General features: G+C 44.0%; 2 protein-coding genes and 2 long non-coding RNA genes across 9 annotated transcripts; 3 read left to right on the top strand and 1 right to left on the bottom strand.

Annotated features, from left to right (window-relative positions):
* The first annotated feature begins 22,201 nt into the window (after positions 1-22,201).
* Positions 22,202-49,029, top strand: PLAC9 (placenta associated 9). 2 transcript variants are annotated; one of them, XM_053307275.1, is made up of 4 exons: positions 22,202-22,407; positions 40,090-40,190; positions 47,681-47,798; positions 48,828-49,029. In XM_053307275.1, exons 1-4 carry the CDS (start codon positions 22,353-22,355, stop codon positions 48,836-48,838), a joined length of 285 nt encoding a protein of 94 aa, XP_053163250.1. In that variant the 5' UTR covers positions 22,202-22,352; the 3' UTR covers positions 48,839-49,029. The 2 variants fall into 2 exon arrangements, with proteins under 2 accessions (XP_053163250.1, XP_053163249.1); XM_053307274.1 differs by having other exon boundaries at positions 22,220-22,407; positions 47,678-47,798.
* A 2,499-nt stretch (positions 49,030-51,528) lies between these two features.
* On the bottom strand, positions 51,529-133,636 carry ANXA11 (annexin A11). 5 transcript variants are annotated; one of them, XM_053307271.1, is made up of 15 exons: positions 133,542-133,636; positions 81,159-81,219; positions 78,665-78,777; positions 75,979-76,350; positions 74,685-74,772; positions 72,801-72,895; positions 70,941-71,054; positions 70,018-70,108; positions 67,311-67,390; positions 66,140-66,196; positions 64,319-64,412; positions 61,960-62,055; positions 55,905-55,963; positions 55,149-55,271; positions 51,529-53,352 (listed from the first exon to the last, which is right to left on the bottom strand). In XM_053307271.1, exons 2-15 carry the CDS (start codon positions 81,208-81,210, stop codon positions 53,293-53,295), a joined length of 1,494 nt encoding a protein of 497 aa, XP_053163246.1. In that variant the 5' UTR covers positions 81,211-81,219; positions 133,542-133,636; the 3' UTR covers positions 51,529-53,292. The 5 variants fall into 5 exon arrangements, 4 of the variants coding, with proteins under 4 accessions (XP_053163246.1, XP_053163245.1, XP_053163247.1 ...); XM_053307270.1 differs by lacking the exon at positions 133,542-133,636 and adding an exon at positions 106,740-106,980; XM_053307272.1 differs by lacking the exon at positions 133,542-133,636 and adding an exon at positions 106,220-106,678.
* LOC128349937 (uncharacterized) lies at positions 63,431-73,321 on the top strand. Its single transcript, XR_008319078.1, has 3 exons — positions 63,431-63,653; positions 65,150-65,318; positions 72,698-73,321. It is a non-coding gene; the product is annotated as an uncharacterized LOC128349937 (long non-coding RNA).
* On the top strand, positions 123,747-126,025 carry LOC128349936 (uncharacterized). The gene is made up of 3 exons (XR_008319077.1): positions 123,747-123,895; positions 125,015-125,162; positions 125,872-126,025. It is a non-coding gene; the product is annotated as an uncharacterized LOC128349936 (long non-coding RNA).
* Positions 133,637-134,891: the final 1,255 nt, after the last annotated feature.

Here is a 134,891-nt window from a genome sequence, read left to right as displayed (position 1 = left end):
AGGCCTTGCATTTCTTTGTTGCAGTGTTTGCATTTTGCATGCATGCCTGCCTTACCGATAGGTAAAGGAACCTCATTAAAATATTGCCAAACTGGGTCTCTTTTACGGCCTGCTGCCATTATAGGTTTTTTCCTCCAAGGAAAGAACGTGATAAACCTCAGGTCATACACACAAAAAGATCCAAAGACTTGTCTGTCTGTGGCTATGCAGTATTGTGCTCAGAAAGTTTCACTTTCATTTTGTACTGCTTGTCTGCTTGCCCCTCCCTCCTCACACTTAGTTCACTTTCTTCTTGTGCAGATCTATTCCACTCCAAACAATCAGAAAAATATTTTTTCTATTCTATTTCACTGAACTTCTTGAAACTTAGCACTGAAGGGGTTGATTCTGTATTCATAGGTTTGTAGAACAATAGGATTAAGGTCTTTTTCTCAACTCTGTTCATGTCATAACATTTTTGCTGTGAAGAAGAGGCATGTGATCTCTGCTGAGTCAAATTCAGTTTTGAGAACTGCAAAAGTAAACCAAGCATCTGTGATAATATCTTGTAGGCAGAGAAACTGCCCAATAATCGTACAAAAACCTCTGGAAGAGCATGACATTGTGAATGGATTAATGGAATTTATTTACCAAAAAAATTAAACATATACAGCCTTATTCTACATAATTAAAAAACTAATCTTTATTTCATGATGGAATAACCTTTGGATGGTAATATATTTTCCTCAAAAAGCATTTTATTTTTAAAAAATCCGATTTAAATAAAAAAAATCTGATTTTAATCAAAAAATCTGATTTTTTTGATTTTTTTAAAAAAATTGTTGATTTTTATCCACCCTGGTTTCAGGCAGGAGTCTTTCCCAGTCCTGGGTGAACCTGGGACCTTCTGCATGCAAGCCTGCAGATGCTCTTCTATTGAGCTGTGGCCCCTTCCCCTAAGGGAAATATTTTCCAGTGATCACATGTAGTCACCCATCCATATGTACACCAAGGCAGACTTTGCTTAGCAGAGGGACAATTCATGCTCACCAGCATATGACCAGCTCTCCACCCCAAGGAGAACAGTTGGGCACAGGAAGCTCATAAAGTAGCTTTCCTTTGCCCAAACAGCAGGCTCCATCTGTTATGCACAAGGGAATTGACAACAAAAATGTTTGTGGAACATTGTAAAAAAAACCCAACATTCCTGGTTTTTAATGTTAGTCCCTAGTCTGCCAGTTCATATTGACCCAAACTGTGTATCTCTCAACATAGTTTCCTGCCCACAATCTTCGCTTTCCCCCTTCCCTACCTTTCTCTTTCTCTTATCTTATTGCTCAAACACAAAGAATAGTATGATAACAAGAGAGAATGAGGAGAAAATCACAGACCCTTTCAAGTGAGGCAAGGCCCCACAACAACTTCTTGAATAGTAGTGTGCATGGAAACACCATTACGCAAGTATTTTGTCCGTCTCAGCCCAATGTTCCTTTACATCACTGTTTTTCTACAACAATGCAATGCTGAGGCCCTCCTGGGAGACAAGACCTTATGATAAAGTTTTTGATTAAACCTTTGACAATAAATGTTAACTCTAGCAACACAAGTTGAGTTCTGTCTGCAAGGAGCTTGAGTCGCCATCCTTGGTTTAAAATTAACTATGGTCATATTCAGAGCTGTTTATCTTCTTAATGGCAGATAAACCGTTAAAGGAGCTATTATTATTCTGGCTTCCCTTTCATTCTTGCCTGTCAAACTACTGTGCATCTGGGAAATCCTCTTATGGAGTTCTCCTTGCCTTTCATTGTCCAGACATAATCTTCATTATTCTTGCAAGAGGTAATGCTCCACCACCACAACCTATCTCTCCCCCACATACGCACACCTTGTTTTCCCCACACATGGGCTCTTTTTGTATTCTTGTGGGCTGATTATTATTATTTATCATTCTACTTTCCTAACGATGACCCTGCTCTCTCCCTACCATAATCCCATTTAAATCCTATCCATTGCAGTCTTAACTCAAGAATTAATCTTGACTTTCCCACTGCCCTCTTCACTATGCCCCTTCTCAGGAAATTCAGCATCCTTTCCTTTTAGCTAATACTCTTATTGGTCTGCATCACATTATCCTGGTGAACTTTCTATTGTGGTCCAAAAACCAATTCCAGATATTTGTGCCATAGTCTAATAATTCAACCAGCTTTTCCACAGATAATACTAATAGATTATATTGATTCACATTGCCAGAGTAGTAGGAAGCAGTGGCATAGCCACCATTGTGTGAATGGGTTCAAAGAACCCGGGCTGCCAATGGTGGGGCCACTGAAGCCCCTGGGGGCATGGCTGGGGCTCTGAAAGAGCTCCGAACAAACTCCCCCCCCCCCACGCCTGGGCTACTAAGAGCCCCGAGCCAGCACTTGACCGTCCTTTTCAGGCAGCGTTTGTTCCCTAAAAGCATCTATTTCCCTTCCTCTCACTCCAGGGAGGGAGAGAAAGGGGAATAGATGCTTTCAGGCAGCAAACGCTGCCTGAAGGACAGGCAAGTGCTCGCTCGTCGGTGGGGAGGGGATTCTCTCGGGGCTCAGGCACGCCCCGTATGCGCATGGGATGTCACCAGAGGGGCTGCCGGGCAGGGCCGGTCCCAGGCCGCCGCTCGGATGGCTCTGTGCCTGGTAGGAAGTTTCAAGAGCATCTTTACTCCTTGTATGGCAAGAGTTCAAGAAATGTATGCTGTTTTTCTTTTTTTCTTTTAATAAGTTGTTTATTTACAAATGGACAAGCGGAACACATGAGAAGCAGGTTTGTACACAAGCTATACTTGTCCCAAACCAACCAGTATCCCTCCAGTTTCCCAAGATGTTGGCAGACTGCTTCTGCTGTCCAGAAGCCACAGCTATAGCTTCCAGCAAGCTCCAAATTTAAATCCCTTTTCTGCACACAAACTACAAACATGGTTTCCTCAGGCTTAGAATAGTCATAGTCATAAAAACTGATGAATGAAACCCATGTTGTGCAAAGAGTGTGCTTACAAGAACAATCTTATATTTCAAACAGACTCAAAATGTGTTCTTGATTGACAGGGTTCCAGTGATAAATGTTGTGTTGTGAGCCCTCCAGAGGACAATTTGTTATAGGGCGGCTAACAAACAAACAATCAAACAAACAAATAAATATGCAAAGAAATAAACAAAACTGTATTATTATTATTATTATTATTATTATTAACAACAACTTTTTGATCATGTTGATGAACTATCTGCTCTCTAAGGCTATATGCTTAGCCTCTATGGAACTAAGTTTTGTATCTTGTTTCATATATTCAACACATGTTGAATATAGAGTGAAAGAGAAAGAACCAAGTGAGCTGGGGGGGGGGGGCTGTTTAAGAGGACATGGATGCCAGAGTGCTTTCCAGACTAGCTACTCAAGAGCAACAAAATGCTTCCATTCAGGCAAGTCGCACTGAAAATGTAAACAGCAGGAGGAGCAGTCTCACAGCAATTAACAACTCGAAAAAACAGCAACTTCCTTACACGGGATATACGACATCCTAGCTCTATATTGCAGCAATTAAATTCAAGACAAGGCACTGGCAATGTGAACGGCACCCTGCTATACACGTAAGGACTGCAATGTCACAATGCAGGAAGTGTGAAAGCACACTTCCGAGATCCGACGTGACCCCGTTGCTGGGTCTAATCTGGAAAGCTTTCAGGAGTTCTCTCAGCTGCCTGTATAACACATGAGTTCTGAAGAGCCCAAACAGCAATTGATTTTTTGAGAACTTTCTCAGTTTCAAGTATATTTATGTCAATATGCATGAACAGAAACATTTCAACAACATCTAATTCAACATACTCTCACACATTTCTTTCCCCAGTCTCCCTTTTGTCTTGAGAGTCCAATTTTAACTGATCCAAACTGCTTTGGAACAAAGAAAAACTGTCCAGGTCTCTTTTTTCACAGAAATAATATGCTCCATCATGAAATGCCTTCCTTTGGCTCTGCAGAGTTAATCCAGATCCTCTGTTCTTTCAAACAATTGCTTCAAAACTCAAATTTTACAATGCCCTGTAATTTAATACATACATAAAATAAACAGCAAAACAAAATAAATCCCCAGGCTGCATTTATAATGAAATGCATAACTGTTTCCCTAATCAAGGTGTTAAGGCTTGTTCAATCTCTGTCTCATCCATAAGACAGACATCTTTCAATTTTCTCCCTCTGGTCTCTTATTCTACCCACAGCAGAATATGCTACCACTTGTTCACACCCACCAGCCTGAACCAACTTTTAGCGGGGGACCTGGGAGAGGGGTTACACTGGTATAATACTATACACACTTGTCTCTCAAACCAAACCTCTTCATAAGATAACAAACCTTGGTACTATAGAGATGGGACTTGTACATTGCACATCAACATTTGTTAACCCATCCACTTCTAGGCAAAGCAGTATCACAAGAAGGGGCAATTTCCAGTGGAGGGTGAGGAAGGTCACATCTCTCAGCTGCTTTTGATACCATCGACTATTTTATCCTTCTGGATCACCTGAGGGATTTGAGGATAGGAGGCACTGTTTCTGCTCCTATGTTTTGGGTAGATTTCAGATGGTGGAGCTTGGACAGTTGCTCTCCAAAATGGGAGCTAATATATGGAGTCCCCCAGGGCTCCATTCTGTCAGCAGTGCTTTTTAACATCTACATGAAACCGCTGGGTGAGGTCATCGGGGATTTGGTGCTGGGTGTTATCAATATGCTGATGACACCCAACTCTATTTCTCCTTATCAACAATATCAGGAAATGGAGTAAACCCCTTAAGCCCCTTAAATGCCTTTCTACAGGCAGTAATGGGCTGGATGGAGGATAATAAACTGAAACTGAATTCAAGGAAGACTGAGGTGCTCATTGTTGGAGGTCGTAATCTGCAAGAGGGAACAGAACATCCTGTTCTGGATGAGGTTACACTCTCCCAGGAAGAATAGGTTCATAGCTTTGGAGTTCTTGTAGACCTGGGTCTCCCTGGTGCCTTGGGCTGAGGCTGTGGCCAGAAGTGCTTTTTGCCAGCTGTGACTGATTTGACAACTCCGCCCATTTCTTGAGGAGAATGACCTGAAAACAATGGTGCATCAGCTGGTATTCTTCAGGTTGGATTACTGCAATACGCTCTGTGAAGGGCTACCTTTGTATGTAGTTTGAACTGAAGTTTGAACTTCAGTTAGTTCAAAATGTAGCACCCAGATTGGTCTCTGTGGTATCCTAGAGAGACCACATTATGCCTATTCATAAACAGTTGTACTGGCTGCCAATATGTTTCCGGGCAAAGTACAAAGTGCTGGTTATTACCTTTAAAGCCATGAATGGCTTAGGTCTGGGTTACCTGAGAGAGCGTTTTCCTCTACAAGATTGCCACCGCTCATTGTGATAATCAGGTGGAGTCCGTCTTTGGGTTCCACCAGTTCATCTGGTGGTGACCTGGGATAGGGCCCTCTCTGTTGTCACCCCTAGGTTGTGGAACACGTTCCCCATGGATATAAGAAGATTGTCTTCCTTGGGGGCCTTCAGGAAAGCCTTAAAGATCTATCTTTTTAGCCTGGCTTTTAATAATATCTAGTTTTAATGTTATCTAGTTTTTAATTGTAGTTTTAATCTATTTTGATTTTTTAAAAATTTTAATTTAACTTTTTATTTTAGTGTAAACTGTCCTGAGCCACTTTAGTAAGGGCAGTATATAAATAAAATAAATAGATAGATAGATCTATTAATTTTTTCTTGAATTTTTGTAAAGCAGGGTATAAATTTAAAAAACAAAACAGGGTTCCAGATAAAATTTTTGCAAAGACCAACACAGAACCCTGCTGATTAGAGTTTAAGAAACTGAACCACGAGTCAGGAAGTCTCTGATTAAAACCTTGCCTCTGCCACTAACTCACTAGGGAGCCTAAGGCAAGCCTCCCTCTCCCTCAGTTCCCCATTTGAATCTGCAGATAATAAAACAACATTTCTTACAAGGTTGCGGTAAGGAATTCAAGAATATACTGAATATAAAGTGCTTTGAACATTTGAAAGCGCTATCTAAAAACTACATAGATGCATGCAGGCTATCCTATTTTATCCTCATACAAAAGTCCTGTGAGAAAGACTGGGTTAAAAGCTGGCAACTCGCTCTGAGTCACCCAGGACATTTTCACACTGAAAAACAGCTTCTGTTTTCAAACACAATTTTAGTGCTTCTCCATGGGCATTCAGATGATGTTGGGCATTGTGCAGTTTGGCCATTTGCTGCCAATCCATGATGAGAATCAAGTTTGAAGCAAATAGCTAACAGATGGCACTGAAAAACTATGGCCAACAACAACAAATTATGGCCAGTAACAACATCTGAACACTCTGTGGAGAAGCAGTAAGAAACACTCCCCCCCCCCGCCCCCAGTAAGCTTCATGGCTAAGGAGAGATTTGAAATGGGGTCTCCCCTGTTCCAGTACAGCATTCCATCTCCTGCACCACACTCAGTCCTCTTATTTGATGTCTAGACCACTATGTACAGCTATCAGTCAGCTCAGGTAGCACGTGAGCCAGCTCTACGTAATCCCCTTAGTATCACTGGTCCCTCTGTTTAGTTCTACATTTTGTTAGGAGGGATGTGTTTACAGACACACAGAGAGAATACCAGCTATTTTAAGCTTGATCCTGATAAGCTTTCACGTGCAACTTTGCTGCCTGTAGCTGAATGTCCAGTCTTACTTAAGCACAGGGGGAAATGTTTTGCGATTTTCAACTTTTGTCACTTCTCAATGAGATAAAGACATATCTACATGTAGAAGTTCATAAGGCCTCAAAACACCACCACCCCTTAAGTGCTGGAGTATAACTTGCAAAAAGCACAGGGTCCCTGGATTGTGAATGTATGCAGACCGTTAAGAATCAGTGCGTAGGTGGCCTTGAAAGGATCAGGGTCAGCAGGATCAAGATTCAGAGAGACTCAACAGGCAATAAAAGGTGAAGCCAAATACAGGTTAGGATCCAATACTAGAGAGGCAAATAAGGCTGAGAGGAGTTCCCAAAAGGAGAAAGGCAGGAGAGTCAAAACAATCCAGGTTTATATTCAGATTCAAAAAGCTGGTCCACAGGAAAAATAGCTGACTTTCAACAGGAGCAGAAAGTGGCATTGCAGAGCCAAAGAGGGTTATCAACTAGCCCGAAAAAAAATCCCAGCCCAGCCTACTCTTTGTTGGAGATGAACTTCCAGTGCATTGACCTTTTGCACCAACTGTCCTAATGACCACTAGGGGCATTGGGAGTAGAGACAGTGAGTCAGGGTCTCCCTATCTGTCCCTGCTCTATGACCCCTGAACTGATTCTGCAGCACTTCCTGTGCTGAGTCACAATCCTTCCTTTCCTCCTAGAGAGCAGATGGAAACATCTCTCTCTCTCTTCTTACCTATCCACTGTGTAGTCCTTTAGATTAGATATAGGTCTTTCCTGTCTAAGTGTATTTAACCAATAAATGTTTAGTGTTTAGTCACACAAGGATCTCCATGTGTTTTCTCTAAATAGCTGCAATATCCGAACCATCCTCTGCTACCTACTCTGTAACTGGAGTGTGTGCTCATTCCTTAGTGCTCTGCTGTTTTACCTATCGTGGGTAAAAATCAACAACCTCTAACACTCTTGTCCTTTTAACAGTCCTTTTAATATTTGCAGAATATCTGTGATGGTATTCAACCTGAAATTTTCACAGCATGAAGCTAAACACCATCACCTGCTCATTCCTGCAGCTCAGACTGCTGTTAAAAGGATCTCTCCTGCATTTCAGGGAACATAATAGAAGAGATCTCTGATCTCCCACCACGGCCTAGGACACATCACAGACACAGTTGTAAAGAGGAAGAATTACAAAAATGACCATAATTACACATGAAAAAGCAAACAATAATATCCCAGTCAACTGCAGATGACAGAGCATCTGCTATGCATATTGAAGGTCCCAGGTTCACTCCCTGGCATCTCAGGTTAGGAAAGACCCCCTGCCTGAAACCTGGGAGAGCCGCTGCCTGTCAGAGCAGACAATACTGAGCTAGTCGGATCAATGGTCTGAATCAGGGTAAGGCAGCTTCCTATGTTTCTGTGTTAGTCACTGAATATGCTATTCTTATGCTATTCTGTATATAACACCTCAGCAACAATGGGTGCAAACCCTTTAATTTCCATAGAGCAACAAAAGGACCAGCTCGTGGCTCTAGAAATCCGCACTGAACTAAGGGCAGTAGGCAGGCAAAGGAGAAGCATGGTCAATGAATATAACTCCCAGAAAGGCTCTGTTGCACACAGTGGTTCCTCAATTTTTTTTTCATCTCTGTGCAGAATGTTTTTTGTTCTGGGCGGCAGTATTAAGGCAGTGTGTGTGTGTGTGTGTGTGTGTGTGTGTGTGTGTGTGTGTGTGCGCCAGAGTGTGGCCTTCCTGATTCAACCTGAGCGGGATCGAAAATGAACTGAGTGGACATCCAAAAACTTGTGAGCACGCACGTGCGCACACCTTAGAGGGAATAGTGTGGTGTAGTGGTTAGAGTGCTGGACCAGGACTGGGGAGACCTGAGTTCAAATCCCCATTCAGCCATGATACTTGCTGGGTGACTCTGGGCCAGTCACTTCTCTCTCAGCCTAACCGACTTCCAGGTTGTTGTGAGGAGAAACTTAAGTATGTAGTACACCGCTCTGGGCTCCTTGGAGGAAGAGCGGGATATAAATCGTCATGACTTTCACAAATACTAAACAAAACAGGCCTCAGATACCAAACATCTAAAACATCAAGTAAAATAAACCATCTGCTGTACATGGACGATCTGAAGTTGTATGGAAAGTCCCAGCCAGAAATCGAATCACTGCTAAACATTGTCCATATATTCAGTAGCGATATAGCAGTGGAGTTTGGACTAGACAAGTGTGCTGCATTAATAATGGAAAAATAAGAAAAACAGAAGGAATAGAACTGCTCAATGGAAGCAACATCAAGAACCTGGAAGAGAAAGAACATTACAAATACTTGGGCAATCTCCAGGCTGATAACATTGCACACACTGAAGTTAAAAGAAAAATTGGAAGTGAATACATCAGGAGAGTTAGAAAAATCCTCAAGTCCAAACTCAATGGCGGGAACACCATACAAGCCATAAACACCTGGGCTATACCTGTTATCAGATACACTGCAGGAATAATAGACTGGACCCAGGCAGTGCTAGAGACGCTAGATCGTAAGATCAGGAAAATCATGACCATCAATCATGCTCTGCACCCCCGCAGTGATATAGATAGGCTATACCTCCCTCGCAGCTCAGGTGGAAGAGGAATGCTGCAAGTCCATCAAACAGTAGAGTAGGAGAAAAGAGGCCTTGAAGAATATATCAAGGACAGTGAAGAAGATGCACTTCAAATGATCAAGAACGAGAAACTATTCAACACCAATCAAACAAAGCAGGCCTACAAGAAAGAACAAGTCAAGAACCGAGCAGAAAAATGGAAAAAGAAGCCCCTGCATGGTCAATATTTGCACAATATAAGTGGAAAATCAGACATCACCAAGACCTGGCAATGGCTTAAGAATGGCAACTTGAAGAAAGAAACAGAGGGTTTAATATTGGCTGCACAAGAACAGGCACTAAGAACAAATGCAATAAGAGCAAAAGTCGAAAAATCCACAACAAACAGCAAGTGCCGCCTTTGTAAAGAAGCAGATGAAACCGTGGACCACCTAATCAGCTGTTGTAAAAAGATCGCATAGACTGACTACAAACAAAGGCATGACAAGGTAGCAGGGATGATACACTGGAACATCTGCAAAAAATACAAGCTACCTGTAGCAAAAAATTGTTGGGACCATAAAATTGAAAAAGTTGAAGAAAATGAAGATGCAAAAATATTATGGGACTTCTGACTACAAACAGACAAACATCTGCCACACAATACACCAGATATAACTGTAGTCGAGAAGAAAGAAAAACAAGTTAAAATAATCGACATAGCAATACCAGGGGATAGCAGAATAGAAGAAAAAGAAATAGAAAAAATCACAAAATACAAAGATCTACAAATTGAAATTGAAAGGCTGTGGCAGAAAAAGACCTAAATAACCCCAGTGGTAATTGGCGCCCTGGGTGCAGTTCCAAAAGACCTTGAAGAGCACCTCAACACCACAGGGGCCACAGAAATCACCATCAGCCAATTACAAAAAGCAACTTTACTGGGAACAGCCTATATTCTGCAACGATATCTATAACAACAGCAACAATGTTGACAATAAAATTCTGGCATCCCAGGTCCTTGGGAAGGACTTGATGTCTGGATAAAAGCCAGCCCTAATAATGACTCAAAGTGCTTTTCAGCAGCTGCACTTTTCTTTACCTATAACACCGTGCTCCTGCCATTACACTGCTCTGGGCTCTTTGGAGGAAGAGCGGGATACAAAACATAATAAACCAACAGAGGTTGCACAGCAAATAAACTCTCTTAGGGTGTTCCATATTTGGAAAGGGGGGAAAACCTATGTGATGACTCCTTATAACAAACTAATTCAAGAAGTGAAACCCCTGCACTGCAGTTTAACGCTACGGCTACACCAGGGGCTCACCAGCTTTGGCCTCCATTTCCAGGACCAAAGCTCAAAGCTCATGTTAACTAAGAATGGATGAAAGTATCTCAGAGCAGGTCCAGAGTACATTCCCCTCACACATGGATAATTGGCAGTCCCCACACATCAGGGATTAGATAGGATGGCTTCCCAACATTGGTATTTCCAAATAGATTTGAGGCTCAGCATCTATTTTTTAAAATAAATTAGGCATTGTGAGCTGCTGTAATCCTGAGCTGCTGTAATCCGAAATAATTTGAAGCAGGTGCGTACTGACCCCTGAGAATGCATCCACCAGCTGAACTGGAAATAATGGAGAGAGAAAACCTTTACTTTTGCACCTTAAGTGGTGCAGCAGGGAAATGCTTGACTAACAAGCAGAAGGTTGCTGGTTCGAATCCCCACTGCTACTATATCGGGCAGTACAGCAGCGATATAGGAAGATGCTGAAAGGCATCATCTCACACTGCACGAGAGGAGGCAATGGTAAACCCCTCTTGTATTCTACCAAAGAAAACCACAGGGCTCTGTGGGCGCCAGGAGTCGAAATCGACTTGACGGCACACTTTACCTTACAAAAAACACCAGAGTTTAAACAGAAAAACATAGAGTGATGTGTCAATTATGTGAATAGTTCATACACATTTAAATGGGCAGACATCCCAGCAATAAACATGGAAGGGTGATCAGCAGATGATCAGGCCTTTGGTTCCATGTCTGTTTCAAAGAAACTCACTCATTTAAACACAATGCACTATTCCTAATTAAGGGAAGCAGCTATATCCAACCTTTAAAACTAAAAGTACAAACTGATGCGACAGAACCTGAACAAGCACATGGTCAGATGTACTATAGTCAGTGAGTGGAACTACAATGCATTGCATGTGAGGCTGCCTTTGAAAACGGTCTGGGAACTGCAGTTGGTACAAAATAGGCCTGCAAGGTTATTAACTGGGACTTGGCATTTTGATCATATCATGCCAGTGCTTCTCCTGCTGCACTGGCTCCCAGTCCATTTCTGGGCCCAATTCAAAGTGCTGTTTATAACTTTTAAGGCCCTAAATGGCTTGGCGCAGGGTGACTTGAGAGAGAGCCTTGCCCCATATGTCCCAACTAGGACCTTAAGATCTTCTTCAGAGGCCCTTCTCCAGGTGCCCTGCCAAATGAGGTGAGGCGGGTGGCTACTAGGGAGAGGGCCTTTTCGGTGGTTGTACCCCATTTATGGAACAGCCTTCCCAGTGAGGTTCACCTGGCATAATCACTTTGTTCTTTGAGATGCTAGGTAAAGACCTTCCTGTTCATTCAGGCCTTTAGAATTTGATTTTTAAAACTGACTTTTAAAAAGCTTCTAAGTGGTTCTGTACTATATTTTGTATTTGTATTTTATTTTTATGTGTTGTGATTTCAAGTGATTTATGTGGTTTTACTAGTGGTTTTAATGCTGTGTTATGAGTTGCCCAGAGAACAGTTTGTTATGGGGTGGCTAACAAATAAAGTTTATTATTGTTGTTGTTATTCCAACTCAGCATGGGCCCCAATCCATTTTCAAAAAAGAGGATATGATAGCTACTGTAGAAGTTTTTCACACTGGGCTTTTAAAGCCCTTTAACTCGCATCTCCTCCGGAATGGAGGGGGTGCTTTCACGTATCGGCCAGATTTACCCTGAAGTCGCAGTGAGTTATCAGGGAGCAGTTCACACACAATTTGGATTTTTCACGACGCATTAGAATGTAACCCAATTTATATCCGGGGTTAAAAAATCCACTATTTGTGTTGTGTTTTGGGGACAACTTCAAGTTCACAGTAAAGCCTCCCCATAAACTCTCAGTAAAACCTGCTGTGCATAAAAGCACATGGTGTATGCACATTTTAAGTCCTCCTGGCTTCCTTCCTCTATTTAACTCCATCTCTATTGCACATACAACTCTTAACCCTTGAAGTGCTATAACACTATCATAACTGGGACTTTTATCTTGGTAAATCTACACGTGTTAACTGTGCCTAAATTTCATATATGTGTCCATGCTTGGGAAGAAATAAGCTCTTACTCACTTCTATTAGCAGTCAAACAAGTTTCTTAATTGTTGGGCAGAATAAACAAAACATATAAACTGAAAGGAACAAGAAAGAAAAATCCAAAGGGGGAGTCTAATGCCAGCCCATCATTTAAGATTTTGAAATTTAACTCATTAATAGTCATGTTACTATACTAACATAATCATATATGACCTTCAGATATAACAAACTACTGGGAAGACTGAAGGACAAACTCCAGATAATTTCTTGTAACCTTAGATACGGGGATGGATTTAGCCCCCAGGAGGAGCAGTGTTCCCTGTAACAGGGATTCCCAGTTGTTGTTGTTGACTATAACACCTGTCATCCCCAACTACCATGGCCTTTGGAGCTGTAGTCAACTGTTGGAAAGTTAAAGGACTTTGCGCTGTCTCTTGCCTCAGACAGTGGAGGATAGACTAGTAAGTCAGAGGGCTAGAGGGTCGAGACATCTGTCATCACTTCTCCACTGCTCTGATGCTATCCCTTTGAAATGTAGATTACTAATCTCAGGGATTCAACTTCCTTCCTCCTTCTCTCTCTTGCTACCTGGCCGTTTACCTTGCAACATGGCAAGTCTCTTGCCCTGCATCATATGTGCAGAGAAGATGGAGAATGCATCTGTATCCACTTAGATAGATAGATTAGAGATCCTAAATACTCACTTTCCTATCTAGAATGGAGTTCCTTAATAAATGCCTTTTATATTGATTTGAAACTATGAATTGGCTCCAAGTTACTTTACTCTCAGCAACCACGCATGCTTAACTCAATCCACTGTGTCGTGCCTCTGTGCACTCTACTATATTGAGAAAGGAATTCTCTCACCACAGAGAATTTCCAACATCAACAACGTTGTAAGCCCTGTTCCAGGGAACACTGCTCAGTCAGGAACCCCTAGACCTGGCACCTCTACACACCCACAACACTCACCCCCCCCACACACACAACCAGGTTGCTGAATCCACCAATCATAAAGCTACTCTGCCTTTCAGTCTGAACATCCACTTTTGAAGAAAATGGATCAGAACACTGACCTCTCTGGTGCCCCCCAGAATATGATGCCCCTCGGCCCAGGCCTGTAAAGCCTAATGCGGGTGGGGGAGGGTACATCTCGCCTTTCTGTCTTCTCCAATAGTCCTCACTGCAAAGTATTACTTATTTTTTCTCAAATAGTCATGACATTTTGTAGCATGGAAGTGCTTAACGTGTTCTCTTCCAGTTTCAGCAAAAGATATCCAGGATAAAATACTGGCAACAAAAAACCATTGTTTTAAAGGGCTGACTCACTCCTTGCTGGCAGGACTTTTCAGCATCATACTAGCGTCCTTGAACAGGCCTAGCTCTCAAAGGAGGCTTGCTCCAGGATACAATCTAATGTTTGTGTCTCCCCCTTTATTTCCCCCTCATGACACATGGTTCCCATCAAGAAGTTATATGCATCGTTATCGTATGCAGGCTATTTGTTCTTAGAGACATGTTACAAACAAGACAACGGGATGCATAGTAAGAAGCATCCAGTGCCACTGCACCACTTGGTTTTGTAAGACAGATGCCACAAATGCCAGGCTTGAGGCTGTGTGCCCCACACCAAGGGGGGGGGGAATACAAAGAAAAGCTACATTCTGTTATCTGCATCTACTATGCAAACAGGCATAGAACTCTGTGAGGAAAATGCTGGGAAGAGTACATTTCCCAGCATTCCTCACACGCCACCCCACATGGCTTCTTTGGCATCCTGTGACTCCATATTCCTTTTTCAGCCCTCTCCAGTGCTGCACACAGGACTGCTCTTGCACAGAGGTAAACACTACAAGTGGTTGCCGCCCCAGGGGACCAGATGGAAATGATTTGGCTTCAAAATTGAATCTTTGTACAGGAGGAGTCAGCAGTTATGCAGGACACTGAAGCCATACCCACCAGCCCTGGAAATCTGGTTTCAAGGGGCCTATGAACTTTCAAGCATCTCTCTGGGTCCTTGATCTCATAGTGCCTGCTCTCATATGAACCTCTCCATGGCTGAGATCAGTTGAGGAGTCCTTGAGCCAAGTTTCATTTTACTTGGCCTCTTCAAGAAGCAGGGTCTTGTTAATTGCTGCCCCAGGACCCAAAGCAGTGGAATACCTTTTTCACAGGTCTTGCCTTTGTCTCCTTCCGTTCTGGTATTCTGAAGGCAGGTTTAAACGTGTTGGTTTCCACATGCTTTCAGTGGTTAGTTTATGTTATATTGTAACTGTTGGGTGTTCTGGTCTTTTGACTGCAGTTTTTGCTTTTTTTGTTCTTGGTTTTTAGAACAGCAATATTTTGTCGAACAGATGTAGGCTTACAACCACTTACAGGCTATTCATATGAGTGTGCAAAACCGGGCCCGGTTTTGCATGCTCATGTGAACAACCAGGATTGTGCCCGATCCCAGTGGCTACACAGCAGCAAAGCTACGTAAGCAGCCTCCTGAGAAAATGAGTTTAAGGGAGCGAGCTCTCCCTTAACTTCATTTTTTTGGTCGTGTGTCAGCCACCGCTGCTTGCAGCAGCAGCTGGCACATCTGGGGGGCGAGGGTGATCCCAGGAGTGCACCGCACATTATTGGGACTCCTGGAGGCGGGGTGACACATGGCAGCACACCCCGATCCCCGGAGCTGTTGGGTGAGCCACAGGCAAACCACCGCTTGTCTGGGTGGGTGATCTGCCCGCCCAGAGAAGAACAGGAGATCGTCTGTGGGGAAGTTGAGCTTAACCCTCCTTCCTCACAGACAGCCCACAAGCATTTCTCACTGATCTTGAGAAGAGCTCTGTACAGGGGCATAACTATAATAGGACAAGGGGAGACAGTTGTCTGAGGGCCCACTGCCTTGGGGGCTCCCCAAGTCTTAACACTCACATCCGAAATTGATGTGAGTGTTAAGACCTGGAGCTACCAATATAGCATGTCTTTCTCTAGTACCATTAAATGACTTGCATCGTCCACAATTTACAAAACCTTTAAAAAAATAATTTAGGATGATGTTCTATTGTGGCACATAGGTGTTCTATCTATCTATCTATCTATCTATCTATCTATCTATCTATCTATCTATCTATAGTTACCACTATTCAGCCTTATTTAAGATTTCATGAGCTGAGCTTTGGGGGGGCGGGGCATTTTAAAATCTTGTCTCTGGGCCCACTCCAACCTTGCTATGCCCCTGGCTCTATACCGCTGCTTAAATTGTGTGACCCAATCTCCAGGTAAATGTCAGGTCCCAGAAGGCAGGGCTTGACTTACTACTACTACTACTACTACTATGAATATTTATATACCACTTTTTGACAAAAGTTCCCAAAGTGGTTTACTTCAAGAAATACATGATAGATAAATAAGAAGGATCCCTTTTCCCAAAGGGCTCGCAATCTAAAAATAAATTTAAGATTGACACGCGTAACAGCCACCTGAGGGATGCTGTGCTGAGATTGGATAGGGCCAGTTGTTCTGCCCCTGCTAAATAAAGAGAATCACCACTTTTAAAAGGTGCGTCTTTGCTCAGTTAACAGGGGACTACTAAGTTAGAGAGAGGCCTACAGGAAGGCTGAAACCAGAGGCCTACTGCCAACATACAAAAAAATACATACAGATACAAAAAAAGTACAGAGCTCTTTTACTTCTAAGAATTGTATAAAAGAGGGAATTTTGGCAACTGCAGCTTTTCTCATATCTGATGCATCTGCCAAAATCCCCTCAAATTATGGTGCAACAGGGCGTGAGAAAATCTGCACCTCTCAAACCTTGCTTTTCACACAGAGGAACCCACCAATTGAATTTAGTTCCCTTATGGCTAACAAGTTTTAGTGCCTTTGTATAAAGCCTGTCAGCTTCTATTTATTATGCCCCTCTTTTGCAACGGAAGGCTAATCTTTTCCAGTTGTGTTATCTTAACTTAAAAAAAAATGTTGTTAACCAGAAGTATTAAATGTGTGGAAGTTTCCTAGCAACCATACATGCGCTCAACATTTCCATGCTTGCAAAATCCACTGGCTATCATGTTAGCATGTTATTTTCCTGTGGCTGTCAGCATCTTGGAAATATGAATAAATACTGGATTTTGCTCTTATTTACATAATCCAAAGGTTTATTAGATAGACCATATTTGGGCTAAATATCCTAAGGAATGCTTTCTCTCCTCTTTCCAGAAGACCACTGTGCCAAAAATACCATCTGTGGTGGTATTTTAAATTATAAATGTCTTTTGATTTCCTCTTTAAGCACACTGGCATGTTTTATTGTTGTTATCATTTGGGATCCTGTGTGGAAAGTGAATGACTATTCAAATAGACAGATTATTTTGGAGATGAAATAAAGACTGAAATAGCTGTTGAGGTGCACTGGGCGCTTTCCAAATTAAACCTTACAACAGTGTCACTACAGATCTGCTAAGTGTGCTTCCATAGTTACTGTGTTGTGACACCGCAGTCCCTGCACTGACAGCAAGGGTGCCGTTCACATTTCCAATGCTTTATTTCAGATTTTATCTTTGCATTAGAGTGCTAAAATGTTGCAGGTCTGTTGCAGAAAAATAGCTGTATTTTCCCATTGTAGATTCTGGGGACCGTTTTCAACACGATCCTGCCAAGTCGAAGCATTTTACCCCTGTTGTAGCCTGTAATCTGGAAAGCGCCCTGCTCTGTTTTTCACAACTATGTGCATGGCCAAGTGACACTTAGCAAATCTCACCAGAACATCTTTCGACCATGTAGCTATTAAAGCCATAAGAGCACTCTCTGGATCAGGTTTTTAGCAACCATGTGTTGTTTTTGGCAATTTTGGGGGCAATCAATGCCAAACCCTGAAAGATCCAACCAGTAATTCCTTATTGGACCTTCAGTTTGGCATTAATTATTTGAAAACACCACACAGTTGCCAAAAAGGGAGAGAGAAAATGTAACCTATTGCCATTAACCAGCTTTAAATCTACCAGTTTCCTCCCATGCTCTTATATAATTCATCCCATTCCCTCCAAGATGTTCATAATAAGATCCAAAGTAAATCTGTAATTGCTGTGATGTGATTAACTCGCTTGAAGCCATAACACAAATCAGATTGATTTTTTAAAAAATCCTTAATGTATTTATAAATCACTGGTCATTAAGAATCAAGCTGCACGATCTGAAGCCAGTAAGATGTAACAGTGGCTGACCTGTACTATTTCAGACTGCAAGTGGAAGATTTTATGCGTGAATGCTCCCCCTACCCATCACAGAACAGAACTTGCTGTGCACACAAAATTATCCTGTCAGGGAGAAAGATTCTAATTTTGTATTATAGGGGGCGGGGTGGTGGTGGGAATCTGAGGAATGTGAACTCACCTTCTCTAGTGTTGGGGGTTGTTAATTTTTACCCCCAGCAGTAATCAGTAGAGCACTAAGGAAGGCACCCACTCTAGTTACAGAATAGTTTTCAGAGTTTAGTTGTTGCAGCTATTTAGAGAAGAAGATTATTGTAGAATAAATACTAAGTACTTATTGGTGAAGTACATGATGGTGCTCCACCTAATGGTGGAGCAGGGAAATGGCTTGACTACCAAGCCAGAGGTTGCCAGTTCAAATCCCCACTGGTGGAAACACCTATATTGGGCAGCAGTGATGTCAGAAGATGCTTGGAGACAATAGTAAACCCCTCCTGTATTCTACCAAAGAAAACCACATGGCTCTGTGGTCGCCAGGAGTCAACACTGACTTGATGGCACATTTTACCTTTACACCTTTGGATAGGAAAGACTTAACCCTAATCCATAGAACTACATAATGAATAGGTAGGGAGAGAGAGAGATGTTTCCATCTGCTCTCTAAGAGGAATGAAGGGATTTTGACTTAGAACAGGAAATATCCGTAAAGTCATATCAAGAGTCATAGAGTAGAGACAGGTAGAACAGTTAGGGAGACCCTTACTCACTATCTCTACTCCCAATGTCCCTAGTGGTCATTACGATAGTTGGTGCAAAAGGTCAATGCACTGGAAGTCCATCTCCAAGATCTAGCACAGAGCAGGGCTGCATATCACCACCTCTTTAAAGGGGGGTTGCAGGGGACGAACTATCATTGGGCGAATGGGTTCAAAGAACCTGGGCTGCGCCCAATCAGGGCCCACGCCTCGCGGCCCCAACATACCCCCTGCATCTGACTTAAGACGCGGGGGTGCTGGTTTAGCTTCCGAGCGGGGGCCACGCAGCCCCCGTTCGGAAGTTAAATTGCTGCTGTGTTCACTGTGCAGCCAGGAGTGGCTCTTTCCACAGGGGGAAGAGCCTGTGATCTGCAAACGCAGCACCAGCCTAAGTAGTGGCCCCTTCAGGAGTTAAATGGCCGGTGCTGTGTTCGTGGTGCGGCCAGGAGCAGCTCTTGGCTGCACTGCAAACGTAGCGCCAGGCTTAGTTTAGCTCCCAAAGGGGCTGTGGCCGCACGCAGACCACTCGCGGTCAGCCTCCGTGCCGGAGGGCCAAAATAGCCCTGCTTAGGATTTTGGACTGAAATTGCTTTGGTTACCCGGCAGATGAGCTTAACCATGAGATCAATGGGAGAATGCAACCCTGATGTTTCTGGAGCTCTCAGAGCAAGGGTTCCAATACTATCAAAGTATGGAATCCTTCTGAACCAACCACAGGAGCTGGGAGCTGGGGCAGCACTTATCATGATTGTGCTCCTACTTCTCAGGAATGTTCCAGAAAGTGGTGTTGGGGGACTACTCTTCAACCCTATGGCAGCCACTTCTGTGGGGAAATCTAGCTAGTCCCCTATGCCACATTTAGCATGGAACATCTGGGAGAGGACATTGGGAGGTTTGTGGTGAAGTGTCATCTGTATGCTGCTAACACTTTGTTTTATTTCTCCTTTTCATCGGACCCAGGTGTAGCAGCAAAGTCCCTGGTTGCCTGCCTGTCTGCGGATAGTAATGGACTGGATGCAGGTGAACAAATGGAAACTTGTGCCAGGTAAGATGAAGTTGCTTGTTGTGGGAAGGCCAGGAGGTGTAAGAATAGGACGGTGCCAAAGATGTGAACATTTCCAGAAGAAAGGTTAGGGCTTTAGAGAGTCCTGAAACATACTGGTTCAGAACATCTTGGCAGTCCTGAAATTTCATCATTTAAAAACAGCATTTTCTCCCCCTAGAAACAAGTGTCACATAGCCAGTCTGATTTGGCAGTATGAGGATTCATTTATTCTTAGGGTTGTTTTTAACAAAACACACCTTTTTAATTTTTTAAAAAATTGTATCCTCAAAACTACCAACCAGGACTGTAGAGAGACTCACTCTGGAGCATGACCATCACTGCTGTGCTAGTATCTGAGTGACAACTCTGAGGAAAGGGAGCCTGCGTGCACATAGATGAGCATTGCTGTACAGTCCTGATGCAAATACTCTTGTTCCTTTTTGAGCTCCCCCTGAAGAATTACCAGAGGAACATAGGAAAGTCTGAAATTTACTTAACCTAGATGAGGTCAAGGAATTTGCAACTTGGGAGAGCTCCTGGACCTAGCTTTGGACTGCCAGGTGGGCAGGTTTGTGGCCAGGTATGCCTGTTGTTCTGTCTCGTGAGCCACTGGCACCCCTTTCTGGAGAACAAGGACTTGCCACTACATTGGATACACTGGTAACTTCTCAACTTGACAATTCAAATGAGCTTTACATGAAGCTACTGTTAAAGCGAGTTTGGCAACTTCAGCTGGTTTAGAATGTAATGGCATAGTTTTTGTCCAGGACTACTTGTATGGTGCATAGTACATCAATTTTGGGACAGCACCACTGGCTTTCCGTTTGTTTCTGGACTAGATTCAAGGTGCGTTTCCAGATGGCAATTTATTCTAACACAAATGGCAACAAAAGATTTTCTGAGGGATTTAGATGGCATTGAAGGACATTTCACTATTTTGGAGTGCTGTCTCCTGGTCATTTGCTAACAATCCATGAAAAGTCAATGGAAAAACTGTCCCTTTTCAAACTGAAAAGGAACAGCATTTCAATGGATGTTTTATACAGATAGTCAGCAAATGGCCATCAGTTGGTGCTAAGAAACATGCAACATCCATTTATGTCATCTGGATCCCACAGAAAAGCTTTCATAGAAATCTGTGTTTGTGTTAGAATAAATTGCCATCTGGAAATCCAAAAGTAGCTGCTTTTGATTATCAAAGCTCTACATTGCCTGTATCTCTTATATTTGAGGATATTCCCTTATGAAATCTCACCCACCTATTTTTCATTGAAATCAAGTTCAGAGGCCCTAGTTTGGATACTATCACCACAGTCAGAGACAAGGTGATCACTTATTATAATAGGCCCTTTTGATGCTGGCCTACATTCCATTTTGTGGAATTCTTATCAAGGGAGATTCTCCAGATCTCTGCCACACTGAACCTTTTAGGGAGGAGGCAGTTAGAACCTTTTTGGGGAGGTTTTCTCTGAGACTTTAAACTGCAGTTTGCTGGTTTTATGAATTGTGTCTTCTGCCATTTTATACTGTACTGTATTACTGTTGCTTTATTATGCATTAATTGAATAATTAAACAGTGACAGCATTATTGTTTTTAACTGTTAGCCACTTTGAGAAACAAGTAGGTTAAGAATGGAAATAATAATTCATTTTTTGTTGTTGGTTAAATTGGTACTACTAGTGTGTTAATGAAACAGAGAATGAAAAATAAAAAAAGATAGCCTGTTCTTTTAGCCACGAGTGGTAGCTTATTTTCTGCTATCAGTTCTCTCACTTTTCCTTCATTATCTAAAAAGGGAAGCTTAGCTATACTGAGGTTTTAGTAATCTGCAAATGTATTTTGTAGTCCAATCTAGTGGCTAGATTGCTGGATGTAGACCAGGAAGACCTGAGTCTTAAGTGCTTACTCAGTCATGAAGCTCACTAGGCTAGTCATTAGCATTTTGCCTATTCTCTCTTCCCGTGCAGGATTGTTCTGAAGGTAAAATGGGATAATCCACATATATGCTGCTCTGAGCGGGGACAGGCAGAATGCAAGTGTAGCAATACACTGTTAAATACAGTAAATAAGATATAAACAGTTATAAGATATAAACAGTAAATAAGATATAAACAGTTAAATACAGTAAATAAGATATAAACCTATTTATGTTTCTGCTGTGAACCTTAAATTTCTTTTGCTGTATTTTGTTATATATGGGGAGAAAGTTGAAAATGCTGTATCCTGAGCTTTCAGCATAGGATAGCATTGTAAAAAAATAAAATAAAATCTAAAATAACAAATAAGAACATGCCTTATAGGTATGCCCCATGATTTTCCTTCCCCTACTGAGATAAAAGCTGCACACATCCAAATCCAAAGCGGCCCCTCTCTGCTTCATGCACTGGGATGCATTCTGTGCTAGAGCTCTTTCAGCGCATTCCATTCATGATCAGTATAAATAAATAAGTTTTGAAGTTTTTTCTAAAGTTTAGGAGCTTGCCTGGGTGATTGGACCCCATGTGGAATTTGAAGAGTGGTTTTAGTTTTTTGGGGATGGGGTGGGGGGAGGAAGGAAAGGGCTGCCTAAGAAACTTGGCTCAGTGAGAGACCATTTCCTTCCAGTTCTCTGGCTGGCCCTCAGCAGAACGGCTTGGGCTGGCAAACTATAAACTGGAGGGAGAGACTGCTAATTTCTTCTCTTTTGCTGGACCAGGACAGACTCCCTCCAGACTGAGACTTTGAAACCATGCTTTGTGTTTGGGCTCTGCTTTTTATTTTCGTGTTGAACAGGCAAGAACTGGGTAAGTGTTTCAAAGTGCTTCAAAATTTAGCTTACAGAAGCATGATCTTCTAAAGGGAAAACTAAAATCTAGAGCAAAAAAGTAGTGTGGTGTGGTTTTTGCGGGGGGTCTGAAAAAGCTCGTGGGCTGTGTTTGTTTCGTAAAGCTCTGAATAAACATGAGCTATATTTAAATAGTGACCATGTTTTATAGAGGTGTTTAACCTTTTACAAGACTCTCAGAAACAGGCAATGTTTAAGCTTTTGCCTGATACTAGAACAATATTAAGACAATGGCATGCTGGTTGTTGTGCTGTCTGCCTTCGCGAATGCAAATGCAGCTTCTCTGAACAACATTCAACTATATTGAGTTTAGAAAACAAATGGATTTGATGGAGATGGAAACGTCAGCATTCAAAAAAGCTAATAATGTTTTTCCTCAGCTAATAATGCTGCATTTCCCATTACTGGGATTTATTTTTTTCTGCACCATGTATGTACTCTATGGTATTTTGTAGAAAGCTGAATCTTTGAGTTTGTGGAATTTAATTTTTTTTTAAAGTCTTGTGTCAGATAATTACTGAGTAAGAGTATAATCTAGCCAAGTACTGTGATGGCTCCAATCCTATACATCGAAATGTTCCCACTGAATGTATTACTTCCCAGTGCACTTGCTGAATGTTTCTTACTTCCATATGAGATTTAAGCAGATATTTTGCTTTTCTCACTGAAATTAATAGGGCATCAATGTGCTTAACTATGGCAGGGTCACATCCAGATCTGCAAAGATGTATTTTTGAACATGAGTTAGGCTTTCACACTTTCTGTACTCTCCTTTTTGAGCATATTTTCCTATATAATTCTCTCTCTTTTTATCAAGTACAAATGCTAAGAAATCACGTGTGTGCTGCATTTCTTTAGGGGCGATTTGACTTTTCTCCCAGACATAGGTGCTATCTGTCTGCATCTCACAGGGTCCTTATAGATGGCAATAACCTGCGGGAGGTTCAAAGCTTTTGCACACATTCCAGATGAGACTGTATCCAGAGCTGCACAACTTTGGCTCTCCAGCTGTTGTTAGACGACAGATCCCATCATTCCTGAGTATTTTCCACTGTGGCTGAGGATGAGAAGTTGTACAGTAGCTGGAGGGACAAACTTGTGCAGATTTGTCTTACTCCCTTGTGCAGCACGTTTCTGTGCGATTTCCTCACGTGCTTTTATTAATGTACATATGCCCAGGGCCGGACTGGGGGCACTGAGAGGGCAGTGGGATGTATGTGGGGAGGGCACTGGGTTTTGAGCAGAATGGGTGCTTAAGGGTGGGAGTATTCATTGCTGCAGAGTGCGGCGGGGCACACAGGCGCCCCGTGGGTGCGGTGCACCGGGAATATGCCCTGTTGCCCTGTGGGGCAGTCCGAGCCTGCATATGCCACAGGCATTCAAGGTTCAGTTCATTAAGCTTTTTGCCACTAACATAGAACACAATTGCTTAAGCCAAAAACCAAGAGTAGAGGCTCTTGGGACACCCCTGGTCTCTGACAGTCTCACGGCACTGCAACATTTTTGCAGCACCTGCCAGCCAGCTCTTGCATTTTGAGAAGAACCCCCCTTTTTCATTACTACTATTGTGGTGACTAAAGAAAGGAGGGGGTTCTTCTTGGAATGCAAGAGCTGGCTAGTAGGCGGCACTGCCAAAATCACACGAGATCCCCGCTTGGCATGTGTACAGAAGGTAGTCAGACTGTGTAAGGAAGTCTCTGTGGAAGTTTGCTGCAGTGTGTACAGAGAGTAAGATTGTGCTTGGAACAGGCATGAAAGCTTTGAATACCCCGCAGTTCATAGCCATTTATATATACCCAAGTAAAGGCAGGTTGTAGGTACACACCGGCAGATTCCAACTGAATTAGATCTAGCCTAGCCATTGCTCAGAAGTGTGATGGTTACATTTTAAGGATGTTAGATATGAGCCAGGAGAGTTGCCTGCTTAGTTCTCACCACTCGGTGATCTTAGGCAAGTAACTCTCCTCATAGACCCTAATCTGCAGTATGGGAATAATAATAATGATACTGGTTTACTTTATATGGTGGCTGCTGTTGGATTATTGATCACCATACAGATGCTCCTGCAGGCTTCTGCGCTCTTGCATTCCGAAAGTAACCCACTGTCTGCTAGCTCTTGCATTCCGAAAGTAACCCACCCTTTCCCGCAGTTGCTAAAAAAAAGTAGTAATGAAAAGGGTGGACTCTTCTTGAAATGTAAGAGCTGACTGTCAAGTGCGACAGTGAAAATCATATGAGGTCCCTGCTCATTATATGCACAGAGGGTAAGATGTCACTAGGAAGGAGCATGACAGCTTGCAGGAACACCTGTATGGTAAGTAAGATCACACTTGGAACTTGCACAAAAGCTTTGCAGATCCTGTGCCATCTTCTATCACATGTCCTTTTTGAATCCATTTCACCCATCTCAGTTCCCCCTCTTCCCTTCTTGATTTTCTTACCATCTAGCCCAGGGGTTCTTAACCTTCTTGCACCTATTGGGCCCCCAGATCCTCAATGAAGCAAATTAAATCCAGTGCAAAGATTTCCCATGGACCACTGGACCTAATCTAGCCTGATTAAGGGTTCTGACTTATCAAAAAGGTAGCTCTCAGGGTGTATCATTTTAGTTGTTTGGCCCTAAAAGGTATTACTAGAATATAGTTCAAGTATTATTGTGAAGATGTTAATGTTTTACTTGATAGTTATGGCCTCAGGAGATAAATACCAGGATCCAAAAAACAATATAAATGGGATGGGGAAGAAAAAGCTATTTTTAAAGCAGAAGTGCAAACAGGGAGGGAGTGTTAAAAGTTGTCCCTCCACCATTACATACTTCCTTGCAGTCTGTCTCCTCCCAGTTATATGTCTGCATAGTTCAGCTCAGAAGTTGAAAGTAATCTTGACAGAGAAAAGCACTTGCTAAGGGGAGTACTACAGGGAGGTAAATGATAGATACAGGGAAGATGCAGCTCCCCTGACCTACAATAACCCTTTTTCTTGGTTCCCTGACCACCCAACCGCCCCACTTTATACAAGAGGGGTGTAGGGTTGGGTTTAAACAGGCACATGTGCTCAACAACAACGAATGCTTATATACCACTTTTCAACAAAAAAGTTCCCCAGGCGGTTTACATAGATATAAATAAATAAAATGGCTCCCTGTCCCCAAAGGGCTCACAGTCTAAAAAAGAAACATAAGATAGAGACCGGCAACAGCCATTGGAGGGGTGCTGTCAGGGGCGGAGCCACCATTGCATGAACAGGTTCAAAGAACCTGGGCTGATGCCCTTCAAGCGTTCAAAGAACACAGGCACGGCCTCTGCATCTGACACAGCCAGGCCATGGTTTAGCTCACAAAACGAGGCCGCACAGCCCCATTTGCTAGAAAAACCGGCCAGCGCTGCGTTCACAGTGTAGTCGCACTGCAAATGTGGCGTTGGCCAATTTTGCTCACAAATGTGGCCGCACGGCCCCCATCTGCAATCTATACTACACCCCCTGCATCTGATGTGAGATGCAAGGGGCATGGCTAACTTTCGCTCACAGCCTCTGACATCAGATGCTGACGTCTGATGCAGGAGGCAGGGCTGGCCTCCCTCCACCACTGGGTGCAGTGTTGGGGATGGATAGGGCCAGTTGCCCTCCCCCTGTTAAATAAAGGGTATCACCACTTTTAAAAGGTGCCTCTTTGCTCAGTTAGCAGTGGCATGCTGGCATGAGGGGAGTTTCCAAAGCAGTTTGTGATACAGCGGGAGCGCTTCTTCTTCAGAGCCAGGAGGGGGGACTCCAAGCATTTCACCCTGCACAGATAAGCTCTTAGGCACCCCTAAAACTGCTTTTTTGATCCTATCTAATGTCTGTCATTTGTCTCTGGTAGCTGCAAGTTTCTGTCACGGAGCTATGGCAAAAGGTAATTTGAGGGGTAAGAGAGAAACCACCTGGAAGCAACTGCATTCTAGGTGTAGTCTAATACAGAAACAGATGGCAACTGCATTTTAAAAACTGTTTACCCTAGAGTAATGTGGGCACTGGTCTTTAAAGGTTCGACACAATTGCCACCAGACGTAGGAACTTACTTTCTACTACAGCTTTAATTAGACTGCATAGCTCTGGACAGTTGTCTAATGAAATTTATGGGTGAGCCTGGAAAACTGTTTCCAACAGCATTTCCTTTGAGTTTATATTCCCAGTGTAGCTACAAAAACCTTGTTCTGCAATGTGCTTGTATTCTATGCTTTCTACTAGTGGGAACCAATCAGAATTTTATCCCTGAAGTAACTTCACGAGCGTGCTTAAGATGCTGCTTTTATGAAATGGGGGCAGGTTTTCATTAAGAGAAAATCACATCAATACTTTGCTGTTTCATTATTGCTGGATTTTACCTCTTGCCTTCGGGTCTTATGGGGGCTCTTTATGGTCTTCAGTATTAAATGCTTAATGGGGTTTTTAAGTTGTTCTTGTGATGCTGCAGCCACCTTAGGAGACTCTTTGGATCCAGTTGGTGGAATGTAAATATTATGAATTGGTCTTCTTAGGGATTTGGACCAGGCATGTCATGGCCCAGGGCTATTGCTGACAGGTGAGCTGCTGGGATTGTTGGCTGAGAATAGGAAAGAGGTGTACAACATCAGCCCCTATGATTGACAGACAAAATGAAGCTCCTGGGCCAGCCTGGTGTCAATACTAGGTGCCTGGCCTCCAGCAGTTACACTCTAGGCGCCAGCTTTAGCTCTAATTCCGAGACCAAATTCATGATCCAACCTCAGGGACCCTGGGCTGGAGGACACACCCACACAGTCTAGTTTTGAGCACAGCCACTGACACGGTCAGTCCTGACAGATCCTCAGTGTTTTCTTAACACACTAGTGACTGTTAAGCCCGTTACAACGGGCGCTAGAAGAGTTGTGAACAGGGGAGCCGGCCACGTGCCTCAAGCGCTGCCGCCGCCTCTGTCCTCCCTGCGGCCCAGCCCGCCGCCGCCTCTGGCCTCCCCGCGGCCGGGCCCGCCACCGCCGCGCCTCTGCGCCACGCATGCGCAGAACACCCGCAAGAGACACGGACGCAGGTACCTTAGGGTTTTATTATATAGGATATCCTAAAGTAAAGTGTGCCATCAAGTCGACTTCGACTCCTGGCGCCCACAGAGCCCTGTGGTGTTCTTTGGTAGAATACAGGAAGGGTTTATCATTGCCTCCTCCCGCGCAGTATGAGATGATGCCTTTCAGCATCTTCCTATATTGCTGCTGCCAGCGGGGGATTCAAACCAGCAACCTTCTACTTGTTAGTCAAACATTTGCCCACTGTGCCACTTAAGGTGACAACACATACCCTAATGTCACTTTATTCAATATCCCAATAGTATGAATTCTGCTGCAGTGGGATCCCCAACTCTTTATGTTTTCATGTTAGCCATTTTAAATGTTCAGCTTCCAAAACACTCCATTGACTTAAGCTGCATTCGCATGCCTTTTGCACAAGATCCAGAAATGGCAGGAGAGAAAGGATGAGTGGCTCGTGCTCTTAACTAGCTCTCATTCAGTGTAGGGCAGAGGAGCAAGGCCAAGGTGATTTGCAGCCAGGAAGGAAAAGCTTAGAGCAAGCGGTGTTAGCTTTTGGAGCAAAAGGCATACGCTTAACCCAGAAGCTTTTAAAGGAGTCAGGGGCAGAGAGTATCATCTGATCTGCTCTGGCCTCTTGATGCCAAAATGTTTCCTTGCTAGTGTGGCTGGACCGTCTCCTTGCAGTTCCCTCCTTTTGGCTAGAGCTGCCTAGTGGTGCACCGAATGAATATATCCATCAGCCAGCCCTCTACTTAGAGATGAGTTCAGAATCCGCTGAAAGTCCTAACAAGGGCTTCCTCTTTTGTTGCCTCTTTAGCCTCTTCTCATCTTACAAGTGGGGGAAATATAGAGCAGGCCCCCCTCTGATAACTTTACAAGGTGAGGAAGCCCATCTGGAAGAAGATGCTTTCTCAGGGATATTAGGCCAGAGTGTAGAGGGCTTTCTAGGTTGAAAATAGCTCACTGAACCATGTCAGCCAAGAATGCATTGAAGCAAATCACTGCAGGTGGGTTAGAACTTCTAAGACGTTTCTGTTATGCTCCCAAAGCAGCCCCATGGAAAGCTTCTGTGTGGACATAGCCTTTGAGACCAGTTCATAACACTCTAAGAATAGAAAACACATTGTAGAGCACCTAAAATAGCTAAAAAGCACAGATCACTGTTGTGAGATTACTAAAAGCAGCAAAGATTCTTGCCGACAATTGATTCTTGTAAGGCCTCATGATAGTTTAGGAGATAACAAACTGCTTCATTTCTTGCCATGGTCTTTAGCAATTCTTGTAGTCTATAGTAAGCCTAAACACTTCTATCTGCTGGGGAAAGATTAGCAGGTACAACTAACCACCCAGTCCAACACAGCTCCTAGCTTGCACTGCCATAGAAAAAGCATTGCCCAAGTCCTGGCAAAGCAGAGAAAAATCAATACTGCTGCCTACTGGTGCCAACTCCCTCCTACAATTACTGCTGAAAAAACAAGATGGACTTCTAATCCCAACATGAGAGGTGCCATCTCATATTTTGGAGGAGCAGGATTTCAGTGAAGTATCTCTAACAGCTTTGGGCTGGTTCAGATAAACATAGCCGCCATTAGACCCCTACATACAATAAAAGGCAGGAATGCGCCAAGAATGCACCCACCCTGTTGCCATTGAAGGAAACCCCAATGTATTATTGGTACATCCTTTAATCATGTGAGAGGGATTTACCGGAACCGCTCCTCTACACATGCTCCAAAATCCTGTTTAAACAAGATTTCGATGAACACCTCTCACATGCGATTAAAGGATGAGCTGAGAATGCTTTGGCATATTCTTTAATGACATTGCTGTGGTCGCATTGTCAGTATATCCCAACATCCCACACATGTACAGGGCCAGTGAGGGTTGTGTTAATTTATACTGGGCCACTATCGATACGGAACAGTCCATCTCTCTATTCATACATAGGCCTATTTGATTGTTTATAACCATAGTGTGTAGAATCAGTGAGCTGATCAGAGATACATGATTTCCTGATGCATAATTACATATTGGCAGTGGGGGAAGGAGCATTTCTGCCATTGAGATTCAGTGTTTGGTAGACTCTAAGAAAACCCATTCCCCAATAGCTCTCACTCTGTGACAATTCTACAAGTCTACATTCACCCATCTCCTCCCCAATTTATTCTCATTTATTGAACATTTGCCCACGTTAAGAGGCAGCAATGATCCTTCTGTGATTGCTCACAACGTGACCACCAATGCTAGCAGTTTGACACATTCAAGCAGCCTTGCAAATAAATCTGCAGATGTTTTGAGCCCAGGAAGACTTTTTAATATCAGGCTTGTTCTCACATGCTTATGTGCGAAATTTGTAGCATATTTACAGCCTAAAAGAACCAGTAGTCCAGTCTGGAAATGCTTTCCCTTCTGACAGTGTGTAACTCACTATTGCTTACCATAGTGACCAGGTATGCAAAGCTGTAGTGATCAGACTTCCCTCCCACTAAAGAGTTAACTGGTAGGGAACTCTGTCTTGACTGACAGACTGGTGAACTCCAGGGTTCAGCCAGTGAGCACATTGGGGGGCGGGATCTAGAGAGCTGTTGCCAAGAAGAAGGGTGCTCTTTGTTAGAAGAGAGAGAAGCTAGGTGGGAGGTGCACAGGAGGATATGCGGCCATGGAACTTGGCTGCAGGGGAATGACTCTGCAGATGCTTGAAAGATAGGAAGGCAGGAAGCTTGAATTCTCATCTGGAGTTTTGGTGAGTTCAAGAAAGGAAACCTGGGCTTTGGCTTTGGGAATATTAATTTAGGGGGAAGTTTGTTTAGTCAGACTTTGTGTTAGAAACTTATATTTCTTATGTGTGCGTGCTTTTCCATATTCCTGATACTGGTCTATTATTGTTTACCTGTAACATAATTAAAATAAGAAACAATAGCCTACGCCCAGCCTACCTAGGGTGTTGCAAAATACTCTATAATCATTTAAGCGTGCATAAAGACAGCCTATTTTTGTAACTTACTACGTATTTTTAACTGTATGTAAAAGCTGAGAAAGCCTCAGAAGGAAAACAGTCTGTAGTAATGGAATAAAGCTGTTTTTTGTTTTTGTTTTTGCAAGCCTTTCCGAGTTGGTTTTTGACTCAGGAAAAGTGGGAGAGGAGGATTCCTCTGGTGCAATCATGTCTTCAAATGGTCAGAAGCTAACCGTTTTCTCACCACGTGTAGGCTTGTACATGGAAAATTTTTGTACTTGCCCAAGAGCAAAATAAAGAGAGCTTCCCCTGGGATTCCACCCCAAGTCCAGGGAGGTTCAAGCTCTGTCAATATGAGGGGTGGCAGTGGTAGCATTTTATACCTACTGGGAATATAGAATAGTTTTAGGAGAGATCTAGCCAGGCAGCTCAAGCAGGGATGATTCAGCATTTCTGAGACAAAAGCTTTAATCCGCTACAAAAGCACAAGGCATGTGCCAGTCCATATTCAGCTTACCAGGCAACAGTTGCCATTACCATGTGTGTCTAACCAAGTAATGTGCAAACTCACCCAGATCAGTTCAAGGAATCTGTGCAGCATAGTGGATAAGAGATTGAGCTACCAATCAGAGAAACTGCTTCAGATACGACCTCTACTGTTAGCTCCCCAGAGGGCCTTAAGCAAGCCCCTCCTCTCCCCACCTCAGTTCTCGCTGCCCCCTAAAAGGAAATAATAATACTGACTTACAGTTGTGAATGGTTGCTGCAGTATATTGAATGTGAAGTGCTTTGAGCACTCAGGCACTATATATATGCGCAGTATTTATTTATTTATTTATTTATATTTCTAGACTGCCCCATCCAAAGGCTCTGGGTGGTGCACAACAAATTAGAAAAAATAAAAACAAACACCATTTAAAAATACACTGCTAAAAATACATATTAAAACAATTTAAAAACAATTCACAGCCATTTAAACCAATTAAAATACTTCAAAACAATTTTAAAACCTTGGAAGGCCAGGCCAAACAAATAAATGTTTAGGGCTCTCTTAAAGGCCAACAACGAACCAAAAATATCTGCTGGGAGTGCATTCCATAGGCCAGGAGCAACTACAGAGAAGGTCCGGCTCCGAGTCGCCACCAGAAGTACCGGTGGTAACTGGAGACGGACCTCAGCATGTGATGGGGATCATACAAAAGAAGGCACTCTCTAAGGTAACCCGGACCCAAGCCGTTTAGAGCTTTAAAGGTAATAACCAGCACTTTGTATTTTGCCTGGAAACATATTGGCAGCCAGTGCAACTGTTTTAAGACAGGCATCATATGGTCTCTCCGGGTTACCCCAGAGACCAATCTGGCTGCTGCATTTTGAACTAACTGAAGTTTCCGAACTAAGTACAAAGGCAGCCCCACGTAGAATGCATTGCAACAGTCGAGCCTGGAGGTTACCAGCTGATGCACCAATGTTTTGAGATAGTTCTCTTCAAGGAATGGATGCAGCTGTCGAATCCGTTGAAGTTGATGGACGCGCTCTTGGCCATAGCCTCCACCTGAGATACCAGGGTGAGACCTGGATCCAAGAACATTCCCAAGCTGCATACCTATTCCTTCTGGGGGAGTATAACCCCATCCAGCACAGGAAGATCTAATTCATCCCTCAAATTCCAATCCCCCACAATGAGCGGCACGTCTGTTTTGCTTGGATTCAGTTTCAGTTTGTTATCCCTCATCCAGCCCATTACTTTCCATAGGCAGGCATTCAGGGAGCACATGCTGTTTCCTGATGATTATGATGATGAGGAAGAGGAGGAGGAGGAGAAATAGATTATCACCACATAATAAGACACAAACAGTTTAACCCACCAAACATCGAAGAGCAGTTGAAACTGATTAGAGTGCTCTCAGAAATACTTATTTTTCTAGACACAAATTTGTTTGAACAAGACAAAGTATACCCAAAGCAGGCACAGAATTAACCTAAGTGAGATCTTAACTTCCCAGTTTTGGTCAGAGGAGAATCTGTGAAGTAAACAAAATGTAATTAAATAAAATACCAAGACATCTCTCTCAGCAAAATAAACCTTATGTTTGACCTAATAACAAAAAGGGAAAATCAACAGTAGTTGGGAAACTGTCAGGAAAACTGCTTTAATATTACAGGTGTTTTCCATTGAGAAATAGGGGTGTGCATGGACCATTTGGTGTGGTTCGGTCCAAATTCATACCTAACAGTGGGTATGCAAAGGAGTTTGGTCAAAGCGGTTTGATTGAACCGATCGGCTGAACAGGTTAGATCAACAAACCAGCTCAAACCATTTTGAAGTGGTTCAAGATCGAACCGTTTGAACTGGCAGTCCAGTTCATGGTCATCTGCACATCCCTATTGAGAAAGCACCTGACAGCTTGCAAGAGTTCTTTGGGGCACAGTTTGAAAACTATTGCTTTATGGTTACATATTTAAGAAAAGGAATTGTTTCTGCATTAATCAAAGTAGGCTCTGCATGAGAAATAGTCTCTGCCAGAGAAAGTGACTTCAGCAGTATAAACTCCCTCACCCCAAGTTGCTGGTTTCTTAGTAGATGTCAGCTCCCCACCCTTGGCTACAATCCACGGTTAAAAAATATTTTGATTTCCTTGCCCCGCCTCCCTGACATACATTCCACAGACCAACAACTTAGCCCAGTTGTAGGAAAGGCAGCTTTCTCAGCGATTAATGCATATGCAGCAGGCAGGCTGAAGTTGGTGATTTTCTTGGGACAGTTAATCATCTGTGTTTATCAATATATAATAGTGCCAATCCTATGTAATGTGGGATAGGGATCAGAGAATAATGTTGTGTATTTGAGCAAAAATGCTCACAGGAAGAAATCCAGATTACACTCTGAAAGTTGTTATTGATACAATTGGGACTAGAACACCTTCCTTATGAAGTAAGGCTACAACATTTGGGGCCTTCTAGTTTAGAAGAAAAAAAGGCAACTATAGGGATTCATGATAGAGATTTATAAAACTACACTGGTATGAATGATATAATATGGATAAGAACAGTTTTTCTCCCTCTCTCCACACTACAAATGGGCAGGGGTGCCATTAGGTACAGTCCTGGGAGCCCAAGTCAATGTGCCCACTCTCCTAGAGAGCCCCATGATTTTCCCCAAGAGAAAAGAGGGCCCCCTTTTTATTTCTGGAATGGCTTGTCCTAGAGTTCTGAAATTTGGCACAGATGTAGGACAGGTTATTGGGACTCTGTGTATTGATTTTGAAGCAGATTAGTCAATCTATGATTTTTAATGATTTTTTGAATTTTTTTTAAAAAAAGTTTTATAAATGGCTTGTTTCATGCCAGAAAATAAGAAAACAAAAGCTTCTGGAACTGAAGGCCCCCTGGTCCCCCGGGACTATCATTCCACTCCCATGTGAAAGAATCTGCCCTGTGTCTTCATTTAAAAAGTGCAACATGCCCCTGCTTTTGCCCAAGTCTTTATAATTCCAGAATGGCTTGGCTTAGAGTTCTGAAATTGAGCACACGTGTAGTTCAAGAAAGCAGGTCTACGTGTATTTTTATTTCAAGGGAAGTGGCCAATCCTGCATCTTTTAATGAATTTTTTTCCTAGTGTAGTAAAGCTGCCAGAAAGAGTTCTCTGTCCATAGAGTACTTCACAAGTAGTTAAAGTGGAACTAAGTGTTACATTTGAATAAACATTTTAAAAACAACAACAAATGCATTATTTTCCAGTTGGTTTGTGATCCAAAAGGACTGCAGGAGAACTGTGAAGCAAGGGGCATTTGTGGTTTTAATTCCCACCCCCACCCTTACGAATACACTGCATGTCCAGTTTAGTGTCATGTTTGAACTGTGTAACACAGGACACATGTTGTGCCCCTGTTAGTTTGTGAATGGTCAGGAAGCTATGTGAATCAATTGGGGCTTGCCTAGTTTTTTGGGTGGGTGGGTGGGTTTGTTTGTTCATTTTTGGCAAATGCACTCTGGCACAAACCTGGGGGTTTGTAGTGAAATGTGTGTGTGTGTGTGCGCGCACACACACACACACACACACACACACACACACACACACATTTCACTACAAACCCACAGGTCTGGGCCAGAGTACATTTACCAAAAATGAACAAACAAACCCACCCACCCAAAAAACTAGGCATATATATAGAAAGCATGGTTATTTTGCAGGGGAAGGGCATAAGCTCATTATGTCCAGGATCCAAAATTACCTAGATGCACCTTTGGAACCAGGGCCATTCCATGAAAGTGACTGGCAGGAAATTTAGGAAAGACAAAAAAAGGTACTTCTTTACATATTCCACAATTAAGCTTTGCAATTCTCTGCCACAAGTGATGGCCACCAGCTAGGACAGCTTTAAAACAGGATTAGTCTATCAGATATAAAGAGGATAATTCTATCAATGGCTACTAGTCTTAATATCTATAGGTACATCAGTTCAGACAGAGGCAGGATGCCTTGGAATCCCAGTTGCAGGGGAGCAACAGCAGGAGAGGGGAAATACCTTCATCTCCTGCTTGTGGGCTTCCTGGATGCATCTGAAGAGATACTGTGGGAAACAGGATGCCTTGGGCCTGATCCAGGAAGGCTCTTCTTATGTTCTTTAAAAAGATATTTTATAGCATATGGATTACATATCCTATCAAGGCTCATAATGACTCTAATCAAAGCCACTCAACATTGCTATGTAAAACTTTATTTCGGTCGTAGACCAGCAATACAACAATATTAAAATAATAATAATAAGATGATAATATAAAATCAGACTACATTTATACGCATTTGGCATATTATATAACAATATTTGGCCACAATAGGAATAACATCCGGATTAGGATTAGTGAGCAAATAGTTTAAATAGAAATCCTCTCCACGACCCCACTCAACATTTAACCATTGGGGTGGGGGATCTAGATTCCGTTTGGAAAGATCCCTGACTAATACAATGACACTAATACACTGATCTTAGCACATACCTGTAAGTAGGCAAGACAGGCCTTTAAAAAGCCAATTCCATGGAGGTCTCCCACCCCTCCTCTCTTTGTGGGCCAACCCAGGCCTCGAAATCTTAAAATACTCTCAGAGCAGCTAGTTGTCTTACAGACATTTGTGCACTGAGCATGCTCTCAACAACTAGCTGTAGCAATGAGAAGAGGTGGGGTTGATGTACCATCTGCTGGTAATTGCAAGCATATCTGTAGTTTCTCTGGATTTTCAATATGATAATAAATATGAATTATTTAAATGAGAATCTTTTTCTTATTGGATTAAAGTAGTTATTTTTATGTGTTACTAGTATAACAAAAGTAGCTTAAATAGTAGTTTTGTGTTACTAGTATAACAAAAATAGTTTATATAGTTTTGTTAGAAGCATATCAAAAGTAGTTTAAATACATAATTTGAATCACTTTTTATAAAACAGTACATGAAAAGCAATTTATTTTTAATTTAATGCCCATCATTGGCTTTCCAGTCAAAAGTGGGTAACCAGTACCAGCAATATATAATAGAGAAGATGATTCATCAGAAATGGTGCACTTTGGTTTTCTGGAAGATGTTCTTTAACACAAAAAAGGAAATTTTCTGGTGTATTGGTAAGCAAATGGCTTTGAACTTGAATGAAGATGGATTTAAAAGAAGAAAGGGAAGAATGAGGGGGCATTTGACCCCTGCTGAGCAAATTGATTGATTGATTAAGTGCCGTCAAATTGGTATTAACTTTTAGTGACCACATAGATAGATATTCTCTCCAGGATGATCTGTCTTCAACTTGGCCTGAGGTCTCTCAGTGGTGCATTCATTGCTGTTATAATCGTGTCCATCCACCTTTGCTGATGGTCGTCCTCTTCTTCTCTTTCCTTCAACTTCCCAGCATTATGAACTTCTCAAGGGAGCTAGGTCTTTGCATAATGTGTCCAAAGTATGATAGTTGGAGCCTGGTCATTTGTGCCTCGAGTGACAATTCTGGATTGATTTGTTCTACGATCCATTTGTTTGTTTTCCTGGCTGTCCATGGTATCCTCAAAAGTCTTGTCCAGCACCAAAGTTCAAAAGCATCAATGCTTTTTCTATCCTGCTTCTTCAAAGTTCAGCTTTCACATCCATAGAGTATCACCTTTTAAAGTGCTGATTCTCTTGTATTTATCAGGGGGAGTGCAACTGGCCCTATTGAACCCCAGTGCAGTATCCCTCCAGTGGCTGGTGCTGGTGTCTGCCTTATGTTTATTGTTAGATTGTGAGCCATTTGGGGACAGGGGGACATCTTTATGTATTATTTATTTTTCTATGTAAACCACTCTAAGAACTTTGGTTGAAGAGCAGTATATAAATATTAATAGTAGTAGTAGTTACATTCCTACATAAATTTTTGTTGGAGGTTGCGATATCATGAGAGACACCGATATCATACCGTATTGAGGCTACTATGCATGCAAGGCATAAGGAATAACATGGTAAGAATTGTTCTAACAGTCCTATAAAAGGGTTATTGAAAGCCCCTGATAATAAGCCAACAGTCTAAATATCCTTAAACTAATAGTTTTTATTTTATAGTAACACAAGTATCATGTGTTAGTTTTTATTTTATAGTAACACAAGTATCATGTGTTTTTTATTTTTATATATATATATATATATAAACATGGCATTTTCATGTTCTTTATAGAAGGAAGACATATTTGAATATTCAAAAATATTTCATAGCTGAGGAGAGTTTTAGCTTCATACCCTTTTCCAACCAAATGCAGTGCTTTTGAGAGAAGCAAGTTTTCCACATAGTTTTGGTTTGCAGTCATCATTCTGAAATGGGTGGGGGCTCCACAACAAACCTTTTTGGGTTTGATGGTTAGCCAAACATTTAGGGAGGGCCTTTTCCCTACACTTTTCAAACACAGCTTGTTTTTCTTCCCAGATGGAGTTTAAAAGAGAAATGGTTTTGCTGTTATGAGTAGAGTTTACTTCCCAGCAAAACAATGCTGAAGGCAACATAGAACAACATAAACAAATTATTTGTGAGTAAGCCCCATTGAACTCAATGTGCCTGAGTAAACAACATGTCTAGGATAAGACTGCATATGAACAAATCCACTTATAATCTCGACCAAACTGCTTTTATTCTAATATTTAAACCAATTTAGTTCCACAAAAGCCAATGTGCCTGAGCTAGGGTTGCCAGCTTTTCAGCTGACCACTGATGCTGTGTCTTTAACAGCAGTGTGATGTGCATACATCAGCAAGTAGTAATTATTATTTTGATCACTTGCTGATTTTTGCACGACAAGCTACAGTTAAAGGCATGGTAAAGGATGACAGGCTTTTTGGTCAGTTGGCAAGTCTGAACAGGTATAAATCCAAGTACTTCATTTTAAACTGGTTGAGAGCTAGCTCTGCCATTTGGCAAGGTGAAGTTTCCAGCCTCAACTGGAGGCTTTTGAGGTACCAATAGAGGACAAAAAAAACACCAGTGATTATCTTTTTTTTACCACCATAGATGGCACCATCTGGATTGTCTGCTTCAGGTATCAAAGTGTCTTGTGCCACCTTTTGTTGGAGACACAGCTCCTGATGGTATCAGTTTTTAGCAGCAACCCTATTGACCACTAGGGGTATTAGGGGTAGAGACAGCCAGTAAGGGTGTTCCCCCTCTGACCATGCCTTTTCTGCTCTGGTTCCCCTTGATAGTCTCTGTTTTCATTCCCCCTCCTGAGAGACAGACTTCCTTCTTCTCCCTTCCCTCTTCCGGTATGTAGCTAGCAATGAGGCATGTAGGCTCTCTCCCTGATAGATCTATCTCCCTAATGGAATTCCCAAACAAACTACTTTATTTGGCACTTTGACTCAGTGTCTCCAGACAATATTAATTAGCAGGGCTCCCTTAACTGTGCACTTCTGCTGAACTGGGGCAGATTAAAAAAAATAACCCCTCCTAAGTTCTCTAATACCTTTGAGTGGGTTGTGTGCCAAGCTGTTCATCTCTTAAAGAGGTGTCAGTATGTACGGTAGTAAATGGAACACAAAAGAGGAACCTTGCAGATAAATATTTAGTCAGTTATTTCAAATCAACACATGAATTGCTGTTCCCTCTTCCTTGAACTACCCCCGCCTCCATTTTCATTGCCTGTCCTCCTCCTAGCCCTGAGCACATAGATTCTCTCTTCCTTAGGTCCAACCAGCCTCACTCACTGCTGCCTCATGGTTTGACTGAACCATCTCCTGCTGTTGGTTAAGCTCTCTAATATAACAATATCCCATGAATGTTTTTAACTGCTTATAGTTCGTATCCATGGAACAGCAACCATCTTCAGGCATTATAAAACTGTGGATACTGAGCTAACATCTGTGAAGTGCTTTTAATACTAGAAATATGTTGTATAAAGGCTAGGTATTATTGGCTGACATACAGCACAGCCCTCCAGCAACTGAAGGAAGGCTGTGGATCTGCAAGAAGACTTCAGTGTCCCCGAAGAACCCTGAATGTGAAGAAACCCCTGCTAACTTGGCAAAGAGGCACCTTTTAACTAGTGGTGTGCATGGTTCGGTTCGGAGGCCATTGACAAGGCCTCCGGACCAGTACGGAATTCCTGCGGTTCGGTTCGGAAGGGCGGGGGGGGGAGTTTCTCTTTAAGGGGTGGTGGTAGTACTTAACCCCCCGCCACTCTTCCCCCTCCAGCGCTGGCGCTTTTCAAAACGTTCTTGAGGTGGCAGAGTTCCTCCTTGCCGCCCCTGCCCTCGTCGTTGTCCTTGTTAGCTTGAAAGTAGGCAGAGCTGGTGGTGCGCATGCGCCCTTTGCGGCGCACGCACTTGTTTCTGCCGCTGGCATGCGCGCACCACATACATCACGCTGCATGCGCCAGCAGTGGAGACGAGCGCGTGCGCCGCAAAGGGCGCATGCGTGCCACCAGCTCTGCCTACTTTCAAGCTAACAAGGACAACGACGGGGGCAGGGGCGGCAAGGAGGAACTCTGCCACCCCAAGAACGTTTTGAAAAGCCCCAGCGCTGGAGGGGGAAGAGCGGCGGGGGGGGGAGAAGTACTACCACCCCCCCTTAAAGAGAAACTCCCCCCCCGTGCCAGACTGCGGGAATTCCGGTCCATGCACACCACTACATTTAACATGGTGATTCTCTTTATTTAGCAGAGGGAGAGTAACTGGCTCTATCCACCCCCAGCACAGTACTTCCAGTGACTGTTGCTGGTGTGTATCTCATGTTTCTTTTTAGATTGTGAGCCCTTTGGAGACAGGGAGCCATCTTATTTATGTATTATTTCTCTGTGTAAACCACCCTGAGCCATTTTTGGAAGGGCAGTATAGAAATTGAATAAACAAACAAACAAATTCCCCAAGGAATGTTTCTTTGTGCAGTGGACTGGGGATGGACTCTCAGCCCTCTTGAAGGTTGCATGATTCTCAGGAACATACAGTATTTGTATATAGACAAAGCTTTTGGAGGGAGGGGAGAGAAATAAAAATTGTTCCCCCTTCCTCTCTGTGCCCAGTTCACTGTGGATTGGTGGTGGTGTGGACACTCGGCCCAACCCTGGATATCCAGACCCCACAGGTGCAAGCCACACCCTCAATCAGCTGATACCAAGTAATTCTCTTTTGCTGTTTGTTTTACTGCAGTTGCCGCTGATCCAATCACCGGTCCACAAGGAGGTTCAGAGCAGAATGTCTGGTGTGATGACCATAATACAATCCATAGGCGCTTAGATGCCGTCCAAGAGGTAGGAAGATTCCGTACCCCAGCAAAACAACGTACTGGCTCCTCTTACATGGCTCCTCTTAGAGGCACTTAGAGCGTTCCTCACTGCTTCCTCAAAAATGGCTCTTGTAACCATCCATTATATTGGGGACTGGATCTCATGAAAGCAACAGGATGCCAGGTTTTGTGTCTTGGTTGCACAAAATGTGCAATTTTTGTGAGAAGATCTAGAGAGTTGATCTTCTCACAATGAGAAGCTGTTGTTGTTGTTTATACCTCTTTTGAACAGAAAATTTCCCATAGCAGTAAAAGAATATGCCCTACAAGGGCAAAAACAACAACTGAAGTGCACTTTGAGAATGGTTCTCCACACCCTGCTTTTCTTTTTTAAGTCCTTATGAAGCTTGGAGAATAGTTTAACAGTGTGCAAAAGCATTAGAAATTAGTTGCCTTTTGTCATTTTTCATTTATCTTTTATCATATGAGCCTCATTCCCCTGCTAACTTGGCAAAGAGGCACCCTTTAATGTGGTGATTCTCTTTATTTAGCAGGGGGAGAGTAACTGGCCCTATTCACCCCCAGCACAGTACCTCCAGTGACTGTTGCTGGTGTGTATCTTATGTTTCTTTTTAGATTGTGAGCCCTTTGGGGACAGGGATCCATCTTATTTATTTATTATTTCTCTGTGTAAACCGCCCTGAGCCATTTTTGGAAGGGCGGTATAGAAATCGAATAAATAATTAATAATAATAATAAACCGCATAGAAATGGACAGAGATGTGTTACTGCTATGCCTGCAATGAGTGCTTCAGTAGTCGAGCTTAACCCGAGTCCATAATTCTATTCATTGAGTTTCTCCTCTTTGACAAACTGAAATTTGAAATTTATCTATTTCATCCACTTCCAGTTATATCAGAAGCCATTCCTTAACTGACAGTGGCTTGCATCTTTCCAATGATGGGCCTACAGTTTTTGCCACAGTCAACACATTCACAACCAGAGATTTCCCAGCTGGTGACAAAATATTCCTGCTGGCATTCAATAAGACCAACATGGCTTTTGTGTTCATGTTATGATTCACAATCAGCAATACCATCCCCAAATCTGACTCCAGTCACTTCTCATTTTCTTAACAAATTACTCCCCTTGTCTCTCATTTGTTACTCTTTTGTGAGTTTGTAATTCATATCCACAAAGAGCACTATCATTGATTGATTGAGGAGTCAGTGTCGACTCTTAGCAACCACATAGATAGATTCTCTCCAGGATGATCTGTCTATAGGAATAATTATAGGTCATGGGGCACCAAAAGAGACAAAACAGTAGGTTGGAGTGCCTACTTGCAATTAGATTTGCCTCCAATGAAATGGAGCATGCTGAACTGTGATAGGTCATGGGATTTGGAGCAGATTATTCTCATCTATCTATATGCCAGGTCCCAAGGTTTGCCACACCGTAGCATGACCAAGAAACAGACTTCATCATAAAGGTGTGGGACTATTTAGGTAGAAGTAGGCTTGATTCTCAGTGGTGGAGGTCTTCAGGAGCAGGTTTGGCCCCTGTCCCATCACATTGGTATCCCCCTTTCACCTTATATTTCTGCTTCCATATACCTGTAAATGAATAATAGCATTCTATTCTGTAGAGAGAGCAAACTGTTGGAGTCTGAGCAAATCCCAGTCACATACCTGATGGCTGGCCCAGGATCCACTGACAGGGGCATAATAGAGAGGGTGCACTGCATCATCTTGCAATACACATCCTCATAACATAAGAACAGCCCTGCTGGATCTGTCTAGTCCAGCATCCTGTTTCACACAGTGCCCCACCAGATGCCTCTGAGAAGCCCACAGGCAAGAGGTGAGTGCATGCCTTCTCTCTTGCTGTTGCTCTCCTGCAACTAGTATTTGGAGGCATCTTGCCTCTTAAACTGGAGGTGGCCTATAGCCACCAGACTGGTAGCATTGATAGACCTCTCCTCTGCGAATTTGTCTAATCCCCTTTTAAAGCCATCCAAGCTAATGGCCATCAAAATGTATATATATGGAGAGGATGCTTATGTTGCATCCTGCCCCCCCAATTTGGACCCTAGACCCTAAGCTTATTAGGTCTAGGGTCCAAATTTATCCAGCTATACCTCTGAATTGGAGGGTCCTCCAGGCTCCAGCATCATCACAGGGCCTAGGGGATGCTACTGAAAAAAAAGAAACCCACACTGAGGTGAAACCATATGAATGTACTTTATAAATAAAATGTATAATTTTATATTGGTGAATCCTGTTTGACCCAATTATATATAAAAATGCTGTTCTCCTCCTTTCCCCTGCTAATATTAGTTGTCAACCCTGGAAAAAGTTTTTGTTTTTATGTTTTGTATTGTCTGTCTGTCTATCTACTTAATCAATCATTCATTCATTCAATTCATTCATTACCCCCCGCCCCCATTCCCTTTCCTCCCTCTATCTTTTTCTTTAAGTTAATCCACAAATATCTCTCTCTCACCCCATATCCCCCTTCTAGCAGTGGCCTCAACAACACAACTAGTGTATTGAAAAATATGAGAGGGCAATATACTTGATCTGGATAGTATATCATAAAGAGGAGGGGAAATTACTCAACCGTATGCAGTAGGTTAGTAAAAGGCTCTTTGGGGAACTTCACAGAAATAGTCTTTTGAATAATGAGCCCCTGGTGGCGCAGTGGTAAAACTGCCGCCCTGTAACCAGGTTACAAGTTTGATCCTGACCAAGGGGCTCAAGGTTGACTCAGCCTTCCATCCTTCCGAGGTCGGTAAAATGAGTACCCAGAATGTTGGGGGCAATATGCTAAATCATTGTAAACCGCTTAGAGAGCTTCGGCTATAGAGCGGTATATAAATGTAAGTGCTATTGCTATTGCTATTGCTATATATCCCATGGCAGAGAATTCAATAGATTAATTATGCACTGTGTGGAAAAAGTACCTCCTTTTCTTGGTCCTAAATTTCCTGGCCTTCATTTTCATGGGATAACCCCTGATTCTAATGTCTTGGTCCACTCTCTCTAAAGTAATGTAAAGTGTCTTGTCGATTCTCCTGCTGCCCGATATAGGTGTTTCCCATAGTCTGGGAAACGTACCAGCAGGGATTCGAACCGACAACCTCTGGCTTGGTAGTCAAGCCATTTCCCCACTGTGCCATTAGGTGGCTCCACTCACTGTACTCCATGCATAATTTTATACACCTTGATCATGTCACCCCATCGTTTGCCTCTTTTCCAAACTCAAAAGCCCCAGCTGCTGTAGTCTTGACTCATTAGGAAGGTGCTCCAAGCCCCTGATCATCTTGGTTGCCCTTTTCTGCACCTTTTCCAGTTCTACAAAGTCCTTCTTAAGATACAGTGACCAGAACTGCACACAATACTCCAAATGTGGCCACACCATCGATTTGTATAAGGGCATTATAATATTAGTATTTTTATTTTTACTCCCCATTCCTAATTATCCCTAGCATGGACTTTGTGTTTTTCACAGCTGCCGCACATTTATTCGATACTTTCAATGAGCTGTCCATCACAACCCCAAGATCCCTCTCCTGGTCCGTCATTGACAACTCAGACCCCATCAGTGTATATGTGAAGTTGGGTTTTTTTTGTCTTAATATGCATCACTTTACACTTGCTTGCATTGAACCACATTCACCATTTTTTCACCCAGTCACCCAGTTTAACGAGATCCTTTTGGAGCTCCTCCAGTCTGTTGTAGATTTCTCTTCCGTTCCATCAGCCAACAATCACCCATCATACTAATGGGCATTTTGCTGGCTATTGAGAAAACTTCCAGTTTGGACGTGCCTTAACAAGTGTCTCAGCAACCAAGGCACGTTAGAAAATTGTATGGCGAGTGCTTTATGCATACACCCTGGTTATAAATAGTATCTGACTTCTCATGCTAGGAAGGCCCAAAGTTCCAAGGCATTTAGATGTCGTGGTGGCAGTGGCAGTAGGGCCATAGACTCAAAGCAGAGCATATGCAAAGGGTCCTGAGTATGGGATGTGGAGAAAGAGCATGCAAAAATTCTTTGAATTTTCCCTTTTGGAAGAGGAACAATGAAATTTGGAGATAATTTCCACTTTGGAAAAATATATCTGATATCTACAGTTTATTTTTTTAAAAAATTGAATCCAGGTAGCAGAACTGGGAGAGACCTTCCCTACCTGCAATGTTAGAGGAGCTGCTTCCAACTGAACAGACAAAACAAGGCTAGATGGACCAATGGTCTGTTATAAGGTCCAATTCAAGGTGCTGGTTTTGACCTTTAAAGCCCTTAACACTTTGGGCCCGGGATACTTGAGGGACCGCCTGCTCCCGATGGTTGCTGCTCACTTGACGAGGTCATCTGAGGGGGCTCTGCTCCGGGTGCCGACAATGAGGGAGGCTCAGTTGTCGTGCACGTCAGGGCCTTCTCTGTTGCTGCCCCCAGACTCTGGAATGCTCTCCCGGTGGCTATTCTGTCTCCATCACATCTTTTAGAAAACATGTCAAATTGTGGCTTTTTACCCAGGTTTTTATATGATTGTCTCTGTTGCTGCTCTTTGTACTCTGTATTGCTTTTATGCTTGTGTTTTAAATTTATAATCAGATTTGTTTTATATTTTTAGCTTAATATTTTAATTATGTCTTTTTTACAGTCTTGTTTTTAAATTTTGCTGTAAACCGCCTTGGGATTGTTTTAATGAAAGGCGGTATATAAATTTTACAATCAATCAATAAGGCGGCGGAGCAGATGGAACACCAGACCTGAAACTGCATCCCTGCTGAAGCCCACTGGGTGCCCTTGGGCCAGTCACTCTCAGACTAACATGCCTCACAAGAGTGGATTATATATGTTGCCCTGGGCTCCTTAGAGGAAGGGCAGTCATGCTTACCTTGAGTACTTGTGGCTGTACTGTAGTTATCTCTGTCTAGGCAGGGACTGTTTGCCAGGGCAGGCTATTTTTGGCTATAGCCCCATGATGACTGTAATATTTATCACTGCCCTGGTGCTGTGTTCACATGCTCTTTGCACAATGCATAGTTATATTTTATTTGAATGTGGGTATTTACTGAAAGTCAAGGCAGTCTCAGCCCAGTTTGCAGGTAAATCTGTCAATAGTAATCATTCATTATTTTTGACCAGCAGAGGGCAGCATATTACAACAAATCCCCCTCTCCCCACCATTCTGTACAAATGTGTTTATTTCTAAGTTGCATTTGTAGCCCAGACCATCTTGTGAGCAAAGATTGGCTCATTCTGTGTGGATTGGTTTCAAGTGGGATGAACTGCAACAAGCCATCTGCTTCTGCATACTGTGAAAGTGAATTTGTAGCAAGTGACAAATAGGCAGGCACACACACACACACACACACACACACACACGAATAGCAGCATGGTTTCATTTCCTTCTGGTGACCAGGAAGTGTTTCCAAAAACATTGAGAAATGGCAAGAAAAATGCCCCTCTGTAATCCAAGATCAGCTCAAAACAATGTGATACTAAGTCAGCCATCAGCCTCAGTGCTAAACTACATTATATTAGATGTGTAGTTTTGTTCTGTGTGCCTTTGTTCCTGTAGGGGTGTGGGAGTGATGGACACCAGGACTGTGGCTTAGGGGTGCTTTAAGCCTTTCCCTTGCAACAGTCCCAGTCCAGAGGAGGCCCATGATTGATGGAAAGTGTTAAGAGCATGCAAGGCCAAGCCAAGTGTTTAACTTAAGGTGTCGTTCACTGAGGTAGTAAACCTATGCCTGAACTGCACCGTTACGGACTGCAGGTGAAGGCTTACGTGATGGGATTCCCCCACCCCAGGTTTCTGCACATAGAAAACTAGCTTATTGGTGAGACAGCTAGGCTAGAATCTGTGCGTGCAGAGGATATTGTCTGACTCTGATGCAAGATTACTCTACCACTATGTAGAGCTGGCTGTTTCACAGTTGGCCACTGGTCTTTTGCTAGCACAGGCCGTGTGGTATTTTGGACTCTGTTTGCTGTAACTCAAAGGCTGCTCATAGATGTGGATCTCTGTGCAGGAGCATAGCAAGGTTGGAGTGCACCTAAGGGCAAAAAGTGAAGATGGGCCCCCTTGCTCCCCATCTAATTAATCTATGGAATTCCTTGCCATGGGATGTGGTGAAGGCCACCAGCTTGGGTGGCTTTAAAAGGGCTTAGACAGATTCATGGTGGACAGGTCTATCAATGGCTACTAGTCTGGTGGCTGTGGACCTTCTCCAGCCTCAGAGGCAGGGGCATAGCTAGGGGAGAGGGGGCCTGTGTTCATCCCTCTCTCGGGCAGCCCCCAAAAGTGAGGGAGACAATGAAGAAAATAGGGAGGAGTGGAGCTGGAGGGCCCTCAGGAGCTGGGGGCCCGTGTTCTTTGAACCCTTTTGTTCAATTATAGCTACGCCCCTGCTCAGAGGCACGATGCCTCTCAATACCAGTTGCAGGGGGGCAACATCAGGAGAGAGGGCATGCACATACCTCTAGCTTGTGGGCTCCCCAGAGGCATCTGGTGGGCCACTGTGAAACAGGATGCTGGACTAGATGGGCCTTGTGCCTGATCCAGCAGGGCTGTTCTTATGTTCTTTGTTTCCCCCCTCCCCGATATATATATATATTTTTTACAGAAAACCTGTAAGGACATGATGCAAACAAGATTCTTAGCATGCCCTTTCTTTCCCTTCTATGCATGTAATATTACACCCTCTTCATATATGCATATACTTTCACACACATAATTGTGCACACATATTCCCCTAGCTCAGAAACATTTTTAACATATATGCCTATACAGCCTAGTACTGTGACTTAATATATATGCATACAACCCTTAGCAATGTTCCTATCCCTATTTGCTCATTTGTGTGCGCGCGTTCTCTCTCTCTTGCTCTCGCTCTCTCACACACACACACTTCATGCATGTGGGAAGGAAAAAAACACGGTACACGCATTGGCTTGAGGGAAGAAATCACAGAAAAAACAGATAAGCCTGTCGAAAAATACCTACCTTCTTCATCAGGCGTTTGCCCTTTAAATGTTTTTAAGAAATTCTTGTTATTGTTCACCACCTTTGGAGGAGGTGGTATACAAGAAATTTTTAAAAAATAAAGGGTCGTTTGACTTTCCTTTCCAGCAGCTCTCCTTGTGGTCATGCTTTCTTTTTGATCCCTCCTGTTGCAAACGCAACTGCTGCATTGAATTGTCCATTGAATTGTTGAGTGGGGGATGAGCACAACTCAAGGAGGTCCAATCAAAGATGGCTGCTGTTGGGCTGGTTTAACCCTTTCCTTTCTCAGCAGCCACCGTCCTCCTGCTTGAAAAAAGAGAAACAGCTCGCTGGTCATGCAGTGGCGGAGGGAATGTCACTCGCTGGCCATGGGTCTTGTGGGTCCCTTGACCCTCCGGGCTTGGAGACATTCACGCTGCCTCCCCCTTGTCCAATGGACCCAACACTCCTGCCTCTGTGACTTCACCCAAACTTTCTATTTCTCCATTAGCAGGTAGAAAAAACTGTTGACCATCTGGACTCGGAAGTCAATTCATTACTCAATGCCATAAGTGAAACTGCATGGAGTGTTCCTCTCACTCCTGGATCTCCGCTTATAGATATATTTGAAGGTATGTAATATACATACACGCACGCACACACACGGTGTCTGAGAGGAAGACTACAGCCATCTTGCTGAGGCTAAACAGGTCTAGATCCGCTCAGTGCCCTAAAGTTGGCCATCCGGGGACTCCACGGAGGCTGCACAGAGAGAACACTCCCTTCTCCATGAACCCTGTCACCTATTAAGATCACATTGGTGGTGACTCAAAACTGGGCCTTTCCTAGGGTTGCCTCAGGTCTTTGGAACATGCTGCCTAACGAAAGTAGAGCCTCCCCTTCTCTGGATATTTTAAAAAAGGACCTAAAAACATGCCAGTTTAGTTAGGTTTATAGTTTACGTTTTTGGAGTTTTTAATCTGTATTTTTAATTGTATTAATGTTTTAATTGTGTTTAAGGTTGTGTTTTTAGATTGTGAACCGCCCAGGGACTTGCATATGGGACAGTATAAAAATGTGTTAAATACATAAATTAAATTAATAAAATTGAGTTCCATGAAGGAAGAAAAGTGGGATATAAAAGTACACACATGTGCCAGACATAAAATAATAAATATAGGGATAGCACATCACCTATTATCTAAGGCTACAACTGGCAGTTATTCACCACGTAGAACCTGATATTCTTTTTAAAAACTAAAAAGGACAAAAATAGCCTGGTAAAAGTATTCACTATATATCTTATCTTGGGGTGTCCACCCCAATAGTTCTACTCAGAAATCTATTGTTTGGGGGGGGGGGACATAAATTCTTCATTCCAGTGTGTAACAATACTGAAGTATCTGTTCCATAGAATTGGCTGCACTGGGGGTTCCCAACCTTGGATGCCCAGATGCTGTTGGATTACAACTCCCATTATCCCCTGCCACAGTGGTCAAGGGAGGATGATGGCAGTTTTAGTCCAACAACATTTGGGCACCCCAGATTGGGAACCCCTAGGCTACACTATCCACTCTGTCAGTTACTAATTTTATATTCTCTAGGACCAAAGATTTGGTGAATTGTGACTATAGTATCTGTTTCTTTCTCTTTCTCTGTAGATACCAGCTGAGCTTCAGGAAGATGTTCAAATAAAAGCACAGACTATAAACCTATGGCTCACCTGAACACTTCTTTCAAATTGCACTCCATTGTTTCACAAGCTGTTAAGCCAAAATGGTGCATTTAATCTTGGGATGGACAATGTTTCATTGTGGTCTTGGGTAAAATTCAGTTATATCAATAAAAATATAAAAAGATGAATGAATTTGGAAAGAAACATCTTTTTTTCTGAAACAGGTGGCTGTCATGAAGATTTAAAGATGCCTTCATCATTAAAACTGTTTAAAAGAAAACTTCTCATAAAATCCTTGATGAGTAGTTCCAGAAGCCCCAGTAGCCTTTGAATAATGCAATAGAAAAGGAACAACTATATGGAGTCCTCTTTGACAAGGCACATGGTAGTTGCTAAAACTGGAAAAAATACTCCTGGCAAGGACCAAGACCATGTGACTAGTACTTAAAAACAAAACACCTGGGTCGAGTCACTGTCCAAATACAAATAATATAAACCATCATCTGTTTCAAACACTGATTTATTAGAAGAGTAACAATAACAGAATTCCTACTAAAGTTACCATCATCTAGAAAACTTCTGTTCCCAGTCTAGATCACACAGAGGCCCTTCCTTCCCACAACTAATGCATTCTTGGTGGTAGCCTTGATCTCTTCTAAGGTGATGAAGGCGCGCGCATGTGTGTGTGACTTAAGTGGGAGGGGGAAAGGCTGATGCTCTGTGGAGAGTTGCCAGTTAGTGGTATGCCCGAAGCACGGTTTGAGCACTTTTAGGGAAATTGTATCAGGAACTTTAAGAAAAAGGAGAGAAGGTCCTTACCCACTCCCCATTGCCCCATGCAGTGGCATGCATCCCAATAACCCCCTGCGTGGCATCAGCATGTACATGGTGTACACATGTGTGGATGCCATGTGCGTGCTGGCATCATGGGGGGGGGGTTATTGGGATGCATGCCACTCTCAGCAAGAAGCAGCATGGGGCAGCAGAGAGTAGGTAAGGGCCTGCTCTTCTTTTTGTTAAAGTTCTCGGTACAATTTCCCTAAAAGTGCTTGAGCCGCACTTCAGGCACATCTCTATTGCCAGTAAGGCCTGTTCCTGAGCGAAAGGTGTGCTCACATATTTGACCCTGGGGGCTAAGGGGCTGAGAAGGAAGGAGGCTCACTTCTGATCTTGCTATCAGATGAATACATAGTATATTCAATTCTAAAAAGGGAGGCTTCCAATTTTATTTTATTTTTAATGGATTTTTATCTTGCCTTTCCTACAAGTGTGGAAAGAGGCTTACACAAGGATAGTCTTGATAATGTTTGCCAAGGCCAAACAGGTATGCTACAGAAAATGTTTGACCAGTCAACTGACTGGTGCCCCTCCCACAGTCAAAATAGCAGATTGTATGGGAGAAGTAAACATAGAGACGCTCAAAGTATAAAATGGATAAAAAATAAAGGAACTTTGCCCCATTTACATAATGGAAAGATTCAGATTCCTTGTAACGTTTTTCTTTCCTGCCATTTGACATCTACATTCTTTGGAAGTATTTCTTTCTTTGTTTCCTATACAGTTCTAGAAAGGAGTGCTCTTTTTTTTAAACCTATGCCTCACTAGACAAATTTCTGGAAGTTCACCAATAGCTTCCGGAGAACTCTCAAGGCACCCACCCTCCTGCTTAAAGAGGTTTCTGTCAACTTGAACATCTCCCTCCAAGTCCAATCACATCCATGCAGCCCAAGTCAGCAGTTGGAGAGGAGAACGTGCATGTGGATGGAAATACCTGACCCTGTCCACACTGAATGTGTCATGTCTGAATGTGCGCTGCAGAGTAGATCCAGACATGGAAGATGGCTGCAGACTGGGACAATCCAGGAATGAGCTACAAGTATATTTGCTGCCTGGCATAATTTAACATTCAGCTCAAGTGCCAAAATTAGCACAAGGGATTTGTAGCACCCTTTGAGAACAAGTATAGAGGGCCTGTAAGCCTGACCATAGTATAAAGTTAAACATGCTTGCGAGCTTCCCAGAAGCATCCATCAGGCCATTGTTGGCCTGGACTAGAGAGAGCTATAGTTGGATGCAACAGAGGCTCTTTTTATGTGGCACTGCTTCCCAGCTCAAACTACCCTACAGCGTGGATGTATGGCATCACGTACTGTAGCATGAACTATACTGTAGTGGCTGTCTCTTCTGCTCTGGATTTGACTTGCGGCACACTTGTTAAAAAGGCTGGCCACTGCTGGTTTAAACTTTCTGAAACATCTGGGTCTGGCTAATGCTAGATACTAAGATACAGGACTTAGGGGCCCAACGATGGCTGTTTCCAGTGCTTTGTCTTTGACTTTCTTCTGAAAAAACAGTCCAAGGAGTTTTCCAGAAAACAGAGAATCAAGAACTGAGAGCAGATACAGTAGGATGCTTCATATATGTGTGCACACATTTATTGCTGTTGTGCAAGCTAGAGGCCGCCTGCAACTTTAGTTCCAGCAGCTGCCTAACCTATCCACATATAATGATTCACCAGTCCGGTTTGGCAGAAACAAGGTGCATTCCTTTTAGAAATTCTAAATATTGTAGATCAAACTGAATATCTCCAAAGCAGCAGCTCAATAAAACAGTTTAACTGGTGCGTTAGATAAGAATATATGTCAATGTACAACATACAGCATAAAAAGGAAAGGTGCTCCAGAACACACAGAAGATAGATTGCTTTATTTGTACAAATCTTTTTTAAAAGACACATATATTTGATTTTAAGGCACAATTCATAAACTATTGAAAGAGAAAGCTTTGGCATTACTAAACACTGCATTCGTGAAATAGATGCATTAATGTGGAAGGCATTTAGAGTCTCTCAGAGGACTTCTAGCATGACCCAGCCAAAGCTAAAGTTCATTTCAGGACCAGTGATTTCAATGGGAAAAGTTAAACATCCCCCAAAATCACAGTGAGGACTTTATGAAGCCCTTAACCTTGTGTGCATTTCCATAAAAGAAGGGCATGATCCATCCAATCTACCAAATGGAAAAAAATGAGATTCCACACTTAACATGCTCCTGCACACATTCCACTGACATGAACAAAGCATGTATAGTTGTAGGGCTTGGTGGCTTGTATACAAGCAAAATAAAAAGAGGCCTTATTAATTCAGTGCTTTCCAGAGAAAAATCACAACCACCTCCCTTCCAAGAAAGCAATGAGATAATTGTTTGATTGTGAAATGTCCTGTTTTATATTCTGTCATGTCCCCCCGCACTGAATTGAGGATGGACTGCAAGCTCAGGGAGATCCCATCTTCCAAGAAATATGGTACAACACAGTTCATAAGAACATAAGACAAGCCCTGCTGGATCAGGCCCAGGGCTTATCTAGTCCAGCATCCTGTTTCACACAGTGGCCCACCAGATGCCTCTGGGGAGCCACTTGCTCACTTGTGGTATCAAAAGGGAAAGTAAGAGAGCACGAGAGCTGGAGACTTCTGCTAAGTTAAATTTATCCTTGAATGATAAAGAGTGAGCAAGATGCAAAAGGGGTATTCCCACGCATAGCGTAACCCAGCCTAGTGCAGCCCAGGCTAGTTTAGGCTGCCCGTGTGAAGCGCTGGGAGCAAGGTTGCACCTGCGCCAAGCCCTACTTACAAACTTGGCATGTAACTGAGGTTAAACAAGACGGTGGCTCACTTAACCTTGGCCGGCAATCGTCTGGGTGATCATTGCTGGGTTCACTGGCTTCCCCCTGGCCTGCTGCCATTTCCAGCAGTGTGCCAGGAAATGTTCTAACAAGAGCAGCCTCCGTGCTCGTGCCCTGGGGCACTGCAGGGGAGTCCTCCCACTCTCAGAGTCTCCCTTCACTGCACCATCACTTGTGTGGGTGCGTGGTGCAGCAGAGGGGAGGATGGAAGCCACTCGTCCGCCAGGGAAGGCACCTGAGCTTCCTGCCTTCCCTGCCACCCGCCTGCCCTCCCTGGCGAGGTCGTGTGCATGACCTCAAAGTCTACCCACTCGCTCTTTAGAGCAGCCATTTTTTATTCAGGCTGCAAGAAGTCTATACATGCAAAACCTGCCAGGCACCAAACATCCAAAATTGCTTTCTAGTTGTGTAACAAAACAAAACAAAACAAAACACAAACCTAAACAAAGCTAATCTACAGAATGGTTTTGCGCACACAAATGAGGAAGTTCTCAAAACAGAACTACCACACAACACAACAGTCTTAATTAAAGAAGAAGAAGAAGAAGAAGAAGAATGCAAAAATCTATTTATGATCTAAAACCATCCAGACAGCAAGATTTCTTTCTCTAATTAATATATGCTCTTTGAGAACAGACTATAAGAAGTAATTTTACCAAACATGACAGGAAAGGAAGAATTATCTGGACAGCTCGAGTGTTGACAGCATGTGAAATGGTAATGTAATGCATATTTTTAAACAATCAGAAAGACCCAGGAAGTTCCACTTAATCATTTCCACCACACAACTTGAGCAAGATTTTCCGGTAGTCTCCTGAAGTGTCACCCTGGTAATAAAAACCAAAATTCAAAATATTAGGAAAAGGAAACATGAACATGTACTAAGGGTGAGAGAGAGCGAGAGAGCAGTTGCCTTCCTGACAGAGGCCAGCAAATGAACCTCTTTCATATTTGAGGGCAACTTTGTTTCTTACTCATTGATCTGCAGGTATTTCACCACCATTTCATGTGACGGGACTTCTGCGTAAAAACATGCATCCACCACACAGTTGAGATAAGAACAATCTGAGCTGGCTCAACACCACCAGCACTTCTACCACGATTTAAAGCAGAGGTAGGCTGACTTTAGTTTTCCATAGCTGACACCTATAACACTAAAATCCTAGTGTTCTTTTTTTATTTTAATTGTTTTATTACGTGTCTTTCATTTTAATGTGAACTGCTACGAGCCATTTTAGGAAGGGCGGTACATAAATCGAACAAATAAAATAATGGTCTACTGATGTGCTTTAATCAATCTACCAAGCAAGAATGCGTACTCAGAATCTCTTAGGAGTTAAGGCATAACTAATCTGAGCTCAATAGTCCCAAGTACGCACTCTCGGTTAATGCCCTGCTGGATCCGATCAAGGTCCAAGCTCTTTGCAAGAGTACCAGCAACCAGGGCCACCTCCAGGTTCTCTACCAGAAATGGGCCAATGGTCCGTCAGTGGGCCATGTGATCTACCTTCCGCTCACCTGTACTAAGTGCTTCACATATACCATCACAATAATCCTTGAAACACACTGGAAGGAAAATTAGTATCATTCCCCAAACATGATGGTCTGGGGGCGGTGGCGAGTAGGGCTGAGACAGACAATGGCTTATCTAAGGTCACATTCAACACAAACCTGAGCATGTTTCTTAAAAGTAAGTCCTATTTAACTCAATGGGCTTTTTCATGTTTGTATAAGAGGACTTTAGCTTAATGGGTTTACAGTACTGGCAAGATCTGAAGAAGGGATTTCCTGGGTCACAGCTCCGTCCCTCAGCCATCATGCTATACTAATTCATCCAGGAAGCTGCTTCACATCATTGTTTCATGGTCACAGATTAGCACATGGACAATTTTAACATTAAACAATTCCACAAACACTGGTGGAAGATCATGACTAACCTAAGCACAAAGGAACGTGGTGTGAGCACTGCCCACATTGCTAAGGGCACCTAACACAATGCCTATGGTGTTGCTCTTGCACCAATACTTAAAACTGCACAATTGCACTTTCACAATGCAATTGGCTAACATGATGCACAGTCTAAATTTTGTCTATAGACACAAATCTCACAGTAAAGCTACTCCTAGACTATGCCACTGGAGGGGCTGGCTGGGTGTGTGAGCTGGCACCTTGACCACCAGCCAGTTCCCAAAGTCTTCTGTAGTTCCTTCTACACGCAAGGGGACTGGGTTGGACCTATGGGCTGCCAACTGCTGATCCCTAATGAGCGCAGCTTTACAAGGTAAACAGTCCTGCTCAGCTCCTACAGCTACACAGACAAGAATCACACACACAGGGCAAGGTATTTGTTAATATGTATTGATTTATCATACACACACAGACACACACACTAAAAATAAAAAACACACAGACACACAATCAAAACACTTTCACAGAATAAAAACAGCTATTTAGTTTTATTCTTTGCTTTCTTGCCATTCCAATGGAAGGTCTCCTTAGGTCTTTGCTCAATGCTCACTGAAAGCAATGACATAGCCGTATAGCAAACCGCTACAGGCTGCCTGTTTATTAGACTGGCACTACAGCTGTCACTCTAAGTTGGTATGCAAGGAAACAATCTTACCGTAATATCTGTATAGAGAGATTTGCCATACAGCCGTTTGTATTCCTGCCGTATATCCAGCAAGTCAACCTCACTGCGCGACACCATGATCCGAATCAGAGTCCTGTCTTTGGTTCCTGCTCCCTGTGAAGAGGACACAAAGGGACCAGAATGTAAATCTGCACCACATTGTAATCTTCACTCTAAATTTGTAGTGCTCATTGTTATTCTAAATGCCAACACCAGACTTTTTACTAGTAGACCAGGGCCAAACAGGTTAACACATAAATGCTATGTAAACTCTAGCCCATGACAGGCCTTTTTTAGCTTGAAAAGACACTTCTGGAGTGAAGGGCACTGAGAGAGGAGAAGCATGGGAGGGGAAAGAAGGGGGCAATATCACTTTCCCCTGCTGGCTACTACCCAACTCTAAATCATCCCTTACACAATTCCTCCTGCAGAGTTTAAAATGCAAAAGTGCTTTTGGAGCCTTCTAGGGAGGGAAGCCACTGGGGAGCAATCTGAGTGAGAAAGCAGCAAAGGTTTAAATGTCCCTCCCTCACACTGCTCTCTGCTCTCAATAAGCCCCCTCCAGGGGTGACTTTTCAAGCTAAAAAGAGATGTCAGGCTACGGTTAAGTGCCTTTGTATGTAACGTGACGTTTGGCCCTAAAACCTAAAATCCTTGCTCAGATGCATATCCCAAGGGAAACTGTAAGTTAACGTTTGGATATCTGAGCACATCAATGCAGACATTTGTGTGTTTGAAATCACTTACCTTCATGGCCTTGTGCAACCTCTCGGCAAAGAAAGCAGGAGTATTTTTCAGGCACTTAACTGCAAAAGAGGTTTACAAAATTATTAATTGCTACAGCTTATATAATGTATTACGTTTGTATCCAACAAGGAAGTCCAGTAACATTTTGACCAATGCATAACATTCAAGTTCTTATGAAGGGTTAATTTTTTATGAGTCGTTTCTGCATACAATACAGAAATGTCTTCTTCTAACCTTGTACTAGGACAGCATAGCAGTTTCAGAGGAAATTGTATACTATTATAAACAGGAGAACCCCATTAATCATGGGGGTTCCATTCTGCTGGGGTGGGGGCGGATAGTGAATCAGTGGATGATGGAACATTAGGGCTATAGGAATTTTTAGCACCACCCCGGCGTATACCGAGGTTGGGTGCTAATGACCAATCGCGGATATGCGAAACTGCAAGTGCTAGACCCGTGATTAACGAGTTCCTCCTGTATAGCACTTTTGAATTTTCAAAGTACTTTATATAAAACACCTTGTGGTAATCCTTGCAAACAACCCTGTAAAGTTGGTCAGTACCATTATACAGCTGATGGGGGGGGCTAAAGTTGACAGAGAAAGAGTGGCTCACCTAAGGCCATCCAGAGAATAAGCCCTACTCAGAAGCCTCCATCCACCCCAAAGAATCCAGTGAATGCATGTGGGTGGGGGACAGAATTGTGCCGGCTAGCTACACTCTGTTCTAACTGGCCACAACCCTGGGCATCCAGTGCTTCTCTGCAAAGGGCAGCGCTCAATGTATGAAGCATGCCTCTGTGCGATTTGGAAACTGGCCAGGGATTCAGTGCTTTTAGCACTGCCACTTGCAGACAAGCACGGAACAGGTAGATTCCCATGGGGTGTGTGGCTACCCAGCATGCTGCCGTTCCTCCCTCAAGCTACCGCTGAACGTGTGGTTAGGCAACTTCCTCATTCAGAAGCTCTTTGAAGAATTTTCCGGTTCGTAGTTCAGTCTCTCGGCCACTATGCTACGCCAGTTCTCACTTGCTCCCCAACATGGCCCTTAGGCTGAATTGAGACAAAAAAAGTTTGGGGCGGGGAGGTTTGGAACAGCACGCAAGCATTCTTAGGCTGCTGTTGGTTGAAAATACTCAAGTAAAAGTAAGAAGCTGGGTCCAGACGTGATTGCCTGTGTAGAGTTCCTTAGTGTGCCTACATCTGTAGAATTTATTCTGAAGGGAAGGATGTGGGGATCTGAGTGCAAAAGAAATGACTGAGGCTGAGAGACTGACAAGGGTTTCTGGAAGAGCTGGAGGTGGTGCGATGATGTGCATTCCAATTTTTGTCTCACTATCTCCTCCGGCTAAACTGGATTTGCAGGTTTTTGTAGACATGAGTGGACAAAGGAAGTGACTGTGCACATGATGGAAAAGAATGGCTCTGTCATACCGCTTCAACTTTCTTTACACACATGCAAAGAAAAAACCCACACCACAACTACTGCCTGTCCCCAGTCTAAATGAAAATTATAATTTATTGGTACACAATTTGCTAAAACCTTATTACAATAAATATTACAATGTTGTCTGAATCTCATTTTCTTAACTTTTCTAGAAGTTAAGAAGGGCCAAAGCATTACACTGGAGGAAAACAAAGGCAAGAAACCAAAACAAAACCACACACCAAACACACAATCCATTGCAAAACAAAAACAAATACACCTCTCTTACAGAGGATAAGGATATTATTAGGAGGATAAGCACACAGACATGCAATCCAAACAGATATCAAGTGATATCTTCCCTTTACTTGGGCATTTAAGTAGATGAGTAATGCACACATGTCAGTTCAAGACCAGGTAATGCAAGGCCATGAATTTAGCCACCCACACTGCAAGAGAATACTGTAAGTTTACCATACATACAATCCTGAACGTTTTAGTGAAGCTGAAGAGAAGCGGCACATATTTTCAGTTAGATTTGGCAGGCAGGGTGGAAAAGGAATAAAAGCCATTTTAAAGGAGAACAACAAATAAGACTGAGCATTTATATTGCACATTTCAAAGTGCTCCAAGCACTTTACAGATCACATTTTAATAATCATTACAACCTATACAATTAGGGCAGCATTAGAATCCCCATATTGCAGGTGGGGGACTGAAGCTTATCTAAGGCTGCCTAGTGAGCTTGGATCAGAAGTGAAATCTGAAATCAGGGACGGAGCGTCCCAATTCACATCTCAGCCTCTTAGCCATAACACTCCACAGGACGCAGCTGCTTAACCTACAGCAGAATGGGGGGTTGGAGAGAGTTGCTCGCCCATAAGATGCCCCCAAACAAAGAGACGCCTATCCTAGGATAATTAATGCTCAAATTGTAAATCAGAAAATGTAGTGACACAAAAAACCCCATGAGCATCCATAGATCAATCTTCTGGTTTTACTTTATTAACCATCAAATGAAGATCCACTTGTAAGTGCTCATGGGCACATGGTGTATTTGCACTCTGTGCAATGGGTTTTGCTTTGAGCACTGGGCATTTTCATTATATACTTTGAACTTGCACTGACTGAATGCCTATTACAGGATAGGAGGTTGTTTGGTTCTGGAAGTTATTTAACCGACAAGTGTTTTTGGGAAAGGATTTGTAATGAAAAATGTATTTGTCATACCAGTCCAGGATACACACTTAGAAAATGAAAAGTGTGGTATCAGACACTTCGGTCTACAAAACGGTAGGAATGCAAAACAGAAGATACCGCCAAGGGCGGCTATGCCTAGTATTGATTTCCTCTCCTCATTTAATGTCCAAATGACTGAGGCTCCATTGAGCGTGCAATTTCCCCCAGGCATGTCAAATGTGTTGTTTTATTAAACTGCAACCAGGTTTAGAAAGATAAACCAAAGGATTAGTAGTCTTGAGTTACAATGGAGTCATCACCACTGAGAAACAATGTCTCACTGTGATGCATTCAATGAATTCTTTGCAGATAAAATCTCTTGCATTCGGGCTAATCTGGACTCCAGTATTTCTTCAAGGCCAGTTAGGGAGGTGTCTAGCAATCCATCTTGCAAAATTAGATTGGATCAGTTTCAGTTTATGACTCCTGAGGACGTGGACAATAGGGATGTCAGAACTGGTTCTATTTGAATCCAGTTCAAATAAAACTGTGCCGGTTCAACTGGTTCTGATTCGAACTGGACCAAACCCCCAAAAGGGGGGTGTTGGTCTAAGTCAGCCGAACCTGCCCTGGTTCTAATGGAACCGGTTCAGCAGTTCAAGGGGCATGCTTGTAAAGGGGAATCTGATGAGGATTTTCCTTTACAAGCAAAGGGGGGAACGCTCCCTTTAAAATACTCCTAACGGGGGTATTCCGGTAAAAGGCAGGAACTGAGCCATGCTGCAGCACTGGATCCGGTCTGGAGTTCAGAGGAGCAGTGCCACTGCCACTACCAAGGTGCCTTCTCGTTACTCCCCATTAGGAGTATTTGAAAATATTCAAGGGTTCCCACCTTTGCTTGTAAAAGGAAATCCTCACTGGATTCCCCTTTGCAAGCAGTTCAACCCTCGGACCAAACCAGGGCCAAGTTCAACTTGAATGACCTCACGGGTCAGTGGGCTGGTTCAAATTTGGCTTGAATTTGAATCAAACTGCTGGAATCAGTTCCGAGCACACCCCTAGTGGACAAGTTGCTTGGAGCAGTATGGCCTACCATTTATTCTTTGCATCCTTGCCCAACATGGCTGATTTCATTTTGCAGGGAGGTTGTTGGAGCTGGCCTAATTGATATCATTAATACCTTACTAAGGGAGGGCAGGATGCCACCTTGCTTGAAGGAGGCAGTGGTTAGACCCCTTCTTAAGAAGCCCACTCTGGATCCCCTGGTGATGCATAATTATAGGCCAGACTCCAACCTCCCATGGTTGGGGTAAGATGACTGAGATGGTGGTGGCTGACCAGCTCCAAGTATGTATGTATTTGTTTATTTCAGCCCAAGGCCAACATAGAACAGCTCGAAGTGGTCTTGGAGGAAACTGACTATCTAGACCCATTTCAAACTGGCTTTAGGGCAGGCTATAGAGTTGAGACGGCCTTGGTCAGTCTGATAGATGACCTTCACCAGGGAATTGACAGAGTGTGACTCTGCTGGTTCTTTTGGATCTCTCAGCGGCTTTCAGTTCTATTGACCATGGTACCCCTTCTGGGTCACCTGAGGGATTTGGGGATAGGTGGCACTGCTTTACAGTAGTTCTGCTCCTATGTCTTGGGTGGATTTCAGATGGTGGCTCTTGGTGACAATTGCTTTTCAAAATGAGAGCTACTATATACAGTCGCTCAGGGCTTCATTCTGTCACCAATGCATTTAACATCTACATTAGTGATTCCTAATCTGGGTTCCTCCAGATGTTGCTGAACTATAACTCCCAGTATCCCCAGCCCACTGTGGGAGCTGCTGGGAGTTGTAGTTCAGCAACATCTGGAGGAACCCAGGTTGGGAACCCCTGATCTACATCAAACAAGATTGGAGTCCAGATTAGTCCCCTGAGGTCATCAGGGGATTTGGTGCTGGGTGCTATCAGTATGCTGACGACACCCACATCTGTTTCTTCTTGACATCAATATCAGGAAATGGCCCTTTAAATGCCTGCCTACAGGGCAGCAATGGGCTGAATGAGAAATAATAAACTGAAGTTGAATCAAGCAAGACGGAGGTGCTCATTGTTGGGGGTCGTAATCCGCAAGAGGGGATTAGAACAGAAAGAACAGGTTCGTAGCTTTGTAGTGCTCTTGGACCTCGGTCTCACCCTGGTGTCTCAGGTTGAGGCTGTGGCTAAAAGTGCTTTTTACCAGCTACGACTGATTCTATTCTGCCCATTCCTTGAGGTGAATGACCTGAAAACAGTGGTACAACAGCTGGTAACCTCCAGGTTGGACTACTACAATGCGCTCTCCACAGGGCTACCTTTATACATAGTTCAGAAACTTCAGTTAGTTCAAAATGTAGCAGCCAGATTGGTCTTTGGGGTATTCCAGAAAGACCGCATTATGTCAGTTCTTAAACAGTTGCACTGGCTGCTGATATGTTTCTGCACAAAGTACAAAGTGCTGGTTATTATTACCTTTAAAGTCCTGAATGGCTTAAGTCTGGGTTACCTGAGAGAGCGCATTTCTCTACAAGATCTCCACCACTCACTAAGATCAATAGGAGGGAGTTCATCTGGTGGTGACCTGGGATCAGGCCTTCTCAGTTGTTGCCCCCAGGTTGTGGAACATGCTACCCGTGGATATAAAATGATCTTCCTTGGAGGCCTTCAGGAGAGCCTTCAAGACCTATCTTTTCAGCCTGGCTTTTAATGATATCTTGTTTTTATTTTTAATTTTAATGAATTTTAATCAGGTTTAACAGTTCTCTGATTTTAATTGTTCTAGTATGTGTTTTTGATTTTACAGTAAACCACCATGAGCCACTTTAGGAAGGGTAGTATATAAATTGAACACATAAATAAACAAATCAAATCTCTGGGAAAAGCAAAAGAAGTTCCAATAGAAGCTAGCAACATCACTGATACATTCCATTTTGTTTCATTATTTCTAAGAGATACCTTATGCAGAGAGCAGATTGAAACTCAAAGCAGGGACACAATATCACATTCTTCACAGAAGCCACAAAAATTTCTTCACCACTGCTGAAACTCAGCTTTGCAACTTGCCATATATGGCAGCCAAATGCTAGATCAGCATACAATTTTGCCCCTCCTTCAGGCAAGCTATTGGCTTTCAAAAACCTGTTGGTCTCAGTGGCACATGTGCACTTGCCATGCATATTCACACATCCTGGATCTTATCCAAAACAGCTCTCACAAGCATTGCAAACACAGCTGCAAAACTGCTTTGGTGAGTGGGTAAGGTAAGGAAATAGATGGTGGTGTTATGGGTGCTAGTGAATAACTGGCCAATACAGTTCTCCTGACATTCTGGAAATCTTCAAGGCAACAGAGGCACTTTCAAACAAATGCTGCCACAATGAAAATGTTACATCTTTCTCCAACCTTAAGAGACCAACCCACCTACTGCCAGCATCCCATGTTCGAGGTCTCCGGACATCTCTCTGGTTATGCTCTTCTCAATGTCACGGTTACACATGCGCTGGTACTCGTGGAAAACTGTGGTGAAAGAGGATAGTCAGCAATTACTCTTCAATAAAGATACTAATAAATGTGGAAAGCAAGGTTGCCATATATGGAAAAGAGAACAGCTCTCCTGTACCTTTAAGAGATAAGCAGAAGGAGAAATTTCAGCAGGTGCAGCTTGTCATGCAGGAAGAAGAAAAGCTGTGCCTGATGAAATTCCCTCTTCTGTGCATCTCTTAAAAGGTACAAGAGAGCTGTCTTCTTTTCCATATGGCGGCCCTACTTGAGAGGTTGATGTTCCTGGAGGATGCTGCTATATCTTGATCAGTTGCACATCTACCCTGGGCAGGCACAGTTTCCCCTGAGACTGTAATTCTATGATATGATGTTCCATGAACTATATCCTGCCCCTTGGAGAAACATGGCATAGGTTTTATGATGATATGCAGCCTTGCTCATTTGAGAGTACACAAATTTTAAAAAATAATAAATGAATGCTCCCTGGCCTCCTAGTTGTCAGCCAAGACGTAAGAGAGGGATGTGGAGGAACCAGCAGCAATGGGGCTTCCTAGCAGACCACGGTGGATGGTGCAGCCAGAGACCCACCATCCTCCACACTGTCAGCAAAGTGGCCCTCTGCAAAACTAGTTACTGAGCAAACCAGTGGCTGGCAGACCTTGCTGGCCAGGTAATCCTAGGACTCCTTTAAAGGACTTGGCAGGGATAGTCAAAGGGCCGGTTCAGAAGAGATGTCACCAGCCGACCATACACGATTAGAACATGTGTGCGCTAGGAGTTCATATGTCCTCTCCCACCAGCATGCCAGGGTGTGTTTCCATGACTGGGTGGAGGATGGGTTCATCCCAACCGCTCTGAACTAGCAACTGCAAAGGAGCTGTTCAAATGAAGTTTTCCCCTGCTGCATGCTATTAGAGAAAGGCGCCCCTGCATGCTTGGAGATTGGGGGCGGGGCAGGTAACATAGGCGCTCATGGTATATATACTTTCTTGTCATGTATGGTCAGGCTGGCAGGAAAAATAGTTTTGTCATTACTTTAAGTGGGCTTCTGGGTCAAAAGCTTCCCATGGATTTAACACTGGCATAAAACTTCAACAAATAAATCTTGGGCTGAGACCAGCACCCACCTTTCCTCAGTTTATGGCACATGCTCTTTTCTGAGGTGGGCAGAAAAGCATGGCAACTGTTGTCAGCAGTGTTCCCTCTAACAAGGATTCCCGGATTTTGTTCACTACCAACTCCCGGCTGCAATGGCCTTGGTGGCTGGTGATTCTGGGAACTGTAGTCAACAACATCAGTGAATCCCACTTAGAGGGAACACGGGTGGCTGGGAGTGACTGAAAGGAAGAATTCTATAGATGTCAGAATCCACACTGTAGAATCAGTTGGAAGTTAACTGCCATGGAAGAGGCTGGCAGAAAGGAACTCAGACTGAAAGATAGTAAAGGATGGTTGTGTTTTGAACCATATATTTCTTAAGAAAGACTATCTTTTGTTTTGGCCTCTTTATTTTTAAAATAGTTGAACTTCCTGTACTGGAGTAACACCCCATGCCTAGAGCCTCCCCCGCTGCTATCAAAGGCAATAGATATTATAGAAGAGGATTCCTGAAGGTAAGTGGTGGAAGCAGATACAGGAATTGTCACACAACATGCCTTCAGCGCCATGGCCCTGACTCCATCTTGGAGCCCCAATGGCTGCTTTTAAGATTGCAGGAGATCCAGTCCCAGATCTCCAGTCATCCTGTCTAGTTCAGCCCTGCTGAGTCTTGAAGCAATCAGCAGCCAGCATTGCCATTTGGCGCCTTACTTTAGGTTTGCATGCCATGGAAGAGGAATTACAACAGCTGGTGCAAACGACTATGGCTGGGGATGCCAGGAGCAGAGGAAGACCCTAATGGAGGCATGAGGTGCAGAGGAGCAGAGGGCCCATTGTACATTTAGTGGCTGTGCAGAAGGCGGCATTCCAGTGGGTGCATTTTGGCTGCCATGACTCTCTGCTGCGTAACTGTTTAAAAGGACCAGAAGCTCTGTCCCCTGTTGCATCTGGTCAGAGTAGACTGCATATTTCTATTAGGTTCTGTCAGAAATCAAAGAATCAATTACAAAAATGATCACTTGTAAAGAAAAAAAAAGAATGTTTGAGATTACTGGAACAGCCACATGTGAAGCTTCTGACATGGTTGTACTCTGATTTTACAGTCACCAAGAGGCCTCTGGATACAAGTCATTTACTTTTCATTGCTTGCTACAGTAGATGCAAATGTAGATTAAGTTACCTGCTCTGAGGTGAGCTCTGCTTCTGGCACAGAGAATTGCGTTGAACTTGGACTCATCGGTCCCAAGTCGATTCTCTCCTGCTGCATACAGTGCCTAAGAAGTCACAGACACTCATTATCCAGTTACTCCAATGTGGCTATTTTCAGAATCATACTATCAGACAAACTCCTCCCCTTCCTTCAACAGCCCCTACATTTCTGGACACAGCTAACCCCACACCCGTCCAGCATTCATCTATATCACTTACCATGTGGGACAGTCCCTCTATCAGGCCATCAAGGGTGGAACTAAGTTGCAAGAAAGACAAGGCTTCTTCCGAAGTACAATAGCTCCATAGCCCCCACCCCCCTGTAATATGCAGGACAACTCCACCTCGTGTTCTGAAGTCACAAGGAGCAAGTTTCTCTGACTTTGCTCCACATCACAGGCTGCCACTGGTGGGATAATTGTGCAGCATTAAGCCCCATTCAGGCATTATAAAAAGAGACCGCACTCACGCACAGCATCTCTGAAAGGGTGCTCTGAAGCCCCGCCCCTGCTGTTCACAGTTACAACATTTGTTTCTACAGACCAACACTGCAACTGTGGACTGTGGGAGGCAGGCTTTCTGAGCACATCAGTGTGAAGGCGGAGCTTACAAGTCTGCTCTCAAGGACACTACATGAATATAGCTGTTTATAAGGTCTGAACAGTATATAACAATACCAGGGCACAGTGGAATCTGTATTAAGTATTATAGAGGGTACTTGACATTTGGCTTGCAGACAATATCAGTGATATTGTCAGGCGGTCAAATCACACTGGCTACATGACAACTTCATGGCTTCCAGGTAGAGAGGACTAATTGGGGGAAAACGGTACAGAAGCAGTGACCATGGAACCAAAAGAAGCTCTGTGCTCTGAGAAGAAGTGGATGAGGAATGAATGGGGAAAGCACAAGTTAACAACAATCATGTGGACCCTGGGATATGCGAGTGAAGAAACAGTGATGATTCTCAGGTAAATGCCTCATCTGGAAGTCAGATGACTGTCTCTCACTGGTTCTTAAATTCTGCAAATCTCTGCATCTTTGATAAAGGGGTATACTCTCTTTTAATGCCATTCCAGTTTGAGGTAAACATTTTTATTTTATTTTTTACATTTTATATCCCGCTCTTCCTCCAAGGCGCCCAGAGCAGTGTACTACATACTTAGGTTTCTCCTCACAATAACCCTGTGAAGTAGGTGAGGCTGAGAGAGAAGTGACTGGCCCAGAGTCACCCAGCTAGTATCATGGCTGGATGGGGATTTGAACTCGGGTTTCCCCGGTCCTAGTCCAGCACTCTAACCACTACAAAGAGGAGGTAATAGCACATTTCAAAACAAAAGTAATGCAGTACCAATTTATTTTATAGATGGCCCATAAAATAATACTGCTGCCAGTGAACTGTACAATGCTTTTGATGAAAAACAATCAAAACATGTTGTAGTTTCTGTGATCTGAAACCTTGGAAAAATCCACACCAATTTTCTCCCTTTCCCCCAAAAAGTGTGAGGGGTGGCATGCAAACTGCCTTCAGGTCAATTTAGATTGGAGCATAAGTGAGGAGCATGTGTATATATGGAAAACTACCTATTGTCAAGATTAACAGTTTTAGTTTTAGTTTTAGACTTCTTCACTAAAATGAGTGAATATTTAAAGGAAACAGATCATTTATGGGAGGGTTGGAAGAGCAAGGGTCGAAACTTAGATTAAGTTGAATGCAGCATTAGCAATTTGGTTCTGTAAGCCTTTTAAAAATGAAATGAAAGACTTATCAACTGGTACTTCTCATACTAACCTGAACATCACTCTGGACAACTGCCATGTCGACGTTGGTACTTTCATCTCTGTTTCCCTGAAAGAATTAATTAAAATGGCAGGATTAAAACACCACAAACTGCAGGTTGAAAATCAAAAGGGCTAGCAAGCAAGCAACAGCTGTTACACCAATGGTAGGTTAAGGAGGTTATTGGTCAAGCAAAGGGAGGCCCCTTGATTTATGTTCTCTATTTGTCATTCTGTTAATTGCTCTCTTATGTATGCTTTGCAGTTCTCCCAGATATTGGAATAGATTTTTGTATATGCGTTCAACAAATATTTTAAGTTTCAGTTTTCAATATCAGATCAACTTTCACAGCCAGTTTCAAAAAGGGGAGAGGCAAAGGTGGTGTACACTGTAATGATATATATTCTTGCAAACCGAAACAGCAGAATGAATGGTTGGGTAACATATTTAAAGTTTCATTCTCTATTTGAAAACTTCACTCTAGCTTGGCCTCACATATGTTTGCGGGCAGCAGGATGGGATAGAGATTAAAAATAGATTGTAACAAGATGCCTGAAGAAAGGCCTCGCAAACATTGTGCTTTACTAATTGTATATTATATAAACTGATTAGCTATGCATTTCAGCAGAAGAAAGGGACAGTGGACAGCCTCTAATCATTCTAGGGCAGAGGTTCCCAATCTTAGAGTCCTAGATCTTGTTGAACTACAATACCCCCAGCAGCACCACCACAATGGCTAGAGATGATGGGAATTGTAGCCCAACATCATCTGGGGACCCAAGGTTGGGAACCTGCACCCTAGTGAGTAGAAACAGGATAGCCCAAGCGTTATTCCCAATAGAGGACAAAACACACACACATACGATGTTTATTAGAATCTGCAGAAACCTTCTAGTCAATTTCAGCTTGCTTCAGAAACATGGGAAGCAGCCCTGATACAAAACCTGCCTTACTGGGCCACATTAAAGAATAATCCAGCCCAGCATTCTGTTTCCAGTGGTGGCTGGTCAGATGCCAATCAGCAAATTTGTCCATGAAGCTCACTTGTGGCATTCAGCAAGAGAGTAAATAAAGGTCAGCATCCATATAACAGGGTCCTACACAACCAACTGAAGAATCCAGGCAGGCCCTTGTGAGCCCCATGGGGGATAGGACTGAAGGAGTTCAACAAACCTGAACTTACCTGAGCAAGTGAGATTAAAAGCCTCTGGAAGTGTCCAGATGTGTCACTTCTAATGGCGTCTTCCAGAGTTTTCTTATATTCTGTAGAAGACACACAAAAGGAGTCTCATTTTGTAAATGGTCACATTTGTTGGGATCTCAATGGATGGACGCCAAATGTGAGAAGAGGGATGAAAGATGCTAACATGTATTTTTAAAAAACCAACATAGTATACATACAAGCATGTTTTTTAGGAGAAAACATAAAAGCTGGCAAAAACTAAAAAGCAGGGGGTGGGGGTGGGGAGAGAAGGAGACCCTATCTAGACCCTTTTCAATCCTGCTTTAGCCCTGCGTTTGGGACTGAAACTGCCTTGGTCGCCCTGGTGGATGACCTATGCTGGGAACTAGATGGAGGAGTGCATCCCTGTTGGTTTTGCTCAACCTCTCAGCAGCATTTGATACCACTGACCACGGTATCCTTCTGGACCGCCTCTCCAGTATAGTGATCGAGCTGGTGCATTGAAGTGGTTCCGGTCTATGGGGGGAGGTTCCAGAAGGTGGTGCTGGGGGACTTGCTTGACTTCTTGGCCTCTGGTGGTCCTGCAAGGCTCAGTATTGTCCTTCATTCTGTTTAACATCTACATGAAACTGCTGGGAGAGGTCATCGGGAGGTTTGGGCTGAAGTGTCATCAATATGCAGATGACATTCAGCTCTACCTCCCTCTGATATCAGATCCTAGGGAAGCAGTGGATGTCTTGAACTGGTGGCTGGAGGCAGTGATGGGCTGGATGTGGGCTAGCAAACTGATGCTAAATCCAGACAAGGTGCTGCTGGTCAGTAGAAAAGTCAATCGGGATAGGCCGATTCAACCAGCTCTGGATGTGGTTGTACTCCCCTTGAAAAAGCAAGTGCACAGCTTGGAGGTGTTGCTGGACCCGGCTCTGCTTTGGATGCTCAGGTGGAGGCAGTGGCCAGGGGTGCCTTTGCACAGCTGCAGCCCTTTCTCGAGAAGGCAGATCTGACCACTGTTACCCATGCTTTAGTCACGTCGCCCCTGAATTACTGCAATGTGCTTTATATGGGGCTGCCTTTGAAGAATATTTGGAAACTTCAGTTAATGCAGAATGCAGCTGCTAGAATTCTCTCTGGAACTGCTCTCTCAGAGCATTTTACATCTGTTTTGAAAGAGTGGCACTGGCTGTGAATTTGTTTCTGGATCAAATTCAAGGTGCTGGTTATTACCTTTAAAGCCCTTAACAGTTTGGACCCTGAATACCTGGACTACCTGCTTCCAAGGATTTCTGCCCACACAGTAAGGTTGCCAGAGGGGCCTTTGCTCCGTGTGCCGACATTGACACCGGCTAAATTGTCAGGCAGGCAGGACAGGGCCTTATCTGTTGTTGCCCCCAGGCTCTAGAATGCTCTCCAGTGAATGTCCGTTCCTTGACATCTGTGGCTGATTTTAAAAAAACAACTAAAATATCTTTTTACTTGTTCAGGCTTTTACCCCTTAGAGGCTGCCACATCTCTCCTGCTTCTGTTTGTCTTTTTTATGGTGGTGGTTGTGTTGTGTTTTATTGTTTTTACTGTTTAACAGATTTTAAGGTTTTAAATGTGATTTTTATGAAATTTCATTGTATTTTAACTTTTGTAAACCACCTTGGGATGCCCTAGGAAAGGCAGTATAAAAACTGAATAATAAATAAATAAGACCCCAATGACCAAAACAAAACTCTGAAAAAAGTTAGTGTGCAGGACCCCATGAAGTCTGGCTTGCCTTACTTGCTAGCAGATGTTTGTTGCCATTGGTGGGAGGGGGCAGAACATAAAAAATGGAACACAGTATGGAACTAACAGCACTGTCTTGCCTGCAGTTTCTCTTTCTGTGCAGGCTCCTGGATTAAATAATTACCTGTGGAATGACTAGCATTCATGAACTCTTTCGCTTGTTCTCACCAGAAATTCAAATGAAGCTAAGCAGGCCTTGGGGTAGTCAGAACTTGGATGGGAGACCCATGTACCCATATATGCCACCTTTGGGGATCTGGCTGTAGCTCAGGCAACTTTGAGGAGAGCTGGTCTGGGAGAAGAGCTGGTCTTGTGGCAGCAAGCATGACTTGTCCTCTTTGCTAAGCAGCGTCCACCTTGGTTGCATATGAATGGGAGACTACATGCATGAGCACTGTAAGATAGTCCCCCTAGGGGATGGAGATGCTCTAGGAAGAGCATCTGCATGCTTTCATGCAGAAGGTTCCAAGTTCCCTCCCTAGTATCTCCAAGATAGGGCTGAGAGAGATTCCTGTCTGCAACCTTGGAGAAGCTGCTGCGTCTGTAGACAATACTGAGTTAGATGGACCAATGGTCTGACTCAGTATATGGCAGCTTCCTATGTTCTTATGTTCCAGTAGTAGAACATCTGCTTTGCATGCAGAGGGTCCCAGGTTCAATCCCTGGCCTCTCCATGTCGGATTGGGAAAGACTGCTGCCTGAAACCTTGTTGAAACACTGCCAGTCTAGGGACCAATGGTCTGGCTTGGTATAAGGTAGCATCCTTTGTTTCTAGGTCTGAAGCAAAACATGGTCCGTTCAGCAAACTTCAACATTGGTGGCTGTAACTCAGTTATAATGCATCCATTCTCCCCCTGTTTATCCCATAATTTCAAAGTAAAGATTTGACATTTAGGAATCACAGCAGAAAAAGCTGCAGAGCTATAGGCAAATAAACCTGTTTTGTAGGCTCTACTGATTTCCCGAATGTGTTCATTGCTGCGAGATGACAGGATTTCTATCAGACAGGCTTCATCTGTGCCAGCACCCTAAGAAAGGGGAAGAAAACCTGGTTTCACTACTAAGTAAAATCAGTTCACTCCATCTTTGACCTTTTTTAAAGCTAAGAGATGATGTGGGTGAGTTTATTCAATTATTTTTAATACACAAGTTCTTTATAAAGCCTACAGATGGCAAGCACCATCTTTTAAAAAGGCATTCTCATACGTGAGAGAAAAGTGGGGGTGCCTCTTAAGATGTCTGCTGTGATACATGTGTGCACCACTTGACAAAAAAAGAACTCTTTTTTTTTTAACAGCAATGTTTTTTTCTTATATGCCACTGTAATGGTTCAGTTAGTTGTACGAGCTGTAGTCTAATCAACCAAGACTGCAATTCTATGTATACTTAGCCAGGAGTAAATCCTATTAAAAACTGCACCAAGAGCTCCCAATTTCTGCAGTTAGAGCAATCTGCAAGTGCCTTTCTCTCTCCAAGCATGAAACAAAGAGCAGGGAGAGTTACTAAATGTATCTGTCTTTATACAAAGTGTCATTAGGCACATGGTGCTTCACATAGTAACCTGCCTCAAAGAGCATACAATATATATGGGGAGACATGAAGACAAAGGAAAAGCTAGGATAACAAGAAATGAATCCAAGCAAATGCAATCACAGGGACTTGCTTCACTTCCAATAAATAAATTTGAATGTAATATTCAAATTAATAAATACATTTCATCTGGGATTAAGGACCAAGTGACTAAGCCTTGGAGGAAGAGTTGGAAGGAAGGAGGGGAGGAAGGACATTATGTTGACGTCCAGGGAGGTAATGCAATTACAAGCCACAATTGTAGCTTTCACTTATCTTAAGCATACAAACCTTGATAGCCTCTTTTATTTCATAAACGTCAAAAAGGACAGGTGTTTTCATCATTGCCAAGATAGTCTTTTCAAAGTTGCCTGAGAGCTCAGATTTCAGGTCCTTGATCAAATCCTGTGTTTTAATTGTTATTTTGAAAAAAGAAAGAGCATTGTGGTTGTTAAATAAAATCCAGGAACTTTGGGTGCAATCCTGGGCTTTAGAAAACGCAGTCTAGAGCTGCATAGGATTTGATGTAAGTCGTCTGCACTGGTAATCTCCAGATTTACACTGGAGCAAATTTACATGAGCAGAGATGTGTTGGGATGGGGAGGAGCAGACTTATGCCCAATCTTCCCCACCAGACAATGGCTATGCCCTTGATGATGGCCTAAAGTTGCGCCAACTTCAGAAGCTGTGTAAATATAAAAAACAATGGGAATCAAGGGAGCGCGCCCCACACACTCTACTATGAAAGAATACAGGGTTCAGTCTAATCCCGCACCCAGTCATAGTACACCTAACCCCAGTATAGAAACCCCCCATGACTTAGAGGATACGGCAGGTGGCTGGAGCGTGAGAGGTAGTTCTCGGGACCAGATAAACCCATCTAGAGCAGCCCTACCCAGGTAGAGCTGCTCAAGAGAACTAATGGGATAGGTCCTGATCCTGGCACTCCTCAGCCAGGTAGCCCAGGTTTTGTTTTTTTTGTTTTTACCAGTGCTAAAAGTGACGTAGAAGGGTGCACGCACACCCTCACTGCCCAGTCTTGTAGGCAGCAGGGCTGCTGGCAGCTCCTTCCAAACTGCCAGCAGCCATTCTAACAATAGAGGCCAGGAGAAGGAGCGACCTGGCCTCTAGCGTTTCCACAATGCACCATGCTGCTTGCATGATGCATTGTGGGTTTCCTGGAGGCCCGGCTTCACTTCCCCAGCCACCAGATTGCCACGCCACTCACTGCAGCAGTGATAATGTGGGCGCACAATCGGAGGGCTGGGAGAGAAAGGAGGTCAGGTGGGGAAGGTAGGTGTGATTCTGCCTCCTCCCCCCACCCTCCCCATCCCCAGTGGTCATGTGAACAACGCTTGTATCTCTCTCTGGCAGTGGTGGCTGGAGCGGGGGAGAGGCAGAGTAACCCTTTCACAGGCAAATGGCCCCACTGCCCAGCATCCCAAGCCGACATCAGCCGCCCGCCCTGTCCCCATGGCCCAGCTGGCCTGATGTTCCTGCACAGTGGACCTCTGAGGGGGTCAGCATGTCAAATGGAACTTCCAGTCCACCACCCCAACTGGAGATTCAAGGACACACAACCCACACAGGTCAGAGTGGGGCGGGGGGAGAATACCATGCCTCCAAGTATGAATGCTGCAAATCTCTCTTGTGTCTCTTCCCCCGCACCCTTCAGTATTGCCAAGCGTGTCTTGGCTAACCGTGCCTTCTTCCCACAACAGCAATGTCTTCCACACAAGAAAGTATGCCCTTCTTTGGGGAATGCCAATTACTCTAACTGTTGTTAGTGCTGACCCCTTCACAAGCCCTTTTGTTCTCACGCTGTCACTGCACGCAGAGGGCAACTCTGCCACTTCCCATGGGGGAGGGCCACTGCCCTCTCTCCCCTAACAAGGCAGCCAGGTTTGGAAACAGGGCATGGCATCAGCACGCAGGTGGCACCCCTATTGCTCAGCCACGTGCTTGCAAACGCTGACTGAACTCCCAGACTCAGAGACCACCAGAGAGCTGGTGACAACTGTGCATCATTCTCTTTGTGTTCTTCACAGGAAGCCCTCCAACAGGTCCAGAGGACAGGATTTTCCACATGGCCCATGCTGTGCAGAACACCAGCATAGACAGACGGACAGAATCACTGGTTTTGGAACTTGCCTTTCCATACGCTGTTTTGAATGAGAGCAAAATCTGCTGCCGTTGCTTATTAGAACGACTTCCAAGACATTCAATAATTGCCTGTTCATCGGTTCCTGTTCGTTGATACAGACAGGGAATTAAATGATTAGTATGGCTTATTCTATTCTCAAATGACTTCCTGTTCTTATCAATTTCAGTAGAAGTTATTGCAGGATTTCAGCTAAACGTGCAAATTCATTCAGGAACCAACAAAAGTCAGCCCTATTGCAAGTCTTCTACTTTAAATAATCACTGCATTGCATTCCTTCACATGCATATCCCCATCTTTTTTTTTTTTTTTTTGCTGTAAACCTTGAGATTGCTTTAATGAAAGGCGGTATATAAATTTAACAATCAATCAATCAGTCGTCAACTACTACATCTCTACTGTATTGCACTTTTAGTGGTGAAGCTTCTAACACGGGTTGGCTGAGTTAGTATGACATCATGGAATACTCATGAACATTCTAGTTCCTCAAAAACACAGCATTTTGGGTTTCCATGAGGCAAGAAGCAGCTGCCCATTTCTCTGGGATTAGGAAGAGGAGTAGTTTTATGGGGAAGGTTTATGACTGAAGAAATAGGGAAGCCATGAGACAGAGAACCCTGAGACAAGGAGACTGAAGGGAAAGTGCAATAGACTGAGAAATAGGAAACTGAGGGAAGAATAGGTGCAGGAAAAGGACTTGCACACATGGGCAGAGAATACAAGAACTGAGGTAATAAGAAACTAATAAGAGGGAAGGATACTGAAGAAACTACACAGCACTAGAAGTCAGGAGGGGTTGTATGCTTCTATCTGTATCTCCCATCATTGGAACCATGTGACCTGGCAATAGGAATCATGACACAGTGGCCAAAGGCAGGATGTGGGCCACAGGGACTGAGTTGCACATATGGATTTGAACTAACTAGCTTATTGTTTGGCTGTAGGGTTCTAGTACCTTACTGAAGTGTGACTAGACCTGGTTCACAGCATACTATATTTAATCAATATGATCAAGGCTGCAATATTACCTATGCAGTTTCCCCCCGCAAAGAAGAATGAGAACCGCACTGTCACTGATGAATACTTTTCACTATAATGTTTTAAAGACATGGATCTATTCCTCGACCCAAAAATGAACACCATTTTAAGAAGTGAGAATTACAGTACAGACTGACATATGTGCCCCAAAAGCTTTCCTGTGTTAACAAGTAGAATTGTGTTGATCCTGTGCGCTCACAGAACTTGCTACCTGGTATAAAATTCATGTGTGAAGTCTCAGGTTTTTTTTACTTAAATCAAGGATTACCAACTTCTGTATTCTTGGGAGGTGCTGAACCGGCCATCCTGGATTTAATTAGTATAAGTTTACACCCTATGTAGAGTGCGTAGGAAGGAAAATCAGAATGAAACAGACAGGAAAGGAGGGGAAATATAGTAAAGATAAGACAAGGAATGTTTTACAAAAACTGAATAAATGAAATTCAAGATAAAAGTCAAGTATGCGTGCTCCTGAAGAAAATATTAAATGTCATGTGGGCACTGCTTGGGGCAAGTTTTAGAAGCCAGAAGGGGGTGGAAAAGTTGCATATTGGAAGCCGAATGAGCAACCATGTGTACCTTGGTACAATTTGTTCTGATCACAGCATGACCAGGCCTTAGGTGCAGCACATGCAGTTGTGGCCAAAGGTAGTGTCCCAAGTTCAGAGACTTGCATGCATTGCAATTGTCAGATTTTCTTTCAAGCCACCAACAGACAAAGCTTCAACTTGCAAAGCCCACTCAAAGCAATGTGTAAATCATGCCTTAGAGAAGAAAAATGGCAGTGACAGGGCAGAGGACATCCCATTACAGAAACAAAACCAACGGACACTCACCAAATCCTTTCATGGCTTTCCTCAAGACTTCTGCATCCCTCAGGGCGTCAAATCCTGAAGCATCACGGATTGTGCCTCGAAATCCAGTCTATATCACCCCAAGAGAAAGAAGATATTAACTAAACATTTCTCGTGCAGTATTTTTTTGGGAAAGATAGCTTAGTTATTCTAGATTATCTGTATAGCCGCAAGATTCACTAAAAGAGGATTCAAGTAAAGCCAGACTTGTTAGAACTAACCCCCCCTTTCTTAATCAATAAGCCTTTACATATTCAATAACATAATTAAGACAACATATTTCATTAAATACAGGAAAATAGAAATGATTTATTGAAACAGGCCAGTTTACTAATTCATTTAAAAATTCTCTTAAATTTACTGTTATGTAAAAGTGTGATGGTTGTTCACAGTTGTGTTGAAGTTAGGGAACCATTTTTCCTTGGCTATCAACTGGATCATCATGGGAACATTCAGCTGCATGGCAGGGAGCTGGGAATCTCAGACACCACTGAACAACTGCAAAACAGCTGCAAAAGGGTGGAGGGGCAATTTTGCAGTGTCTTGTGCATCAGTCAGCAGGTGAGGGGAGCTTAATTCTCTCTCTCCCCTGCAGCTCCCACCCCAGGTATAACAGCTGAGAGGAATGTGATAGAAAGGAGAAAGAGTTGTAGAGGGAAAGCTACAGGTGAGGTCCTTTCTACTGAGGTATTTGCTCAGCCTTTATTACATCCATATTACAAAAAAAATCCCAGGTAGGATGGAGGGATTTTATCTTTCCCCCTCTTCTTCTCTCTGATCAGGACAGATATGTTTTTACAGATTACAGATAAGTTTTGTGCAGCCACTTGTGTCTGCTGCAGACTGTTGGTTAAATAACACTATTTTAAAGGTTGGAATACCTTGGGGTTGTGGTTAATGTATTTGATGCTCTATTTTGATTACTATTACCATTATCATTATCACATAGTATATATATGCAATGTGAGCTGCTGTTCTTTTGCTCTCAATGTGTCAGCCTATGATAGTAATCTGTGAATGTTTCTTTTTATGTGCTGGTCTATGATCGTAATACATTTATTACTACTACAGGTGAGGAAGAGGCTAATCTCTCTTTCTCTCTCTGGCCACTTGTCCCCTGCATGTTGATCCCTTTCTCCACCACTTTTCAGCTGCATGGAAACAAATGGCATTCCTAGATCCCATTTATGCTGCAAACTACTAGTTTTTGATCCATTACTGCCTTTCACTGAAGGGTGGGGGAGAAGGTAGAAAAGGTAAACAGGAATTCTCTTACTGCTCCAGGCGTAACTGTGGGCATCGTAGGTCCTGGGTAAGATGGCATAGAAGGATTCACAGCTGGGCCAGGAGGGTAACTCGGCATGGGCTGCTGCCCAGGTGGTGGCATGGGCTGCTGCCCCGGATACGGCATTGGCTGGGGCTGCTGCCCTGGGGGTGGCATGGGGCTGCCGGGATATCCTGGATAAGATGGCATTCCTGATGGTGGCTGCCCTCCTGGAGCTGGTGGGTACATGCCGTAAGAGGGCTGCTGTCCTTGTGGAGGTTGCCCAAAGCCTCCTGGAGGGACAGGGGGATAGCCACCAGAGGCTGGAGGGTAGATGCCCTGTGGCACGTTGGTGCCACCAAATGTTCCTGACATATTGGAAGCCTGCAATGACAGACAGATAATCAAATGCATGAAGTAAGCAAACGGGTTGCAAGAAAAACAAACAAACCACACAACCACATTTATACAGTACTTTAGAGTATTCAAAGCATTTCACATATATTGTATCAGCAATCCTTACACCAACCCTGTAATTAAAGCAGGTTAGAATTATTGCCTCACATTGCAGATGGCTGGTAGTGATGGTTAGAGGCTGAGAGATTGCAGCTTTCCTAAAGCTGCCTAGTGAATCCATGGCAGAAGGAAAATTTGCACTAGGGCCTTCTTGGTCGACAGCTCCACATCTCTGTCTCTACACTATTCCAAATGATAAGCAGGGCCTTCTTTTTGAACAAGCAGGGAGAGCTCTCTAGTTCCCTTGTCTCCTTTATTTCCCTCCTTCCTTTGTTGTCACCTCCACCACTAGGTTAGTTGAAAATGGTTGCTCTTTGGGGCAGGGGCCTGTCTTTTTGCTTATATTACTCTGATTTTGTATTATTAATACTTTATTGAACAGCATTATCTTACTTTTCCATACACAGACAACAATATGGTCGGCAGGTGGGGGAAGGACCAAAGAAGGAAAAGGTGGGGAAAGTGAGGACAACTGGATGCAGAGGGCCAGAAGAGAAAGAGCTGAAATCCAAGCTATGGACACTTACTCTAGATGCCCAAATCACATTAGACTTTTTATATCACACAATAATAAGCTTCTTTTAAAAGGTAGATATTTATGGAAGCCTCTCTATAGTTCATCCAGATGGAAAGGTAAATCTATGGCTACATTCTGAGATTCCACCCAATTTCTTTTCTGACTGCAAATGCTGATGTTTCTTCAATCTAGTAGTCTAATGGATGTGCCCTTTCACATTTGTGCTGAGAGTCTCCTCACAGCCAGACCATCAATGAGACAGTTGCTTCAGGCAGCAGAGAATTAGCTGGCCCACCACCTTTCCCATCAACCCTCTCTTTAGTGAGCAGGCTGCCCTATCCACTCCTTCTGCCACTATGCCACCCTCTTTCTCCCATTCACTCCCTTCAAGACAGGGAAAAGCAAGAGGATTTTTGCAACCCACCTGAAGGCCTTAAGGACAAGAGATTCCGTAAATATTTTAATAAACAAGCACATGGTCTGCTTATGCCCTAAACCAATTTCTGTATTAAATTTACTGACTTCTTTAAAACAGGTCACTGGTATTATGACCAGGCGGCTTCACATTCTATGTCGATAAATTCAAATTTTAGTTGTATTTGTCTTTGCACAGAGTCCCAAGTTTAATCATGGCTGCCATCTTTCCACATCAGCACAGAAGTCCCCCAGTCATCTTATCCATGTAAAGTTTAACAATGTTTGAGGTCTTTTAGTATAATAATTCCTAGATATCACATCTTTTCAGGTTCCCATTAAATGGTGGCTGGAGGTGTTGCTAGGCATTACCTCTGACTTTTGCCAAAGTATTGTACATCCCAAGAGTTGGCCACTCCAGCTCCACCACTACATTCATCAATTTAGGCACAGAAGTATCAGGATTTTCCAGAAATATGAGGGCATCATTGGCATATTTCAGTATTTTACATCCTCTACTTTTTGTAATTTATGCTGTGTATATGATTTGTCTGCCTGAGTGCACATGCAAATACCTCAGAATACTTGGTCAGTATTTTTTAAAAAATATATTATGAAATGAGGGCTTCATCAGCCTAACACAGGCTTTTATGTTCTGTATAATCCCAGCTAACCGGGCAAAAGAGGTACCTTTTTAATGTGGTGATTCTCTTTATTTAGTAGGGGGAGAGTAACTGGCCCTATCCACCCCCAGCAGAGCACTTCCATTGCCTGTTGCTGGTGTCTATCTTATGTCTCTTTTTAGACTGTGAGCCCTTTGGGGACAGGGATCCATCTTATTTTTATTTATTATTTCTCTGCGTAAACCACTTTGGAAACTTTTGAGGAAAAGTGGTATATAAATATTTGTTGCTGTTTTATCATTTGCCTGGCTGAAAGACATGCAAACATTGAACAAACATTACAGCAGCCAGGGAAGGAGGAACAAACTCTGGAAAAATGAAGGGTATTTTTAAAACAGTAATGTGGAAAGAGGAAAAAGGAAAGAAAAAGAATTTTAAAAATGAATTTTACATTTGTTAGCAGTTTATAATTACTGTAAGGCACTTTGTAGCTCTCCCCTACAAAAATCAGGGTTTAAAGGTATTGATATTAACAGACACACACTGGAGGAAAAACAGAAGGCAAAATAAAGGCAACAGTCTCAGTGGAAACCATAAGATCTATCAGGTGTAAACTGGATGTACTCACCATGCCCGTCATATAGTCTGGATTAAATTGACCAATATAATTTCCAACATTTTCCAGCCCAATTGGAGGAGGATTTTGAGGTGGATAGCTGGGAGTACCCCAGGGATTACTGCCTGGGGGGAATAAATTTAAGAATTACCATGGACAGAACAGCTGCCGTTCTATGTTTGTATATGGATTTCTATTGTAATTAGTTCTAATGCATTAAAAAAAACTGAGCATGAGAAAACAATCTGCAAATCTACATACTTTTCAGCCTATCAAACAGAACTAACCCCCATACATTTTACAGGATTGTAAAGAACTCCATATATGCTAGCAAAGTTTTCAGGGCTAGTACTAAAACAAAGGAGGTAGTAATGCAGCTGTACAGGTGGACCTCATCGCATGCAGTCCCGACAATCACAGTTTCACGTATCCGCGATTGGGCAATGGAGACCTGACCTTGGTATATGAAGTTTTTAAAGGGTTAAAAACCATACATCCACCATTCCTAGATGGCCAGAAATGACCTCAGAGCAGTGGATCTGGGGGGGGGGGATTTCCCCCATGATTTTTCATGGGAAAGTGATAAAAATGGGGCTTGGCGCGGGGGGGGGGGGGGGGCATTGCTGAACAGCTGGAGACCTGCAGAGCACTGTATAGCACTTTCTCTTATTTCTTCCCATTATAGCCAGTTTCTTAGCCTCCAAGAACCTAACTCCCCAATTCCCACTGCCTCAATGCCTCGTTGCAGCTGAGAACGGAACCCCTGCGGATTATGAGATCCATCTGCACAGGTATTGAGGTGCACTTGCCAACTATACCATGCATGAATAAAAGAAATATGCCAATAACTGGGACACGGAGTGAGAAAATGGGCACCTCTGTTTAGATTACCCCCTTTTCAATCAGCAGAAGCTTGTCCCAATCACTTTTTAACCTTTCCTTAGGAATCATACAAAATCTGCAACAGCATATTATCTAAGATTAGAGGCTTTTTGAAAGTGGAACCATGTGAGTTGCTACTCCCTTGCTACCAGGAGGCCACCAATCTGTCTCCTAGTAAGTACGCTCTGCCTAGTAAGTACCTTAATGTGTTAAGCAGTGGGTGGGCTGACCCAAGCAGTGGGTGAGCTGACCCAGAACGGCCTAATCTGGGCCAAAACCAGACAGCGGTTCAGCTTGCATCAAACCAGGCTGAATGTGAACAAGTGTCCAAAGCTGCTTTGCGTAGCCTCAGTGAATGCCCCCAGGTTGGCATAGGAAGTGAGTGTGAGTGAGAGTGAGAGAGAGATTTGTCAACATCCACTTCGCAGGCAATAAATGCTATGCCCCTTGTGCAGTCACATTCCACACTTGGATAGCAACAGCAACTGATAAGCTGCCTAGGGAAATCCAGTTCTTACCCCAGGAACAAAACAGAGACCATTCAAGGCTGGGAAATATGATATTGTCACAACAGAAGTGCAAACTCAAGGGAACATGTACGGCACATTTATTGTACAATATTTATTGCACATGTTACTATGTGACGCGCACACTCATACCTGCTGGGCTGTTCCAATGCCCCTCTAGGTCCCTCAGCCTTGGCAGACCTCAGACATATTTGGAGTCCATCATACACAATAGGCACCAACACTGCTGTGGCTGGCTAGAACAGTTACTGTTCCTCTAGTCCGAAAGCCACAATGCCATGGCAGGCCATTTCTGGCTGTAGCAACTATCACAACCAGTCACAATACCTGGGCCTTATCATATCCCTGCTCATCGCACTCCTGCTAACTGAGCAAAGAGACACCTCGTGATTCACTTCTATTTAAGAGGGGGAGAGCAACTGGCCCTATCCACCCCCAGCACAGCATCCCTCCAGTGGCTGTTGCTGATATCTGCCATGTGTTTCTTTTTAGACTATGAGCTCTTTGGGGACTGGGGCCCATCTTATTTATATATTATTTATTTTTCTATGTAAACTGCTTTGAGAACTTTGGTTGAAAAGCGGTATATACATATTCATATTAGCAGTAGAAGCAGTGTCCCTGCTTCCAGGTATGCTTCAGGTTTCCTGCAGCTCAGCTGCTTTGTTGTCACTGGGTAGTGGTGATCACACAAAAATGATCATAGAAAAGTTGAGGATGGTGTCCTTAATATTGATAAATCTCTAAACGGTCCCTAAATCTGAGGCCACATTAAACACAAAATGGGATTAAGTTCATCAGGTAGTCCCAGGACCATGTGAAGGCATGAAACGTCCCAATATTAGCATCTTCATTATTTCTTCATTTGAACAAACTGCAATATAGTCAGGTCACTGGCCTATCTAGTGCAATACTGTCTACTCTTGACTAATTGCAGCTTTCCAGGGTATCTGGAAGGTGGTCTCTCTCTCTCTCAAGAGCCTATTAACTGAAGATGCCAGGGAATGGACTTTCGGTACCACTCATTTGACCCAAACGCTCCTATTATCCCATTGCTACTCAGGTCCCAAATCCTATGTGAAAGAGAGTCAACTTACCTGGAGCAGCAGGTGGATACCCACCAGCAGGAGGATACCCTGGGTAACTCATTTTGTAGAACTGAAAACAAAAAGAGAAGAGTTTTTTTTATTTTGTGTAAGACATCTCAGCTTTTTAACAAAATGTATAAGTTGAGCAGTTTGAACTAAAGCTGATAGGGTCTTTGGACTGTGACATGATAATTGTATTGTAATATCTCAAAGGAGCTCAAGCTTTTATATGTCCCTTGACCCATTATCCTCACCATAACACTGAGAGGTTGATTAACTTGAGAGACAGTGGCCAAGTTCAGATGTAACACAAAATCGGATGCAACATTAAATGGGGCATAGGTTGGAATTCCAGTATGTCCGAACTTAGGAAACCGCGGTTTCAGGCCAAAAGCAACCTGCGGTTTGTCTCACCAAACTCCAATATGAATCTTCGGTTTGCACAAAGATTCGCCGCTGAGACCTCCAGTTTGGCTGCCAGAGTGTTACATCCAGACCCGGACACTGCCATAGCCACAGTTTTGTGCCCATTTTCAAAACCACAATAATAGAGGTAGCATCGCAGGCGCACCCAGGATCATGGCCTCTCCTTGCCTGCCACGCTTCTCACTGGCCACCTCTCCAAACAGCAGCATTGCCCCTCCTGTCACACCCACAACTCTGACAGGGATGCCACCACGTCACATCACTGTCAAGTGGCACAGTCACACAGGGGCATTCCCTTTTCCCACGAATCCCCATGCCAGCAGATCTGCATACAGCACAATTCTGGAACAAACCAGAGAATTTAGAAAGGGTTTCAAGATCCATCCATGCACCTGGTGCTCCCCCGTCAACGCATATGACTAGGCTCTGAGACATGGAGCATCAAACTCTCCTTTGGGTGTGAGCAAGGCTTCACAGGGAATGGGGTGGGGGGAGGTTGCAGAGATTCTGTTCTATCTTTTCCAATGGAGAGTCTGGAGCACCACACAAGCAGGGGGCCATTTGGTGGGTTAGCTCAACTCGTGAGCATGCAGTCCGAAGGGAGACCTAAGACTCACATCCTTTGGTCCTCCCGAGTAGACTGGACCTCTCATGAGAGAGCAAGCCTACCAGCAGCAAGCTGCCAATGGAGCTGGAGTTCGGTTTGGTCTGCATGGATTGCTTTGCTAGGGTGATCCCTCACAATAGCATCCAAGGTCATGGCGGGACAGACCTCTCCCCCCAAGATCCTTTGCCCTCCCTCATCTACACATCTCCTCCTGGGAAATCATCATGTTCCCTTCCCTAACAGGGAAATAGTGCCCCCCAGAGCCCCACCCCCAATTGTGCCATTTGGGTGCAGGGCTCTTTGAGGGCCAATGGTGCCATCGCTGCCAGAATCACTGGCATGGCATGACATTTAAAGGGATTTAAATGCCCTTTCAATGTGCAGGACAGGCAGACCACTCCAAAAAGGCACGATTGTGCTTGGCACGCCCCCTTCAAGATCGTGGCCAATCACAGCTGCTCTGCAGATGTGTTGATCCTTTGCCCACAGTCTGGCTATGGAGCTTGCTGGGATAGACCTTGGTAGCTGGGCAGCAGGGAGGGCCTCCCCGTTCCTGGAACTGGAGGTTGCTGGACTGCGGTTGAATGAATGTCTGTGATGTGATTTATAGTTTAAAACTGAAACCATAGGCTCGCCAACCCCCAGTTTCGTGTTATGTCTGAACCCGTCCTGTAACTGGCCTAAGCAGCTTTGCAGCTACAGGAATTTTAACCAAGGTCTTCTTGGTCTAAGTGCAATGCTAACCACTACACCATACTACTTTTAGTGTATGGTGTTATACATTTGTAGAGTTTCACTGTGTTTATCCATTGGTTTGTGCATTATTTAAAACAGAACAGTAGTATAAGCCTGTTAATGTTTTTCCCATTTGTATTCCAAATGCTTAGAGAGATACAGCATAACACACAAAGTCAGGGTGGGGGAAACTAGTTTTTCAGGGTTATATTCCACCCCTCCAAGAGTTCAAAACAGTTCTCTCTCTTTCGCACATGCACATCCATGCACACATGCACATGTGTGTGCATACACACAAACTGAAACTATATCATCTGCAGTCTCACAGAACCGCAGTATTTTAAAATCATCCATTCTGTAGCAGCAGCTCACAGTTCAATTGCTTACAGAGCCAATTCCCAGATAGTGGGTCACATCAAGGCTAGGTTAGCTATGACTAAGTCCCACTGAAATCAATGGGACTTAAGTTATTCCTAACTAACTTGCCCATTGATTTCAAATGGTGCTTAGTCATGATGAACTAGTCAGTATATGACCCTATTTTTTTTTAATGTGTACATTTAACTATTTAAAGAAATCTGAAGGGTGCATATGAGGCAAAAACATGTATTTCTGATAGACACACATCTCATAGTCAGCACTGTCACAAACTGGGGGCTGCTGCCACTAACCGGGGGTTGCTGTGGAAGAGGCTCTAAATGAGCTTTATTTAGATCGCCTGTTGAAGAATATGCTCCCTGCTGAAATAAGAGCATCTTCTTCTCTGTTTGTTTTCAGGAAGACCCTCAAGAGTTACCTGTTTTTGCAGGCTATTTGTTTTAATAACTGTTATATGTTGTTTTATTGTGTTTCGTTGATTTTAATCAGTGATTTTTTATATTCTTTTAAACTTTGCCTAGAGATGTACATATCAGGCAGTATAAAAATAGGATAGAGGTGAATTGCTGCATCTTAGGAGTGTGCACGGTTCGGTCTGGGCACAATGTAAAAGACCACCGGACCGGTTCGGAGGTCCGGAGGCTCGGGAGGGTGGGGGCATGTAGCTTTAAGGGGGGGTTGGTAGTACACGCATATGTTACGGTGGCGCGCCAGCGGCGAAGACAAGCGTGCGCGCCGCTAGCTGTACTCCTTTGAAGGCTTTGGATGACAATGACGGGGGCAGGGGCGGCAGGGAGGAACTCTGCCGCCCCAGGAAGATTTTAAAACGCACCAGCGCCGGAGGGGGAAGAGCGGCGGGGGGGGAGTACTACCCCCCTTAAAGCTACATGCCCCCCAGTGCTGGACCACGCCTCCATGGTTCCGTGCACATCCCTACTGCACCTTGTGTACTTGCACAGCCTCTGGGCTATTCCTTGTCACCTCCCTAGAAGGCAGGATTTTGAACAGCCCCTACCAGATGACCTTACTGTGTACATATGCATATGTGGAGAAAGGAATATTAAAGTTGTTGAGCTGTTGAGCTGGTGTTGACTCCTGGCAACCACAGAGCCATGTAGAAGGGGTTTACCATTGCCTCCTCCCGCGTAGTGTGAGATGATGCCTTTCAGCATCTTCCTATATCACTGCTCCCGATATAGGGAAACATGCCAGCAGGGATTCGAACCAGCAACCTCTTGCTCTCTAGGCAAGTTACTTCCCTGCTGCACCATTAGGTGGCTATTTCCTATTCAGAGACAGGAAAATCCCAGATCATAAAGTGTTTTGAATGTTAAAACCAGCACGCTGGATAAAAATTGTATATTCTAAAGCAGGGATTCTCAACGTTGGGTCCTCGGATGTTATTGGACTTCAGCTCCCATAAACCCCAACCAAAGGTCACTGGGGCTGGGGATTATGGGAGTTGAAGTCCAATAACATCTGGGAACCCAACATTGAGAATCCCTGTTCTAAAGTCTTAAGAAAACTTGCAGACAGGCTCATCCATCAGTCTGCTTCATATCAGGGCTGGCCTGGTGGTTCTGTTGCTGTCTGTTTATCTGAATCTCATGAAATTGCTAAGGTCATGTTGGTCCCATCACACAAGTTTCCCCACCATCTCGGCCACAGATGTCAACATAAGCAGTAATCTCACAATCCTGGCAATCTTACATGATCCAGCCATCCAAACACCACCACAACGTGGGATCCAGTCATAGGAAACTGGCAACCACAAACAGTTGTGGCCATCTAACATGTATGCAATTACAGGTAAACTAAGAATGTGAAAGTCTCTTTGGGTTGCAAAGTTTCTGTTTGTTGGTTTGATTTGTTTGTTATATCATAGTGCAAATGCTAGCTTCTCAGATATTCAGATACAGCTGCAACTTCCTGAATGTGCAGCTTGCACCTTTCAAAAGTAACAGAAGCCCTTCTTACTTCCAAACAAAGGTATATAAGATTGAAGTCTAAATCTGCTAAAATGCCAGTGTACAGAATGCTTATTTAGGAACTCATTTCTCTCAGAGCTGATTCACACACGGAAAAGCTGCAAACATATATTTATCAAAACGTGTTGGAGAGCTGCAGCCAACTGTGATTCCCTGGTGCTTGTATTCATTAGAGGGTATATGTGTGCTTGTTGCATGCATGTGTTATGTTTTTACCTGTATAGATTCAGTTTTTAAATGGCCATGTCTAGAAGCAACATATAAAGCAACCCTCATTGTGGAGCAACTCTTCAGCCTTATTCTGGAGTCAATAAGGGATTGACTCTCTTCAGGCTTAACGTCCATTTTAAAAAATGAGATTGTCCGTGGGGGTTCCGTTCCATGAGGGAACAGAGCTGTGGATAATGCGGCATTAGGGCATTGGGAATTAGGGGGTTAGGAACCTGAGGCAGCAAAAAATGGGACAAAAAGGACAGAAACTGAGTGAAACTAGGAGGGTGCCCTACCATGCTCTGTGTATCCCCAGCAATCCAGCTATGCCCCCCAAGTCCAAAATCATGTGTGTCCCCCACAAAAAAATGCATTTTAAATTTTTTTATTTACAAAATGGCTCCTGTCCTCAAAATGGCAGGTAGAGTAACCAAAAAAACCCAAAACCCCTTGGAGGTCATTTCTGCCCATCCCCGACCAATGAATATGCAAGTCTTAACCCTTTAATTGCTGAATTTTATCACATATACCGAGGTCGAGTGGCAATTATCTGACCAAGGATACACAAAACTCAGATGCTGGGTCCACGATTAGTGAGGTTTGCCTGTATCAGACAAAAACCTCATGTATATAAACAGTTTCCTTTTCCCTAGGAAAAAAATGGGAATACCCTGCTGCTCCGGGCCACTTTTAGAACTTTGTTTTTTTAAGGACAGGACTTCAAACGACAGTAACAAAAATCCACATACATTACGTTTTCACCACACGTAGCCTACTAGAAACATATCACAGGACTCTAGCATGATTTTTTCCTACCCAACAGTAAACAGAGAACACACCCACTATATCTGTCCCATTAATAATACAAGCAAATCCAAGAGAACAAGTTTGCCGTGCTATCTTTAGGTTCTTCCATCTCTAAAACTGTAACAGCATTTTATTTAATGTTATAGGCCAACTGCCATAATACACTTATTCATTTCTACCAGCCACTGAATGCCAGTCAGTAAAGAGGGAATGAGGGACACAAGAGAAGAACTGTGTGGCGGTCCAGTGGGTAGAAAGGTTGTTGATTTAGCTGCCTACCTGAGCTTGGAATTTATTTTGCCAACAGTGCAAAACCAAACCAAACCTTCAAGCCCTTGATTAGCTCCACGGACTACACTAACATTTTAAGACCAAATTCTAGTTCAATTTGGGACTGTGGTAAAACAGAAATTACACATGTATAACGTTGGCAGACGAAGGAACTAGCAGAAAATGCAAGCTGTTCCCATCTTATACATGGATGGGTGATTAACATTAACCAATGACTGCACCTGGGATGTGGCACAGACCCAAAAAATAAGGCTGATGTGGTCGTGTCACAGTTCTCCCCCAGCATGCATGTTTTCACATACATAGCCTGAACAACTTGTGATCCACTGAGCCAAACCTAGCCCATCAGCCATGTAATTGTGCCTGCCAAGTGCTAGACAGTCCCCCTGTTTCTCCAGTACCAGAAAGGTGATAGAAGCAGGAGGCCTGATTGTCCTTACGGAGCTACCACTCAGGGCCAGTGGGCTGCATTCGGTTTGGTGGGTCACAAGTTGTGCAGGTTTGCAAATTGCCCACCAGCTCATTTACAACCGACTACCAGCTGGAACTGAGAGATGGGGAAAAGGGAAAAAGAAAAACCAGTCCTTGTCAACAGGATGTTGCAGTGGAATTTTAAACCTCATCTTAGTTTCCAGCTGTAAAGAAAAGAAATTTGCACACATTACATGTTTGAAGGAATAGAAGGGAAAGGGGCGTGGAAGTATTCACCTTTCCTCTTCCCTTGCCAGTTTTTACCAGATTAAAAAAGGCTGACATGTGCAAGCGAGGGAAACATGTTATTTGACTGCTGAAGACAGATCTTTCAGGGGTGTGGCATTAAAAGTCAAGGAGGATGTTCTCATGAGCAGCCAACCCTGGGCTTGGCTGCCCTTGAGAACCACTAGAATCCACATAGATCCGGGTGGTGCTGCAGTGCCAAACCCAGCGGCACAAATGCTCCCTTAACCCAGTTCCCAGGATCATATGTCCGCACAAGCTGCTTGCAGTGTGCACTGACACTAGGTCATCCGTCCTCTAGCCTAAGGGAATACCACAGTGTCCTGACCTCAGAGGGATCTGCCCTGCATGGAGTTGGGCTGATTGTGTGGGAACATGCTCTGCACACCCACCAAGGACAGGTCGGTCATCAGGTGGGGGGGCAAAGTTTGCAAAGCTTTCCTTGCCCGCCCACCCAGTAGGTCATGTGAATGGCCCCAAGGGCTAACGCTGCACTTGCACAATCATGTTGCGTTGGCCAGATGCGCCAAGTCAGGAGCTTGCATTCCAGACTAGTGTGGCCTTAGTGCAAGCACGTCTGTGCTCACTCAAGGTGGTGTGCCTCCTGCTGTGAAACGTCTTCATGTTTTGCAGAGAACTTTTGCACATGAGTGCACCTTTGAACCACAGTTTTCCCCACAACTTTGCAAAGTGACATAACCACCTTGCACTAGTGCAAATTGTTGCTTGTGCAAGCACAGCCTTTCCCAGGCTTTTAACTGAAATCTTTTTAAAAAAAAATTAATGCATTTTTATTTATTGTGATTTTTACCGGTTTTGTGAATTTTAAATGTTTTATATTTTATATTACGTTTTAATCTGTACAGTGCCTAGATATTTCTATATTAGGCAGTATAAAAATTCAATAAATAAATAAATAATAGTCTGGACATTGGCCTAGATGTTTGTCCCAATATCCTTACAGTAGACCAGCAGTATTTGTGAACAATTAAACTAAATGCAGCCCAAATGCCACATACGACAGCCCACCAGGGGCTTGCTAGATCTCCTATTTTTACTGCCTGCCTGGGACTGAACAAACAAGGGGCTGTCAAGCACCTGAAAGGCCACAATGCACAGATGATGGGCTGCATTTGCTTGGTGATTCACAGGCTATGCAAGCCAGCATTACGCTGTCAAATTCCCATCATTCTTCATGACACTTAAAATATCTGGAACTGAAATTGGCGTGATTACATTAGTTTCATTATAATCTGTCAGTGCTTTGCATAATAGTCTGTACCTCCTTAGGGAGAAATCCCAGCAAAGTAACCATGCTAACACATTGCAGAAAAAACAGAATACTGTGGCAAAACAAATTTATTATACCACCTCTGACCTTTCATGGCTTTTGGCCTTATTTTTTACTATTTCCTCTCATGCCACAATAAAACTGTCACCATAAGCTTCTTGATTTTGCTCCTTAGAGAATTCTACCTTTCTATTTGGGAACCATAGCTAAAACTGAAGTTCAACCCCATCAATGAACTGTGATGTTATAAAAACCATTTGGAGGGTACCCTGTGTACCTCAATTTAAAAAAAAAAATAGTTAAGGCCAACTATTGTCAACAATAGCCACGGGTAAAAAAAAAAATCTAAAATGTAGTGGAAGGAAAGAAAAAGATAGTAAGTCAGGCTTAGATTCTGCACAGATCACAAAGTGTCAAGAGCTTGGTGTTCAGTGCTTCCATCAGCTTTCCGACAAACTCAATTCTTACCTTAAAAAAAAAAGTTCTGCCCCCCCACACAGAACTTCCATACAGCTTTCAATATACCACTGTATTTTCCCTAACATCCCTGTAATGTCTTTCCCCATTGACAAAACCTCAATATATATTTATGCAGAAGTAAATCCCATTCAAAGGTCCTGCTTCTTCTTACTACTGGCCCTTAATTAGTCATTCCCTGGTACTTCCCAGGGTTTTTAGATGTGATATTGTTTATTGCTTTATTTGCATTGTTTTAATCTTGCAAATGGGTTGGATCCTCAGTATTTCTTCTGCAAAAAGAAGAAAGACCACTTCTGTTTCATGTGGAGGAGAGAGGGATTTTCACTATTCCCTTTTCTTTTGCAGCCTCCTACAGTTAGAGGAACTTTAAAAGGTTGCTTCTTATTTGTCTCTTGAGCAATACCATTTTTTGCCGCTTGTCATTTTATTACTGCGATTGCACAACACCAGCAACAGGGAAAACACAGACAACACTGGAATGCAACAACAATATAAACACTGCTATCTGAATTATCCATAAAAACTGTGTGAACAAATGATGTCCATTCTGGAAAAAGCGGCTATCATGGAAGACCAACATGAAAGATGGCAGCATCAACACCCCATCCACCTGTGCCAACTGTGTCAATATTTCCGCCAGCTGCATATAACAAACAACAATGTGCTCCTATTAAAAAAACTGCCTGAAATAGGAGAAGACGTCACAATCAATCAACACACACCCTGTGCCAAAACTGGTCTTTCGACAGTCTAAAATCAGAACGATGGGTACAAGAGGACAGAATCCAGCTGGTTACATCAACCCAGTTATTGTGCATATGCATGAATGCTCAGACAGTACAGTAGAAGTGAGAAAGACTTATGCCCATTGACCACCACTATGCGGAACTTAAAACAGCAGCCTTTTTCTCTAACACATGAAGTTCACAGCCTTCCAACTGCAAGACAATCTGAAACTTTGAATGCCTGTGCAAGGGTTACATCACAACACCATCAACATCCTTGCCTGTGCTGGCAACAGAAGAAGCCATGCACCCTAGAAGTCTTTACCACTGATCTTGACTAGCTAAGACTTAAAGGAAAAGGAAAGATTGTGCCGTCAAATCAGTGTTGACTCCTGGTGACCCAGAGCCATGTGGTTTTCTTGGTAGAATACAGGAGGGATTTACCATTGCCATCTCCTGCACAGCATGAGACGATGCCTTTCAGCATCTTCCTATATCGCTGCTGCCTGATATAGGTGTTAAACATATCAGCAGGGATTTGAACTAACAGCCTCTTGCTCCCTAGGCAAGTTGCATCCCTGCTGCACCGTTAGGTGGCTCAACTAAGACTTAGCAAGCCTCTACTGGGTAATAAGCTATCAAGATAGCACACAAAAGATAAAGTACGGCAGAAGAGGTCCCAGAAGTCATAAGAATATAAGAACAGCCCTGCTGGATCAGGCCCAAGGCCCATCTAGTCCAGCATCCTGTTTCGCACAGTGGCCTACCAGATGCCGCTGGAAGCCACAGGCAGGAGGTGAGGGTGTGCCCTCTCTCCTGCTGTTACTCCCTGCAACACAATCAGATTTTGCAATACAAACTCACAAAAGCCTTGCACCTCCACCCAGAGACTCTAGGAAGAGGTGCAGCGAAATACATTGCAAGGCAGCACATAAAGTGTTGGTCAACAACTAGTTCTACAGGAAGGCCACTTTCAAGAGAGAAACAGCAAGAGACAAACAGCAAGCCCCATTGTCACTGTCCCCACTCCTCCTACACATGCCTCCGGATTGGCAACTGGTGTGTGTGTTTGGGGGCGGGTGGGAAGCTGGTACTTCTCAGGGGACCAGATTTGGCCCTGGGACTTGGTTACTGATCCCTGACTCACAGAGTACACCGAGGTCCCACTCACACATGCTTCAGTGATCCTGGGGGCTATTTGGAAAGACTGCTCTGCTCTGCATGCTGTTTGTGTGGTATGCCACACAGTACTACCCATTTTCAACTCTCCATTGCCAAATGTGGGGGGCAGGTTGGAGGCAGGGTGATGAACACCTGTCTATGGCCACACCACCCTGAATATGACCCACTCAGCAAGCCATTTGCACCAACAGCCAGCAAAGGGCTCCATTTCAAATGGGCACCATACCACTCTTCCACGTGTGAATCAGATCTAAAGAAAGTCCATTTCTGAAAAACCAAAACAATCTTAAACTGCAAAGCAATGTTCTCTCTATTTCTTCCCCCCCGCATCTGTCAGAGGAATGAGTTTTGTTCTGGGCAGGTGTGTGCACACATGCATGCAGAATGGGGCCTTCCTGATTTAACCTGAGTGGGATCTAAAATTAACTGTACGGACATCAAAAAACTTGTGAGCGCAGGCATGTGTGCACGCCTTAGAGGGAACACTACTGGAAAGGCTTGTGAAGAACATTGACATTTCTTTTTTAATCCTATATACTTCACAGCTCTTGTGAGTCCAGGGTTGCAATCTCTGCTATACACAAGAGTAAGCCCTATTCAGCCGAGAAAGACTTACTTCTGAGTTAACATGCTTACAATTGTGTAAATCATGCAAAAGAAATTTATTTTTGTCCACATGTTCTCCAAATAGCCTAGGGTTGCATGCCGCTTAGGGAGCTTATCATCACTTGGCAAAGAGACACCTTTTAACGTGGTGATTTTCTTTATTTAGCAGGAGGAGAACTGGCCCTATCCACCCCCAGCACAGTACCTCCAGTGACTTTTGCTGGTGTCTATCTTATGTTTCTTTTTAGATTGTAAGCCCTTTGGGGACAGGGATCCATCTTATCAAGTTGATTTCGACTCCTGGTGCCCACAGAGCCCTGTGGTTTTCTTTGGTAGTAGAATACAGGAGGGGTTTACCATTGCTGTCTCCTGTGCAGTGTGAGATGATGCCTTTCAGCATCTTCCTATATTGCTGATGCCTGATATAGTACCAGCGGGGATTCGAACCGGCAACCTTCTGCTTGTTAGTCAAACATTTCCCTGCTGCGCCAACGCAAATACAATCTTTATATCATGTACATATTGTTATTATTATTTTTACATTTATATCCCGCTCTTCCTCCAAGGAGTCCAGAGCAGTGTACTACATACTTGAGTTTGTCTTTCACAACAACACTGTGAAGTAGGTTAGGCTGAGAGAGAAGTGACTGGCCCAGAGTCACCCAGCTAGTTTCATGGCTGAATGGGGATTTGAACTCGGGTCTTCCCGGACCTAGTCTAGCACTCTAGCCACTACACCACGCTGGCTACATATGTTCAGATCTGTACACACATGAGTTTTTCAGACATTATGCACATACAGTACACTTCCTATCTGTACCCTGCATTTGAGGAGGCCTGTACTGGGGTTCACCTTTAACATGAACACACGTACAATCATTCACAGAAAAACATGTACATGTATATTCACCCAAATGCATGTACAACATAGTTTCCAAAGAGAGCTGGCGAATCACAGGATTCTGCCCAATGCACACAGATGGATGAAATGCTTTAAATTGGGTAGGCAACATCTTAATATCCTAAATGCTGCAAAAACATTACTAATATATATGCTAGAACTCTCTTGTTACAGAACAAACAGGGCCTTTCCCTTAAGGCTGGAATTCTAAATAAAGGTCTTGTAACCACCTCAGCGTCTACAAGCTTTGCATATTTTCAGCCTAGTGGCAATAATACAGCCACTGTTTCTATGCTTCAGGCAGAATTTCCTTGCAGAGCTTTCAAAAATACATGAGTTCATATCATGTGACTCTGCATGTCCAGCTAATAAATAAATACCTTTGGGGCAGGAAAAGGAAAAGATTTTATTTTATTTTATTTTTTTAAGAGGAAGGGCAAGCAGAAGGTAGATTGAGATCAATTGGAGATATCTGGATACTTTGAAGCAGATTAACAAGAGCTTCTGACTCCTGATACCTTAACAATAGCAGCTAAAACGTCAAGGGGGGTAAATTATATGCCAAGGCCACAGGGACATAGGAAGCTGCCTTATGGTCTGCCAAGTCAGACCACTGGTCCCTCTAGCTCAATACTGTCTAACCAGACTGGCAGCGGCTTCTCCAAGGTTACAGGCAGGAGTCTTTTTCAGCACTATCTGGAGATGCCAAGGAGGGAACTTGTAACTTTCTGCATGCAAGCATGCAGGTACTCTTCCCAGAGAAGCCCCATCTCCTACGGGGAATATCTTACAATGCGTACACAAGTAGTCTCCCATTCAAATGTAAACCAGGATAAACCCTGCTTAGAAAAGAGGGTAATTCATGTTTGCTACCACAATCACTTCTCCTTCACCGATAAAATACGTGTATTCACTGGTAGCCTTTGACCAGGTCTGTGTGCAGCTCCGCTGGCCACCTTAACATTTTCTTTTGAAATCCCTGATCTGCAGTAACTCAGGTGTACATTTATACTTCAATATGCAGATTATTCCAGAGTACAGTGGATGAGACTGAACAGATAATTGGCTCTCCACACTGTTGCCACAATTTTGCATTTAACTCTAATTACTCAGCCCCTATTTTGTGTCTGACCCCAGTTGATGAATTTTGGGGCTCTAGTTAAAAAACACAAAAAAACAGAGCCAACCTTGCAAGCCTGCAGCGCAATTATCTTGCAGCGTTTTGCAGGAAACAGTGTTGACAGGAAAATCTACAACTCAGCCAACATGCCTTCAATAGAGAAAGCAACTTTCTATTACTAACTTTATTTTTTGTTTTGTTTTTAAAGAAACAGTTGACCTTGATTGTTATTAAAAAATACTACATTTAGGCTAACAGTTCTCATTCAATATGAATTTGAAAGCTCTGAATTACACTAGATCATGCAAACCTCATGATCACATACAACACTTTTGTTAACTAAAGAAGTAAGAACATAAGAACAGCCCTGCTGGATCAGGCCCAAGGCCCATCTAGTCCAGCATCCTGTTTCGCACAGTGGCCCACCAGATGCTGCTGGAAGCCACAGGCAGGAGTTGAGGGTATGCCCTCTCTCCTGCCATTACTCCCCTGCAACTGGTTCTCAGAGCCATCCTGCCTTTTGAGACTGGAGGTGGCCCACAGCCCTCCGACTAGTAGCCATTGATGGACCTCTCCTCCATGAAGTTATCCAAACCCCTCTTAAAGCCATCCAGGTTGTTGGCTGTCACTACATCCTGTGGCAGAGAGTTCCACAAGTGGATCACGCGTTGTGTGAAAAAGTACTTCCGTTTGTTGGTCCTACACCTCCTGGCAATCAATTTCATGGAATGACCCCTGGTTCTAGTGTTGTGTGAGAGGGAAAAGAATTTCTCTCTCTCCAAATGGAAGTCTCAGACTTCAATTTCAGAAATGCAAAAATCATCATCATCATCATGTTTATTATTACTCTTAATTTCCATGAAAGTACATATAGCACAAATAAAAAAATACATTGTTTCGTTATAGCAAAAATACACTTTCAAGTTTAAATACGAGTTAGTTGAGTGGTTCCCCAACTTGTGGTACTCCAGATGTTGCCAAACTATAGTCCACTATTCCCAGCCACAATAAATTGTAGCTGGGGATGATGGAACTTGTAGTTCAGCAACATCTGGAATACCACAGGCTGGGAACCCCTGAATTAGTCAATATTAATATTACTTAATATTAAGTAAATCAAATAATTAAAACTAGCTGAACCAGGCGCAGACCATCTGCGCTCTAGTCTCCCCCCACCGCTTTCTTCCCCCCAGCCCACCTGCCAGTCGCCACTTTCTCCCCCCTCTCCCCCGCTGCTTTCTCCTGCCCGCCCAAGCTAATTTCTCCTGTCTGCCCACCCACCCGCCGCCGCTTTTCTCTGCCCTCCATCCACCCGCCGCCGCTTTTCTCCCATCTGCCCGCCGCCGCCGCCGCTTTTATTTCCCCCATCTGCCCGCCGCCGCCGCCGCTTTTATTTCCCCCATCTGCCCGCCGCCGCCGCCGCTTTTATTTCCCCCATCTGCCCGCCGCCGCCGCCGCTTTTATTTCCCCCATCTGCCCGCCGCCGCCGCCGCTTTTATTTCCCCCATCTGCCCGCCGCCGCCGCCGCTTTTATTTCCCCCATCTGCCCGCCGCCGCCGCCGCTTTTATTTCCCCCATCTGCCCGCCGCCGCCGCCGCTTTTATTTCCCCCATCTGCCCGCCGCCGCCGCCGCTTTTATTTCCCCCATCTGCCCGCCGCCGCCGCCGCTTTTATTTCCCCCATCTGCCCGCCGCCGCCGCCGCTTTTATTTCCCCCATCTGCCCGCCGCCGCCGCCGCTTTTATTTCCCCCATCTGCCCGCCGCCGCCGCCGCTTTTATTTCCCCCATCTGCCCGCCGCCGCCGCTTTTATTTCCCCCATCTGCCCGCCGCCGCCGCTTTTATTTCCCCCATCTGCCCGCCGCCGCCACTTTTCTCTCCCCCATCCGCCCACCACTTTTCTCTCCCCATCCGCTTGCCTCCACCGCTGTCTCCCCCCATCTGCCTGCCTCCGCTGCTTTTCTCTCCGCCCCATCCATCCATCCGCCAGCTGCCACTTTATTCCCCCTCTCCTCCTCCCTCCTCACTCAGCCTCTCTGGATGATCTTAACAGGTGGTTATAACCACCAGCTCCTTTCTTCTCTCTGGTGTGTCAGCATATCTCCCCTTCCCTCCGCCAGCCTTAGATAAGCTGTCATTTCCACTAGAGAGGTAATTTCCATAGTTTTCTTAAATATTCAATCTTTGGGGAGGTTTTTGTCTCTCCATTTCTTAGGGTATACTATTCTTTCGGTCATTAACTTTATTATTAACTTTATTTCGGTCAATACTTTATTATTGGTTCTTTTTATGTTTCTATCTAAATTTGGATCTACATAATTTAATAGGCACATCAGAAGATTCACAATTAACAAAAGTCTCTTCCTACTCTCATATATTAAGTTTCATATGTACAACTTCCAGGCTGTTAGATACCAGTGTATGACCATTTTAAAACAGTTTTATTTAAAAGTTTAACAATATGGAGAATAGTGATCTTTCATTAAATAAATATACCCAAGCTGTCTCTGATATGCTCATACTGTATTTAATTTTTTGGTCCATTCTCTCACAAGATGTTTTTGGCCTTCATTTTCCATTTTATATAATAGCTTAACTTCCTTCCCCATCAACAAGGTTTCAAATTCTGATCTAGTTCTCAATACCAGTCCTTCACACGTCTGCCTCATTTAAAACAATCTAATCTGCAAGTATTGATGGAACAACAATCTACAAGCAACTTGGTTTGACAACTGCTCACAATTTCTCGAATCTCATTCTATACCTAACAGAAAAATCCCTTTGGTGTTTAGCTAAATTAAACCTTTCATTGCTCACTCTTGTGGTTATAGGGGAGAGACAGTTGGAGCTTAATTCTTGACATAGAAATTCCATATTGCTAAAGTTGCATTCAATATATATTTGTAAGCAATAACTTTATTTTAATCTTTTTTATTCATAACACATGGGTAGGATGTCAGACTCGACCTGGCTTCAAATCCCTGCTCAGTCATGAAGTTCATCGTGTAACTGACCATTCTGTCTCAGCCAATCCTCACAAGTCTGTCAAAAGTATAAAGTGGGGGATGAGGGCAGAAAACCTGCCTTGAGCTCCTTAGAGGAAGGGTGGGATTAAAATGAATATGCCATCTCTTCTTGGTGAATTTTTCCTTCATACCACTCACAAATTTTCACAGCAGCTTGTAAAGTGTGCCTTCAAGTCAGTGCCGATTCCTGGCAAGCACAGAGCCCTGTGGTTGTCTTTTGATAGAATACAGGAGAGATTTACCATTGCCATGACCCGCGCAGGATGAGATGATGCCTTTCCGCACCTTCCTATATCGCTGCTGCCTGATATAGTCTGGTAAACATACTAGCGGGGATTCGGACCAGCAACCCCTGGCTTGCTAATTAAGTCATTTCCCCGCTGCACCATTAGGTGGCTGGCATAGAAGCTTGTAGGGAACCTGTTATGCTCAAAATAAAACAATCAGTATTGGTAGATGACAAAGAAACAGCTCTCTATTTTTGAGCAGCTTTTTAAAAAACGGTGTCAAAAGAAAATAGTTAAGGCTACATATTAGTTATCCTTTAACACATTATTGTATTTCACATTCAAAATCGAGAAAGTTAATGACTGGATTGGGAGGGAGGGCTGTGCTCTACTATGGGGTATGCTCATTTCTCCTCATAGAGGGATTCTATAATAAGATTAGTACCCCAACAAAGGCTTTGCAATTATTGAGGACATAAATTCATGCTTGGCTGGAACATGAGAACATTAAAGTGTGAAATATCACAACTTTTGAAAACAAATTTGTTCCTCCTATGAGCCAAAATGGCACAACAGTCTATCACCTCTTGATTAAAATGACTTAGGAGGACTGCCTAATACAATCTTCTACAGAAGCAAGTTCCAGCCCAAGAGCTGCCAGGTAGCCAACTAGGCAAAATAAAACCAGCCCTATCTTGACAAACCTTTCCTATGTCAGTTCTCCTCCAAATCCTTCCCCATCTGTCAACATCTTGCTTGAATTGCAGCACTTAGCACTGAACATGGTATACTCTATTGGAAGACTGGCAACAGTACTTCCTCCTGAAGCTGCTGTCCTGTTTTATCAAGTTGGACCTGACTGTAAAGGGGTTACAGCGCTGACCTATTGCAGTTCCCAGGACAGCTCACAATGATGTCACAGAGCCATTCATGACTATAAAAAGAAAAGAGATACTTACTGCTACCAATTGCTTAAGGTTATAGTGCACAAGGAAACATGTGTGCAAGTTAATGAGGAGGAAAGGACAAAGAAACCGAATGCATTTTTCTTCCTGGTCTGCCAAGCAGACAAATCCCTCTTTCTTCAATTAGGAGGTCAAAATAAAATAAAATGAGCCAAGCATGAATGGGTGCCCAGATACATTGCTCTGCTCTAATAATTAGAGCCAGCGTGGTGTAGTGGTTAGAATGCTGGACTAGGACCAGGGAGACCCGAGTTCAAATCCCCATTCAGCCATGAGACTTGCTGGGTGACTCTGGGCCAGTCACTTCTCTCTCAGCCTCACCTACTTCACAGGGTGGTTGTGGGGAGAAACTTAAGTATGTAGTACACCCCTCTGGGCTGCTTGGAGGTACAGCAGGATATAACATGTAAATAATAATAATAATAATTATTATTATTATTATTATAACAACAACAACAACAACAACAGCATCAAAGAAATGTACAGCATACTTTTACTATGGGCTCAAAAAAAAAGTCAGATTAAAAACAATTATTAGGTTCAAATTAAGACTGAAAATTATAAAAAGCTTAAGACGCTAAAGAACCTACCGGATCATTGCCAGCAGCAAGTCTGCCACACAACCACTCCACCCCTTGATGCAGAGAGCAGTCTGGCTCCTAATTTTTGGCCTAGCTTCTAGAACCAAAATGAACTGGCTGCGGCCTGACTTAAAGCAAACTAAAGACTGCAGTAGCAAAATCAAACCACAGCAGCACAACAGAGAGTGAAGCAGTTACTTCAACTCAGGCCAAACATCTGACAAAACAAAAAGTCATTTGCAGGCAGGTTTATATTTATATACTATATCAAAATTTACAGACTGATTTCAGGATCATAAAGATCTCCGCCAAACTCACCTCACAGGTTGTTGCAAGAATAATGGGGAATAACCTCCACATATGCTGTTGCTGTGAGAGGGATACAAATACGGCAGACTACATGAGTCTTTTCCCCTAAAAGGACTTCACACAGGTTTATTCTGCCCCTGGGCTATTCACGAGAACAAAGGTGTGTTTGCATATACTTTGCACACACACACAGCATATTTATTACAGCCTATTCTTTATATAAGGCTTTCAAAAGTACCTTACTATTCTTAGTTCAACCTCAGTATGTTCTGCATTTATATTTCCCTGCCCAGAGATGAGGAAGCCAAGAGAGCAGAACTTGCCTGAAGCAACTTACAACTGAGCACAACTTTGCCTATAAATTTTATAGCTCCAAGACTATAACTCGATGGTTATGTCTAGTCTGGATCTTTGTTAGCCCCATTCATCCAGAAAATAAAATGGAAGGAGACATAATGGCGACAGCCATGTTTGTGCTTTGTACACCTGCCTTATTCATGTATGCAGCATGGCGCCATTTTTACACCAAAAACTCGAGAAGATGTGGGGAAGCTCATCCCCTCCCCTACCGCCACTATGCTCCTGGGCTGCAGCACTTTCCTCCACAACCCAGTTATAGGAGAGCGATGCCCACAATGATCGAGAATGGCGAGGTAAAGGAGGATGCAGCTCTCCTCACCAACACACCTTCTTTCGAAAGAGGTACACAGCCTACCCTCCAGATGGAGCAGGGCAAGCACAGCAAGGAAAAGCATGGCTCCCATTATGTCTAATTTGGACCTTAGTTCACAGCAGTTAGGAGGCAAGGCAGAAAAGTTAAATGTTGTGTAAACCTAGTTTTCTGAAAACTTGGAACATTCTAACAGCCAAAAGAGGTTTTGGAAAAACAATTTTCTCTACACGTCACATCAAGCTATCACTATATAAATTCATCAGCCCCTTTGTACTTGTGCCAGCAGAAATGAAATCTAAATATGCTCAACAGCAGCATTTTCAGATATTCATCTTGGTATCTAATCCTTTCCCTCTTCTCTCCTCCACTGTTTCCCACACCCATAGAATTTAGACTGTAAGCTCCTCCAGGCAGAGACCTGTAAAGTAAGTTGGTATTAACATCCACACTTTGCTGAGAGAGGAGATTAGGAGATAGTAACTTGGGGTAAGGCCTCCTAATGAGTATGTGACTGAGGTGACATTCAAATCAGAATATTTCTGCACCACTCTCTTAGGGCAGACGGAGCTACATACTATACTGTATCACTTCAGCACAAGCATGATCCCAAACCTGCATTTATAAGGCACTTGAGGGGAAACATTTGTAGGCAGGAGAGAGTGTACTTGGCCCCTTCCATGCCTGCCAGTTCTCCCCTGCAAATACTTGCCCTAGGCTGTTTTTCCTCCCATCCACCAATTCTTGACTACAGTTGCATTCTCATTTTTTCATTACAAGGGAAACATTGGATTGGGAACCCTGTATTTCCCTGGCAACATCAGCTGCCATGAGTTCTGCAGGAAGCAGCATTAGGGAGTTTACAGCTGTCCCTAAACCAGATTCCTCTGGAATGGAACAGCCAAAAACAAGTTAATAATAATAATAATAATAATAATAATAATAATAAATCAGCTTTACTGGGAACAGCCTATATTCTGCGACGATATCTATAACCATTGACAATAAAATTCTGGCATTCCAGGTCCTTGGGAAGGACTCGATGTCTGGATAAAACAAACCAGTCAATAACACCTGTCTGACTGTGTAAACAAGGAATAACAACAACAACAACAACAACAACAACAACAACAAAAAGAGATGCTGATAGAGGCTTCTTTGTTGAGAGTTTGAAGAGAGAAGCGAGGGGAGGAGGACAGTGCAACATTGGGGAAACAACTCACCTTCAAATAAAGAGTTTTGGGTGGTAAATTGCTATATATTTCTAAACTAGGTGGTGAGGCCCATGATTAACTAGGCAAAATCATTCTGCATAGCACTTCTAGAAGAATTCAAGAAATTAAATATATGTAACAGAATTTTTTTTTATTAATGTGCTTACAAAAGGAAAGTAGAAGAACAGTCTCAACTTCAGACATTTCTTAATTGAATAGTGACCACATATGGTAAATTTGGATCATCATAAATTTGAATCTGACCAATATCTTCTGCTTTTCTTGGGCATGATGCCATTTTGGAATTATTGAATGTTAAAAATCTGTTGAGAGCAATAACAGATACAATATGGATTATATTCAGAATTTATTTTTAAAACTACCAAAAATTATTTAAATTTTCACCTAACATATTCCAATGCAAAACCTAGTGGCAGGATTGTGTATGCAGAATTTGGTATCTGTAGGTCATCGGGAAGTATGACTTTATTTTGCACAAACAAGCAAACAAACAAACTCTTCAAAATAATAGTAGATAATACATACTGGGCCAGTTCAGATGATACTGGTCCCAGCAGCCCTCAGCATGCATGAAGACAGCGGGAATGCACACTAAGAACACACCTTCCCTAACGTCAATGAAGGACATCCTGACTTGCTGTCAGGGTGCCCTTCAATCACATGAGGGGGCATTCATCTGAATCGCCCCTCTACAAATCCCATTTCAGATTCAGATAAATACAACTTTCATGCAGTTGAAGGACGACCCAACAGCACAGAATGTCCTTCAGAGACATCAGAGTGGACACACTCTTGGAGCATTCCTGCCCGCTGCACTTGTGGGGGGTTGGTGGGGCCAGTATCGTCTGAACCGGCCCATTATTGTACAGTGGATGGTGGCATTTTATAATATAATACTATTTGTATAGTGTTTGAGGGACTTTATAATACAATAGTATAATCATAGCACTTTAAAAATGCAAAGCACTTTACAACACCCTGAATATAACCTATATGACTATATAGGCTATATGACTATATGACCCCTGCTAACTGGGCAAAGAGGCACCTTTTAATGTGGCGATTCTCTTTATTTAGCAGGGGGAGAAGAACTGGCCCTATCCACCCCCAGCATAGTACTTCCAGTGACTGTTGCTGGTGTCTATCTTGTGTTTCTTTTTAGATTGTGAGCCCTTTGGGGACAGGGGTCCATCTTATTTATTTATTATTTCTCTGTGTAAACCGCCCTGAGCCATTTTTGGAAGGGCGGTATAGAAATTGAATTATTATTATTATTATTATTATTATTAATAATAATAATAATAATAATGTGCACTTTAAAGGAATCTGTACCAAGGTAATACAAATTCTGCATTCTGTATGAATTATGCAAATAAGCACCTGTATGAAAATTTACCTATCTGGCATAATTTACTCAGTTTTTGCTGGACATATAAGAAGGGCAAGGTGTTATGAAGGCCATGGAAATTGTTCCCTCCTCATCCTGCTTTTGACGTTTCACCATGTAGTCTGTTTCCTGGCTTCATATCCTTAAGGACTTGAAACATGTTTCTCCGCACCCCACACATCCCATCTTTTAAACCCAGTGCATCAAATCCCTATGGAACTCATGCTATTCTAACCTTTCTCAGACATTTCAGACACACATCCTGCTGCCCCTTTGATAAAATTCAAAGCCTCTAACCGAAGTAGGTAAGTAAGTAAAAATAATAAACTGGGAGACACTTCACATATCAGGCAGTTTTGGAGGCAACTGATTATCTCTAGACCCTTTTCAAACTGGCTTTAGAGCAGGCTATGGGGTTGAGACAGCCTTGGTCAGCCTGATGGATGACCTTCACCGGGAATCGACAGAGGGCATGTGACTCTGTTGGTTCTTTTGGATTTCTCAGTGGTGTTTGATACCATCGACCATGGTATCCTTCTGGACCGCCTGGGGGAGTGGGGATGGGGGCATTGCTTTGCAGTAGTTGCACTCCTATATCTTGAGCAGATTCCAGATGGTGGAGCTTGGTGACAGCTGCTCCTCAAAACAGGATCTGTTATATGGAGTTCCTCAGGACTCCATTCTGTCACCAATGCTTTTTAATATCTACATGAAACCACTGGGTGAGGTCATCAGGAGATTTGGTGCTGGATGTTATCAGTATGCTGATGACACCCGAATCTACTTCTCCTTTTCATCTTTATCATCAGGAAATGGTATTCATTCTCTAAATGCCTGCCTACAGGCAGTAATGAGCTGGATGAGGGATAACAAACTGAAGCTGAATCCAAGCAAGACGGAGGTGCTCAATGGAGGGATTCAGAATCTGAGAGATGAGTTAGATCTTCCTGTACCGGATGGGGTTACACTACTCCAGAAGGAACAGGGGTGTAGCTTGGAAGTACTCCGTGGTCAGGAGTGCTTTCTATCAGCTTCGGCTGATTTGACAGCTGCAGCCATTCCTTGAAGAGGATGATCTCAAAACAGTGGTGCAGCAGCTAATAACCTCCAGGCTTGATTATTGCAATATGCTCTATGTGGGGCTGCCTTTGTACATAGTTCGGGAACTTCCCTTAGTTCAAAATGCGGCAGCCAGATTGGTCTCTGGGGCAACCCGGAGAGACCACATTATACTTGTTACACGGGCTGCTGATATTTCCGGGCAAAATACAAAGTACCGGTTATTACCTTTAAAGCCCTGAACAGCTTATGTCCGAGTTATCTTAGAGAGTGCCTTCTTCAGCATGATCCCCACCACATGTTAGGATCATCTGAGGAGGTCCATCTCCAGTTACCACCAGTTCGTCTGGTGGCAACTCAAAGGCGGGCCTTCACTGTAGCTGCTCCTGGGCTGTGGAATACACTCCTGGCAGAAATCCATAATCTGAGTTCATTATTGGCCTTCAGGAGAGCCCTTAAAACCTATCTGTTTGACCTGGCTTTCCAGGGTAAACTGTTGTAAATGTTCAGCCTGATTCTCCGGGGTTTTTAACTTTTTTACTGGTGGGGTGTGGAGAGGAGATCTGGTCTTGTGGTAGCAAGCATGACTTATCCCCTTAGCTAAGCAGGGTCCACCCTGGTTGCATATGAATGGGAGACTAGAAGTGTGAGCACTGGAAGAGATTCTCCTCAGGGGATGGAGCTGCTCTGGGAAAAGGAGGTTTCAAGTTCCCTCCCTGGCTTCTCCAAGACAGGGCTGAGAGAGATTCCTGCCCAAAACCTTGGAGAAGCTGCTGCCAGTCTGTGAAGACAATACTGAGCTAGACAGACAAAGGGTTGACTCAGTATATGTCAGCTTCCTATGTTCCTAATTGTTTTAATGTTTTAATTGGTTTTATGCTGTTAATTGGTTTTGTGCTGTTTTTATAGTTTTGATTTTAATTGTTAATTGCTTTTAATTTTAATGTAAACCGCCCTGAGCCATTTTTGGAAGGGCGGTATATAAATCGAATGAATGAATGAATCAATCAATATCTCCCATCTTACATGTTGTTTGCCTCATTATTAAAGTACCCTTTGGGTCATCCCCCATCCTTTCCCCACCAGAAGTCTACACAGTAGTTAAGGAAAAAACTTCTTAGTTCCAAATTCAATATATCTGTGAGATTCAACTTCTCCCTACCCTGCTTCTTGACCTTATTGTCCCCTTATGGTTGTCAGGTCCTAACACAAGTCACAACTGAAAGAATTCCCCTTCAGTACAACCCTTAAAAGGTACTACAACCCTGTCAGAGTCTAGATCAGGGTTGTCCAACTTCAGGCTTCCAGCTTATTTTGGCCTACAACTCCCATCAACTCCAGTCACAGTAGCCAATAGGCAAGGATTATGGGATTTGCAGGCCAACATCTGCAGGAGGGTCAAAGTTGTGCAGCCCTGATTTAGATCCATATCCCATAACTCTATTCTACAGGAGCATTCAAAACTTCTGTTGCCTGTTCACTTCATTGCTTGCTCACTAGTTTCTCCTTCTACAATTCCTTTTCTTCTGATATTTTTCTCTTTCTCCACCATCTAGCCTTCCCTCAGGCTCCTGGCTCATTGCCTACTTTGCCTCCTTCTTTCAGCTATCTTACCTCTGGACATTGCCTTGGAGATCCTTGCCCCCTAGGACCTCTTTCCCCATCTTCTACCTGCTCCAGAAAGCTACTCCTCTTCCTAACACATGCAAGGTTAGAAGCCCAGTCAAACTGAAAACCTTTCCTTCCGACACAGAAAACAGACTACAGACATTCTGGCTGCTTTTTTTCCATGAGCAAATGGGCCATTTATGAACATTCACCACCACAAAACAAAAGATTTCCCATTTGCCTAGACTAGAAAGAGAACTGAGTATAGATTCCATCTGCACTCTCACTCACACACACTTATCAACTAATCAGTAGCAAGATAACACAATTTTGCAGCAGAGAGCCACTTTGGGGGCAAACAGTTGCCTCAGGAATAAGGTAGGAGCACCTATTTTCAAGGGGAAATGATGCAAGGAGAGCATTTTAAATACCCCCTTTGCTGCGTGCTACTGTCCAGATCAGACTCCACCAACTGCTGTTTATCAAGGAGAAACACTTCCTGTTTGCTTTCAGTGGTAATCTTATCTCTTAACGATGGGGTTAAGGTAACTTGTAGTTCAGCCCCAAGGAAAAATAAGATGGCCTATAAAAGCAATTAAAGCAACCTGCTCCCAGACCTTCTCTATTCCCTATCAAAACACAAGCCTGTCCCCAACACACACACACACACTTTAAACAACAAGAAAACTCCCATGGTTAATCTAGTAGAGGGGTTCCCAACCAGGAGTACTCCAGGTGTTGCTGAACTACAATAGCACCCTTGCCCCAAATCCATAACATAAGGTTCATATTACCGGCTTTTGTTGGAGACTTGCTGTAACTATATATCCACCCACGTGAAGCACTGTGACCACTCAAAATAAACTATGTAAATGAGAATTTCAACTGGGCCCTTATAATCATCATTATAATGAAAATCAACACATAATATTTACATACCATCATTAACATATATGGTGTTTGACACTGTAACAAATGCAAAAACAACCTGTACACACATACAACGCAGGTCCATACTCCAAGGAGTTTACAATCCAAACTTTGTGGGGGAGAAAGAGAGGGAAAGGAAGGGAGAGCTAGCCTGGTGCAGTGGTTAGAATGCTGGATTAGGACCAGGGAGACTTGAGTTCAAATCCCCATTCAGCCATGAGACTTGCTGGGTGACTCTGGGCCAGTCACTTCTCTCTCAGCCTAACCTACTTCACAGGGTTGTTGTGAGAAGAAACTTAAGTATGTAGTACACCACTCTGGGCTCCTTGGAGGAAGAGTGGGATATAAATGTAATTAACTAACTAATCAATCAATCAGTAAAGCTGACTGAATGTATGCCATGATCTCCAGACAATAATCTCTCATAGCAGCCACATAAGTGTAAAATATTAAAACAACAAAGTGGAGATGGAGGAGTGAAGAGAAGGTATTTGGGCGCTGTCAGCACTCAGAACAAAATGTTATACAAATGCTTATCCGTTCTTATTCATCTTCTAGAAACTGCAAAGTAACGAAGAATGACATGGGCAGAATCCTCCTCCTTTGCATACCTGTGAGCAGCCCTGGGACTCTCTCCTTTCCCCTCCCCAGCCTACGCCCTTGGCGCGAAGCCAGTTCCCTTATGCAAGACTGCAAGCCATGTTTGCTTTGGAGAAGGGAGGGAGCAAGGAGCCCTCCCTAGGCTCCCTAATCTCGTCAGCGCAGCCACTCTTCCCTTATTGGAGACGCGCAGAGAGAGGACACACGGACACGTTTCTTGGAGAGACCGCGCACGACTTGCTATGAAGTCAGCCGCCTCGGATCAGGTCCCAAGTCGCACGGAAAGTGGGCCTCATCTCCGAGGAAACCTGCCCTCCAATTGCCTTGCTGGATCAAGGCCAAAGTCCATCTTTCCCCGCAGTCTATTTCCAGCAAGCGGCCAGCCAAGCGTTTCGGGGAAGCTCAGCAGCAGGACCTGAAGCCGATGGTGGCCTCCCTCTCTTGCTTCGCTCTCGCTGGCTAAGCAAGCTCTCGTTACTGGCAGCACGAGTGCTGTAGCTGCCGCCTCTGCCCGAGAGAAGCGCCTCTTACCTAGAAGCGCCTGTCACAGGGGTCCAGGCAACGGCGGGCTTGTTTCCTCTTGCGTCGTGTCTTTCCTCGTTGTGCTTTCTCTTCTGAAAGGGGGGGAAAAAGTAGCAGCCGAGCCCAGAGGCGGAGCTGAACTTTCCGCAGGGCCTCCCACTTGCAGGGCCCCTCTGCCTCAGGTTGCGTTTGCGGTTGGAAAACACAAGTCGCTTTTTTGTGCTTACTCTTCTTCTTAGGAAAGAAATCTCCCTCTCTTGCTGAGGCACCCAGTCACGCATCATCATCGCTCTGACTCATTACTGTTATTATTAGTTTTGGGGGGCGCGCGAACGTACTCCCATTTGGAAAATCCAGGTTTGTTATTCAAGACTCCTGGACAATCCTGACTTTCAGAAAAGTTCCGAAGCTAGAGTTACGGAAAAGCTATGCGAGCCTGGACAGAGTGGTTGCCAGCTCTCTTCCTGGCAGGGCTTCTATACCTGTGCAGCCTCAGCCTGCCTGATGCTAGGCATGTTTACGCTGAAGTTCCATTGGGTTCTGTGGGGCTCACTTCCAAGTCAGTGTGCACATTTTTTGCAGCATATAAAAAGCAGAAATTAAACAGATGAAGCCCCCGTGTCCACATTTCTGGGCTGGAGGACAAAACCACGCCCTCTGGAATTTCTGCTTGTTTTCAATGGATGCCTCTCAGATACGGAATGCCTTCCTCACCAAGATCCCAAAGTCTGCGCACCCATTTATTTGAGCTGGCTTTAGAATGTCAAGTATTCTGTTTTGGGGGGGAATTTAATGCTTTTGTTACTCATTGCAAATCTCTGGGAAGGTATGGAGTATCAGTCCAAACAAAAAACACAAGGGCAACAAGAGTGTTGCAAGGAAGGGGGGGGGGAGGACACTGTCTAACAAGAGTGCAGTATGGAATACCAAAATAAGAAGCCAGCAATAACAGACCTAACATGTTTCAAACCATGGAAGAAGAATGCTAGCTAAGGAAAATGAAGGTATATGTTCTGCGTACAGGATTCTGTTACCACCATAGATCTTGATGCCTAGTATCTCAGGTGTGTGGAGACATTTGGCCTGGTGTTGAGGCAAGCTTCCCTTTAGCATACAGATAGTGTAAAACTGATGATTCAAGTAGTGAGGTAAGTCTGATCTTGGATTGGGTAAGACTCCCCCTGAAAGACCAAATGCATAGCTTGGGGGTTCTCTTGACCCAACACTGACAGTGTTACACTGCCCCTAAAGGTCCAAGTGGCAACAATGTCCAAGAGTGCTTTTTACCAGCTTCATCTGGTTCATCAGTTGTGACCTGCCTGGAGAGACTGGATTCTAACCTTTGGTTATATCCAAATAGGATCACTGCAATGTGCTGTATGTGAGACTGCCGCTGAAAATTAGGGGTGTTCACAGAACCAGATTTGCAGTTCAGTTTGAATCTGGACCAGCTTCAAACTGAACTGGCCTGGTCCGGTTTGACTGCCGGACCCAGAGGCGTAACTATAGGGGGGGCAGGGGGGCACGTGCCCCGGGCGCCATCTTTTCTGGCCACGGGGGGGGGGGCGCCGCCATGACAAAAAATATTTTTTTATTATTTTTTTAATTTTTTTTTGTTAAAACAAATGTTTCCTGCTCAGTGCAGCAGCACTGCAGCAGTCAAGGAAGCGCATCGGCACCCCCTCCCACATGAGTGGTCCCTTCCGCGCCGCCCGCGGGCCCCCCCCTTGCTTTGCTGGCGCCTGGCAGCCAGTCAGTGGCCTGGCTTGGCGGCGGCGGCGGGCGCTTGTGAGGAAAAACCTAAGTATAATGTAGTATGTTGGCGGGGGCGCCATTTCAGTGCTTGCCCCGGGCACCGTTTTCCCTAGTTACGCCTCTGGCCGGACCAGTTTGCGGACTAGTCCATGGAGCAGTTCTGGGGTCTACTGGTAAAGGAGAATCAGGTGAGGATTCCCCATTACCAGTAAAGGAACAGGAGGGCTTACCTAGGCCTAGAGGGTGCAGGAGGTGAGTCAGTAGTACTCACAAAAAGGAGCAGCGGCAGCTCCCCCAGAGTAGCCTGGGCCGCCACCTGCCCGGTTCATGCCTTCCTCGACCAGTTTGGGCCTCTGCGCACGTGTGGAGGCCCAAACTGGGCCTCTTCTGGCTCAGGCCTCTGCTGGCCTCACTACTCTGGAGAAGGCTGGCAGGGTGGGGGGAGCCACTGCAGCCCCTCCGCCACTGGCGCCACCGCCGACCTCTGAACTAATTCGGTTTGAACTGGGGCGGGGGCTGGTTCAGATGCGGACTGGCGCACACACACACACACACACCCCCGTGGTGGGCCAGTCTAGTTTGAACTCAGACCAGCCGAACTGGGCTGGCTCACACATCCCTACTGAAAATGGTTTAGAAGCTTCAATTGGTTCAGAGTACTGCCACAAGGATGCTTGTGGGTGCTATTCACTGTTCCAGGTATTACACCTACCTATCCTATGCTGCACTGTGGCTTCAGTTTGCTTCCAACCAGATTCAAAGGTCTGACTTTGAGCTTCAAAGCCTTACGTGCCTTGGGACTGGGGAACCTGTTGGACTGTATCCACCTATACAATAAGGATTTAAAAACTTGTTTTAAGTGCGTTTGCAGTTTTAATCAGTTTTGTTCTGTCTGCCATTTTATCCTGCTGGTTTTTTAAATGCTTGTTTTATTGTTATTTATTGCTGTTTTATTGTGGTTTTATTGTAAGACAACCCGATCAGCAGTGTGCTACAGTGTGGGGAATGATAGAAATGTTTTAAATAAATGAATAAGATTTCAGTAAAAGCAGAATTGTGAGTCTGAATACACTTCAGTTGATGCTGCTTCCAGTTTCAAAAATGCATTTGTAAAAAAGAGGGTGGAAGAGAAGCTCCAGTGGGCTGCAAATATATTTTTTAAATGAACTGATAAGAGTACTGTGTGGAAATATAATGCAAAGTGGTCTTATTTTGTCTGTTGCCACCATTCCAGAAACAAAATGTGCTGTGACCATTAGGCATCAGTTGCCTATTTTCCAACTCTCTCTCTCTCTCTCTATCCATCTATCTATCTATCTATCAAATTTATATGCCGCCCCAAACTTCCATCTCTGGGTAGCTTACAACAACATAAAAACAAGCCAAAACACGAAAATAAAACCCTTTAAAACAATTTGAAATTACAATTAAATTTAAAAGCTTGAGTGAAAAGTTAAGTCTAACAACCTTTTAAATAATAACTAGCTTAACCCATGCAGAGCATCTGCACGCTAATAATTGATTGTTCCCCTCACCCCCTGCCACAGCACTCCCCCCATCTCAGAGATCTCTCCACCCTCACCTGAGCCACACTCTTGCTGCTCCTCCTCCTCCTCCATCCTGTTGCTTCCATCCCCCTCATCCCTCTTGGTCCTGGCTGGTGCCTATTGGCCAAGCTGCAGCCCCCTATCCCCAGAAACCTCCTCACCCGAGCCCCACTCCTGCTCCTTCCCACAGGAGCAGCAGCAGCAGTGGTTGACCCGGCCCTTCCTTGCTGCTGCCACTGCCATAGCCACTCGTTTTCCTCAGGTTGCTGACAGGCTTGGGCCCATCCCTTGCCCTTCCTTCTTTCTCTCTCCCCCTCCCTTATTTTTCTCTCTTTCTCCCTCCTCCACTCGCTCTTCCTCCATTTTTCTCCCCCCCCATCTCCCTTCCTAAGTTAACAGATCTTGTTCATCTTGTTTCCTCATCTAATTCACACAGTGGCAGCCTCTTTCTCCTGAAGGGGCTGCTTCCTCCCTCACGACCCCTCCCTTCGCAGACACCTGCCTACTATCCGATATAATAAGATCCCTGGCGTGCGTCCGTGTCTCAGACGAAGGATGGTGTCTGTGTCCGTGTCTCCCTCGGCTGTTCTGGGCATGCGTGGTGCGCGTGCGCAGAAGAGCTGAGGGAGACAAGGACGCAGGCGCCGGCCACCATGTTGGCCGGTTGGTCGGCCCAGCCGTGGGGAGGCCAGAGGCAGCGGCGGCGGGTCCAGCCCGGCCGCGGGGAGGCCAGAAGCGGCGGCAGCGGGTCCGGCCCGGCCCCAAGGAGGTCAGAGGCGGCGGCGACAGGACCGGCCAGGCAGCGGGGAGGGCAGAGGCGGCGGGTGGCACTCTTGGCGGCGGGGGCGGAACCGGCCGCGGCAAGGCCAGAGGCGGCGGCGGCGCGTCCGGCCCGAGCGCAAGAAGAACAGAGGCAGCGGCGGTGAGTCTGGTCCGGCCGCGGGGAGGGGGAAGATGGCGACGGCGGGTCCAGGAGGGGAAAGAGGGTGGGGGCGGGTCCGGCCCGGCCGCAGGAAGGACAGAGACGGCGGCGGCAGGTCCGGCCCAACCGCGGGGAGGGAAAAGGCGGCGCGGGCAGCAAACACAGCAATGGGCATCAATTCTCGGGAGACTAGCGCCCATTATTTTAACGGGCTGAAAGATACTAGTCCTTTTATAGATAGATAGATTCCTCTCCTCTACAATCGAGAACATCTTCCACCCAGTAACAGTTGCATTCCAACTGACCTTAACCACCACAGGCTGCTCCTGCCATCTGCATATGGAATCCCCTTTCCAATCACCATTGTGCCTCTGCTCTCACAGGCTCCTCCTCCCTATCTGCAAATGGAATCCCTACTGCCCAATCAGGTGCTTCTGCTCGTATGTGCTTGGGGCACCCATATACACACCTAGCAGTGTGGAAGTTGCTTCATAATGCTGCAATTCCTATAATGTAGGGAGGGATCTGGATGAATACAGCTAAGTGGGCATAACTAATTGTGCAGGTCTTTACTACAGATGCCCCACCCCAAACTATTTAACTGGCAGCTTAAAATATGTGCTGAGAGGTCCACAGGGAAACACATGAATAACTCTTCCCAAAATAGCTTTTCAAGAGAAATGTAACTTTGCCTTATCTTCCTTTGTTGGCTTCTGTTTAAAAACACAAGAATCTTACCAAAGACAGTGATGCTTTCAATTAGCATAGGGCATTCTCATGACATCAATGTCCATGTGCCTATGTGTCATACAGAAGCTGTAGCATGTTTCCAAAACAAACAAACAAAAATGTAGAGAAACCAGTATGACACACAGTTTCATGACACTTTCAGTTGCATGGCTTGCTCTTAGAACAGAAATAATTGAAATGATTTTTTTTTAAGGGAGATCCTTGGTTTGTACAGTCATTTTATAATTTATAAAATAAAATTTAATTTAATTTATATATTAAACTATACTGCTTTATAACCAGAGTTCTCTGAATGCATGCAATTCTAAAAGCAAACAGTCAATTAATACAAATAAAATCCACAACAATAAATAAATAAATATAGAAAGGGGCAAGTTCTAGTAAGAACTAATCTGCCTACTTTCCTTTAAATACCCCTACAACAGGACTAAATTTGTTCCAGATTGGCTAGGCAGTTCACAAGTTAGCCCACTTGTGCCTCAAACGTTCATGCATCCACCATCTTGAATTGGGTGGATGACATCATCAAAGACTATATGTTTGAGTTGTCCCTATGTATCCCTACAACTGTACTAAAATTTGGTCCAAATCATTTCCCACTTGCACCTCAAAACTTCACATGTCCGCCATCTTGAATCAGGGTGGATGATATCATTACAAACTACACCCTTGAGCCATCCCTCTGTTTCCCTACACCTGTAGCAAGTTTAGTTCAAATTGGTTCGACAGTTCACAAGTTAGTCCAATTGTGCCTCAGATGTTCATGTGTCTGCCATCTTGAATTGGAGTGGATGACATCATCACAAACCACGCAGTTGAAGTATCCCTGTGTGTCACTCACTACAACTGTACCAAATTTGATTCAGATTGGTTAGGCAGTCCACAGGTTAGCCCTCTTGCACCTCAAAGGTCCACACATCTGTCATCTTGGATCGGGGTGGATGAAGTCATCACAAACTGCACCATTGAGGTGTCCCTATGTGTCCCTAGAGTTGTAGCAGATTTGGTTCAAATTGGTTAGGCAGTTCACATTAGTCCTCTTGTGTCTCAAAGGTTTACGCATCTGCCATCTTGAATTGGGGTGGATGACATAACAAACTATGCCGTTGAGGTGTCCCTATGTGTCCCTAAAACTGTACCCAATTTGGTTCATATTGGTCTAGACATTGCGAAGTTGATAGGGGTGAGGGACACACACAACCTTACACACACATAACGCCAGGTGATAAGCCTACTGGAATGGAGAAAGGTGACTTGGTTGACATAGTATACTTGGACTTCCAAAAGGCTTTTGACAGAGTTCCCCATCAAAGGCTCTTGAGTAAACCTAGCAGTTATGGGATAAGGGGAAAGGTTCATGTGTGGATTGCTGACAGGAAACAGAGGGTAGGAATAAATGGACAGTTTTCACAATGGAGGAAAGTAAGAAGTGGGGTCCCCCAGGGTTCTGTACTGGGACCAGTGCTCTTTAACTCATTCATAAATGATCTAGAAGTTGGGGTAATGAGTGAAGCGGTCAAATTTGCAGATAACTCTGAACTACAGTATTTAGGATAGTGAAATCCACAACAGTTTGTGAGGAGCTCCAAAAGGAACTCTCCAAACTGGGTGAGTGGACAACAAAATGGCAAATGCAGTTCAATGTAAGCAAATGTAAAGTGTTGCATATTGGGGCAAAAACAAAACACACACCCAACTTCAAATATACACTGATGGGGTGAAAAAGGCAAAGTCTGTGCTCGGGATCATTAGGAAGGGGATTGAAAATTTAAAAATGCTAATATTATAATGCTGTTATACAAATCTATGGTGCAGCCACATTAGGAGTACTGTGTGAAGTTCTGGTCACCATATCTTTAAATGGACAGTGTAAAACTGGAAAAGGTGCGGATGAGGGTAACCAAGATGATCAGGGGCCTGGAACACCTTCCTTATGAGGCAAGGCTACATCATCTGGGGCTTTTTAGTTTGGAAGAGAGGTGACTACGGGGGGACATGATCAAGGTGTATAAAATTATATATGGAGTAGAGAGAGTGGACAGAGATAATTTTTTCTCCCTCTCTCACAACTCTAGAACCAGGGGTCATCCCATGAAATTGAAGGCTGGGAAATTTAGGACTGAGAAAAGGATGTACTTTTTCACACAGTGTGTAGTTAATCAATGGAATTCTCTGCCATGGGATGTGATGATGGTCACTAACTTGGATGGCTTTAAAAGGGGCTTAGACAAATTCATGGAGAAGAGGTCTATCAATGGCTACCAGTCTGGTGGCTATAGGCCACCTCCAGCCTCAGAGGCAAATACCAGTTGTAGGGGAGCAACAGAGTGGGCATGACCTGACATCTTGCCTGTGGGCTTCTCAGAGGCATCTGGTGGGCCACTGTGTGAAGCAGGATGCTGGACTAGATAGGCCTTAGACCTGGTTCAGCAGGGCTGATCTTATGTTCTTACAAGAATAATCTTATGCTCTTATGAGAATATCCTAGAACGTATAGTACACCACTGTACTTCATATAGAGGGGGCTCTTTACAGAAGATTTCAGTGCATGGAAGTGGGGGTGATATAAAAGAGGAGGAGACATCCCTGCAGATAGTGGATCTAAAGGTCCTACTTAAGTATTCCGTTCTTGGATACAGAGAAAGTGGAGACTGGGGAAGGACACTGGCTAGCCACACACCCTGCATGGATGCATTCCCTGGGCATACCTCTCTAGGTATCCCTATATTCAGCATTTGAAATAATGGGGTAAAACTCTATTTGCATTCTGAATTTGCATCTGCAAACAAGTGATGTTTTCAGAGGTGTGACTTCCTGCTGTACATTCCCTGTTCCTGAGAACATAATACCAGAATAGGGTTATTCTGTGTAGAGCTTTATAGGTAAAAAAACCCAGCATTATAAGGTGCCAGGGATCTCTGTCAATAGGGTGAATACACCTTACAGACAGAACATAAGGCCTGGCAGAAGGATGACAGTGTGGATAAATCATGGACAAAGTAAAAAACAGGAGCTAGAGAATAATTGAAATGAAGTTCTGCGTACCTTTGAAACAGCCTTGCTCAAACATTTCATCAAGAGAGTAACTAACAATTTCAATTAATCATTTTTTAGTAACCAACTGAACTAACAAGCATCTTAAATAAATAAATAAATAAATCCACATCAGAAGGAAAGGCTCAACAATGTTGAACAGTGCCATTCATGGGTGGGTGAGTGGGGATTATATTCTAAGGAGATAACTTTGGGATTTCAGCTTCCAAATTGTTGAACTTTGAATTTTTGGCTGAAACTCACCTCTTGTCCTCAGCCTTTGAGCATCAATGCAAACAAGATAATCAAAGCCTGAAATCTACCTGGGGGATGTGTTAATGAGACTGCTCTGGAGAGTTGACAAACCACCCCTGGCTAATTTCTGGGCTTGTGTGGGGAACCAGTGAATCTTAGAGTGTGCAGTTCGTTACAGAATAAATTTGTGCAAAGTTTGGGTCTTGGAAATTACTGACAGACAGTTGAAGTCAAAACATAGGTTTATTGAAGAGTAATAAAGGGGTACAGAGAGGAAATATTGAATAATAAGCAACACAATATTAACTAATATAACTAACAAGACTAATAAAACCAGTAATACTAAATTGAGACTTATGAAGAGGATCTCAATTTAGCTTGAGATCCAAATTACATTCAACTCAAGGCTGGCCAGAGAAACAGGCATTCAGAGAACAGTTTTAGTCTAAAGATAGCGAGGAGGGAACGAAAGAGTTTGGAGCAAGGGTTGGTTAGTATACCTGGATCCTTTCCGGTAGTGTGTTGGACGACGGACACTTTCTGCTCAGCTGGTACTGAGGGACCTCTCTCTCTGGGACAAGCAGGAAAATGGGATGCAGGAGTGGGGACCCATGTGCCACTTCCTGACCCATGTGGGTCAGGAAGCCAGAAAGAGTCTAAAGGTGGTCTGATGCAGCCAAGCATGATGCAGTTCCCTGATGCAGCCAAGCATGCTGGAGGTGGAAAGCAGTTTGGGTACAAGGGCCAAGGCACAGCCAAATGGAATAGCTGATGCCTGATGCCTGTTCATGCAGTTGGTGAATCTAGAGAAGAGACACACTGCTCGATGGTCTCTGTGATACAAATAGGCACGTGTCTGCCTTGGGGACAAATGCTGACCACACCTTTCTGCTGAAAAGGATGACTTGCGTGATAGACAAAAGAATAAATTTTGTCCTTTTCAATTCTAGGTGGGTGTGTTCTATCTAGAGCACAATGAGGTGGAAAGGTTTAGACAACCTGTAGGTAAAAACACTGAATAGGTGGACTCACAGCTTATTTCGTGTCAGGCAGACCTTCAGGGAGAAGATAACTTATTTCTTTACCATAATGAGAATGTTTCCCATGCTTCATGCCAGCCATTAACACTTGTGTCAGAGAGATGAGCCTGTTGCAAACTTATCTGTTCCTTCCTTGGAAGGCAATTAGCTAGAAGGCTAGTCCTTTGTGCCAACATAGAAGGGAGCTCTTGGTACTCCTTTCAGAGGAATGACAACTCATATCTACTTCAGCATCCTCATCTATGCTTGAACAGAGTGCAAGAAATAGTCCTTCTTTAGTCACAGGTTAGGTTTGACATGGAGGTACCTTCCCCATGCTGCCTGCTAAGTGACTTACCCTTGGGAGTTAACCCATGTCAACAAATGGTGATCCCGTGATCCCATGAATCAAAATGGAGACTACAAGCCTGTAGTTCCAAATCACATACAGGAGTGCTGCTGGGAGCCCCCAAACAGGCTTTTATCTTAAAAGATACCCCTGAAAAGATATAATTTTAAAATTATTGAAGTTTGAAATTCAGATAAATATTCAGACTTTTGGATAGCTACAAATTCTGAATATGAGTTCTTTTTACATGCAAATTTGAAAATGTGTGAAAATTTCTCTCCTTCCCATTTTTGTCAGATCTTAATGATATATATCTGCTCACAAACAAATGCCACCCCCTCTCAAAAGGCTACTATCACAGGGACACCAGGTCAGGAAAGGGCCCAAGGAACCACACCCAGCCACTCACCCATCTGGATGACAGACTGGGCATCCTCATCAGCCAATGGGAGCAGAGACACCATTAGGCACAGACCTGAGGGCACAGGTTCATGTGCCCACTCTCATAGAGGCCCCTTTTATATTTCCAGAATGGCTTGGCCAAGAGTTCTGACATTTTTCACAGATGTAGGACAGGTTATCAGAACTCTGTGTATTGATTTTGACTGAAATCAATCTGTTGATTTTTAATGGTTTTTTAAAAAAAAATTTTTTAAACCTTCAAAAAAGTCTTAAGTGGTTTCTTTTATGACAGAAAATTACAAAAAAAAAATCTGTAATTAAAGCCCCCCTCCCACCTTGGACCATCATTCCACCCCTATGTGGAGGAATCTGCCCATTGCCTTCATAAAAAAGGGTAAAACATGCACCACCACCCCTTTTTGCCCAACCCTTTACATTTCCAGAATGGCTGGGCTTAGGGTTCTGAAATTGGGCACACATGTAGCCCAAAATGGCAGGACTGTGTGTATCTTTATTTCAAGGAAACTGGTTAATCCTGTGATTTTTAATGAAATTTCCCCTGCTGTAGTAAAGCAACCAGAAAGAGTTATCTCTATCCATAGAATACCTCACAACTAGTGAAAGTGGAACTAACTGATGCATCTGAATAAACAACATTTTTAAACAAATGCACTATACTCAAGTTGGTTTGTGATCCGAAAGGACTGCATGAGAATTGTGAAGCAAGGTGCAAGTGTTGTGGTTTTAATTTAAATTTCTTGCAAATACACTAGGGGGCTATTCCCACAATCGGGGAAAATCGGGCTAAGAAAGCCTAGCCTGATCTTTCCCGATCAGAACCACTGGGCTGGGCTGCGAGCCCGGTGGTTCTGGAGCAGGTAACCTGCTCAAGAATGCCTGCCCCAAAACCAGGTTTGCAGAGCGAGCACTCTGCAAACCTGGTTTTTAAAATCATAAGTAGCTGCAGCACAGCTTCACGCCATGCCTATTCACGAGTAGACCCATGGAGGGGAGGTGAAAAGCCAGCTCCCAGCTCCGGGGGTCTCCCCAGTATGCCCTGCGCACTCGCGCAGGGCATACTAGGGCTTCCGGGGGCCACACGGCCCCCGAGCTCCCCAGCCCCCACCGGTTCCATCTTGGAGCCAGCAATTGTGTGGTCAGCCAATGCGGCCACCTAGGGCTCCCTCCCCGCTCACCACCCCAAACCAGGTCTCCTGGATCGTGAGACCTGGTCCTATATGTCAAAGTTGGTTTGGGGTGAACTGTGGAGCAAGGGACATGTGTTGAGTCCCAGTTAGGTTGTGAATGGTCAAGAAGCAATGTGAATCAACTGGGGATTGCGTAGTCTTTATATATCTCTTTTTGGGGGCAAATGCACTCTGGCCCAGAACTGTGGGTTTGTGGTAAATGATCAAGAAGATGTGTGGCTCCTTTGGGGATTGTGTAGTCTTTTTTCTTTCTTTTCCCCAAATGCACTCTGGCCCAGACCTGTGGTTTTGTGGCAAAATGTATATATATGGAGAGGATGCTTATGTTGCACCCCCCCCATTTGGACCCTAGACCCTAAGCTTATTAGGTCCAGGGTCCAAATTTATCCAGCTATACCTCTGAATTGGAGGGTCCTCCAGGCTCCAGCATCATCACAGGGCCTAGGGAATGCTACTGTGGGTCAGTGGGCCAAGAAGGAGTGGCCACTGAAGGACTCAGAGGTGGCAACTCTTTTAAGGAACCACTACCAATATTACCATGCCCTTTAGTGGTTTTGGCAGCTCCCCTTTTCACCTTCCAAGGGGAGGGGAAGGAGCTGCCACTGAAGGACATGATGGTGGCAGCAGCAATAGTAGCAACTCTTCTTCTCACCCTCCAAGGGTGGGAGAGGGAGGAGTTGCTGTCATTGGTTTATCACTGGCCAATATGCTTTCAGGGGAGGGAAGAAGTGTGGGGCCAGGCCTGCTATGGGGAGTAGGGGCCGAATGCAGTGTCCCATCCCAGGGAGCAGTGCAACCTGGTGCCAGTCCTGCTCACCCATATCCCATTAGCCGCCAAACCCATTGCCAGAAGTACAAGGAGTTGTCAGGATTAGGTCATCTTATCAAAGGTTGGCCAGATGACCAGTAAAGAAAATCAAAATAATGTAGGCATTTAGGTAATCCCTTTTATAGAGTAGGAGTGACCAATCTGAGGCTCTCCAGCTATTTTTGGACTATCTCCTATCATCCCTAACTGCTATGTATTGCAGCTGGGGGATGATTGGAGTTGTAGTCCATTGGCAACTGGAGAGCCTTAGGTTGTCCAGACAGAAGCTTTTCTGACTTGTAATTCCATTCTGCAATCATGGGAAGTTCAGGCTCTGTTTCCTTTGCAGTTGGGAGCACTGGGAACTTCCATTGTGGTTATAAAAATAATCCTGCTTATTTGTACACCTACAGGTTTATCAGGGGAGCAACAGCAAACACATAAGCAATGCTATTTACTATGCACGGTTTACTCAGTTGGTTTTCATATTTTCCCTGAGCCAGTTAAGTCAGCGGCCTTGACTGGCCCCAGACTTAACTAGTTACAGAGAATTGAGAGCAAACTGCTCCTTCAAGCCCCACCCTGAGCAAGTGAGCCAGAACCACACACCTTGCTCAATCCTCACACTTCCCTATGCAAAACAGGTGCCAGGAAACCTCTCTACATTCCAAACAGCTGACAACTGAAACAAGACTGAAGGTTTCTTACTCAGCCTGTACTGTTACCATTAATCAAGGGATGACAGGTTAAGCAAAGGTGCCCTGGGGAGAAAGGGCCCAAAACTATTTGTGCAGCCACACTGACTGGCAGCAACTCCCCCAAGCTTTGAGGTAGGAGTCTTTCCCAGGCCTAGATAGAGATGCTGCCAACCTGGGACCTCTTACATGCCAAGCAGGCTCTTCCACTGTGCTACATGAGCCCCTGGTGGCGCAGTGGTAAAACTGCCGCCCTGTAACCAGAAGGTTACAAGTTTGATCCTGACCAGGGGCTCAAGGTTGTCTCAGCCTTCCATCCTTCCGAGGTCAGTAAAATGAGTACCCAGAATGTTGGGGGCAATATGCTAAATCATTGTAAACCGCTTAGAGAGCTCCGGCTATAAAGCAGTATATAAATGTAAGTGCTATTGCTATTGCTACAGCCGCACCCCTGTCTTACTGCCCTGGTCAAGAGTGGCAAATCGCTGGGGGACAGTGGTAGTCACCAATTTTTGTCATCGTTCATGTCCCTTTGTTAGGACTTGGCCAGGGTTGTGGGCCCGGTTGTATCCGACAAGGCCTAGCTGGACCAGCATTCTGCTTCCCAAAGTGGCCAACTGGCCCTCTTTCAAACAACTCCTCCCCTCATCTTCCTCCTGCAGCTTTCACTGACCCAGAAGGTCCACTTGTCAAATGGAAGCAAGCCCCTGTCCGTCAAAGTAAGTGAGGCTCACTAGAGAACACAGATCATGGCATCCCATAGAAAACCTGCAAATGCATCAATGGCAGACCCTGGAAGTACAGCAGATCTCTGGGATCTTAAGAACAGAAGAAGAGTCCAGCTGCTGGATCAGGCCCAAGGCCCATCTAGTCCAGCACCCTGTTTCCCACAGCAGCCCACCAGATGCCTCTGGGAAGCCCACAGGCGAGAGGAGAGAGCATGCCCTCTCTCTTGCCGTTTCTTCCCTTCAGTTGATATTTAGAGGCATCTTGCTTCTGACGCTGGAGGCAGCCTATTCAATATGACTGCAATATTCATATGGCAATTCCATGTATGCTAACCCCCATAGTACCTTTAGATGCAGAACTTCCTGGCAGGGGTGTGCACTGAACCGGCTGGTCTGGTACAGTTTGAGTCCAAACCGTACCCAAACTGGATCGAGCCAGTTCGGTCTGGCACCCCCTCAAACCACCACCACCCAGTTCTGTCCAGAGTGTGTGCAGACCTTGTATGGGTGGAAATTTTTTTGAAGGGTTTTTTAAAAACTTACCCCCTCCATGGGGCTTCCCTGAGGCAGCGGCGGAGGGGTGTGTGTGTGTGTGCTTCTGTGGAGGTTCCCCCTTCCCCTGCTGGCCTTCCTATGTTCAAAAACAGCCCCGTTTGGCCATTCTTCAGCCCGTTTGGGCTTTCCCCCCAGCACGGCAGCTATTTGGGAGGCCACCACACCTGCGCAATGGGCTTCTGCAAGGCCTGGGCATGAAATGTAGGTTAGTATTATTATCCTTGTAGTGCAGCAGGAAGTGGAGGCTGAGTGATGGTGGTTTGCCCAAGTCCATTTACTGACTTCCTGGTGGAGGCAAGAACTGAACTGGGGACTTCACTGCTCACAACTCAGCTGCTGAGTCACCATATTTTGCAACTGTTCTCCTTCTGGAAGTCATGAGTTTTGCTAGGACCATGGCAGTCAATGTGCAAATGTTTAAATATTGTAAAGGGTTTGATGGCGAGGTGTGGGGGTGGGGGGATGGAAACATTTCCAGAATATTGGTACTAAAGTAGCTATATTAAATAAGATGCACATTACATTCAGATGTAAGTAATGATACCGTAAGAACAAAAGAGCATTAGAAAAGACCTGCTGGATCAGGCCCAAGGCCTATCTTGTCGAGCATCCTGTTTCACACACTGGTCCACCAGATGCCTCTGGGGACCCCACAAGCAGGAGATGATGAAAGCATGCTCTCTCTCTCTCCTACTGTTATTCCCCTGCAACTGGTATTTAGAGGCATCTTGCTTCTGAGGATGGAGGTGGCCTATAACCCCCAGACTAGTAGCCACTGATAGACGTGTCCTCCATGAATTTATCTAAACCCCTCTTAAAGTCATCCAGGCTGATGGCTGTCACCACATGTTGTAGCAGAAAATTTCATAGGTTGATTATGCATTATGTGAAAAAGTACTTCCTTCTGTCAGTCCTGCATTTCTTGGCAATCATTTTCATGGGATGACCCCTGGTTCTAGTATGCGAGAGGGAGAAAAATGTATCTCTCTCCACACATGCATAATGTTATAGACCTTTATCATGTTGCTCCTCAGTCGTCTTTTTTCTAAACTAAAAAAGCCCCAAGTATTGTAGCCTTATTATCTCGTAAAGAAGGTGCTCCAGATGCCTGATCATCTTGGTTGCCCTCTTCTGCTCCTTCTCCAGTTCTACAATGTTCTCCTTAAGATACAGTGACCAGAACTGCACACAGTACTCTAAATGTGGCCGCACCATAGTTTTGTATAAGGGCATTATAATATTGAAAGTTTCTTTTTCAACCCCCTTCCTCTTGGAAGTTAAGGACTTTGCTCTGGCTCTTGTCTCAAAACAGTGGAGGACAGACTAGTGAGTCAGAGGGCTAGAGAGTCAAGACACTGGTCATCCCTTCTCTACTGCTCTGACACTATCCCTTTGGAATGTAGATTGCTACTCTTAGGGACTAACTTCCTCCCTCCCTTCTCTTCCTGTTCCTTCTACCTTGCAACATGCAAGCAAGCTCCTCTCCCTGCACCATGTGTGCAGAGAAGATGCAGAATCCATCTGCACCCAGCTAGATAGATAGATTAGAGATCCTAACTCCTCACTTTCCTATCCAGAATGGAGTTCTCTAATAAATGCCTTATATATTGATTTGAAGCTATGAACTGGCTCCAAGTTACTTTACTCTCAGCATACACGCATGCCTAACTAAATCCGCTGTGTTGTGCCTCTGTGCACTCTGCTATAATTGAAAAAGGGTTTCTCTACCAGAGAGAATTCCCAACACTTCCTAATGATTCCAAGCCCATGTCTCCTTTTTTGAACATGATAAAGCACTCTAGGAGGAGGTGACTTGGAGTGGAGAAACAGCAGGAGAGAAGAGCTCTTAACCCTTTCTTCAACAGCTCCTTCTCCACTCCATTCTAAAGTGGCATTTCTCCTCATGAGCCTCCAAATGCATATTTGGAGGGAAAACATATGTGGTCCAAACCAAGTGGAGAGGGAGTGACAATGTGAAGAGGCTGAGAAACAGTTGGAGGGAAAACTTATTGTAAAACCCCACTCCAAATCTCTCCCTGAGTCCATTTTGGTGACCAATGGTGCATCCAGTTTTGGCTCAGGATCTCTGTGCACTGGAGATACCAAATGCTGCTTCCCTTGTACCTCTCTCTTTCCTTTTTTTTAAAGGAGGGGGAAGGAGAGCCTTCCTGATGCCCCATTAATCTGCTGCCTGAGGTGGCCACCTCACTTCACCTCATGGAAGGGCCATCCCTGAGAGCATCCACACATGAGAGATCCACTTTACTAATGAGTGGCATGACTGGAATTCATCTTTGCAGCTTGGGAACAGAGGTGGGTAATATACCAGTTGAGGCAAGTTATGGGATAACCCTTATTAAAGCTTTAGTGTTCAAAATACATTGTACAACATTCTGGGGCTATTCACATGCCTGCACATGGTCGGGCAGGCAGCAGAGAAAGCAGGGTTCAACCTACCTTCCTCCAGACGACCGCTCTAAGCCCCTGTGGCGCCCCACACAACCAGCGCTGCCAGGAGAAGCACAGATGACTATCCACGCTGCTCCAGGCAACACGGGTAAACGGAGCCTGGGACCCGTTGTCCTGGCCTCTGAGAATCCCACAGTACACCGAGCACAGTGCACTAGGTGATTCCTCCAGGGGACGGGCGCTCTTGGTGCCCATCTCTGTGCAAGCAGCTTGCACTGACACATGATCCCAGGATCCGGGTTTGCGCCCTTAACCTTGGCTAACAGCCGGGCTTTGGCGCGGAGTTAAGTGTCACAGCACCGCTGGGATCCACACAGATCCCAGCAGTTCTCACAGGCAGCCAAGCCTAGGCTTGGCTGCTTGTGAGAACAGCCTCACTGGTTAACCATTGTTTATGCCTGTATATGTTGCTTGGTCTGGGGGTTAGTGAGGTAAGCATGGCAACTGTTGCTAGGTTCTGGGATTGACTGGGAGAGTTCCAAAGATCTCGGAACCTAGCAAGTAGAGTCAGTCAGTTGGAAGTTAACTGCCAGAGAAGAAGCTGGCAGAAAGGAACTCAAGACTGTGAGATGGTGAACTGTAACTGGCTGTGCCTTGAACTGTGTTGTTGCTTGGGAAGAGGAGAGAGGGCATGCCCTCAACTCCTGCCTGTGGCTTCCAGTGGCATCTGGTGAGCCACTGTGCGAAACAGGATGCTAGACTAGATGGGCCTTGGGCTTGATCCAGCAGGGCTGTTCTTATGTTCTAAGATTCAACCTTTGTTTCATTTGCTGTTTTTTTCTCTTTGTGAAACAATATGTCCTCTTTATTTTTAACGCATTTTGATTTTCTCTGTTGGAAAATCCATGCCTAAAGCATTATCCCCTGGCAATAGCTCCCATGAGAGAAATAGTGGCAGCTTCGTATACAGGACCATCACACCCCCATCTGGTAGTAATGGCTTTATTAGGAACAACCAAACAACCAGAGGTGCCAAAGTCCAAGGTAAGAGCGCCTCTGCAAGAAACCGTTTTGAGTTCTCCGGAACACTTCATTAGGCTGGATGGCAAAATAAAAGAACATTAGGTGTCCCCATTTTTAGAAAATATAAAATCTAGATACTTTTTTATATACAATGTAAAATCTAACAGGTATTTCAGTGCATCCTGAAATCATTGTCTAGCACTAGTGAGGCAAATTCAATGTCTGTCTAACTCCTCTTACACTTACACTTAATCGGAAGATTCTTATAAACTGCAAACTGTCTACTACATTATACCCAGCTTCCCGCTCCAAGTTAGTAAGTTTGTTTGTTTTACATTCAGCCTGATGAAGCATTCTTGGGACTTTAACTGTGAGCTTTCTGCTCACAATATTTTGCCAGTTTGGATGATCCTAATAAATGTATTACCAGACTGTGACTTTTGAATTTTTTCTAACAGACCAACATGGCTGTGACAAATCCTTCATGTTTGTCCATGACAGTTTGAACAGAATGTTTATTAAGAGATTGGAAGTGTACAACATTTAATTTAAAAAAAATTAAACTTCAGTGTAGGGTTGCGAACTAGGGACATTTATAGAGGACATGCAACTATTTTGAGAACTAAATGACTTTTTTCTTTTTCTTATTCTCCCCCCCCCCCCCCCCCCGTATTAGGAGGAATAGAGACTATTTTGGGGACCGAAACACTTTTTTTGCACGTGTTGTGGTGCCCAAAGTTCTGGGGAGCAGCTGGAACAAATTGATGGCTCAGAGCACCTTCCTCTAATTAGCAGCTTCTCTTCTTCTGTCTCCTTTCCCTGCCAGCATCCTACTGACCATCCATCTAGTGGGGAAGCCAGAGGGGAGGTTCTACTTCAGTGACAAGTTGCAGAGCTACGTGATGCAGGAGCACAGATAGGTGGGCCCGGCAGGTGCAGCTTGCTTGCTTCATCTGGTGGCGGCGACAGCAGCAGTGAGAAGCTAGAAGCTACCTAACTTTACTCAGCAGTTAGCTAACTAACTTTACTCAGTTATTTATTTTATTATTTTAATTATTTTTTACATTTTAAAAAGTCACCTTTTAAAGTGGCGAATCACTTCTGTTTCTCATGGAGAGAGCAACTGGCCCTATCCAACCCCAGCACAGCATTCCTTTAGTGGCTGATGCTGGCATTCCCTTGCATTTCTTTTTAGTTTGTGAGCCCTTTGGGGACAGGGGAGCATCTTCTTATTTGTTTTTCATTGAAAACCACTGTGAAACCTTCTGTCGACTTTTTCCACCATCTGGACCTGGCAGCCCTACTTCAGTGGGAGGGACAGGGGAGGGACCCTGTTGCACATTATTCCCCTTGCAAAATGTTCTGCGCTTAGTGTGGACAGAAAACAGTGGGATGGACTAGCATGAGACCTGCTAGGAATATAAACACCCAACTGTGACTCCTCATGCAGTTCATTGTGCAAGCTCATAGAGGCTCATGTGAAAAAGCCCTCCATCTGAGAGAGGGTTGTTGCATTATTTCTGCTGCAGGAGCAAAAACCATGTTGCCTTTTTGGTAATGAATCATTTTCTCATTGCCAGTTTGTGGAAAAACTAGAAGGAGTTGTTTTTTGTTTGGTTGGTTTTTGCAAAATTAAAATTAAAAAGCTAATTTTTTTTGTTGCTATCATTATCTTGTAAATAGAACTTTGAAATAAATAATTAGAATGCCAGCTGCAACATCTGCGCTACATCTTTGATCATCGAGCAGTTTCTATAACAACAATCCAAAACAGCAGACAACATTTGCTGGAGTTTCAGGCAAAGAAAGGCCTTCCTTATCAGGAATGTTCTAAGATCAGGCAAGTAGCTTTCATAATTATGGTCAAATTTTGATCTTACTATACCAAAGTGTGGATTGTAAGTTTGTAAGTAGTTAAAGATCTTGCTAAATGAAAGTATACCTTAGTTTCATTTTAAGTTCAGTTTTAGCAGTTGCAAACTTACAAATGGAAAAGTAAGTCAGGAAATAACCAAAAGATTATAATAACAACCCTGTCCTATGCAGCCAAACAGGAAAACACTTTTGAAGAGTCAGACTGACTTAGTTTTCTAAGTTGGAAATTCTCTTGTCTCCTATGATTTGAATAATTTTAACTGTGGACTGATCAATAATTATTTAACTACTTTTGTCACTGTGGAAGTATAGTATAGGGATGAAACAACTATGAATTGATTTTGCTCCAATATATGGATTTCCCAGCAGAGGGACCCCTTAGTCTACCAGCATGCTGCATAAATTACTGCTTTGTTAGGAAGAAATTTCCATCTTCTGTTTTGTTCCTGTCAATAATTCCTGTCTGTCTATCTATCTATCTATCTATCTATCTATCTATCTATCTATCTATCTATCTATCATATTTTTACCTCTCTGGGTGGTTTACAACAAAAACAGAAAAGTTAAAACATTAGTTAAAACAAATAACAGATAAAATAAATAACAACAAAAGGTCAAAATATTACAATTATTAAAAACCTTTTTAAAATGTTAAAACTATTAAAATGGTATTTAATTAAAAGCCTGGGTAAACAGATACATCTTTAAAGATGTTTAAAAAATTGTCAGAGATGGGGAAGTTCTTATTTCAGCAGGGAGCACATTCCAAAGCTTCGGGGCAGCAGCACAAAAGGCTCATCCCCAAGTAGCCACCAGATGAGCTGGTGGCAACTGCAGACAGACCTCTCCTGATGATCTCAATGGGCAGTGGGGTTCATGACGAAGAAGATGCTCCCTTAAATACCCTGGGCCCAAGCCATTTAAGGCTTTATAGGTTATAACCAGCACCTTGTATTTTGCCTGGAAACTTACTGGCAGCCAGTGTAGCTCTTTCAATACAGGAGTAATATGGTCTCTCGAGATAACCCAGAGACCAACCTGGCTGCTGCATTCTGAACCAGCTGTAGTTTCTGGACTACATACAAAGGCAGCCCCACATAGAGCACATTGCAGTAATCCAGTCTGGAGGTTACCAGCGGATGTACCACTGTCCTGAGGTCATTTAGCTCAAGAAATGGATGCAGCTGGCATATCAACCAAAGCTGATAGAAGGCACCTCTGGCCACTGCCTCAACCTGGGACACTAGGGAGAGGTTCGGATCCAGAAGCGCCCCCAGACTGCGTACCTTGCAATAAGCAATTGCAAGAAGGAAATATAGTTTCTGGAATGACGAAACACAAAAGTAATTTGTGCACATAATCCTGTGAGGTAAAAGCAGCCATCCAGACACTTTGAAGTGCACAAGAGAAAATGTCATTCACTTCATGAGGGCACTTTGTGTCCCTCAAAACAGATGCAGTCACAACATGAATGACAAAGGGCCTAATTACACTTATTTATACTAGTCTTTGCCCCAGTGAATAGCATAAAGTGTGAAGGGAAGCTATATGCCTGTAAAGATATCATGGGCATGTGCCAGGGAGCCCTGGATGGTTGTGGTTTTCTCACAAGTGTCCATGGCATGTCCCTGTATCTTCTGAGGCATGCATCTTCCCTTCACAGCCCTTAATCACTGAAGTAGGGCTTCCACAGGAGAATGTGGGTCTGTGCCCACCCTGGCAACCACAACAAGAAAAAAAGTGCAGTTAAAGGGAGTTGTGTTAACAATCACTGTGTTAGTAGCCTTGGAAAGGAAGCTCCAGTTGGCACTGAAGGAAGGAAGGAAGGAAGGAAGGAAGCTACTCTCCCCCAAATTAATGGCAGTTTGGGTATGCAGTGGTTTTCATTGAGACTGCAGGGGGAAAGGGAAGGGCTAAATTCCCTCTTTCTTTTACTATGGTCCTGATCCTGATCTCTACCACCGCCCACAGCCATCTCAATGTGAGACTGCAACTACAAGTTGCAAGGTTCCCAAATCCATGTTTGCCTCATAACTTTCAGAGAGGGAAGGGTGGGCTTCAAGAATGAAAATACGTTGGATGGGGGAGACACTGCGTGGGGAAGGGGTTGTGGTGAAATATCAGAGTCCAAAGGCCTAGGCATGACTTCATGCCCACTGATTCTCCCCTGCAACTGCCTGCCCTCCCCCCAACCCCGCTCCTTTCATTTGCATTACCTCAACAAAGAGGAATCTAGGAAACAGTGTTTGGCCAGGGTAAGGTGTCATTCTCTCCTTACAAACATTGGGTACAGTCCAGAGAAATAATTGGGACCTTAATTCCTATTGACCTCCATGGGAGAAGTGCACCTAACTACCTTTGGGTGGTGTCGATTAGCTAAGCCTCTGTACTTAAAAAAAAATCTTACACATTTAAAATATTAAGGAAAGCATTGCAAAGTACCTTCTGGTTTTTCAAAACTGTACATCCAAATCCAGTTTAAGCTGAAACATGGCCGGTGCCAACTGTTCATTTTGGAAGGCAGGGCTTGGGAAGCCTCAGAATGTTTTAATGTGTGACATCGCAGAAATGCCTTTCTGATGCATAAAGAACACACATTCCTTTGAATTGCTTCTTACTTTGCAGGAGAGCTTGCTCTTTGTAGATATTTCCAGCCCTTTGAAAGTCTACTGAGTCATTTTCAGTTCCAACAGTGACCGGAGTCCAGATGGTAACTTCTAATTCCCCACCATAAATTACATCAGAAATCAAAGAAGAATTTCTACACATGTGAGTGTATTGAGGAGCTGAAACTTAATCCTGACAAGACAGAGGTGATGATGGTTAGTAGAAGGCCAGATCAGGGTATGGGGTTTCAGCCTGTTCTGGATGGGGTTGCACTCCCTCTGAAGGAACAGGTTCACTGGGGGCTCTTCTGTATCCGGTGCTGCTCCTAGAAAATCAGGTGATGATGGTAGGCAGGAGTAAATTTGCTCAACTTTGGTTGGTGCACCAGCTGCAACCCTTCCTTGGTAGGCCTGATCTGTCCTTTGTCACCCATGCCTTAGTCATGTCGCATACACTCCTACATTTCAAAAGTCAGAATAGAGACTCTGTACAGCAAGAATCACTGCTGAGCCCCCCACCCCATCGCATACTATGTTATATGGTTGAAGGCTCTTTTCTCCTGCTATATGCTGTGTTTGCCCCTGCTAACTGGGCAAAGAGGCACCTTTTTAACATAGTGATTCTCTTTATTTAGCAGGGGGAGAGTAACTGGCCCTATCCACCCCTAGCACAGTTCCTCCAGTAATTGTTGCTGATATCTATCTTATATTTCTTTTTAGATTGTGAGCCCTTTGGGGACAGGAATCCATATCTATCTATCTATCTATCTATCTATCTATCTAACTATCTATCTAACTATCTATCTATCTATCTATCTATCTATCTACATATATATCTGTCTCTATATAAACCGCTTGTTGTTGTTGATAGTAATTGGTTCAGTTTTTGAAATCTTAAAAATGTTTAATCTCCCAGTGATGCACTTTTAGAACAGCAGTAACTCATATTTACTATTTGGGAAAACAGTTACAAGTGGTGGTGTGTGGAGGGAAGAGAAGGGAAGCACATTGGCATTTCATGTGTAGACAACCAAGAAAGAATCGGTTTAGTCACAGCTTGGATTTAGTCACATGGTTTAAAAACAGGGGCATTTGTTTGGTGACACATGTACTTCGGCATGATATCATAAAGACCAAAATTGATCTAGATAACAGTAATTCCGTTAATATTTATTTGTTTGTAAGATTTGTAGACTGCCCCAAACTTCCATCTCTGGGTTGGCTTACAACAACATGAAACAAATTAGAAATGAAAACCTTAAAACAATTTAAAACCACAGTCAAGTTAAAAACCTTGCATAGAAAATGAGTTGTTAGGGACTTTTAAAAAGTTGTCAGAGATGGGGAGACAGCAGGGAGCACATTCCAGAGTCTCAGGGCAGCAACAGAGAAGGCTGTCCCTGCATAGCCACCAGGAGAGCTGGTGGCAACTGCAGATGAACCTATCCAGACAATCTCAATGGGCGGCGGAGCTCATGGCAAAGAAGATGTTCTCTGAAACACCTAGGGCTTAAGCTGTTTAGGGCTTTATAGGTTACTAGTAATTTTAAGCCCGTTAAAATAACGGGCGCTAGTACCTGTTGTTGTTGTTCCCTTTATTCCTTTCCTCTCTCGTTCGCCCTCCTTTCCTTTTATTTTGTTTTTTTTCCTGTCTTTCCTTTGTCTTCCTTTTCTCTCTCTCTTCCTCTGTTTCCTTGTCTTCCTTTCTTCTCTCCCCCTCTTCCTTTCTTTCTTCCACCTCTTCTAACTCCCATCTTTCTGTTTTCTTGGTCTTTTCCTCTTTTCTTTCTTTAATGGGCTTGTTCTTTGGGGCTGGCTGCTCCTCCCTCCCTCCCCCCCCCTTTTTTGGGGCCCTTCTCCCTCATTTCTTTCTCCTTTTTCTTCTTCTTCCTTCCTTCTCTCTTTCCTACTTTCCCTCCCTCCCTCCTTGTTTCTATTGTCCTTTTCCTTCCCTCCTCTCTCTTTTCTCTCCTTCCTTCTTTTTATCTTTCTATTGTCCTATCTCCCTCCCTCACTCCTTCCCCCCTCTCTCTCTCTCTTTCTTTCTCTGCCGCTGGCTCCGCTGCCCTCCCGCCCACCCTCCCTCCCAAGTTCTGAGTCCTTCGTCCGGGCCAAATTGGCCCACGCCGCCACCACCACTGCCCGTTGGCCGCCCACCCTCCCAACTGCCGAGCCCTCCTTACCCCGGCCATGTCCGTCGGGTTAAAAACTCCTTAATTTCCGAGAGAGAGAGGAGCTCGCAAGCAGAGCTCCTCTCTTTGCAAAGACTCTGCCTGTACTGGCGGTTTGGGCGTAAAGGACGCCCTTTACGCCCAAACCGCCAGTACGGGCAGAGCCGTTGCAAAGAGAGGAGCTCTGCTTGCGAGCTCCTCTCTCTCTCGGAAATTAAGGAGTTTTTAACCCGACGGACATGGCCGGGGTAAGGAGGGCTCGGCAGTTGGGAGGGAGGGAGGGCGGGCGGCCAACGGCAGTGCTTGGGGTGAAATGGCCGCCCGTGGGTTCCGTGCAAGGAGGACCGGGGATTGGCCCGAAACGGCTGCGGGTGGGGCTGGGACAGTGATGGGAGGCGGGCGGGCGGGCAGACAGCGATGAGGACCGGGGATAGGCACGAAATGGTCACCGGTGGGGCCGGAACGGTGGTGGAGGGTGGGCGGGCGATGGCAGGAGGTCAAGTGTTTGGTGGCTTTGGGACACTGGCGTTGGCGGTCCTGTCTCCCTTGGGCTGTTCTGGGCCTGCGCTTCGCGCAGGCCCAGAACAGCCCAGAGAGACAGGGACGCAGATCCCCAACGTTCCAAGGCCACGGCCACTCACTTAGCCTTTTATTATATAGGATAAACAGCACCTTGTATTTTGCCCAGAAACTTATTGGTAGCCAGTGTAGCTCTTTTAGTATAGGAATATACGAAAGGTAATTGTAGTGTAATAACTCAGTTATTATTCATAACTGATATTATCTGATAAAAATTGATGATAATTCAGTTTAAACTAGAAAAACGATTGCCCAAGAATATTATGAACCTTTCAAAATTCACTGCAACATGTGAAATATCAGATTGTATTCTAACTGGTAACTTAGTATTCATGCACATGTATTTACATACCATGAACATCAGCGTATCCCTCCCACCATTCACATATATTAACTTCTAGAAGTTTGGAGGAAAGAGCTGAAACTCCAAGCAAAGCAACTTTGACGCATGTATGTGCACACTAACAGCAATTTTTTTACTAGGCACCCCCAAACCCCCTTAAGCAGTAAAACATAGTGAGGGTATTCTCACGATCACTGGAAATCTGGCTAAGGGAGCTTAGCCCACTTTCCAGTCATCGTGAGAACCAGCGGGCTCGCAGGCGAGCCCAGTGGTTCCTTGGCGGCTAGCCCGCTAAAGCAGCCCTTCCCTTAGCCCAGGTTAGTGGAGCGAGCGCTCCGCTAACCTGGGCTTCCTGATTGTGTATTGCCGCGGTACGGCTCTGCACCGTGGCAACACACAAGGAGACCCCCGGCCAGGAGGCTGAAAGCAGCCTCCCAGGCTCAGGGGTCTCTTCAGTGATTACCAGGGACAGGCTTCAGAAAACAGGAACATGATCTCCCATAAATAGCTGGAGTTTATGCATTTAGTTCTTGTAAGGTAGAATTCTGGTTTCAACTTTACTCTCTGTAATAAAATAACCTTAATCAAAAGCTGTCCCTAGACCTTTCTAGACCAGTTTCTGAATGTGAGAAAGCTTTGTGTCCGCCCTCATACTTGGCTGCCTACATCCTCTGCAGCCTCATGCATCAGATTTCCTATTAGTTACAGCTGTATGAAATAGCATTGGCTCTTCTGAAAAAAACATAGTTAAGACCCCACAACCTGCAAGAATGCAGTTACGTTTTCTGGTCTGTTGACCTCCCAATTTACACTATAAAAATGTATTATAATGCACTGGCAGTAAAACTCCCCATGTTGTTCTTTTTTCTGCCCTTATCCAAGGGTATTTTAAACTAAAAGGAATATTGGATACAGTCCATATCACAATCATACAGGGAAAGGAAGGGTGGACCTTTTTAAGATTGGAGGTGGGGGCGGAGAAAAGGCTGTCTAGTTTCCAGGGGGTGGATAGGTAGATTTGTAGAGGCCCAGGTAATATTGTGATACCAGCCCAGCTGAGGAGGAGAGGGAGCTCAGTGGGTCAGAGGGCAGAGTCCATGGAAAATGCTCCATCTAACCCGATTCATACTAACAGCCGAAAACACAGGAAGAGACCTAGCAGACATCTTAAGTGAGCAGAGCCTCAGACATGTCAATTCACAGAGTGACCTACCTATCTCTCTCCCTCCCTCTCTCTCACACAGAGAGAGCAAGAAACAGACAGTCACTACGTATCCTTCATTTTGTCTTATTCATTAGCTTTTGCTTTATAGCTTAGCATGTCTGTTAGTTTCTAGCATTTGCTAACCTCTTCAGCCAGTAGCGTTTATAAGTTCTCTCTTTGTTTCTCTGCATCTCCCTTACCTTTCCTTTTTCTTTTCTCATGCATTGTGCAAGAGCCCTTATATCAAAACACAGAATGTAAGGAAACTAGCTACAGCATGGTTTGTTCAAATTTAATTCAGAAAGAATTCATTAAACAATTTGTGCTGTCCTCACATTGGAAACAATTCCAATAGCCCCACAGAACTGTGAGAGTGGTGCAAAATTATACAGGAATTGAGCATGCAATCAAACAATTAGAATTACTGTGAAGGGTTGGGGCAAACTGTAAATTGCAGGCCCCTGCATTAAAAGAAAAAGGCTCCTTGCTGCGCTGCAGAAAAAACACAATTCATTAATATTATGAGGCAACATATTTGCTGTAATTGATAGGACTACGCCTTTATCATTGTTTACCTAAGCTAAGCCAACTCTGAAGGAGTGGAAGCCCACAACTCACAGTTCACTCAACGGCCCCTGGACAGCAAGTCCCTCTCTCTTTTCCCTATGTGCGCTGACTGAGTCTGCTTGCTAAGGATTGCTCAGGGCAAGGGGTTGGGGAGAGGAGGAGCCATGAGAGGAGGGTGACTCATTCTGCTCATTGTCGGCTGCCTGCCGCCTCAGCCTCTCTGCTGTAGCTGTGTGTACTCTGCCACCGAGTTCTGCAAAAGAGCTGCTTTTCCTCTTCTGTGCCAGTGCTTCAGATGCCAACTTGAACAGAGAGCCACCTAGTGGTCCTTCTGGAAAGTGCTCAATTGCCAGATGCCCTTACCCGCCCATACCAGTTTCTCATGTTAAAAAATTTCAAAGGGAAAATGTATTTGCCTTATATCCATCTGGTTTTATACTGTTTACATTAGCAATATTACAAATAGGAAGGCATCTCTTCACTTCCTTAGTTATATCCATTCATTTCATAAATTAATTAATTAAGAGAGCCAGCGTATACATCCATAATGTATATTAATTTAATAATGCATACTAGAGCCAGAGTGGTGTAGTGGTTAGAGTGCTGGACTAGGACCGGGGAGACCCGGGTTCAAATCCCCATTTGGCCATGATACTAGCTGGGTGACTCTGGGCCAGTCACTTCTCTCTCAGCCTCACCTACTTCACAGGGTTGTTGTGAGGAGAAACTTAAGTATGTAGTACACTGCTATGGGCTCCTTGGAGAAGAACGGGATATAAAATGTAGATAATAATAGATAATAATTTCGAGTCAATTTTGCGGCAGCCGGAGTGAACATAACTTCCAATTTTAAAATGGTTCAGTTTCACAATGACTTTGCAGACAAAGTAGGAATACCCGCAAGCTGCCACATGGTCAGATCATGGATCCATCAAACCTGGCGTTATAGACTCTGACTGGCAGCAATTCTTCAAGATCTGAGGCAGAGGTCTGCTACTTAACCCCCCCACCCCCCCGGCAGTGGCAGGGACCTAGGAGACATAACCCCTAGAGACATAATCACTGGCAGCCAGCAGGAATCAGGGGGCAGTCAGTCCATGGCCTCACAAGCATGGTTGGGCAGCGGGGCTGCCCCCCCCAAAGATGGATTTTTATTGATTGATCAATTGATTGATTGTTACATTTATATGCCACCTTTCACAACAAACCCCAAGGCGGTTCACATCTATACTACTATGAATATTTATGTACTGCTTTTTCAACAAAAATTCTCAAAGTGGTTTACACAGAAAAATATAAACAGAAATAAATAGAGTGGTTCCCTGTCCCTAAAGAGCTCACAATCTAAAAATGAATGA

Source organism: Hemicordylus capensis, chromosome 3 (assembly GCF_027244095.1).
Source record: "Hemicordylus capensis ecotype Gifberg chromosome 3, rHemCap1.1.pri, whole genome shotgun sequence".
Lineage (NCBI taxonomy): Eukaryota > Metazoa > Chordata > Lepidosauria > Squamata > Cordylidae > Hemicordylus > Hemicordylus capensis.
The sequence above is the reverse complement of the archived record's forward strand: the minus strand, read 5'-3'. Positions and strand labels throughout refer to the sequence as shown.

Coding starts and splice junctions, on each gene's coding strand:
- PLAC9 (XM_053307274.1), top strand. CDS start 22,353: ATGCTTTGTGTTTGGGCTCTGCTTTTTATTTTCGTGTTGAACAGGCAA. Junction 22,408..40,089: donor GTTGAACAGGCAAGAACTGG/GTAAGTGTTTCA, acceptor GTTTTACTGCAG/TTGCCGCTGATCCAATCACC. Junction 40,191..47,677: donor GCTTAGATGCCGTCCAAGAG/GTAGGAAGATTC, acceptor TTTCTCCATTAG/CAGGTAGAAAAAACTGTTGA.
- ANXA11 (XM_053307271.1), bottom strand. CDS start 81,210: ATGAGTTACCCAGGGTATCCTCCTGCTGGTGGGTATCCACCTGCTGCT. Junction 71,055..72,800: donor TCAAAACAGCGTATGGAAAG/GCAAGTTCCAAA, acceptor ATTAAAACACAG/GATTTGATCAAGGACCTGAA. Junction 70,109..70,940: donor AAATAAAAGAGGCTATCAAG/GTTTGTATGCTT, acceptor CCCCTTTCTTAG/GGTGCTGGCACAGATGAAGC.